Source organism: Rosa rugosa, chromosome 1 (assembly GCF_958449725.1).
Source record: "Rosa rugosa chromosome 1, drRosRugo1.1, whole genome shotgun sequence".
NCBI lineage: Eukaryota > Viridiplantae > Streptophyta > Magnoliopsida > Rosales > Rosaceae > Rosa > Rosa rugosa.
In genome coordinates, this window is record NC_084820.1 from 15022965 (window position 1) to 15165713 (window position 142749).

Consider the following 142749-nt stretch of genomic DNA (forward strand, 5'->3'; position numbering starts at 1 on the left):
TTTACATCAATTTCTACACCTTATAATCTGAATTGACAAAGGCATGGCCAACTCATTAAACATACTATACAACAAAGAAGGTGTAGTCTCACCGAGTGAATACAATTACGGTATGGCGCGGAGCAACACCACCAAACAACACAGTTCCTGTTTCACGGCATTTTGATTTTACTTCTTTGATTCCAAATTAATAGGTCCTAGCCTTCAAACTCCCCACTAACAACAAAAACAAAGGACGAAAACAAAGTTAATCAAACCTTATAAACCATTTACATATCAAGTTAGCTAGCAGAATATATAACACAGATAAGGACAGTAGCTTGGATAATGAAACAAATACAAAGAAACCGCAAAACTTGAACAATCAAAGACATTTCATGATGTCGATCTGGCAAAAGCAAAGCCCTTTATTAAACTGATTAACTAAGATTAATCTAAGCACCATAGTTCCAACATAACCCAAATTCATGAGACCAAATTAACGAATCTAAGCACCATAGTTTCAACAGAAAACCCAAATTCATGAGACCAAACTAAGAACTAAAAGTTTCAAAAATAAAATAGAATCGACATGAACAGCTCAAAAGATCAGAGCTTTAAGCCATTCAAAAACAAACCCAACTCAAATACACAAGAATTAAACAAAAAATACCCAAACTTTAGATCAAAACCGGCTAGAAAACCAACATTGGTGGTGAAGAGAAGAGAGAGAGAGCGGACCTACGCTGGTGGCGGTCGGAGAACTTCCTCGATCCGGCTCAGGTCGGACAATGACGAGATCAAGTGGGAGAATGAGTTCATGGTCAGGTCATTGAAGGAGCTCGAGGCGGTTCTGGGTCAGTGAAGGAGCTCAAGGTGGCTCGGGTCGTTGAAGGACGAGGTCGGGTCGGAGAACGAGCTCAGGTCGTAGAACGATCGAGGTCGGGGAGAACGAGGTCAAGGAGAATGAGGTCGACCAAGGTGAAGGAGCTGCGTAGTCAAAGTGGGAGTCGTTATTAGGTAGGGTTCGAGAGTTTTTTGTCTGAAAAATACCAAGTGTTGGGGGGAATGAAAATTTGGTCCCCACGCCTCTCAAACTTTTTAAGTTAGTCCCTCCGCGTTTTTTGAACGAGACTTTACACATCGGTTAATTTAACGACCGATGTTTATAATCACAATAGAAATCGATATTTCATAAACCGATGTTAGGATGTATTTGTTACATCGCGTGAAATTCCGACCGATTTAATAGTGGTGATGTCTGATGGCATAATTCTAATAGTGAATGCACAGTTTTAAATTGTTATAATTTCTGCTTTTATATTTAATACATGTGGTTGAGATGCATTTGTCCCTCACAATCCCTTAAAACTGTCCCTTAGGTGAGCAAGCCTGGGTTTATATGTGATTTAAGTCATTCAACTCATGTTTTAATCTTGTAGGAAAGAAGTTAATATTTCGAGCGGAAGTAGCTAGACAAAAAATTTGTTAAACCACCTAAATTTTAAGTAAATTAAAAAGAAATGATTCCACAATCTCCACTTTTTTCTCCCACTATTTTCTCTCTGCAATAACTACTTAATCTATTTTTTCTGCAATAACTACCCACTTTTCTGAATTGACCATTTGTGAAATGTTTTTTAATATTTGAGAGATATATTGGTAAAAATTTTCTGTTTTGGCTGACAAACTCCATTCTCTTAATAATAGTATAGATATATTCTTAAATATAGGGTTTGGACTGGAGAAAATGGAAATTGCATATGCTGGAATGTTTCCAATTAATACAATTCAATATGTTCGATCATTTACAATGTTTTATTACTTGTCGGTCTCTTCTTCTTTTTTTTCTTTTGAGGACAAATTAATTCCCTAATTTTTTGGGGGGGGAATGAATCTAACCCCTCAAGTAAGAAAGTCGAAAGACATCTGACCAAACAACCAAGCAAAAAAACTACCAAAAAACAATTCAAATGTTTTATTAATTGTTTCTTATCTTTGTAGAAATCATAGTTTCTTAGGTACAATGAGGGCGAAAGGATAAACATAGATCGTGCAGCCCTTGGTACGGAGCTGCTAGGTCAAGATCGTGCGGCTCCAAGATTGGCTAGGCCTTTTGGGCTTGCTTACTCCTTTTGGGACTGGGATGAGGTCTTCGGGCCTTATCTTGGGCCTCATGATCGAGGAGTGGGCCGGCCTTCTAAGGCTGGGTCTTATTTAAGTTTTATTTCCTTTGCCTATTTACTTGTCTTTGGTAACATAGTTTATAGGCTTTCTTAAATAAGTGAGCATGGGTACCGTCAAATGATTGGACCTAATCTATGTATCGCTGTGGTTTGCCACAAACTCTTTATCTACCCATAGATGGTAGAGGGATGATATGTAATGGTCCTTTCTGGCCTGAGTATTATTAATATATCGACATGATATTCTTCAAAAAAAAAAAAAAGGATAAACATAGATCCATCTTCAATTCATCGTTAATTGGACTAAGCCTAATTAATCCTCATGCATGCAATTTCTCGTTTTTGATCATCTCATTAAGCAGCTACGAATAAAAGTTTGAATATTAGTTTGCTAGATTCAATTAGGTAATTAAATACTAGGAGCAACTCCAACAATATATTCATTAAAACTCTTCAATATTGGTGCTTTGTTATATATATATATATGTGTGTGCATGTGTATCTTTCAATTGTTATGGACAATTTGGAGAAAAATGATGAAACAAAAGAAATCAACGAACAGATGTTTATCCTTAATTAAATAATTCTTCCAATGTAGCAAATTAATTAAAATCAAATAATAGAATCCATTGAGTTTTTTTAGACACATATAATTGAATACACGCAATAGCATTCTGGTTTTTTTCTTTTCTTTTCAATAAACAGATGAATAGCCTGGAGCATCCGGCTCATCTCCTATTAAATTTTATTCTGAAGAAAAAAAATAGAAAACATACAAGAATAAAGGGGACATAAAACCAAATCGTTGAGAAAAAGCAACCAAAAAGAAAACAAATGACAAATACAAGAAAAAAGTGAACCTAACGAAACTGAAAATTGGGAAGCCTCATATGAAACAACAACATTGTGGTTCACTAGCTAGAACATCATCTTTATGCATGGGACTATCTCTCAATTCTTTTGCCTGAGCTTCCTTCCCTCCGCGAGCCGTTTGGCAAAATCGACCAGTGCTTCTTCGTAGGTACCTTCTCCCTCAGTTTCCTCGTACCTCCCAGTATCGAGATTTACCCTTGACAATGGCTTCTTCAACAGCGCATTTCCGATCTCCACAAGCCTCTTCAGATTCTTCTCTGTTGCAATGTCCACTGATGCCTCCTCACCGATCAAATTATCATCCTATAATTTTCACAACATCATGAAACTATATATTAGCCTGATATATGCAAGCAGCCATAAAATTAAAAGTAATTAATCATAGTAAGTGCTTCTGGAACTAAAAGCACTTCGTACGTAGTTCGTACAGAAGCATTGCAAACATGCATGCACTATGTTGACAAACTCTGTTCACCTGAATACGTATGTAGTTATCGTTGCAATTGAGGGACTGGAAGAGAATGGAGACATGAATGTCAACCATATCAGCACTCGAATCGCCAAACATGTCAACCAAAGGTGTACTCCCATTGTTAAACAACCAATTGATCAAACCCCATTTTGAGGCCTCGGCTGCGGTGTACTTCCCTTCAGACTTGGCGGACCCGGTGCCCAATGAGAGCACTAGCAACCGAGTGGCATCCAAAGGCTCTGACTCGTGCTTCAACATCTCTCTGTTTATGTGGCTAATGGCCATCATTGTCTGCAGATATTATATAGTTAAGATAGATCGATTAGATACGTAGGGCACTTGGTATATGTTCTTTTGGTAGATAAATGCGTGATACGTACGTAGTTAGCATATATACTATTAGTCTGTCACAACATAAAACAAAGTTCACGTAAAGTGATGAAATTTAAGATTCAAATTGACAATTTAACAATTAACATAACACCTCATATTATCGGACAAAAGTAGTGAATCACAAGCATAGATTACTTACAGGATTGTTTGCAGCGACCCCACCATCAATGAGATCAAAAGAACGAGTTGTTCCCTGTTTGTCCGTAACCTCAAAGTAGTGTGCGGGGAGAAAAGTTGGAGCTGCAGAGGTACTGACGCAGATATCTGAAAGCTTTGCATTTTTCAAAGAACTTTCTTTTGCCTGTCCTTGGAGAAATTAGTCCAAATTAGTCCCAAATATGTATATGAAGATTGAAGAGTGAATTCGTGCCTTAATGGTTTGTCCTTACATCAATGGTTGAGAAAATCACAGGCTGAAGGTGTTTGATATCGAACGTTGGAATGATGACATTGGTTAGAGTTTCTTTTATAGTGAGGTCGCCAAGCAGCCCAGTCGTCAATGTTCGCAGGTACTTCCCGTCGTATTTTGGTCCGGTCACCGCACCAACCAAACTTTGAATTGATGTCAAGAAGTTATTTCGACTGCATATCAATGTAGATAAAAAAGAAAATAAGAATAACGCTACATTCACCAAATCATGTTCATTTGTGAAATATTGCTTCATTGCATGTGTACATACTATGCTTGTTTGTATGAGATATTTAAGTCAACTGACCTCTTCTGAGGGAAAATCTTAGGTGTTTGTTCCAAGTAGAAGTTATTGATGTCCTTTGCTTCATACATGGGTCGATTGTCCTTGTTGGGAGCTGTAAGCATGGTGGTGACCAACCCACCTGTGCTAGTTCCGGCGATTATATCAAAATAATCTGCAAGTCTTGCACTGGGGCCATCCAAATCCTACATAATTAATACACAGATGACAGACTAAGTAAAAGATGGAAGTAGTGAATGGTTATTTTTATGAGTATGTAAGATAATGCAAGTACCTGAAGCTTGGATTCGAGAAAACCGAGGATAGTGCCGGGGATGATGCCTCTAATACCACCTCCATCAATGCTTAACACTGTCACCATCTTTCTCTTTGCCAAACCAGTCGACATTTTCAAAAAAAAAAAACCTAGTTTTCTAGCTTGATATTCAAAAGCACTAATTCCAGAAAAACGATATCAATAGTAGTGACTTGGATAAATGATTTACATGAATGTGAAAGCAGTACGTTTGTGAATGAATTATGAAGCATACTCCAAAACCATTATGATATTTATAGCTAGCAAGAACCCAACCAACTTATCAGAAAAAAAGAAGAACAGACAAAGACTATGATATCTTATTGACTTGGCTGCTGCTTATGGTGACCATAATATTAGGTCCGAGGCGGCTAACCCTAGTCACCCCTTTCAATTTAATGATTGGGTCAAGTCTTCTACGCTATCTAGGTCTTAGTTTTAATCAAACTAGTTGCCTGGGTATGTAGATCAGTAAGGTTATTATTCAATACCGCTTCATGGACTTCGTCGTCAACCTCATGATCGATGGAATGTTAGGTGGTGTTCAAGAATGTGCCATTTGGTTTATACTGTGTAGTGTAGCTACTCATATCAAATGCAGAGAAAGCATATTTCATTATTAGCTTCCAAGAAACACCGAAAAGCTAGCCGGAGTAGGTCTCTTTTCCAGGAAAGCTAGCTAGTTGGCTGCCTTATCCACCCACAGCCACTAATTAATGTTAATGAATTCTTAACATACATGTACAATAAATTAGTTAAGCCCTTAATTAACTATCCACTCGAAGACCAAACTTTAGACGTACTGTTAGGGATCGAGCAACCAATATATTCTTAATTTAACGCGATGCATGTTAATTAATCTCTTCGGCTCGATCTTCCTAAACGTTACTTGATTGCCAGCATTAGATCGGTAAAAATATAATCATGTTCTAGTTTCTACGTACCAAACATGCTTATACCAGATTAGTTAAGTAGTGTAAACTTATCATGATGACGTTCTTTGATATATAGTTGAGCACAACACCAAGAATGTAAACTTATCATGATGACGTTCTTTGATATATAGTTGAGCACAACACCAAGAAAATTCTACGTACATATCACCATGAATTGTATAATGTATTGGTTCTTGGCAGACGAGAAGGTTCTGCGTATATATATCATAAGGTTCAAGTTTATTTTAACGTACTTGGAGAGGAGTCAGGAAGCCTATAATTTGACCACTTTTTAATTTTAAAAAAAATATGGGTTTGGACCAGAAAAAATAGAAAATGCATGCATGAATGTTTTCACACTTCAATATGCTCATTTAAAATGGTACGTTGATTTTATCTTTTTAATTTTTTATTGAAAACATAGTTTCATAGGTACAAATTAAACGTTCCACGTTTTAAAGGTCAAAAAGATAAACATCGATCGATTATTCCCTGTTGGATTAAGACCCGATCCTCGATCATACATGCAATCTCTCGTTTTTCTTGTTTGGTAATAAGCTAGTTGCGTACTGTTTGTAATTCTATGAGTTTTTATCATAGATAAGGTCTGAACTTTCTCAGTCCGGACATAATGGTACCTAGACTTTCACAGTGATCAAATAGGTACCTGGACTTCCAAAACCACATCATGATTAAGGTGCTTCCGTCTATATTTCGTTATTCATCCGTTAAGTGCATGGGCAAATCAGACATTTTACTCAAATTGATCACTAAAATCAGAATTGCAATTAATTTTTATCGTTATGCTTCGTTTTTCCTTAATACTTTGTTGTATAATCACTTTTATTTGGTTTCTTAATTTTACTTTGTAAAAATTAATTGCAATTCTGGGCTAATTTTTGAAGAACAATAAAAATTATTCAAGAAAACATAATGTTGGAATGTTGGATATTGTTATTATTTATTGGGAGACAATAATTGGAGGTAAAATTTGATGGAAAGTTTCACATGAATAGTGTTGGGGGTAGACCTGTAAATGGACCGGATTTGGATTTAGGTCGGAGCGGATAGACCTAAATCCAAATCCGTTTACTAATAAAAAAATTCAACTCGAACCCGCTCCGTCAACCCCGCCAATCGTTGATAGCTCGATCCAAATCCGTATCCGCCGGATTAATGGATACCCGATCCGCTAATCCGATCCATTTATAGTTTTAAATATTTTTAAATTTTAAATAGTAATATTAAATTTATATCATGATACCTTATAAAATAGTAATAAAATATTAAAGGGTTTTTGTCCATTTTTAGAGATTTTTTTCTCACTTACCCCATTAAGTTTTTTTAATTCCCTCTTATCCAAAACACTCTAAGGAGGTCTTCCCTAATACCCCATTAAGATTTTTTTTTTGTTTTTTAATTTTTTTTAATACCATTTTACCCTCACCCCTTTGTTACTTAGAGAGTGAGAGAAAGAGAAAGAGAGAGAGAGAGAGTGGAAGAGAGAGAAACCATAAAGACTTCGCCGGAGTCCCGTCACCGGCTGCCAGATTCCGATCACCTGCCGCCGGAATCCGGTCACCGGCTGCCGCCCACCTAAATTTGCTGAAAATCTCACGGAAATGTTTTTTTGCCCCCAATAGACATCTATTGCCCCCTAATAGAGAGGCAATAGAGGTATATTGCCCCCCAATAGACGACTATCAGCCATGTATCGCTCTCCAATAGACGTCTATTGCCCCCCAATAGGACTTTCAGTCTCCAAAATGAGAACTAATCTCCCTAAATTTAGACAAATACAACTTTGATAACGGAAAAAAAAACAAGGAGATTACATTAATTCAAAACGTCTATTGCGCCCCAATAGCCGTCTATTAATTGTCCTCCAATAGAGGAGCAATAAACCTCTATTGCCCCCAATAGACATTCAAAACTTTTTTTTTTCCTTTCCTTCTGTCCCGTTACTTAAAAAAAAAAAAAAAAATCTGATCTGATCTGATTTAGGCACCCAGAAAATGATATGGGCACCCAATCTTCTTCTTCCCCGATTGACCGGAACCCTCTCTTCTTGCTGCACCAAATCCCCCAGTCTATCGAAAACCATACTCTTCGTTTCGGCCTCACCTTCTAAAGCACCGGACGTTCGTCCACGAGTCCTCCTCTGACGCTGAAAGGATCGAATTGGAGACGAGGCCTAAATCGAATTCGATTTGGCCGGTCACTGAAACAAATCTGAACTCGCCGGAGCCCGAGGCTGAAATGACGGCGGCTGGTGAATCTTCAAAACGGAGCTGAGGCCTTCGCCGGATCGGGTCTTCCAGGTCGAGCGGTGGAGATCGATCTCATCGAAGTCGGTGATGACCTCCTCAACGATGTCGCGAGTTCGGACAGATCCCTGTCGCCGTTCTGCAAATCGTCCGGTCCAAATCAGACGGCGTCGAACAATGTAGAGCCATGGGTCTTCTGCGTCGCCTCCGCGGTTGAATTAGTCGCCGTCCGGGAAGAATAGATCTCCATGTCACCATGAAACCTTCTCCGGTGAATGTGGTCGGTGATCTGTACGTGATTATGGGAGAGAGAGAGAGAGAGAGAGAGAGAGAGAGAGAGAGAGAGAGAGAGAGAGAGAGAGAGAGAGAGAGAGAGAGAGAGAGAGAGAGAGAGAGAGATGTGCTGGAGAGAGAGAGAGACGAGAGAATGGCATAAAATGAAGTTGTTTAATTAGACTGAGGGTATATTTGTCATTGTACTCTGAATTGGGTTAGTGAGAATAAAAATCTGTTGCTGGGGTAAGTGGGAAAAATTTTGCTCATTTTGGTGCTTTTGGGCAAGGACCCTATTAAAACAACATGAAGAGTATCACTTAAAGTAGAATTACATTATCAAAATATTTCCTACACCCGATAAATTAAGAGAGACGTCAAGAGATGTGTATAAAATTAATTGTGCTTCTACAACCTTCTTAGCTTTTTGGTAAACTAAACAAAGCCTTTATCAATAATGTCTCTTGGGTGATGGACTGGTGGACTCTATTATAAAGACCGCCCCTTAGGTTTTTACAAAAAAATTGTATTAAGAAATTCTCAATATTTTATATTATATTTTTCAAAAAATAATAACATATTAATAAAAAATAATATTGTATTATTATGAAAACGGATCGTATCATTAACGGATCGGATCGACCTAAATCCGTATTTGATCAGTTAAATAAACGGGTTAACGGATTCGGATCATTAACAGATCAACGGATCAAAATTTTCAATCCAAACCCGTCCAATAGCCACGGATCTGGATCGGGTCCGGATCAAAATCCGGTCCATTTACAAGTCTAGTTGGGGGGAAGAGTTTGGAGGGAAAGTAAGATAGAAAGGAAGGAGTGTTTGTCCATGTCAGATAAAGTTATGACAGTCATTTTAGTGGCCAATTTGAGTAAAATGTTTAATTTACCCCTACACTTAATGATGGAATAACATAATATAGAATATAGACGGAAGTACCTTAATGATGTGGTTTTGAAAGTCCAGATACATAATTTATCACTTTGAAAGTCTAATTATCATTATGTCCGGTCCAAGAAAGTTCAGACCCCACCTATGATAACAACCCTAATTCTATTCACATTTAAAAGCTTCTTTCAATTTTTGACTTTAAAGAAGAAATAGCTAAAGCCATATTCATAGAAGTGAAATGTTATAAACTTATATAGAACTTGTGAAATCAATATTTCATTAACAAAGAGCACTAGATCTTTCAATTCTCAATCATCATACAAGTATGTTAGAACACACTAATATTCTTTAATGACACTAAAAATGATCATACGTACAGTTAAGTAAAGACTCCATCAAAATACACATAATTAAGTCGAGACATCATGGCATGATGATATCTAGAAATTAATGGCGTGGAGGTTGTACCACCAGCTGCTCCACCGAGAGCGGCTGCTGGGGTGTGATTTTAGCTTCTTCCTTTTCCAAATAACGGTAACACCCTAAGCTATGTACACTCTTTCATTACCAATGGTAATGGCATCTACATGTTGCTTCATAACAAATGACGCCCTAATTGGACCAAACTTTCATTATATTCTCGTAAACACCATTTTCAGAAACAGAAAATGCTACACTTGTTGGACTTTACAAAACCCTACAAAACAATAGTATTGGATCTCCTGACCATTCTAGCTAGACTGCCGTGCAGATCATAGAAACTTCATGACGTGGTCGTTTGTATTTGGGCCAGCCCAATTGTACATTCCTCCTGATCGGAGTGTAAGAAACAACAACAACGACTCCCTTCAATTCTTTAGCAGAAGATTCAATTCAACTGGATTCGGATACTCCAAGCTCACCACAAATCCTCTGCTTCGCTCGGAACAGCAACGGCAAAGTCACCATGGGCGATTCCGACTCCAATTCCAGGTCCGATCTCTTCACTACTCTAAAGTTTTTGTATCAAATTTTGAAGATTGCTGTAAGTTAAATGGATTGGAATTCAAATTTTGTGGTGAATGCAATGCAGCGGTGGTGCAGATTATGCAGAAATCATGGTAGTGCGTCACGGCGAAACGGCCTGGAACTCTGATGGTAGAATCCAGGTCCTTTTTCTCACTTGAAGTTCAGTTAGTTTTCTATAAATTATGCATTTGATCAATTCTGCGTTGTGTAAGTTGATTGATGAGTATAGAGTTGCTTATATTGTTGAACTTAGCTGCTATGACAAACTAAAAATGTTTTGAAATTTATAGAAGGAAAGTTTGAGGTGCTTAGGTTGGTATTACCGTATTGGAGTGGCAAATTCCGCTTAATTGGTAGTCAGGTGCATGAATTCAAAGGGTCAGTTTAGAAAATTAAAAGAAGTTAAAGCGCAAGGCCGGTTGAAATTTGAGAACCGGAGTGAGAAATGAGTAGAAGTTCACGGTTCATATGTGCATTTTTCATCGTTCTTTTCATTAGAAGAAAACTGAAAGTTAGTGTCTTTGAGCAGGGACATCTGGATGTTGAATTGAATGATGCTGGGAGGCAGCAAGCAGCTGCAGTAAGTTGCTAGTTCTAGCTCAAGTGAAGGATTTTGAGTCTACACTTTGCCTGTTGATGTCTGACTATTTTGTCTTTGACTTTCTGAAGGTGGGCAGTAGATTAGCCAAGGATCCTAAAATCTCTCTTGTATACTCCTCTGACTTGAAACGAGCTTATGAGACTGCTCAAATAATTGCAGCCAGGTGCGGTGGGCTAAATGTAGGTAACTTGTTTTGAAGTTTCTCCCTGTTGCATCTATTAAAGCAGATTTTTTTACTGTGTTTTGGTAATCAACTCATTTAAATTCTGCCAAAACACTGGGGTTGGATTCAAGCAAATTCCTTTCTTTTGCTGCCAAATCCGTAATTTATGTAAGAGCGTTTTTTCTATTAAATAATGTAAGAGAAATGTTGAATTAAATTTCAGGTTGTAACAGATCCTGATTTACGAGAAAGACACTTGGGCGATCTTCAAGGCCTTGTATTTAGAGAAGCGGCCAAACTTAGTTCTAAGGCCTACCAGGCCTTTATATCTCACCGTACATGTCAAGATATTCCAGTAAGCAATCTGTTTGTTCTTTGGGCCGCAAGCTCATAATCAGAATTTCAACTCTGTTGGTAAAAGTCACATAACACAAGTACTCCATTGTGAAATTTTATGAACTGTGTTTTTGCGTATCAGCTCTGCTGTTTTTGCGGTAAGGGACTAGTGTTACATAGCATGTGATATATGTTAAAAGGGTGAATAATCTAACAAATAACAGACACCCTATAGACATCACAGGCATGATTTTTAGCAGTAGAGATTACAATAAAAGTGTTGGAATTCACTTATATTCTGCTATATTACACACAGGGTGGCGGAGAAAGTCTTGATCAACTTTATGACCGCTGCACATCTGCATTGGAGAGAATTGGTGGTAAGCACAAAGGTATGGGGTCTCCTGGTTTATATTCTTTACCATAATGGAAGTTTGCAGAGTCCTTGTTTAATCAAGTGTTGGTTATTTGTTGAGACTTAATGGCCCCATATTATTTTCAATTGTTGAGATTCAGATGAGCACTTAAGAAAACTGCAGTTCAACTACGTTGTCAAATGTAGCATTATTTTCAGTTGCAATTATGATGCAATCTCTGTATAAACTATTCTTTCGAATATGTTTGCCTCTCAAAGTCTAACTTAGCCACAATAACAATTTTACGTTTAGATCAAAAGTCACATGACTTGCAATCTGAATGCTTATATTCTGGCTTGTTTTAATGCAGGAGAGCGAGTAGTTGTGGTCACTCATGGGGGTGTCATCAGATCACTGTACCAGCGGGCTTGCCCAAATGGCAGTTCCATAGGGAAAGTGGCCAATACATCGATCAACACATTTCACTTGTATGATGAGGACAAATGGACCATAAAATCCTGGGGTGATATTAGTCATCTGAAGGAAACAGATTATCTGGAATCAGGTTTTGGAGGGGACGGAACTTCAGGTTAGTTCATGCTTAGGTGCTCTTGCAATTTGTAGGAATCAATAAAATAATGGAATTTATACGATTGAGTAACAGATTCGTGAAAGCCATACGATGAATCGACTTATATGTTTATGGGTGTGCCCTATGGAGTTGAACATTTCCTCAGAATACAAATTGCTTGGTTGAGGAGTCTGAATTTGTGAATGATCTATGTCTCTTAATGATGTATCTTCATTTATAACTTCAGCCTTCACAACTACTTCCTATTTATTTGTAAACTGCTTGACCTACCTGGATCCGCAAATCAAGTTGCTCAAATGCTGACTTACCACCTACCATCTGGACCACCTTGCTTCGACTGGTAGAAGTTCAAGCATCAGATATGACTATAAGGTTGTATATCACGAAACTGGTGCAGTCTAACGATCCCCGTATCGGTTAGGAAACTTCATGGCAGCTGGAACTATTTCCCAAACTGGACTGCAGTTGTGGTCTGAGATGAAAATTCTTTTGGATGCTTGTGCTTTTTTAAAGCAGTTGTAGCTCTCCGTTGGTTTTTGTCATTATTTGCTTGCTTGGTTTACGAAACTGTGAAGTCGCTACTAGGTGATTGTCAAGTAGATCGTCCTAATTGTTTTCTGGGTCTTCTGACTGATTGCTGAGATCAGATCAGTGACAAATCTCTATCAGAGCTAAACTTGTTGAAATTATTCATGACACAGGTGAGAGTGCCGGACTTGGCTTAAAATCCAGGTCGTAGTGACCACAAACAGATGTGCATTGTCAAATTTGTTTCTCCATATATGACATCTTTGTGCTTATTAGGTATCCGGAAACTCCTCACGGCCTAACTCCTCATTGGGTACAAGTAAAACCTAGATTCATGCAATCAGATCATACTTTTGCCTTTCAAGGCTTAATCCTAGAATTAGAGCTCCTCGTCATCATTTAAAATTTAAAATGAAGCGTTTCGAAATTTGAGTTTCTTTTGAAAAATACAAGTAGATAGAAGTTTGAAACAACGTAACGTAGTTAGACCACAACTATACGTACGTAGTCTAGTTTTGACCATAACCATACAAAAATCTGAGCAGAGAATTCGAAATTCGACAGCATCATAAACACATTGACCTTACACAAAAAGAAATTGGATGAAGAATGATTCAATGGCAATGATAAATATCCTCACTTTTCTTATTGTTTCCTATAATCTCATGATAAGGTAAGCATGCGCGTCACAGAATTATGAAATGAGTTCTGGAGCTATCCGAACGTGGAGAAAACTATAATTTGCAGTTGGGATCTTCAGGTTTCCTTGTGTTTTCCTCTTTTCACTTTCCAATTGAGAGGTCCTTTTGACTTGTGCTCAAGGATGATCCATCCCCCTTTTGACTTGGAAAACAAACATGGAACTATTCCATTCCTAATTTATACCTATAATGATACCTCATTTCCTTTTTGATAGTCAACTATAAAATAGTTTAACTTGAACGTTTGAGAATGAGCTCGATCATTTTATTTAGTTTTATGGTGTATTCAACCAAGTCCATCATCATATCTTGAGAGTTGAGGCAAATCCCATTTTTTTCTGAGGGCTCAACATGGACATGTGGTACAATGTATATGCCAATTTTGATACATGAGTCACAAATCACAATGTCACCCTCAATTTGGCGCCAATCCCATAAGAAGGTGGATTGAGACTAGACTAGTTCATCATCACCATCACGATCTTCATTATTATAGTTACGGTTCAATGTTTAGTATGTGTTAGCAGTTTTTGTGGCCGAATACGGAGTAAAGAATGTAAAAAGAAAGAGTCTTGTATGGAGAAACGTATATATATATATATATAATTGTATAAAAAAAAAACTATAATCTATAAAATTCGGAATATAAATAAATTGTTTCTAGTCAATAGTATGAATTTCTAATTACCATGCATGTTGGAAAAGTCGCGTGACTTGCAACGATTGGTCTTCATCTTTGATATTGTGCTCCCCTTAATCATCTAGGTTCACTAACCTATGTAATAATGTAAAGTCCCGTAAATCTTTCGTGTATGATTTTATCTCATAAGGAATTGATTCTATTAGTACTGAATCACCCACTTGTATATACCGTAAACTATTATTATCTCCTTTGTACCGTTAGAATTTTTTTTTTTTAGACGAATTATCTTTTTGTATCAAATCATAAAACTCATACAGTTTCTCAAATTGTCAAGAAATGCTTAATTACCAATATATTTTGTTTTTTTACGTTCTTGACTTGCATCAAGCTGTACAACTCCAACAAATTCGATCATCATCATTAACGAACCTCCATTGCGGGGAAAAAAAAATCTCAAATCATATTAGGAACATAATCTAAGGACCAGTAAGGTACATCACTTTGGATGATAGGATATGAAAATGTTTAATATATGGATCAGTGGGGGGCTGAATCATGACCTTAATGTTAGGTGCGTAGCAAGATTTATAATCAATTCATGTTTTTTCTGCTTGGATGAAGTTTAGGGTTTTCAGTGGGGAACCAAGTGGCCTCTGGGGGGTTCTTGAAAAACCCTTGCTTCATGAATTTTTAGTGCTTTGTATGCACGACAATTGCATTTTATTTGAAATTGATGGTATTAAAAATGGTTAGTTGAAATTTGAAGGAGTACCGAAGGAAATTAATAATCCATTCGTATCAAATGAGTCAAATGACCCCATTGCAAATTTGCAAGGTTGGGTTTACACATTAGAATGAGAAAAGGCATTTTTATCTGCTGAAGCAATGGAGTGGATATTCCTTAACCAAAGTTGGGAAAATACATTTTATTCCCACAATCTACTCTAACCTAACGACCAAGTCAGAAACGTACCCTGAGTTTATGTTCAACTTGCATTGGACCTTAAGGCACCTGGTACCTAAGACGCGGAATACAATAACTTTCATCAATCAACGCAAAAGCATGCATGGTTCATTTTGCCCCCTATAATGGCGATATTGCTCCGAACATCACCACACTAGCTAGCCACTATCCAAAGCTAGCTAGCTCAACATAAAAACGTACACCTTTATCCTCACATTAAGATTTGAGATTTGAATTTTGGATCCCATGCTCTAGCTCAACGATCCTAACGCGCGACATGGGATACAAGACGTGCAATTTCACTCGCGAACCAAACAATACAATGGATCTTTTTGTACTACTCCTTCCTATTTCTTTTGTTCAGTCCTCTTCATTCTAGACAATAATTAATCTTCACTCACTCGATTTACATATATTCATCTGGTTTATGATGGTATTAAGCATTTCGTTAACACGAACGTGCTATACCCTCCAAAACATAAGACGACAACTCGACATTACCTCCAAGTTTAACCAAAATGATGAACCCTAAAGGACCAGCAAGTTCATTACACCCTTCCTTGTCCTAATCATGTTTAGTTTTTCTTTTTTCACCTTTTGCTAAATTAATTAGTATGAGAATAGTTGACTAAATCTCAGTTAGTTATTAAAAGATAAAAAAGTAATAAGATTTGTCAAATTGTTTGGAGACAAAGCAAAAATGAAGCTTCCATCTCATTCATCAATTTCATGTGAACTATATAGGACGGTTCCAAATTCCAATCTTAGCCTCAACTCGCAGCTTCCATTTTCACACAATTGTATGCTTTTCTTGGCAAGTAAGTTTGTAATGACAGGGGATCAAGTGGTACGTACGTATTGCGTAATATTGTTTTTTTTATATGACATAAAATGTTACTAGTATCGATTTGAAAATCCACTAAATTCTTGACAAGAAGCCCTGCCTCAAGCATGTAATGGAAAGTTTTTAGATGAAAACCATGCACAACACATGGACTACTGTGTACGTATTTTAGCATCACTTGGTTCTTAAGTAATAGACAAAGTACCTACATTTTCATCCTCCACTTTATACGTCTATGTTGGTAGACAAATCACAAATGCCCCTTTCTTTTTTATTACAAGACAAAACCTCAACTCTTTTTATCTCTAAAGACAAACCTGACTTTATCTTATTCGAACATTTTTGCTATTATTGAAAAACAACACGAATATTTTGGCGAAAGGTATCTTGTCCAAGAAGAAACCCCTACAAACGGCGTTCTACTTTTGTTTTTTTACAAGCCGAAACAAAAAAAAATTAAGAATTACCCATCCCAATCTCGTCGCTGATTGGTCCGATCATGTGATTTTTTTTTTCATTAATTAATACAACCGACCCTGGTGCGTGCCACGTGGCTTAATCAATGTACAGCCTGGACCCCCGGGACCACTCCCACCACAAGCCAACAATAATTTTCACTTAAATACCATGCTTAATCCGGAATCAAACTTATTTAAATTTATTTCCACTCTCACCACTTTCAGGCCAGTAAGTTTGAAGGGTCTTCCGATTCGTGCGTCTGAGGCAGGAATTAATCTGACATTGCTGAAATATCATTGTGAATATCAGTTCGAATACTAATACTAATTAGGTGAATATGTTACTCACTCGCTAACTAATCTATTGCGAACCTTATTTGAGATTGAGTGAATGTGTTACTCACTGCTAACCTAATTGAGATTCTCCCCGATTTAAAAAAAAAAAAAATTAAAAAATTAAATAATTTTATATTTTAGCTGGGGGAAGAATATAATAAAGCAAACGCATCGTCGTTTCTCCCTTTTTTATCGCTTTCTTCGGATCCCTCCCTTCTTCTCTCTATCCAGCCCTGTCTTCATTTTTGAGAAAACCCAAAACCTCAAATTGGCTTCGGAAAATTTGAAATTCGAATTCACAAGGTTCGGACAAGTTTCCGGAGTCGGAGTCTGGTCTTGGTTTTTGATCTAATGCTCTGACGCTGGTGTTTTGGAGCTGAAATCCCCAGACTTGGTCTGTTTGGGGATATAGGAGAGTTGTGAATTTACCAAAATGGGTCTCTGCACCTCCAAACCCTCGTTCCCCAACTCCATCACTTCGTCTCCGCAGTCCGATTCTCAGGTCGGGAAAGATCCGGTGAAGGTCAATTCGAGCACCGGCGATGTCGAAAACCCTAGAAATGAGCAGAACGGAGAGAAGGTCGAGGAGGAGACTGTGATCGCCGTCAAGAAGTCGCCGTTTTTTCCGTTCTACAGTCCGAGTCCGGCGCACTACTTCTTCTCCTCGAAGAAGTCTCCGGCGAATGCCAGCGCGAAGTCGACGCCGAGCCGGTTCTTCAAGCGGCCGTTCCCGCCGCCGTCGCCGGCGAAGCACATAAGGGCGCTGCTGGCGCGGCGGCACGGGACGGTGAAGCCGAACGAGGCGATTCCGGAGGGGAGTGAGGTTGAGGGAGGTGTGACTGGGCTTGACAAGAGCTTTGGGTTCTCTAAGCATTTGAGTAACAAGTATGAGCTCGGTGAAGAGGTTGGCCGAGGGCATTTTGGGTATACTTGCAAAGCTACCTTCAAGAAGGGAGAGCTCAAGGGCCAGCAGGTTGCTGTCAAAGTCATCCCCAAAGTCAAGGTTTGCGAAAATTTTCCTAGTTTTAACTGAATTGCTGCCTAGTTTTCGGGTTTGTTTCGAGTCAGTTGTTGATACTGCATTGTTTGAATTGGATCTGTAGGCAGATACATGATCTCTGATGTGTAATCATTACAAAAATATAGAAATGTTTTCTATCGTGTTTGTGTACTATTGGCTGATTGTGATGGATGATTTTATTGTCAGATGACTACTGCAATTGCCATTGAGGATGTGAGAAGGGAAGTCAAGATATTGAAAGCTTTGACCGGGCATAGCAATCTAGTACAGTTTTATGATGCATATGAAGACCATGATAATGTCTACATAGTTATGGAGTAAGCACTGATTGCTTTGTTTTGTTTGATTTATGTGATTCAGTGATTTCGGGTAACCATTTTTTATGGAGTTTAGTGTTAACTGACTTGGTTTGATTTTCATATTTCAGACTGTGCGAAGGAGGGGAGCTCTTAGATAGGATACTTGCAAGGTATATTTTGTGCCTTCTAGATTTGAATTGAACCTGTTATGTTTTGGTTGCTCTTGATGAACTACGAAGTAGTGAAGTCATGGGAAACAATGGTTGCAAGTCATTAAGTATTTCTTTTCTGCAGGGGTGGGAAATATACAGAGGAAGATGCAAGGACTGTGATGACACAAATATTAAATGTTGTCGCGTTTTGCCACCTCCAGGGCGTGGTCCATCGAGATCTTAAGCCAGAGGTATGCTGTCCTCTAGATGATTACAAAACTTGCTGCAATGCATCACTATCTAAAATTCCCTTGAGATTCTTTGTCCAATGTTATTACTTTCCCAGTCGTAGCTTTTGTAAGAGTGCCCTTTGTCTCTTCAAGTAATATGGCATCTATGCTCACCTCCATTTCAAAAGATGTCATTTCTTTCATGCTATCGATTCCTTTGTTCTCTTTGCCATTTGGAAGAATACTATGTGATGAGAAAATGTAACAAGGGGCAGTTGTGCAAGATTCCATATTGGTAATATAATTAGTTAATGAATGCATTATTGGATCAAAAAGTTCTAAGCTTAGCAGAAAAATCTGACCAACTTTATATTTTAGCTGTTCATTTATGTAACATAGTTGCAATTTCTCTCCCAGCATTTGGTTGTTGCCACTTTCCATTTCTCTTCCTTTATGTACTCATCAAGTGTTCTTAATATCTGGACCAGAATTTTCTGTTTACATCGAAGGATGAAGATTCACAGTTGAAGGCTATAGACTTTGGCCTTTCAGATTTTGTGAAACCAGGTTGGTCAATACTTCTATTTATAAGCCTCACAATTACTTGATCTTTTAGTAAAGCTATTTGGTCAGTGTTTTCTTATGAGTGAATAATCTTTGCAGATGAAAGGCTTAACGACATTGTTGGTAGTGCATACTATGTAGCCCCCGAAGTGTTACATAGGGCTTATGGTACAGAGGCTGATGTCTGGAGCGTAGGTGTGATTGCATACATTCTATTGTGTGGCAGCCGTCCATTTTGGGCTCGAACTGAGTCTGGCATTTTTCGGGCAGTTCTAAAAGCTGATCCAAGTTTTGATGAAACACCTTGGCCAACTCTCTCTACAGAGGCAAAAGATTTTGTCAAGCGCCTATTGAATAAAGACCCACGGAAAAGAATGACAGCTGCACAAGCGTTAAGTGAGTGCCTTATCCACTCTCAAAATGCTTGGTCATGAACTCATGATTAACTTCAGAAACTGTCACTCACTGCCTTCTCTTGCAGGTCATCCCTGGCTTAAAAATTATAGCACTGTTAAAATTCCTCTGGACCTATTAATATTCAAGCTCATGAAGGTTTATATGCGCTCATCACCTCTCCGCAAAACTGCCTTAAGGGTGGGTATATGTTGCCATTTTCAGTTGAAAGTATATATTAGTATTGCTGCTATAACTATTGATGGTTATTATCCCTTAAAGTTTCTTATTGCGAACCCTTTTTTTTTTTTTTTTTTTTTGTATTTCAATTACCAGTTTATTTTTATTTCCTCAAATTTTTCGTAGCCTCTAGTAGCCTATCTTGTTCTCACAACATTTGACATTTTGCAGGCTCTTTCCAAGACATTGACTGTTGATGAGCTTTGCTATTTGAAGGAGCAGTTTGCGCTTTTAGAACCAAACAAAAATGGCACAATAAGCTTAGAAAACATCAAAACGGTCAGTTTCCTTCAGAATATCTTGACTTAGAGATTTGTGGTTAGTAATGCTAATGCTCTTGAACATCCTAATATTCTCAGGCCTTGATGAAAAATGCAACTGATGCAATGAAGGAGGCACGAATTGCTGATTTTCTAGCATCGGTAGGTGCTTTGACTATGGTAGTGGCAGTTTTTCACATTGACATGTTCTTGATTCTTATTACAACATTATACTTCTTTTTGGCAGCTTAATGCATTGCAATACAGAAGGATGGATTTTGAGGAATTTTGTACAGCTGCACTAAGTGTCCACCAACTTGAGGCTCTGGACCGTTGGGAGCAACATGCTCGTTGTGCATATGAACTTTTTGACAAGGAAGGCAACAGGGCTATTGTCATTGAGGAACTGGCTTCGGTACGTGGTTGCATCTTTCTTCTACCTTTTCTTGAATCCTTCTACTATCAGATTGCCTCTGCTTCTACTAGATTCCCATGGCCACTGCCTCATGCAGTATCATAAATAATAGTTCTGAGCTGAGTCAAAATTTCTATATGCATGAATTTACCCTGATCTATGGTATTGTGTGTTTCAGGAACTTGGTCTTGGCCCTTCTGTCCCTGTTCATGCGGTTCTTCATGATTGGATTAGGCACACCGACGGGAAGCTGAGTTTCCTTGGATTTGTGAAATTGTTGCATGGCGTATCTAGCCGGGTTGTTGCAAAAGCTCAATGACAGTGTCGATGAGGTTCAAGAAGTATAGATTGGCCATGCTGTCTTGACCAATAAAACAATGGTTAGAGTGAGGTGGTTAAATAAGAAATTTCCTGGACCTGATAGTCTTGATTTTCACGGCTGTAAGCCAACACGATCATTTGATGAAAAGCTTCGGCTTTGTGTACACTGGGAGCAGAGTTGAAGCGTAGTCGTGGTTTTTTTTCCACTGTAAATCTTGTAGTTTTAGTTAGTGTGTTTAGTTGCAGATAGAATAGTGCTCCAACTGTTTTACTAGACGATCACAGACCATGTTTCTGACATAATAGACTTGGCAGGACATGCGATTACCTGTATCATTTCTCTCTATCTCTGTATCTCTCTTTCTATGATTCCAGCTAAGTTTGACAGGCTTATATCAACATAATTGTGATTCCAACTCACTCACTAGTCTTCATTCTCGGTTTTTTATATCATACATGTGATTATATATTTCCCTAGTAAGTTGCATTTGAATTCCTTTGCTTGACATTTGATAAGGTCTCGTTTGGTTTGTCAAAAGAAAATCATTTCATTTTGTAGAAAATCATTTTATTTGTATTTCCCGTGTAATGCGAAGAATAGAAGAGTTTTTGGTCGGTTTGATTCAGTCCGATTAGGCACGCATTGAGGCATTGAGCTGAGTTGTGAAATTGTGCCTGAGATTTAAAGTGGACTATTGCAACACGAGCAATTTCATCGGAGTGCAATGCAATTCAACTTCGATCCTTCTCTGTGTAATTGATTTGGTTACCTATCGACATGAGCCTTTAAATTGGAAACCATGATTTGAAATGGGCCGTTACTTGGTAGTTGACGAGTCGAGCTTTTTAAATTGGGCCTGATATATGAAATGAATTTGTTGCCTCGTATATAATTAGGATAAAGTGTGTGTGCGTGTGTGTGTATATATATATATATATATTGGCATCAAACACCTATAGCCTGTGATGTCAGACATTTTACTCTTCATATATAATTTGGGATTCCTTGTTAATATATGTTAGTGGTTAAATTTTATGGTATTACAGACAAAAGAAAGTTGATTGAACTATTAAGAATGCCAAGCTTCGAGGTCAGGGATAAGTATCACTTGAAAGTATGCAGGTTTGATTTTGTTGATGGTGGGTGGTTGCTGCAAATAAGTAGTTATTTGCAAACCGTTTGAGAAGTTGTGTAGTCACATTATCAGTACGCCCTCAAACGAGAACTTGTTTTAATCCTTGCTGACAAAATACCAAAATATAATTCCCAATTTCTGTTTGTTGCAAGTTGCATGCGATTGCAAAGCCTGTGGATGCATTTTCATTGAATGCAACAATAGTACAATTTGTGGTGCATAATTGTGTGATTTTATTGCTTGATAACAAAAGTCAATGTTAATATGTCATGGCTGTTTTTGAATTTTGAACATAAATCATGAACTATGCGTTTAACTTCACTACAAAACCATTTACTTTCATCATAATTTTATTAGCAAACTGCATATACCCTCTTGACAAGATTCCAAAACACAAAAAACTTCACAACATTTAGTTTTAAACACTTAAGGACAAAAGTTTACAGCTAAGGACAATTTACTACTATGTAGTAATTTTGCTTCCCTTTTTATCTTTTTATCCCATTTTTTTTCTTTCGGTAAAATTAAAAAAAAAAATTTAACGGAGCGTAGTGGGCCCATGCTTTTGAATTTGTTTGTTTGACATATTGCAGGTATAAACCTATCCTTCATACTCGAAGGTAAACAATTAAATTTTACTATTCATAATTTCGATCATTTCCAAACTAGATTTAATTGTTATTTGCAAAAGAACTAGCGAAGAATTAGCAGAAGAAAGAGAAAAGTTGAGAAAATTAAAAGATTTTAGATCCAGACTTAAAAGAGAAACTCCCGACTACTGGGATATTATCTTTATAGTCCAGAAAAGAATTTATAAAGTTGAGAAAAATATTCGAGATATCAAATATACTCTTACAGAGAAAATAATACTCTCTCTCTCAAAAAACCCTAGGCGGCAGTTGTCTTTCCGTCAAAGTTTATGCCCGGTCCGACGGCACGCCCTCGTGGCATCGTCGTCGGACGGGCTAGAGGGGGCCTTGTGCCCATTGGTAGTTTGCTATGGAGTAAGCCCGATCGAAGTAATGGAGGTGTGGGGGTGCTTTCGCTGGCCAGAACGGTTGGAAGCTCTGTCGGGGAGAGGCGGGCGGTGGTTCGGTTGCAGGCGGGAGGGACTGGTGGCGTCGCTGCGAGATGGGTGGCCGCCTGGTGGTGACGTACGTTTGGCGGCGAGATTGGGATCGGTGGTGCTCAGATCTGATCGAAAGTCTCCGATCGGGTTTGGGTTACTGAGATCCGATCTGAGGATGGGGATGGGATTGGTGAGCCGGCATGTAGAGATTCAGGGCAGATTTGTGGGATGCACTGCAATCAGCCGGCGCAGAGACGACGGTGATGCTGCAGGTGGGACGGGTAGGGAGTTGCAGGCGGGCTGGAGGCGTGGTGGACTCGGCCATCTTCCACTTCGAATTGGGCTGGGTGACTTTTGGGTCAGGGCTTTGGCTCTAGGCCCATATTGTCGGATGAATGCAGGTCAGGAGCAATGGTGGGGCGAGACTAGCGGCGGCGTTAGGGGTCAACGAAGCACCGGAATTCTGGGCGGTGGATTGGGCGTGGGTCGGGGTTGTGTTTTTGGGCCCTTGTTGGTGGGCCGCGGTTATTAGTGTTTTAGGGCTTAGCTTTATTTTTGTTTTGTTTTGTGGGTAATAAGGCACTGCAAGATGTGGCAGAACCAATCATCACTTTGGCCTTCCTGAGGGTCGTTCCTGCCTAGTTTAGAGTCAGCACAAAGTCTGCCTGTGGCATAGACGAGCATTATTGGCTTTCTAGGAGGTTTCTCCTGTCAGGAGTTGGGTTGGAAGTGATGGCGCTTTGGAGTAGTGGTGGGATGACGGTGTTGGATTTTCTTTAGTCCTAGGTCTGACTGTCCAAAACTCCCTTTGATCGGGTTCGAAGCAACGACGAGTGTTGGCTTGGTCGATCAATTGCTGGCCAGGTGGATTCTGGGTGGGAGTTGGTGTTCTTGGCTGAGTCTGCTCCAACACGTTTTGTTGTTTCTGCCACTAAGTCTGGTGCCAGTTTAGTATTTTTTTAGTTAAGTTTTTTAGTATGTTTGGAGTCGGGGCTTAGTTTGGCTTCAACAGTGCGTCAGTATAGACGTCCATTTTGACGTCTAAAGTGGGAAAAGTTTCGGTTGAAGCTTTTATCTCTCATTCTCATTGTAATCTTCGTTTTATTAATGAAGTTCTTATTTGATAAAAAAAAAAAAAATATATATATATATATATATATATATATATATATATATATATATATATATATATATATATATACTCTTAAAGAGGAACAAAAACCTCTTGATTATTTGAGCATCGATTAGATCCGCACATCACTGGTATCAGAGCTTGCTGAAAAAGCTCAAAAGGGGAATCCTCAATGGGGACAATGTCCAAATTGATACTAGAGAAGTTGAATTCTCTACTAAAATCTTCTAATGAGAAACATCAGAACCTGATACAAGAAGTATCTAGATGTCAAGATCATCTAGAAAAAGTACCAAATATAATATCTCAATTAGAAAAATTGGAGTACAAAATCGATTATATCAAAGAACTTCCTAAAAGGGAAGAACAACAGCTAACAAGTGTTAGTAGAAAAATCAATGAACAACAAGAAATGCTGGATTCTATGAAAAATATACTGAAGGATAAGAAAAAGGCTCCAGTAAAATCAAAGAAAGCTAATGGATTCAAACCATTAGAAAAACCTGAGAAGAATCATGTTCCAAATTAAACATGATTTTTCTAGAACATTCTACTAGTTTGACTAGTATCAAATATGAAAAGCCAAAACACTTGGTAGCAAGAGATGTCAAAATGATGAGCATATTTGAAAAAAAGAAAGGAGTACAACTCCTAAATGCAGAAGAATTCGAATACAATGAAATAGAACAGGAGGTAAAAAACTCCGCAATTCTAAAATTAGATTTCAACAAATCTATAAAAGATGAAAGTTTGAATTGATGGACAGTCATCATTTCAAATTATTAGAATTTACAACTCCTTCCACAACTGGAGAAACAGATCTCTTGATGATCACTCCTCAAGAAGTTGCCAGAGCAAAGGCAAAAAATTATCAATTTATGCATAATGGAGCAGTCCAAGTTGGCATAAAGCTCCTTGCCCGAGAAGGCATAAAATGTTCAGTTCTATGTGTCTTACAAGACAATTGATTAACAGATTTTCAAGCTAGTCTGTTGGGAACACTTGAAGCATCTTTATGCAATCAAGCGGCATATTTCAACTGTTTCCCAAATTTCTCAACCAGCTTGAAAAATGCAGCCCACTATCTAAGACTGAGAGTCAAGACAGATGGGTATATCAATGAAAGAAAATATGCAAGAACTAGCAATAGTATACAGAATATACTATAAACTGATGAGTACCACAGTAGAACCAAAGACAAGGATATCAAATATCCTAGGTCTTACTACTGGATTTCTCACCAGTCAGAATAACCATTCACAACAAATTCACAAGGTTACTTGGAATGAAGTAACTTTTCCTATAGAATGGAAATTATCTGGTCCAAAGAAACCACCAGAAAGTGCTAAAGCTGCAATATATGAAAGCAGAAAGACTGGAGATATCAGTCTAAAATTTGATGATCACAGAAAAAGTGATGTATGTCCTGAAAATGTCAGGATAAACAAAAATCATCTCAGAAGATGCTACAACACTAGAGAAACAAGTACTAGTGGCACCAACTTCATTGTTCAAGAACCAACATATCCTATTACTGAAGAAGAATTAGAAGCTGATCCAAATAGACCAATAAATATGCTTAGAGCAAAAAAGCTCTATGATGAAGCAGAATCTTGCAAAAATACTGAACGATTAGAACAACTAATCGAAGAAATGAAAGATTTCAAAATGGGAAAGGTAAGAAAAGTCCTTCCTTATCAAGATAAAGAAATGGAAGAAGGAGAAAGCTCCAATTTCAAAACTTTCATCATCAAAGAAAAGGGAAAACTGAAACTCCCTGTACAGAAAGCCCCTACAGACAAAAAAGAAGAAAGAAATTCACAAAGATTTGTCCCAGAAGACAATATGCCTAGGGTGCCAATCACAAATTATGGTATATGGCTAAATCTAGACAAAGCTCTAGATAAAAGAAAAGCTATTGACCAATGGGTAGATAGCCTCATGATGACTTCTGCTCTTACTCTTGGAAAGTTTGAAGCACCAGATCTTCAGGTGTACTATGAAACTATTCTCACTGGAGTAGCCAAAAAATACTATTTGTCTTTCAAAGAGACTGGCTGGAAGAAATAAAAAATTCAAAATCTCCGTATGATTTTGCAGTACCCCTGTACGATCAATTCTGTAGAGATCTCTCAAATTTGAGTGAAAAGGCCAAAGAAGCGGCCAAATCAAATATCTATGCTCTCAAAATTTGTGACATGAAATATTTTGAAGAATATCTAAATGAATTCCAAGAATACTACTGTACAATAAGTGAACTAGAAAACACTGATCTAGTAAACCTGTTACACAGGAAACTTCCTGAACCATGGAAAACACCTATGAGAGAAAGCATAGCTGAAAAGCCAATTGAAAGATTTTCTCTGCCTGGTCAGTTTACTCATCCTATTCTTCAAAATTACAGCTCTATGCATAGACTACACAAGAGTCCAGAATCCTGTTATCACAACAGTAACTGCATCCTTTCACCAAAATGCAACCCCAGCATAACAAGAATTGCAAAATGAAACCTTCATTTCAACTCAAATCAACAACACAACATTCTTTCATAGTCATCATTTCTCAAAATTACAACACAAGGAATGCATCAAGCAACCTACCACTCACAACAACACACTGAAACAAGAAATCACACACAAGAGTTTAACCACAGACATTAGGCAAAACTCAACACCAAACAAACATAACAGAAAGAGGTACACCAAAATCTGACATTACACTAACATGAAACTAAGGTTGATAAGGCACCTTCCACACCTGAACTTCACTAACAAGTAGCAACCACTCTAGCCTGGTCCAGGAGGCAACTATCTCTGCTGATTCCCTAGTCCTCTACCCTGTGCCTGGGTACAATCCCTGGAGTAATGCCCTGCTTGGCCACATCTAAAGCATATGAAGTTCCTTGGCCTCGTGCAATCCCTGGAAGTATGGCCAATCTCATTGCAGTTAAAACATCTCAAGGGTGCTACCTGTCTGATAGGCATAACCCTAATAGGTTCTGCCGCTGGAGCCTGCTGATGGGTCCGCTGTCTCTTCCAGGACCCATCTCGATGACCCATCGAACAACTGCTCTCCGCCACTGCCTTCCCCCTTCCCTGGGAATCTCTCGAAGCCGCCAACTCAATTTGGTGAAGCTGGGTATCCTGCTCAAGTTCCATGGCCTTAGCCAAGATGAGTGCCATAGTAGGCAACTCCAGAGGTACCACATCATGCCTGAGAGAAGCATTCAGCCCCCGCTGAAACTTCTTAGCCAAACTCAGAGCATCCCATGGTCTCACAAAACGATACAACCACGAGAACTTCGCCTTATAATCCCTAATACTCATAGTTCCCTGAACTATAGTGAGGAACTCTACCTCCAACTGCTCCAACACTGAAGCCAGGAAGTATTTCTCCTTGAAGAGTCTCCCAAAATCCACCCAAGTCATGGTGGTCACATCCCTAGCCCTCTCTATGCCCTCCCACCATACTCGTGCCTCATCCTGGAACAGATAGATAACTATCTCCCTCTTCTCAAGGTCGGTGCAGACGACCATCCGGAAGTAGTTCTCCATGTTCCTGATCCACTGATCAGCCAACATGAACATTTGGTCTGTACCCCCCTGAAAATGGATTGCTCCAAGCCTAGTAATCTCCTTCGCCAATCTCGCTAGCCGAATGGCATCTATCACATCCACAACAGGTGGAACAGACACAACATAAGGCATCTCCACCTCCTCCTTATAGAACTCCTCCACAGGAGGAACCCTGCCTCTACCCCTAGCTCTTCCCCCTCCTCAAGGCCTACCTCCATCTAGGAGGATCCATCACATATGGAGCATAGCACGCTTGGTTAATACATGTATAAAACTTAAACACAAGTATAAGTCGAATACAAATACCATATATATTAACCAAGACACTAATATAAGGAGGATACACATCCGCAATCAAAATCTTCCAAGTCTAGCAAGAGTTTCAATTTAGAGGTTCCCATTCCTCAAAAGATTAAAGCTCAAAAGAAGCTACACAGAGCTCCCACCCTTCACTTACGGAGCCGACCTATGCTCTGACGACTTAACGTTCTAGACGACACCTAACACTCCCACATACCCAATGATAATATCAATACCGAATAGTATATGATGGGGATCCGCTGCAGACGGGCCATCACTCGAGTAGTACTGACTATCACCAAACATATACCTTACGATCTGATATCAAACTGTCACGCCCAGAATTTCGAATAAAAAAATTCGAATCCGAAACGCGAAACTTAACAAGCACAAGAAAAAAAAAATCATTTTAAACTAACCCATAAAGCGATCGAGCTCACCAACAATAATACAGACTCGTTCTTTAGAGTCACATATTACATTACAAAAAGTTTACAAATTAAACTGAATAACAATTCAATAAGTAAACACGCTCACCAACTCTCTACACAGCGGAAGACTAAAACCAATACACTTCTACTTCTAAGCTACAACAGCTATAAAACTTCAACTTCGACAACTGTAACTCCGACCTGCACAATAATCACTACACCATCGAATAGTGCACCGGGTTGAAATAACAAACCCGGTAAACTTTTTCAAGCCGGTATGAGTAAACCTAAATAACCATGTAACACATGCTTAAAACATCTCAGTCTAACAAAATCAATATGCAATTATCACAACAAAAACATTAAGTTCATATCCTATAATATCATGCTCACATAAATTAACTCAAACTAAACCCACATGCTCTGTCTCTCAATTCATGTATCTAATTTCGCACGACTTCAATTAAACAATTAAACATTTTAAATTACCACAATCTACCAGATCATCCTTCATTTGTCTCAACGACACAACTATGAAATCCCACTCATTTCCTCTCAACATAAGCATTTGCCAAAAATATGACATCGCAACCCATTTCATACTCACTACAGATCTCAACCACAACTATACTCACAATATGAATTAAGTAAAATCAGCAATCCCTGCATAGAAACTTAGTTCAGGAGATCACCCAAAAACCACACAATTAAAAAGCAATCCCTGCATAAAGTTCAAGAGACTACATTAAAATCAATAAATAGAAATTATAGTAATCCCTGCATATAGCTTAGTGCAGGAGATTACTTAAAAATCAACAATAGAAGTGAAAAAGAAAAAGAAATAAAGAAATCAAACAATAGAAATGAAATAGGAAATTAATTAAAGGATTAAATACTGTTTAGTCCTTGAGATTTTGACTATAAAACACTTCAGTCCCTGACCTTCTAATTTCACACGTTTAGTCCCTGTACTTCAAAATTTCAAACCAATAGGTCTTTGCCGTCTAAAAGTTGCGGCGAAATGTCTATTATGCCCTCAGTTCTTTTAAAAAAAATTATTCCTTTCTCTGAGGGCATAATAGACATTTCGCCGCAACTTTTAGACGGCAAGGACCTATTGGTCTGAAATTTTGAAGTACAGGGACTAAACGTGTGAAATTAGAAGGCCAAGGACTGAAGTGTTTTACGGTCAAAAACTCAAGGACTAAACAGTATTTAGTCCTAAAGAAATCACCAACTCACGCTAATGAACCCTTCCAAAACTCAACACCTTTTTACCAAAAGGACAATTACAAGTCACCCCATGACAAAATCATAGGAAATGTTAACCTAACAAATCAATATGAAAAATCCGGTCCAACCTGGACACGTTAGCAGAAGACTAGAGCTCTAACTGATCGTAACCACTCACCCGGCCAAAGGCGTGATTCTCGATATATTGCCTGAGGTCACAACTTCAACCCCGGATCCTTAGGTCAACCTGACCCTTAGATCAAAACATTTAAACGAGTCGCACTGGACCCAAAACGTTACTCAAATCACCAAAAGGAGAAATCACAACCTGTGACTCCCACATCTTCAAACAATTTTCAAAACAATAGAAATACCATTTCCCACGACATATTGCTTCCCGAAAAGTCATACCCCAAAACAATATATGAACTCACTCACAAATATTGTTTGCATCACAACAATTCCAACAATACATATATGTTTCCGACATAAGTAAATGTTCAATTCAATAATCTGAATAAAATCACCAAAAATCTATATATCACAATGCCACACCATCCAGATATATATTTCACGTAAATATATATATGTAGTCATCATCTCAGGAATGCCTACTAATACCAACTATAGTTCACACATCACAAAAATCGAGAAATTCATTTTTATGGGAAACACTATAGTTCACACATCACTAAAAGAATCCCACAAATCTCATACTTAAAATAACAAGGCTGAGAAAGTGCAATGACAGCAATGACCACTAGTGCTCAACCATTTTACATGAGTGAATGCAAAGCCATTAAACTAAACATATACAGCAAAAGTGAAAATTTCTAAGATGAATGAATCCGATGACCATTAGCTCTCACCCTTTTGCATGAATGAATGCAAAGCCATTAAACAAAACACATACAGCAAAGCTGAAAATTTCTAAGATGTTTCATTTACTCTTTCTCAAGCTTAAGAATTCATGTCGGTTGTAACCTGATCGGACTAATATTTCCTTTGTTTTTAGTGCATTTCTCTCTACATTTTACTTAGTTATTCTCTTAACATTATCATTTCTAACTTAGTTTTTGTTTTTAGGTACTTTTGAGCCGAAAATGAAGGCAATGAAGAAATGAGGCGCAGAAATGATCAGAAATGGAGAAATGAAGTTTTCCCAGTTCTACTAGGAGAAGGAATCCTAGTTGAAGTAGGAATCCTGAGTCAACCAGGAGTCAAGCTAAGAAAAATGATGAGAAATGGCGAAAATGCAAGAGTCCTAATTGGACTAGGAAACCTGTTGGCATGAGGAGTCCTGATGATACTAGGATACCTGAGTGGACTAGGAGAGCCCAAGAACATTCAAGAAGCATCTAGAAGAAGTCCAAAACGTCATATACAAAGGTGATATGGATTGGGAGTCATTTTTGGCAAGAAAAGATGGATAAAAATCAAATTTGGAGTCTGTATTGGATACAGATTGATTTTGGACGAATTTGGAGAGTTTTGAGGAGAATCTAATTGGTATGCAATCAAGAAAAAAAATAAAAGAGAATATTTATCAAATAAAATGTCCTGATTACATAAATATTGCAAGATACCCATCAAAGACAAATCCGATTCAAATCAGAAAATCTGCCTGTGCAGATCAGTCAACGTCGACAGAGTCCTGTGAGCATCTCAGAACGAATAAAATTATGGTCTTTATATAGTTGGAAAGCTACGGATGTCTAGTTTCCAGAGCAATATCAATTTTCTAGAAGAAGTTATGGCCGATTTAGTACAGAGAGGTGAAGCTGCGGGCAAATCGGACTTTTGACGGGAATTTCTGCTTTAAGGCCCAAATCACATTGGGAAGCCCATGGTCGAATTTGTGTTTCATATTTCAGATAATATTACATGTGGGACGTCCTAGATTGGCATCATCCTTGGATAGTTTTAAGAGATTACAACATACAGAAAGGATGGAAACAAGTCCAGATACGTTGCTTGTTGCTCACACTCCTATTTGGCCGAATTTAAGGAGTTTAAATCAGAAAAATCTTTATAAATTCAGCAATATTATCTCCTTTAAAGACTCATGGTATAAATCCACTTAATTTTGGAGGCTTCTCATTGGTTGGACGACGCAGAAAAGCTGACATGGATTTATTTGATTGGTTGGAGTTGTGTGGACCAATAAGATAATTCCTAGAAATTAAAAGAAGGATCCAGAAGGCTTGGAGACTATGTTTGCCATCCCCTATATATAGATGCATCCTTGGGACGTTTTAATCATCATCAAACCCAGAATCAAAACGCAAATCCTCACCCTTTACTCTCTAAATTTCGATCCCTCTCAATTGTTCAAGCATTGAAGCCATGAAGCATCTCCATCTCCTTGCCGTAGTCATCATCAACCTCCTCCATCCTTTTGAAGTCTTTCTTGCGTCCTTGAATCTCTTCAAAAGTGTAACCATATCATTCTATCTTTTGTTTTTGGTTTCTTTGTTTTGTAACGTTAAAAACAATTATACTAGCATTCTAGGTTTTTGTTTTAAATGGATGTTTCGATTATTTGTGAGAATAAAGAGTATGTATTGATGTTTAGTTTCCAATAATCATGAAGCATGAAAGAATTCATAAATTGTGATTTCAATATGTGATGATGTAAGTTCATTGATTTTGTGCTTCAATCCCACCTTTTATGTGTTTTGTGTTCTTTGGTTGCAAACTTAGAATATTGAGCATGTAATTGAATCCAAATTAAGATTGCTAGCGTTCTAGGTCTTAATTGCTAAGTGGAAAACCTATAATTCCTTAGGTAAATCAATGAAGAGTCTTGCATGCTTGTATGGCGTTCCAACTTGTGTTCTTGGCTTAAATCAATCAAACTTTATAAGTGTTTAATGCGTTAAATATGTTTTGTTAGTGAGTAGCGATCTATGACTAGCATTTCATGTTTAATAGGGTTAACTATGGTGCGTTCATCTAGTTAATTTAACTGAGGAAAGTAAAAAGAACTTTGTATGCGTTCATCTCTGTTCTTGATTGATTTCTTCATTCACATATTTTGATCCATGGTTTCTGGTTAGATTGCCTGTTTTCGTGTTAATGATTGTTAATTACATCTCTACATCTTATCCGTCCATCTTTTCCTTGATTCATGGTTGATCGATCACTTGTATTATGTAGTTAGATTAGAATATAAACACTTTCGAAATCCCCTATCTTGTAATTTTGTAGATATACACTTTGTTTTATTTTTGTTTCATATTTTGTGAATAATACTAATTTGTTTAACGTTTTTGACAGGAAGTATACCTCAATCCCTGGCTTAGAACGATACCCTACTTATTCTATACTACTATTCGATGCAAGGTTTAAATTGGCTCACTTTGAGTGTATCATAACCATAAGAGAAGAAGAGCCATACCATAATTGTCTCACAGCTGTACAGCCAGCTAACAGGTAGCTCTGTTGATTATTTCTGTCGAGTTGTAGTGATATGGGTGGTAAGTGATACATAGTGTTTCCCATATCATAGAAGTGTTTCTTGGAGCTAGCATCACCCTAATTTTTTCAGGCTCATCTTTAATTACTACAATCTTCCTCTTAAACTGCAGATTTAAACATAATCAGCCCATTATTTCTGAAAGGATTAATGTACAAAATGGTATTTAAATCTTACCGCATCAGCCGCGGCTTGGAGCGTCAGGAAATCCCCCCACACTCTATCCATGGAGGTGTGTTGCACAAATTGCCAATAATCTCCTCCAATGTAATCCAGGTACAACATTGGATGATTAGTAAGCTGGAATACTACAATCTCTCTCACAAAGTTGTAGAACTGTTCTTCGCCATACAGCTGATCAGACAAGGCCCTATACTGAAATATGACACGAGAACGCCATTAACATCTTCAAAAAGACTATTATTTTTTTGGGCTAATTACTGTTTAGTACCCTATGCTTTTGGCCCAACATCAATTCAGTCCCCCGACTTCCAATTTCATCAAAAACACCCCCACACTATTATTTCTCCATCCAATAGGTCCATCCGTGATAAATCAGTCAATTTCAGCCGTTTAGGTGCTGACGTGGCGATCTAACTCAGCCCAGGTGGGGCCCACACGGAAGTAAAATTCCCAAACTGACCCTGGCCAACCAAATATGAAAAAATCCAAAATAAATTTCAATCTTTGAGGTTGGGGAGACTCGAACCCACACCAACACCTTTCATTTGCAAAGGCCCAACCACCAGACCACTTGCATGGTATTGTAATATTACAAACGAAAATAATATATGTATAATAGTTTAAAAAACTCTCCTTCTCCACCCACCTCTCTCCTCCTCTCCTCTTCTTCTTCCTCTGTGTCTTCCCAGTTTGCCGGACTACAGCCCAGACCGGCCTCACTGCCTAAGGAAGCAATCCCAGCGCGCTGCTGCTCACCTCCGCCTCCGCCTACAGCCCAGACCGGCCTCGCTACCCAGACCGCCTGCAGACTCGACCCGCCTGCAGCACTAGACCCGATCTGCTCCAAATCGAATTCCGGCAACCTCCAGCCTCTGCCCAGCGCTGCACACCAGACGCAGAAGCAACGACGACATGAAAGAAGGAACCAAAGCAAGCCCGACAAACTGGGAATGCACAGAGGAAGAAGAAGAGGAGAAGAGAAGAGAGGTGGGTGGAGAAGGAGAGTTTTTTTAAACTATTATACATATATTATTTTTGTTTGTAATATTGCAATACCATGCAAGTGGTCTGGTGGTTGGGCCTTTGCAAATGAAAGGTGTTGGTGTGGGTTCGATTCTCCCCAACCTCAAAGATTGGAATTTATTTTGGATTTTTTCATATTTGGTTGGCCAGGGTCAGTTTGGGAATTTCACTTCCGTGTGGGCCCCACCTGGGCTGAGTTGGATCGCCACGTCAGCACCTAAACGGCTGAAATTGACTGATTTATCACGGATGGACGTATTGGATGGAGAAATAATAGTGTGGGGGTGTTTTTAATGAAATTGGAAGTCGGGGGATTGAATTGATGTTGGACCAAAAGCACAGGGTACTAAACAGTAATTCAAATAATAGTATAAAGAGGTGTAGAGAGCAAACTTTATACTAGTATTCAAATAATACCTTGCTTGGAGGCTCTGAAACATTGAATTGTGTATCCATTAATAACGTTATTTCAAATAGTTGCAATAGCTCTTATGCACGTTGCTGGCTTTGACGTTGTGATCAGAACGGGAACGTTATCATGGATGAGAGTGAGATCACAGGTCTAGGGTTTAAACCACTGTATCGTGAAAACTAGCCAGGTAGAGAGGTTTGTAAAGAAAATATTAGTTAATTAAATTCATTGTCTATAATTGTCATTTTATAAGAGGATATATATGTAATTCAATAATTCAAAAGGGGTAGAGGTCAAATGAGCAAATTGGGAGGTCCCAATAGAAAATCTCAAGTTATAAATAGATCAAAATTGCCATATTGTCTATAAATTGGAACTGCATCTTGATAATTGTTGATCACGTATCTAGGGCTTCCAATGTGAGAGGCCAAATAGCTCTACTAAAAGATCAAGTAGTTGTGGGGATTATAATTAAAAAAGAAATATTAACGTTATCTAGGGCTTCCAATATTGACGAACCTCAAGGTATTATGAGGTGTAGAGAGTAGAGAGGTCAGATGAGCAAATTTGAAGGTTCCAATAGAAACTCTCTTATAACTTTCACTTGCAATGTTAAATGACCAGAAATATTGAGATATTTTGAAAACAAATATGGATAGAAACTAGAAGATAAGGCTGACATAATTTTAAGGATTTTTAAATTGAAATTCGATGATATGATATGTAAAAGCTGGGGAACCTTTTAGAGAAGTTGAAGCAAGTAATTATAAAAAAACATCCGTGTACATATTTTTCTTTTTGTTTTTTCAAATTCAATTTATTTCCGTGGAATTTAATTTATGTTTAATTCTATAAATGTGCCAAAAGTAATTTTATCTAAATTTTCATCATTTCTTTTTCAATACATATGTTTGTACTGTAAAATTTCAAAAGAGATGACTCCCTCATGCCCATATGTTATTTTGGTTGAAAAGAACTTACAAATGTTATATAGCAACTGATATAGATTCTATTATCTCAACTGAATTACCAAACAAAAATACCAATTCCAGAACTTTTTGAAATTGTTAGCCAATTCACGATTGCCTTGGTGGACAAATAAATTTTAATTCTCCTCGCATGCGAGACGAAAAATGTTCTAAATTTTTTTCCAAAACCATACAACTCAAACATTACATTTGAAACAAATGTGCCACTAATATATAGACGGCATGACGATGACACAACCTTTGTAGTAAAAAAAATGGTGTGCATATTGATAAACATCTTTAGTTAGAATGTCAAATTGTTTGAAAATGCGTATGTATAGCACAAGTTTATTTATTTTTATTTTTTTGGTGAGAATATGCACAAGCTTGGTTTTTTTTTTTTTGTTTTTTTTTTTTCTTTTAGAATACGCTTGGTTAAGATACCAGCTTCTGCTAAAAGCTTAAACTTTTTGAAATATGTATAATCTGATTAAAACACAAATTTTAATAGTATCTAACATAATAACATCTTTAGTGAACTTGGATTGTTTAAGCCTAGTCGAGGGATTCGTCAGGGCGACCCTCTTTCACCCTACTCATTTATTCTTGCTATGGAGCCATTTATTCGGAGTCTAAATGCGCTTGCTACTAAATCTAAATCACATGTTGGCCTTTTGACTTCTACTCATGGTTTTAAGGTTTCCAATCTTATGTTTGCAAATGATTGTCTGATATTTGCTAAAGCTTCTCATTCAGCGGCAACAAATCTTTTACGTACATTAACTCTACTTTAGCCAATAAATAAATTATCATAAGTCTACCATTTATTTTTCCAATAATATTTTAGCCTGTGTTAAAAGAGATATTGCATGTTGTTTAGTATTCAGCATAAATCCTCTATTGGTAGATATCTAGGAATTCAGAATATTGTTTGCTGGAATATCCTCTAAATTTTAATGATCTTACTGTTAAGATTTAGAAGAAGTTAGCTGGTTGGAAAGCCAATACATTATTCCGTGCGTGTAAGTTGACCTTACTTAAATCTAATTTGTCAGGGATGCCAAATCATATTTTATCTTGCTTCAAGTGTCCGCGTAGTTTATCTGATCATAGTACGTAATAGGAAATTTTGACAGTTCTTTTGGGGCAGTTCCCGTGGCAATTTTGATTGGCATCAAGTCTGCCTCCCATAATTCAAAGGTGGTTTAGGTGTCAGATTACCTAGCCAGTTCAATAAAGCCGCTTTAGCTAAATTGGGGTGGAAAATCCTAACTCAGCCTCATAATTGGTGGGTTCAGTTAGCTACTAGAAAATACTTGAAACACCATCATCTATTTACTGTGCAGAAAAAAGCATCCAATTCCCTGGCTTGGAAAGGTATTCTTGATGCTCGAGATTTACTTTTACAAGGTGTTAGGCGGATTGTTTGGGATGACATTCTATATTATTTTGGTCTTTTAACTGGGTTTTTCCTATTCCGCTTTTCCTTATGTTGTCTGAAGATCAACGATCCCATTTAGATTGGAATCTTACCGTGGCACATTTATCACTAATCATACTTGGGATATCCATGCTCTTCAAAATGTTTTGCCTCCCGATATTGTCCAACATATTATAGCAATCCTCGTTCCAATACATTCTACTTCGTATACGTTTGTTTGGGGCCATTCTTCTTCAGGGGATTTTTCTATTAAATCTGCTTCTTGACTTCAGACCCAGAATGCTCCTAACCATTCACAATCTTCCTTATTATCAAAAATGTGGTAGCTCAATATTGCTCCTAAAGTTAAAATATTTGCCTGAAATTTAATTCGCAATGCGCTTAAAACTCGAGATAAACTTTCTATCTATAACTATAACATTTCTCCATTGTGTCCTTTCTGTGCTAGTTCTTTGGAGTCCATTGACCACTTATTTATGCGCTATTCTTTTGCGGTTCAGGTTTGGTCTTCGGTTCCTACTTTAAATCCTTTGTCTTGGAATCAATCTTTTTTAGATTGGTTGACCATATTGGGAATCATTCTTCTTCTTCTTTAGACCATTTTGCTTCAAGTCTCTACACTGCTTGGGCCATTTGGTATAGCAGAAATAAATTAATTTTTAAGAATATCTATATCTCCTGCTTCGTGTGTGTTTCAAGCTTATGTTTTGAGCTCCGGTTATCTAAAGGCCAATCCCAAACTCTCTCACCCAAAGATTTTGAAATACTTTCATATTAAGTTCCTTGGAGTCTGCGGACTCATTGGAGGAATGGTATGTATCTTGCTAATCAATTGAACGTCAAAGTGTCTCATATCTATCGTGAGCGGAATGCTGTGGCAGATGCTCTTGCTAATTATGGGGCAGATAATGTATCATATCTATCAGACCAAAAAAAAAACCTCAAGTCCTCAGCTACATTATTTGATTTTGTCCAATACTTTAGCATATGACTATTGAAACGTCTTAAAGGCTTCTCCTCAAAAAAATTAATAAAAAAAGTCTTTAAAGGTTTTCGAATCCGAAGATTGAAAACTTTCGGGACTAAATTAGTGTGTCCACTAAAAAGTTTTCTTTTTTTGGTCTGAGTGTGCACTAAAAGGTTGAGAAATTTGAAAGGGGCTACCTATTTGCTGTTGGAATTTTAGTTGATATTTCAAAATACACAACTATATGGTGGAAAGTATTTACCTTATTTTCTAAATGCGTCAATTTAAATTTTAGAGTTGTGAATTTCCGTTTTGTTTTTTGAGCACTTACTGGGATTATAAATTACAAATTGACTCATATTAATATATATTTATCATGATCATAACCTATCTTATAATTGTTTCATACATGGGGGTTATATTGTTTACCAATTTTGTAACCCCTCTATTATCATTCAATCTCTTTATGATTTGTATAATTATACTAGCTAGCAACTCCTTTATAAGCCAAAACTCCACTTGCTCCATAGTGACACATATTCTTTATCTTTCATCATCTCTTTTAAAATCAGTCTTTCTCTCTCTCTATTGAATTATTTTTTGTCGTAAACTTTTGAGAAAGAATCAAGCAGTTCTAGGATCCAAGTTTGCGAGTGTACGCTTACAAGGATTAACGGTTGTTGTACCCTGGAGGGTAGGGTGCCACAAACCTGCTACACCGAGACATTGTCTCCAAGGGGCAAAATCTACTTTTAAGGGCAGTGTTTACACGCCTCAACCTTAAACTCTTTTCGAGTAATGTGTCCTTTTCGGAAGCCTATAAATCCAAGAGATAAGTTCTATAATCCTTGTTATTTAATCTATTATGAAAATAATATTATGATTATTATTTGTTATTAATATATTGTATTTTTTAGATCTTATAGGAGGTGAAATCTGGTGACGGAAGTAGCGTCTATCGACCAAATTTTCCAACATTTGCAGAATTGCACTGAGTTCATTGGGTTTCTTCATTCCGAAAGCCCTATATCACAGATAATGTTTTCCAAAGAACATAGTTGCCCGCATTAGACCCTAATCAATGTGGTCTTGTTCGTCCCTTGTCCTCATATTGGGCCTCAGGCTTGGTGAATGCCTCTTGTTGAAAAGGAAAGTGAAAATATGGATTCAGCTTTAGAAATATAACAAGTATATGGACAAATGAAGAAGGCATAGTTCTCTCTCTCTCTCTCTCTCTCTCTCTCTCTCTCTCTCTCTCTCTCTCTCTCTCTCTCTCTCTCTCTCTCTCTCTCTCTCTCTCTCTCTCTCTCTTCCCTCACATTTTAGCCAGTTAATGTAATTTAAATGGTCGCAAAACCTAAATTTTCTAGTCTCAAGTATCTCTTCAAAATTTCGCCCTTAGTTCTCGTTTTACATCGGATCGGAATTGCCCTGGATTTCACATCCACACCATGCTTTAATACGAGCACTGTTCTTTAAGATAACTGGATCGACCAACCTTAGATATTATTACTGATGCTAACGTACAGCTAATAATCTGAAATAGAAAATTGATTCACAGAAACCTTTGGGAAGTAAAGGAAATTTTTTTTTTTTTGAATCGGCCCGAGGAGCAATAATATCATTCATCACAAGCTAGAATAGGCCGTTACATACCATTCCGCTGCCATTTAAAGACATAGGCAGACAAGAAGATAGTGGTAGTACGTACCCACAATGGTACATAGAAATAGACCTACTCATTAGACATCAAATACGTAGAGGTAGCAATAATACAAGAAACATTATTGTAATTAGACTAAAGATAAAAACATAGGGTTGGGCCAAGGGCCTAAACCCTAGCCCAAATAGCAATGGACTAGGGCAAAACCCTAGCCCAACAGTTCGTGGCCCAATAGGGGCAGTCCACCAAGGAAGCTCTTGCTCCAGGCCCATCATTCTGGTTCGGGCCAGTCCGCCTTGTCCTCCCACCATCCCGTTGTACCTCACCCTTCCGGCCGAGCTCCGTCCTTGACCCACGTCGCCTGACCCGTCACCACGCTCCGCCTTGCCTCCAAGCCGTCTCGTGCCAACGCCGCCGCACCTCCATTTTTAGGGATAATGCTACTTGTTTTGAACAAATGAAGCAAGACTACATCAAAAGCGATAACACCAAGCATAATCAGCAACAACAAACTCTCCTCAAGATCAAAGTGAACTAGGTTCGATCTGAGGACAGTATGGCAGACTTGCTCACTAAGTCATTTCCTAAATTCCACTTTCGAGAAACATGTTGGTAGCATCGTTTGCGGAAGTTATCCAAACTCCTATGACCGTAGTCATCAGGGGGAGATGTAGACATCAGGGGAGATGTTTAAATGTATGATCTCGAAATATGAAGGGTGTGTTGTGCTCTTTTTCCCCTTCGACCGAGGTTATTTTTGTCCCATAGGGTTTTTGTTACTCGGCAAGGTTTTTAATGAGGCAACGAGAGGAACACCACGTTTGGGCGACACAAGGGGAAGTGTTCAAGTAAATCCAGAATATGTGTCTGGCCCAAACTCTAGGTTACTTGCTCTAGTTGCAATATGGTTTATGTTAGAGATATTCTCGGAGATATTCCTTAAACACTATTTTAGTTGACAACTCTATTCTCTTAATAATAGTATAGATACGAGAATCTATGTAAAATTAGGTGAATAGGCCTTCAAACCGTGTTTTGTCAATGATTAATAAAACGTCCTAAAATAAAAGTCTGTTTTTGTTTTTATTCTTGGTCAAAATCTGGGTGGTATTTTCACTTGACAAACCAAATTTTACTTTTGTCCTGCGATCATTATAATACCTAAAAAATAATAAAGTATTGACGTGCACTTGCACCATCAGAAATAGATGGCCGGATAAAATCAAGTTTATTTTTTTGTTATTGATAACAAATGTTGCCTATAAATATATCAACGACTCAGATCTACTAAAATTGCTAGTTCACTTGCATAGCCGGTGCATTGAATCATTTTCCCTAAAAAATAAAACAAACCATGTGCGGTGTGGTTGAAGCCTCAAAGCGATTGAGTGAATATACATCTTGGTTTCAAAGTACATCTTGAAAATGGATAAAGTTATTTGTAGTTTAACAGTTCTAATGAGAAAATGACTCATTTGAAGGTTTAAAATTTTGGCATATTTAAGTTAGAAGGACGAAATATTCAATTTAGTATTTAGTTTAGTTATAGTTGCGTCAAAATTAATTGGTTGCATATTACCCTTGACATAATCAAACCACATATGGTACCAAGTGTTGAACTTGTTAATCAAATATTGGACACATAGTTCTGTCCATTCGATCAGGCATACATTTAGCCGAGTTATGAAATTTGACATTTGAAGTGGATTGTTGCAGCATCAGTTTTTTTATCAGATTTAGGGTTTAGGGTATGGGCAACGAGCTCACCCAAGACTTTAAGCACCATGAATGTCGACTGCAAACTCGTAGCCTACGAGTCCACCGGCAAGAAGAAGCTCAAGATCGAGGTCTGGTCTCAGTCCGGTAAGAGCAGCATTGTCGTTGGTGCCTGATCGAGGCAAGAGGATGGACCTCCACTTTTGCTACACTGCGAACATCCTCTTCTGATCCTCCACACACACACACACAAACACACACTCTCTCTCTCAAATAAAAACTCTAAACCTTAACTAAAACAAAGCTTGACCAGATTTCTATCCTCCAGTGGCGCTCCGGCGTCAACCCAGGCTTACCTTGCAGAAGTTCATGATGCTGTCGGACGAGCATTGACCTATGCTCCTTTGGCTTCTGGGTTGTTTTGCTTGGGTTTAACAGTGGTGATTAGGTTTCAATGCGTCTCTGTGGCTTGGGTGGTAGGTGGTCGTCGACATTGTTTTTTTCAAGGACAACGAGGGCGACATGGCTTTTGGGCTGTCTGGGCGTCATCTATGGAGTTTCAGTTGGCGTACTAGGATGTCTGATTTTGGATTCAAATTAGTTGCTTCGGGTTTCGTCGCTTGTTCTCTAGGTGGTAGCAACGCAGTGGTCGTGGTGTTCCTTGAAGTAGGGCAGCGGTGGCACACTCGTGGCAAGTGGCGACAGTGGGACTATTTGTATAGGATGTGATGATATGACCCACCTCATATTTCACCCTGAAACCTGAATTGGCCCCGCGGGACCTATTTTAAGGGAAATTCTACCAAAAATTTGGCAGAAACTACCTTAAAAGTGGACTACCCAAATCTATGATAAACCATTCAACAATAACTCAATCATATAAACTCTCCTCTACAATTCAATTTATGCAAGAACTCTTAAACATGAACCACAAGTATCATTTAAATACAACTGAAGTGTCAGTAACCAGAGCAATCTAGATGAAATATTGAAATAAGATACAAGTTAAGGGATAGTTATTCTTTTTTCATCCTCATCTATAGCTTTTGTTCTCTTGAGAAGTTAGTGGGGAGTTCCCATATTCTTTTTCAGTTATTACCAAAATAAAACTCATTATCAACTCTTTAATTGCATATTCTTTGATTTAGTAATTTACCCTTGTAAGATATAGAGATGATGCGTTTGTTTCAAGGGTTATTTTAGATAGGGTTAAATTCTGTTTAGTCTCTATACTTTGCCTCCAACATTGTTTCAGTCCCTGACATTTTAATTTAATCTAAAAACTCTCTGCCGCACAATTTCCCTCCAATATGTCCATTATGTTAACTTTCCGTCCAAATACTCGGTTAAGTCACTGACGTGGCAATCTCTTTCACGCCAACTCAGCTCAATAATTGTGAAATGTCCAATATAACCCTGTTCTTTCTCCTTTTTTCTTTTCAATTTCTTTTATTCTCTTTTTTTTATTCCTTCACAGCCAACATCCACCGCCATTACCACCATAACCACCACCACCAAGCTCACCAATAAAAAAATTCAAACCTCCCTGAACCCAGAACTAACGCCAACGACCCACAACTCACCACCATAAGCAACAAAGAGCAAATGAGGAGTCCGACCCATAAACCATTAATTACAAAACACCTGCCCAAAATCAAAGCTTTAATCTATAGTCAAACAATTCTCTAATGCAATTTCTCAATCAATCACCCACTCTTAGTCTTTGATTTGAATTCAGCGATTCAAATACTAAAAAGAAGGCACCTAAATTCGACACGTTTTCCCTGAAACCTATCTTATAGTGGTAAAGAGAGTTATAGAGACACCCAGAAGTCAATGGCCCTTTTTCATAATACCACCATTGTAGTCATTGTCAGCGACGATCAACCTCGATCTGGAACTCGACGGACTCGCTGTTGCTGAGAGTCTACAATCCTTCAATTCAGATTGAGGACTGGTGTACGAAGAGATCCTCGCCGCCGTTCTCTAGGGTGATGAAGCTGAACCCCTTATGGTTATTGAATCACTTCACCATTCCCGTCAACCTCTCACTCATCCTTACATAGAAGAAAAACAAAAACCTATCTCCTGTTGTTCTTGAGCTGCTTGGTCCAAATCTCTTCATAAACTCCAAAATGTCAGCTTCTAGGGCAAAATCTTCATCCAAATCTGAATCCCTACACCACTCACAAACCCAAAACACCCTACTTTTTCTTTACCCCCTAAAACCCCAGAATAGAACCCCTGCTTTCTCCAAATACAACGAATCTCCCAGGCTCAAAACGTCGTCTTCTCAATCCAACCATTGAATTGACGATGTGGAGGATCAGAGGAAATGCGTCGGGGACTAGATGAAAATGGGTCGAGGCATTTGGGAAGGAAGAGGAAGGTATAATTTTTTTTTTTATTATTTGAAACGAGATGGGTAGAGGAACAAGAAGGTGGGCAAAAAGAAAAGAAAAAAGAAATAAAAAATAAAAAAGGAAAGAAAACAAGGCTGGAATGGTAATTTTACCCTTCAAATGGCCCCCATCGAGCTGAGTTGGCATGGGAGTGCCACGTCAGCAACTTAACATAGCATTTAAACGATGTGGACCTATTGGAGGAAAATTGTGAGGTTATGGAGTTTTTTTTATTAAATTGGAATATCAGGGACTAAAACGATGTTGGAGGCAAAATATAGGACTAAACAGAATTTAACCCTTTTAGATAAGTCAAAATTTGGTGAAGCTTTGAACGCCTTGTTTTTTAATAGGGAAAATTTTGCAAACAGTACACTAAATAAAGGCCACTAATAATTTTCATACATAAAGTTTCAAACCGAAGATTTTAGTACACGGACTCTCGAACCCGACCCACTATGTAGACACGACGTCAATAACGCCGTTAATTTGAGGGGTAATTTGGTCTCTTCTGACTCTTACTCTGGGCACCAACATCTTTCTCTCCTCTCTCTCTCTCTCTCACATCAAAACCAAAAGCTGCGAACTCTCTCTCTCTGCTCTCTCTCATGTATTTGTGGTCTGCAGCAAATCAAGCTTGTGGGTTTGATTAAAGAAATATGCCCATAAACTGATAGACCCCATCATATTTTGGCAAGTGTCATTACAATTATGCAAACATCAAATGGTTATGAACAAAAGTAAGTGGAAGCAGCCCAGAAGCTGCGAAATCTCTCTCTCTCTCTCTCACATCAAAACCCAGAAGTTGCTATCCAAATAGAGGTTTCTTCTTCTTGTTTTTTTTTTTCTTTTCTTTTCTTCCACAGCATTTAATCCCGCTGTTCATCAAATTTCTCCAACGTTTTGTTGCATTAAACCAGAGCCACCAAAATCCCCAAATCTTTCAAAACCCAGATGCTCTTGGGAGCTCCAAGCCAGTGATCAAAAACCCCAAAACAGCTTCACACAAAGGAGGAGTCTTGGCTCCAGAAGCTTCTCTCACTCCAGCTCATGTCTTCCGAACCACTCCGACGACCCCAGCCTATGCCACTTCGTCGCCCAGACCGCCGCTGTCACTGCTTCATTAAGCAATTCATAGCGATCACTTTTGATTATACTTGATAACAAATTGGATCACAACCAAGTTACCGAAACAAATCCAACACTTACAGATTGAAAGCAAAAGAACTAGACCCAAGAAAATCAGGTTTGTTGTTACCTGAATCAGCAGTAGAAGAAGATGATCAAGAGGACGACGAGCATGTACGCGACGGAGAATTTTCTGGACATTTCATCGAAGGTGGTGATCGACGTAGGGGTTGTTAGGAGTGGGCATAACACACAGGAAATCCGGTTACCGAACCGTCCGAACCGGATTTTCCGGTTTGGTAACCGGACCGAACATAAACGGCGCCGTTTTGGAGTCAAACCGAACCGAACCGGTTGTTAACGGTTCGGAACCGGTTCCAGGTGTTGAACCGACCGAATAAAACCGCCCGAACCGAATTTTTTATTTTATTTATTTTTGAATTAATTTTAATACTTATCTAATTATGATTGGTCACAAACCAAGCCTATGTGAGCTTGCATGCACCCGATCTCTGCAGAAACCCTAATAGGGTAATACTCTCAGCCTCTGGCCGCACGACTTCATTTGCCATTTTGCCAAACTCTCTCGACCTCTCCGCCTCTCCCAACTCTCTCAATCTCTCAATCTCTCATTTGCCATTTTAATACTTGAAAGATCTGCTTCTCTCTCGGCCGAGAGCCTGCGAGGGTAAGCTCTCTAAATCTCTCTTGACCTCTGAAAGATCTGCTTCTCTAAAGCTCGGGTTTCGATATTCTTACTTAGGTTTTGGGGTTTCGATATTCTTACAGAGATGTGCAACTGAGCTTGAATTTGTAAAGCAGGAGAAAACCAAATCATCCGTTTGAGATTACAGAGTGCTAGCTGGAGGTTGAAGAGGAGTGAAAGTTAAGTGGGTAAGCTCCTGATACAATTTAATTTGGTTTGAAGTTTTTTTTCAATGAAAATTTCCAAGTGAGCATCAAGTTTGATTTTTGATTATTGCAAATGCTAACAAGACGACTCGTGTGGTTTGCCAGGTTTGGTGTGAGATGCAGAAACTGAATGCAGAGAGAAAGAGTCGTTTCGGTCTCAGATAACCTGGTAGGCAGTCTCTTGGCTTTTGATTCTTTGGAATTTACTCAATTTAGAGTCTTTTGCTGTGATTGTTTGGGTGTCTTGACTTTTGAATTTTCATGCTTTGTGGCTTTGAACTCTGAACATCTCTGTTGGGTGGATTAGCCAGAGCTTTGAACTTTGAATTTTCATTTCTTGTTACATTGTTATACATGGTGGTGTTAATTTTAATTGCCTTCAAAGTGATATAATTTAAGTTTTTAATTTGGGGCTTCTGCTTTGTATATGCAGAGTATGGAAGGGATTAGCGCAACTCCGACTCCTACAGGGACAACAACTCCAAATGCAGATTCCAGTATCGGAACCAGTCGAACTACTCCCACACCAACTCCTCAGCCTACAGTTGATCAAGCTGCAATACCACCAGTTCCGGGAGTTCCACCACTTCCACCAATACCACCAGTTCCTGCAGACCCTGATGACAGTTCAAGCAAAGTGAAGAGGAAGAACACTTCAGTCGTGTGGGTGCATTTCGACAAGTGCAAGAACCCAGATGGGAGTATCATGAAGCCAGCTCGTTCAAAGTGCAAGTACTGCCCCCAGACATACGCCAGCGACACCAGAAGCAATGGCACATCAGCAATGAGGAACCATTTGCTCTACCAGTGCAGAAAGTGTCCCATTTATGTCGCCAACAAGAAGCAGAAGTTGCTGACCTTTGACAGCCCAGAAAGTGGAGGTAATTTAATTGCTATGAGTTATGAAAAGCGTGTTTCTAGGCTAGCTTGTGCGAAAATGGTGGTTCGTGATGAACTGCCATTTTCTTTTGTTGAGAATGAAGGTTTTAAAGAATTCATGAAGGTGACTCAGCCTCTATTTAAGTCACCTTCTAGGAGAACAATAGCTAGGGATGTTTTGAAGTTATATGAGGCAGAGAGGGAGAGGATTAGGGGATTTCTTGTTGCTAATGAGCAGAGAGTGTCGCTGACTACGGATACTTGGACAAGTATTCAAAACATCAACTACATGGTGTTGACAGCGCACTTTATTGATTCAAAATGGAGGCTGCATAAGAGGATTTTGAATTTCTGTGTGATTCCAAATCACAAAGGGAAAACCATAGGAAAGCTAGTTGAATCGTGTTTGATAAAGTGGGGGATTGAGAGGGTTTTTACTATAGTTGTGGATAATGCAAGTCCCAATCAGGTTGCTTTAGATTACATGAAGGAGAAGATAGGAAATTGGGACAAGTTGGTGTTGGGAGGTTCTTTTTTGCATTTGAGATGTTGCTGCCATATTCTAAACCTCATTGTGAGGGATGGAATGGAGGAGCTAGACTCATCCATTGATGGCATTAGAAATTCAGTGAAGTACATTAGATCTTCACCGGCAAGGCTAGATAAGTTTAGGAAGTGTGCAGCTCAAGAAAAGGTTGAGCATCAGGGAGGAATTGTTCCTTTAGATGTCTGCACCCGATGGAATTCAACATACTTTATGTTGGATATCGCTGTGAAGTATAAGAAGGCCTTTGCGAGGCTTGAGGATGAAGACCAGCAGTTTGAGAACTATTTCCAAGAGAGAGTGGGTGGAAATAAGAGAGAAGGGCCCCCTAGAGATGCTGATTGGGATAAGGCATCAAGGCTCGTCAAGTTCCTAAAGATTTTCTATGAAGCCACCCTAAAATTTAGTACCACAAAGTTTGTAACTGCAAATGAGCCTTTGCTTTGGATGTGCACAATCGTGGGTGAGATGGAGAAGTGCTTGAGCAGTGATGATCCTTTATTAGTTACCATTGCAAGCTCGATGAAAAAGAAGTTTAACAAGTATTGGCTGCATCTTACGGATTTAAACAAGATTCTGATCATTGCCGTGATTTTAGATCCAAGATACAAACTGTTGTATCTTGAGTTCTTCTTCCCGAAGCTGCAAGCAGATCAGACCTTACAAAGTCTCATGATTGATGAAGTGAGGGATGTATTGCATAACCTGTATACAGAATATGAAGGTAAATGAGTTTTTTACTTTTTTTCGCTTTATAACCTTGCAGTTTTAATAATGATACACTAATCTCAACTATTTTTTTATTTGTAGAATCTGATCCAGTGGCAGCAGCAGCTTCAAGGGATGTCACAATGCCAAAAATCGAGTCTACATCTGTGCAAGAGCAAGAGGATAGTCATGCAGCAAACCTGCACCAGTTCAAGCTTCTGAGGCAGAAGAAAGATGTCGTGGTGATCAAGAATGAGTTGGACAAGTATTTGTTGGAGGCTGCAGAAGACCCTTCCAATTCAAAATTCCATATTTTAGACTGGTGGAAGGAGAATGCTCCTAGATATCCTATTCTATCCAAAATAGCCAAGGATGTCTTTGCTGTACCGGCGTCAACTGTGGCTTCGGAGTCTGCCTTCAGCCTTGGAAAAAGAGTTGTGGATCCTTTCCGAGCATCACTCACACCTAAGATGGTTCAGGCTTTGGTCTGCTTGAGTGATTGGCTAAAGGGAGGAGGCTTTAGTGCATACAAGGAGCCCACCAAAGATGAGATGGACCTGTACGCTGTGTTGGAAAAACTTGAAATTGGTAAGTTGAAAAACTGGAACAACTTTCAGATTTCTTGCATTTTGTTAAACATTGTTTCGAATTCTAACTTTCGATTTGATTTTCTGTTTTGTTGCTTTATGTTGGGATTGTTGAATACTTGAATACTTGGATAGATCCAGCTGAAGGGAATTCTGATGATGAAGATTGAAGAATGAAGGCCGAACCAATTTTCCGGCATGTTTTAGACTTATAGCTTGTAATTTCTTGTTGGTTTTATGTATGAAGTATGAACTCTGAAGTTGGTTGAACTGTGTATTGTGTTGAACTGCACTTTGCCTTGTTGGTTTTAATTTGATCAGTTTGAACTTTGAACTTTGCAGTTTGATACTTTCATGAAGTGTTGAACTGTTGATTGTTCACTTGCAGCTTGGATTTTATGATGAATGTTTTGAACTGCAGTTTCACTTGCAGTTTCAATTGCAGTGTTGAACTGAAGAATTGATGAATGTTTTTCATGAATGTATTGGGCCTGGTCTTTAGGGCCTCAAATGGTGATTAAAGGTCTGTTAATGGCCTAAAGAAATCGGTTACTGGACCGCACCGAACCGCATTTCGGTGTAAACCGAAAATGCGGCCCAGCCCTCTGAAAAACCGGTTGCGGTTCTGAAAATAGCCAAACCGAAAATACAGTGCGGATGCGGTTTGGGCCTCAAACCGGGCCGACCCGCACCGAGCCCAGGCCTAGGGGTTGTGGTGGTGATCGGTGGTGGGGATGGGGCTGGAATTAGAAATTAGAATTAGGGTGTTGGTGGGATTAGAAGTAGGGTTGAGTTTGGTGGGTGTGGATTTAGAAGGTGGAGGAGATGCGGTGGTCACCGGGGTCGAGCTTTCTGGGTTTGGGTATGTGGGTGGAGGGAGGGAGGGAGAGAGAAGAGATATGTTTTTTTTTTTTTTTACCAAAAAAATGAACCAGTGTGTGAGAGTACTAATTTACCCTTTGACAAATTAATAATTACATAAGAGTTAACGGCGTCATTGACGTCGTGTCTACATAGTGGGTCGGGTTCGAGAGTCCGTGTACTAAAATGCTCGGTTTGGAACTTTATGTATGAAAATTATTAGTGGCCTTTACTTGGTGTACTGTTTGCAAAATTTTCCCTTTCTAGTAATAATATCGATAGATACGTGTGTGTGTGTGTGTGTGTGCACACACACATATATATACATTGTGTTCATGTTTTGCAATACAACTCCAGATTTATGTTTTTCATCCATGAATTGACATAAATTTGTTGATACGGAAAGAAACTCAATGCAAACCTTATTTTACCTAGCGGCGATTGCCACACTCACCTTATCGCTGTCTCCTCATGGCAGCAACACCTATGGCAGCTCCGGCCAGCCTCCAAGCCCAAAACTTTTGGGTCCGATCCTCTTTCTCCTATCGACTTTCTTCGATTTGTCAAGGTGTGAACTGTCCTCTTGGGACAGCAACATGTAGTCGTGGTGGTGGCCGGATCGGTGGAGGCTCCAATTTCAGATCCCTATTATTGATAATGACGATGGTGGTCTGTACTAGGGAGGTGAGGTTTTTACAGTCAGGTGGGCTTTGTCTAGAAGCATAGCTACATTTAGGTGCAGTCTAGAGGTTGCAGATCATCAGCATGCTTCATCGATGTCAGACTCGCCTTGGCCAGAACCGCGAGTGCTGCCAGAGTTCATGGCGCAACATAGCTGGATCTGGATGTCCAGATCAATGAGGATGGGCCAATTTTGGCCTCCAATCCAAACCCAGCTTGTAATGACTTCAACGAAGGATGTGGCATCGGAGATGACCCTCGACAGTGGTCACTTGGCTGGCTTCAAATTTTGGCACGGAGATGATGGCTTGAGTTATGACGACGGTGGTTCAGAGCTGTTGGGTTCGGGCCAATCTCGGATTCGGCCTACTTGCTGCTATGGGCTAGAGAATAAAGATGAAAGAGGAGATGGGCTTGAGCCCTTCATTATTGAGGCATCCAAGGTAATGTGGGTCGTCAGGAGTTTGGGTAGCTATGGGGCCCACTTCATTCTGCTATTGAGTCAATTCTCTATATGGACCGGGCAACACTTGTGCTCGGAAAAACATCCAAGCCCTAGCTTGCAGGGCAAATGAAAAATATAGATAGGTGTGGTAGGGGCCTATTTACTATGTCTTGCCATTCTCCATAGCTTATAGACTCGCTTTTAAATAAGTGAGTGGTTAGTTCGAATATTGGTGGCTGTTTCTATGTATCACCGTAGTTCTCTTACTACAACTTCTTGATATGTCTAGTCGAAGGCAGCAGAATGATATGTAATGGTCATCTTGGCATGCGTTAATGAAATCCACATTTCTTTCAAAAAAAAATTGAGCGTGGGTTGATTGGTCTTTTTATTTATTTCATCTTTTTGTTCTAATTTTGTGTGGAAAATTATTGTTAGAGTTTTTTTTTTTTTTTTTTTGATATTTTCTTGTTCTTATCTTTCAATACCTCAAGTTGTAATTCAAAAAAATAAAAGAAAAAAAGCCCACGTTTGGAGAAGAACAACTTTCATGTTCAATAGCATTTCCTTAATTTTTTATTTATCCTTTATATATATAATTAATAATTGTTAGAGACCTAATATTTATCGGGGCAATTGCAGGGTTTTTGAAAAGGGTCCTTAACCCAAAGCACCAAAATTAGCCAAAACTATCCCACTTACCCCAACAACAGATTTTTATTCCCGCTAACCCAATTTGAATTGAAATAACAATTTTACCCTTAATATAATTAATGAATTACAACCACTGCCATGCCTCTCTCTCTCTCTCAACCAGTGCACGACCTTCAGCTCCGTTCTCTGGTCTAGATGGTCGGCGATGAGACGAGGACGACGATGACGTCAACGGAGGTGATACTCGGTGAAGGAGCAGATCCGGCGCCATCGATCGTCGCCGATGTTGGTGGATCAGAGGTCGCAATTCAGAGCAAGTTTTGTGACGACGACGCGTCACCAATGGCCTCCACCGTCTCCTTGGCCTCACCGAGGAGATTGGGTTGTGTATCCTCCTATGCTTTCTTTTGTGATGAAAATGAAGATATTTGTTCAATGTCAATCAAATGCTTTCTTCTCCTCCTCAATTGCCAATTTCAACTTCTGTTCGATACTCTTCTAAATCCGATTCAATTTCTCCTCTTTCATTTCTTTCAAATCAAATTCTACACCCTGCTTCTTAATCGCCCTCTGAGTCTGATTCAGTTCCTCATGAGATTTCTTCAACTTCTCTTCTATATTCCTCTCAACCCCATTCAATTCATGTGGCAGACGAGAAAGATGATTGGGTGCCCAGAGCTTTTCTCTGGGTGCCCAAATCAATTTCTCTCTTTCGTTCAGTTTTTATTTTTGGTAAAATGGGGATAGAAGGCCCAGAATGAAAGAAAAAATGAAAAAAAAAAGTTATATTGGGGCAATAGAACTCTATTAAAGATTTATTGGGGGCAATAGAAGTTTTGAATTGATGTAATCTTCTTGTTTTTTTTTCTTTAATCAAAGTTTTATTTGTCTAAATTTAGGGAGATTAGTTTCCATTCCGGCGACTGAAAGTTTTATTGGGGGCAATAGATGTCTATTGGGGACAATAGAGGTTTATTGCCCCTCTATTGGGGAGTAATAAATCTTTCCAACGACTTCGTTGGGAATATCCGGCAAGGTTTTTAGAGAAGTCCCGTGGTGGCGACCGGTGATCGAAATCCGGCCGGTCGCCGGATTCCCCCTATCGTTGGTCGGAATCCCGCGGCCAGTGACCGAACTCTGGCGAAGTCTCCTATGGTTTCTCTCTCTTCCATTCTCTCTCTCTCTCTCTCACTCTCTATGTAACAAATGGGTAAGGGTAAAAAAGTTTTTTTTTTTTTAAAAAAAAAAAAACATAATTGGGTATTAGGAAAGACCTCCTTAGAGTGTTTTGAGTAAGGGGGAATTAAAAAAACTTATTGGGTTAAGTGGGAAAAAAATCTCTGGAATTGGGGTAAATAGACAAAAACTCAAAAAAAAAAACTTAACTATAAGTATTATTTTTTCTCCAAAAAAAAGAAAAAAAAAACTAAAGTATTATTTCTGATAAAAAAAAAAAGGATTAATTTCAGTTTAGTACCCTGTGGTTTGGGGGTAACATCATGTCAGTCCCTGCTCTTTCAATTTGATCAGCAACACCCCTGTGCTTTCAATTTCAATCAGCCGTGCCCAAATTTTACTGTTCCGTCCAAATTTTACTTTTGTCAATCCAAGAGTCATGATTGGCATTTCCTAAGCACAACAACCAAGAGTCATGATTTCATGTAATAGCTTTCTACTCTTAGATCCTTAGAAGAATGGAATGCTTCAAGCTTCATGCACAACTCTCATCAATCAGGTATGTCTTGCATACATGTGCATGCTTGTAAAGTGGTTAGGACTGAACTTGTCCTTGAATCCTATTATAGGATGCGATCCTCTTTTCAATCCTATTGTACTGATCTGCGTTTTTTCAGATGGTTTTATCAAAAGCATTCAAACTTTCTTAAATTGGTTTATGGGCTTTCTAAATGATGATTCTATTTTAATCCATGCTCTTTAAAATACGTCATGAAGCCCATGTACATCAGAAACCCTAGCTCGTCCTCTCCTATATATATATGTTTCTCTTAGGGTTGTTCAAGGTGTGGAATATATCAGAATATTTGGTCGTTGCATTCTTGAGAGTTTTCTGTCTTTATCTTCAGAAAGCATTGAGCTAAAGTTTCATGTGAGAATCCTTCATAAGCTGTTCCTTGTTTAGCTTTTGAAGGATTATCAAATCCCAAGTTTTTTCTGTCAAAAAAGTTTTCTGGTTTTATGCTTCATGTGTGTTGGTAGTTCATGCATGATTTGTGCCTTGAGGTGATTGACAACCGAGGTGAGAGTTGTGCCATCTCAAGATTGACGAAGGAGAACAAGGTTGCTGATTTGGAAGTAGCAAAGACGAGGAGACACCGCTGCCCACTAGATTGGTTCTAGTAGATGAGTTGTGTAAGATCTTTATGTACTTTCATATTCATGTAGTGGATTGTTCACCGGCATAGTGCCCGCAGTTGTTTACCTCTTTGGAGGGTTTTACTGCGTCAACAGATCTTGTGTTATGTGTGATGAGTTTACTTTGAATGGTTTGGTTAATTGAGTAAAGCATAACATCGTCAGACTTGTTGAGATTGATCTGCAGTTTCGATTAGGATTCAAGTTATACTGCACTCCTATATTAGGATGCGAACAGGCCTGCACTCCTAAGACTAATTCCTAAAGTTGTTGACATATTGATCAGTTGCATTAGTTGGGAAACACATATCCATTCTGTAATTTCAATTGGTACCAGAAAAGGTCACTAGACGGACTTAGTGAGATCCTTGAAGGAAACAGAATGGAAGATATAAGTGATCGTGCAGCTAGGTCAACAAGTCACCCTCCGTTTCTTGATGACAAAACAAACTATGCAGCATGGAAGGTTAAGATGAAAGCTTTTTTGTGGGCAAAGGATGTAGCTGTATGGGCTGTTATTGAAAGTGGTTGGGAGTATCCAACTAAGACTGAAAAGGTAGATACAAAAGAGATTGGAGAGGGTAGTTCTACTGTTGAAGCCAAAGTTAAGAAGCCTATGAGTGAATGGACTGCAGATGAGAACACCAAGAGTACAAATAATCAGAAAGCATTAAACTCTATCTTCACAGCGGTATCCTATGATAAGTTTAGCTTATTTCTCATTGTTGCTCTGCAAAGCAAGCATGGGATATTCTCCAAGTTACTCATGAAGGCACTACAGCTGTCAGAGAATCTAAGCTTCAGCAACTTATCCAGCAATTTGAAAATATGAAGATGGGTGATGATGACAAGTTTGCTGATTTCTATGCTAGGCTCAGTGTTGTTGTGAATGGTTGTTTCAACTTAGGAGATCCCATACCTCAACACAGGATAGTCAAGAAAGTACTTAGGTCTCTTCCTATGAAATATCATTCCAAGAAGATAGCCATTCAGGAGTCGAAGAACCTCAATACCTACAGTCTGCAAGAACTGATTGGAAACTTAACTACATATGAGATGGAACTCCCTGATGAAATGAAGAGCAAAAGCATAGCTCTTAAAGTGAAGAAAGACATTGAAGATGAGTCAACATATGAAGAGGATGCTGATGAAGATGAAATTGATCTTGTCACAAGAAAATTCAGAAAATTTCTCAAGGATAGGAAATCCAAAAGAAGTGAATCAAGGTCTGACTCAAGCTCCAAGAATACAAGAATAAAAGAAAAGCCGGGTAATAAGGTTTTAAGGTTTGAAAGAGCTCATGCTCCAAAGTGTTTTGCATGTGAAGGGTTTGGTCACATTGCATCTGAGTGTGCAAATACCTTGAAGAAGTCCAAGAATAAACGGAATAAAGCAATGAATGTTACTTGGAGTGATAGTGAAGATGACTCTATGCTTGATAGTGATTCTGAAGTGGTGGCCTTGGTAGGATTAACGACTATTGGTCATGAGTCTGAAGTTGAAGAATTTGATCTTGAGGAAGTAATGCAACAATATATCATGTTGTCTGAGGCTTCAAAAGAATTGAAGAAAAGAAATTTAGAGTTGAGTAATCAAGTTGAGAACTTGAAGACTGATGTCAGTAGGACTGAAGCTGGATTTCAATCCCAATTAGAGGCAGGTGATGCAGTAAGAAAGTCTCTTGCGGAGGACTTTCAGTCCCTTCAACAAAAGTATCAAGAGAGATGTGATAAAGTTGAGGAGCTTAAAACTTAAAAGGCTTGTCTGTTATATGAGCTTGAACAAATGAAAACCAAGGCTGTATGTGATTCTTCAAGTGGTGAAAAGTTGGAAAATATTCTAATGATTGATAAAAAATTTGGAGATAAACATGGCCTGGGATATGATGTTAAAAGTTCATCCAAAGGAGAGCATGTCACCAAGTTTGTAAAAGGCTCTGATCATTCCTCATCACAATCTACTTTCCCTGTGCGTGAAGAACCTAAACCATTGTTGAAGAATTTTGTGCTTGTGTGTCATCATTGTGGAAAGCGAGGACATATAAGACCGAGGTGCAATCAACTAAGAAAGAATTCTTCGAATGACAAGAAGCCACTCATGAACAAAAAGAAAGAATATCTTCAAGAAAAGCTGGAATTTCTTTTGAAAGAAATAAATAAAATAGCAAGACTCGTTTCGGTTCCATTCTCACCTGTGCCCAAGATGAAGCCAGTCTGGATACGAAAAGAACCTCATCTCTCTAAGCTTTCACGTACAGGTAAGTGAACTTTTCCAATATGTACTTGTGAAAAAATATATTCTTGGATGCCAATTGCTTGGTTTTTCATCATAAGTACATATATAGGGGGAGTAGTGTTGTTCTGTTTACATTAGTTTTTCTTATCACTAGTGTGTTCTAGTTTGTTAGGACTGAATGTTCTTTTCAATCCTAAGGTCTTAATAGCCGTGTGTTTATTTTTGCATTTTTCTATAAGATGTTCTTTTCTCTTTTTAGGTTTGTTTTTGTTTGGTCTTTATTCAAAAAAAAAAAAAAAGGAAAAACTGAAGTGTATGTTTTGATTTTATATCATACCATACCATGCCTCACGGGTATTTCTGTTTGAGAGTGTTGAGTTGCAGGATTAATGGATGATTGTTTGGATGCTCAATTTCCAAAGAAAGCTAGGTTGCCGAAGTTGAGAACAAAAAAAAATTGGTCTGGAACTTTGGCATCAACAACTCAATGCCTTGAAAAATTTCACAATGGTGTTATTGAATATGTGAATCAGGTTAATCCGATATGTCCCGTGGTAAGTTGACAGGTAAGGTTAATAATATGAACATATCATGTGGTGTTTTAAATGATGTTGAAAGAAGTTCTCTTGCACTTGAGTTCATGTTAAATGAATGCCAACTTTCAATGCCCTTGGATTAAGTATGTATTGACAATCTCAAGCGATTCATTTGAATTTGTGATCTAAGTTGGTTTCCAGTTTTTAACTTCAAATTGGACGGAACAGTGAAATTTAGGCACGGCTGATTGAAATTGAAAGCACAGGGGTGTTGCTGATCAAATTGAAAGAGCAGGGACTGACATGATGTTACCCCCAAACTACAGGGTACTAAACTGAAATTTATCCAAAAAAAAAAAAACTATAAGTATTATTTATAAATTAAAATAAATAAATAAATAACTCAAAAGTATTTTGAATGCAAGGCCATATCTAGTTTGGAAACCGATGCCAGAAATGCTTAAGCATGGCCGCGAGGGAAGGTAAGCCGGCCTTTATTTGTATCTCTTCGTCAGAAGAAGAAGAAGACGACGACGGACCAGAGAGCGACGACTATGATTACGATGAGAATCACGAGGACGACGACGATGATCAAATGGAGGAAGAGGTCGATGACGAGTCTCTCTCCAACAAAGTCATACGTTTCCTCGAAGGTTTCTCTTTTTGATTTTCTGAAATTTTCCATTTCTACTTTCAACAATTCGAATTTACACAAATTGATCATCGGAATTTTGTTGGATTAAGGATCTTAAACCCTAAATTGTTCATTGTGTTTAGCAGAAGGGAGTGATTTAGATTCTTTGAATCTCAAAGAATGCAAAGCCTATTTGCGAAAGCACGGTCTTAGAATTTCAGGAACCAAATTGATTTGTATACAAAGAATTCAAGAGCACCAGAGGTATTAACTATTAAGCCTTCTAAGTCTTCATTTCTGTCATTCTTGATTGTACTCATTGTTACTTGATTAATTTGCTTCTTCTAATTTTAGATTAAAAGATGGAAATGGTGAAGCATTGTATCCCAGATCATCTTTTGTAATTAACTGTACAGGTTAGTTTTTTGTTTTGCTCTAAATTCATGTGCAATTGTTCACCAACTTTCGACCGGTTTTTCCTTCAAGTTTTTACATCTTATTAATGCAGGTGACGTCTGTAAGGAAGATGTCGTCCTCTTCACTCAGAAAGTTCATCAGAAGTATCACATTTCTTTTTCTTGCGTATTCTTCTTATGTGATGTTCTGTACCGCCTTCTCAACTATTCCGATGCTGTGAATTGAACATTTGGTTTTGTACAGGTTTGATAAGATGACAAGGCATGGAAGGGTTCTTGGGAAGAGAGTTGTTGCCGGTAGGGTTGTCAAAGAAAGCTATGGTGCGGCTAAACAACAGCATACTTTTACGGTAAGACTGAGGCAAATCCTAGGTTTATATAGGAAAGTTACATGACTGACAGTCAATGATAAATGATAGTTTGCTTTTTATAAAACTTGTTTCTGCAGACGTCAGTGTATAAGAAGAGAATCTAGTGTTTCATTTAACTCGTGTATTTTCTCATTCAAGGTTGAAGTGTTATGGAGTAGGGGAATAAAGGAGCTGTGTCCACTATTTCCTCTGCTTGTGAAGGGTCGCAATCTCTACAAAATGAAAACTTTTAGACAGGTAGTGGTTAATGAGATGCCTTCCTTTTTGTCTTTTTACTGGTATGTACTGTTAAGATTATTGATTTTCTTGCATGTGTTCTCATCCACCTTGCAGCGTTGGAGTAATGAAGCTGAAAGATCCACAGTGCTAGCTGAGAAGCACAGACGAGGTGGAGCAGCAAGACTTGTGAGAGCGATGAAAAAATCAAAGAAATCGACTGCCAATGGAGGTATTGGGAGGGAAGGAAGCAGTTTTACTGCATGTTACTTCTTTTACAGCATCTATCTTACTCTTGTTTCAGATGCAAGAGATATTATTTTGTGTATTTTGTTCTCCTAGATGGAGTTTTCTATATGCTGATTATCTGTTACATGATCAGGTACGAAGTGTCACAACCAATCCCAATTTTCTAAACCAAACAACAAGCGAAAGACTACAGAATCAGAAAGGGGGAAGCACGCGAGATCTGCAAGAGCAGCACCTTCAGAACAGATGAGTTTCCAACAAAATGCAAGGAGTAAAACCTCTCAACGTTCTAGTAAGCGCCATAAAGCAGTTCACCCTAATATAGATAGAGTTCCAACTCTCCAGTCACAGTCTAATCCTCGAATTTGTCATCCATCTCAAATAGAATCTCAACACAGGAATGCTCCTTTCCCATATGCTAGTCATCCCATAGGCTCCACTTCAACTGTGTTGAGATATCCTACAGCAACTGATGCTACTACCAGCTTCACTGACAGAAATTATAGCCACTATGGCTACATAGATCCTGTCTATAATCGGGAGTTGAACAACCGGAATCAATTATCAAGATCGGATGCTGGCAGGCCATTTCATCTCTATATGTCAGCAGCTGGGAACTATGGACATAGGGGGTATAGAGATCTTTCTTTTCTAATTTAGGATTGCACAACTAGAGCTTTGCATTCTGACTTATTTTCAATAATTGATATTATTCAGGAGAGGGCAAAGATGACTTATGCACCCGTTGCATTTCCAATTTGATGTATTAAGTTTCGATTCCATTTTCCTTTGACACGGAAAGCCTCTCCTTCACTAAAATTTTTCAGGTAAAAAAAAAGATCACTCTGGTGTTTCCCCTTTCTTCCATTCTTTGAAAATCATGTCTTGTTGGCAATGACATCTGCTGTTTAATACGCTTAAGTCATTCATCCCTGTGTTTTCTGCTTCATTTCATGTTGTGGGTTCTTGAACTCCAACATTCTGAAGGTTGACTTATAAATGAAGAACTAAAGTTTGTTGTTTGAAAACCATCAAAAGATGAGACAGTTGATCTATGTTATGCTTCTTGTATATGACATGATAATATGTTGGGATTGATGTGTGGGTAAGGAGACAATGGTAAGGATGAAATCAACACCTTTGACTTTTGGGTCATACTCACATTGGACATATAAGTTGATTTTTTTTTTTTTCTTCTGTTTTTCTTGTTTTCCTAGTGGGTTAACTAAACTGGTACAGTTGTGAGGATTAGCTAATATTGCGGTTGCTTTAGTTATTTGGCATTTCTCTGGAGATAGATGCATGAATATTAATACACTGCAATCATGATTTGCTGAGTATGAAGAAACAGGTGACAACAGTGAGAGGGTTCTTTGACTATGGAGAGAAACATGTTAATATTGCTGGTGTGCTGGTCCCATGGGTCATGAAGGGTGATCATTGAAACTAAACACCAGCTAGAGTTTGATGTGCCGCAGACTGCTTAATGGTTTAGGTATTAGTTGGGTTTGAGAATTGTAGCATTCTTATGTTTTAGCCTCAGATTGCAGGTAGCTAACTCCAACATAAATGCTTTTCAAGCTTTTCGACTAGTTAGGTTTCTTTTGCCCCGTTTCCAAAGCGATTGTATGTGAATGTAACATTCTCCTTGGTTTCAGCTGTTTTCTTAATTTTTTTCAATACCTACCCACCATAATCGATGGAGAAAGTTTCCGGTGGGAAATTTAGTACGTGTATGGTGCAATCCCCACTAATACATTATCGCATGTCATTTATATTTGAAGACCGTATATGTGGGCGGTTGCGTTAGATGACAGTGACTTTTTCTTATCCAAGACACAGTAACAGATTTGAGTCACATATAAAACAAAAGAAACACAAATTATTGGTTTCACTTTTGAAATGCTCTTTTCTCATGCTTAGAGGAACGCTGTTCAACTTGTAGAATTGACAGAAGATGATAGGCTTAAATAGATGTTATGCATAGTATGCGGTCACTGGAACTATAGAAAAGCACATTGAAGAAGGAGAGGGGATTTTTCTTTCCTTGTGATGATGAAATCAAGATCCTCAGAATGAATGGCCGGTTGGAGCTGGAATCTACAGTGTCAGAAATGTCCACATAGGGGGGTTGCTGTATTGAACTTTTGAGATGGGACATTTGTACAGTTGTATAGGTGCCCTACTAATAATAATCCATCATTTTAGAGGTCCGTGGTGACCTAGTCCCTACAGGCTACAGGTAACTTGTTTGCCTGTGGAATCCCAGCCGGTCAGGGATGGCTTTTCTCTTAGAATTATCGCCACCGTACTCCGATTATATATAATTATATATTGTTGACTCGATGAGTGAGTCAGCAACGACTGCACCTCATGGAAAATTCGTAAAAATTCGTCCACCCAAATATGGCCATTACAATTTTAGATTGAGTTGTTGTTTTGTGCACTCGATCAGCTCGAAGTTGAGGCGGATTTACTATGTTATTTGGATGTGCACTATGCTCAGAGTTGAGGCAGACAAATATGTTAGGCTAGATTTATAAACATTTAATGAAGTGATTTAGGGTTTTGACATTAGAAGGTAAAATAAAATTTATTCTAAAAAAATTAAAGAAAATTTTACAAATAATACTTCAAATAAAGTCCATTCATCATTTTGGTACATCACATTTAAAAATTATTACATTAGTATCTCAACATTTAAATCCAACAAAATTTTCATACACTCCGTTTATAACGGAGTCAATTCCCAACTCCACTTTTGCATTCAAGAGGAAGAAGATGATACAAATACAACTCTGCAACTTAGATTTTGGCATGGGCTACAAAGAAGTGAGGAAGGGTGGGAGGGAGAAGGAGAGAGAGCAGCTGCCTGCTCCAAAAGACCGCCAGTCCAAAATGCTATCTCTCTGTCTTTTTTTTCCTCTCTCTACGTGTGGGATTTGATTTCTCCTAGAATTTACCCATCAACGGAGTGAATGATCGATTTTAGTTATAGGGTTGCATGGGATGGGGAATTGGAAATTGGGTGGGAGAGGATTTGGGTTTTGGGGTTAGATTGAGAATTTAGGTTTTGGATTGAATTGATGAAGATAGATAATTTGGGCGTTTTGGGATTAAATTTGATGGAATTGTGGAGAAGAGAATTGGGGTACTGGGTGGTGGTGGCGGCGGCGGCGGCGGCGTTGATGAGGGGGCTAGTGGTGGACGGTTGAGAAAAATGATAGTTGTTTAGTGGAAAAAAAATTGAGTTAAGACATGGAGAGACGAAAATATCAAAAAAAAAAAAATAGAGCTTTGATGTCATCATAGTCGGCATGTAATAAAAAGTTGTTCGAATTTTAATATTGGAGTACCAACAAGTTAGTATTTGAAATTGATATACCAAAGTGATAAATATTTTTAATTAAGAGAATGTTTCATTTAGGGTTTGATTTTTTTTTCTTTCTTTCCCCCCGGCATTCCCTCAGGCAAAAGCTTTGCTGTGTGTCCTAAATTGGAACACGATGTCCTAATATCATCCATGAGACCCTGTCCCTTGCCTACTCCCCCTACCTGGGCCACTTCCTAGCTTTCGTGTCTTTTCAACTAGATCTTTCCCACAAAACGGAAAATGTTGCATCAATTAATCTATACACACATTAATCACAATGTATACTATGAAGTATTTTGAATCATACTGTCTTAAACATAACCATTACAACAAATATATTAATCACACTTTTGTACATGGTGCAACCACCACCACCTCCATAAGAGTCAGTAAAATAAACAAGATGCGTGAAATTCTAGCCCCACGCCTTGACCACTTGAGGAGTTTGATTGTGACCGGAGCCAGCAAACTTCATACTGTACTGAACTACTGATTACTTGGAGGGTCCTCTCTGGATAAAGTCGTGGTAGTCTTAAACTCTTGACAGGTGATGTGTAAAACCAAATGCATTTTTCTTTATTGCTCCTCTTCCCTGACTCGTCGATGACGTGATCAGTGATGAGGAATGTTGTATACACTATTTGTATGTATGCAAGAAATTTCATACATTTATGAGCTAATTGGGGACAAGATGGGTGGCATTGATGAGGATTGGAGGCGAGCAGTGGAATGACGCTAGTAGGCCAAAGTTGTCTTTAACAATGATACAATGAGAGCACTTGGGGAAGGGATAATAATGAACCAATGATTATGTGAAATTACGCAAACTTACGCATTCGGGGACCTTTTATGGATTCAAGGAGACTTTGAATGATTGAAGGACTAGCAAAATCTGGGAGGGATTGAAGGACGGAGGTCGATTTCTTGGGTCCAAGCACTCCGGTCTTGAATGTGCAAGTGCCAATAGGTTTGAGCCACCGCGTCGGGGTCCATTGATCCATCGCTGACTCCTACTCCGGCAATTCTCTGTGAACTCGATGATGAGCCACCCCTAGGCGGTCCCATGACCCCGTCAACAATAACATGCGCAATGTGTACACCGTAAGGTTGGAACTCCATGGACAAACATTGTGATAGAGCTCTCAGTGCAAATTTCCCACAGCCTGCCTCATTTTTGATTAATTAACAAACATACTTGATCAAGTGAAATTAGAACTCAAGGTCAAAAAGATATAGTACTTACATAGTTCAGAGTAGCCAGCAATGCCTTTAAGTGAAGCTGAGCATCCGGTGAACAAAATCGTACCCCTTCCCCTTTCAACCATACCAGGAAGAACCTTCAATTCCCATATAAATATACATATTAATTTCAATAATAAAATAGAAATGTTATATTGACAAACTATTAATCTAAACTATGATTTTTACTATAAATCGTCTTTACCAGTTGAGCACAGTGCGCAATGTCTTCTATATTATATTGTCAGATCGTTAATTGAAAACTAATACTGTATTTACCTGTTGAGCACAGTGAAAGGCTCCGACAGAAGAGACGGCTAGGGACTTCTCCAAGGAGTCGATCCGAATGTCGGTGAACTTTGTGGGTTTCCAAGAAACCGGCTGGTAAGCATTGTAGACCAGCACCTCCACAAAACCAAGGGAAAGAACACCCTCAAAGGCCTCCCTCACGCTCCGAGACTCGGAGCAGTCGATTCTTATGGCAAACACTTGAGATTTCTCCTCCCTTGCAATCTCATCGGCAAATTTCGACAGTCTGTCAAGATCACGGGCAAGGATGGCCACCGTGTAGCCTTCATGGGCGAACTTCCGAGCGATGGACCGGCCTAGATTCGGTCCAACGCCCACAATGGCCGCGATGCCCCGACTGGAACCAGAGCTTGCCATGCTGCGCATCAGAGCTCGATCAGCTTAGCTACTCGCTCGGTAGGTAGCTCCAAAGTGCTTCAAGTATGAACTGGACTACAGGCTACAATAGAAATAGTACTGGTTAAGGGCTTAGGTTAGGTTATTAGGTTAGGCAAGTGTGTGAACGCCATGAGTTTGAGTGTTGACGTACTCAAAGAGATGAGAGAGCATGTGAGTTGAGGAAGCAGGAAGAGATGGTGGATATGAGTTGTTGCCTCCTTTCTGTGTGTGTGTGTGTGTATATATATTCTTGCTCTCAAGGGCTTCTCTGCCTCTCGGGGTTTTCCTTGCCTCCTCTCTTATATATCCTCTTGTTTCCCTCTAATTATGGCAATGAAAGGTGTTCGTGATAATCTTTACTATGAAGGACTTTCCTTTTTCTTTTCTTTTTTATGAAAGAAAACTTGTTACATTTATCTGCTCAAGACGTTTGTACCGCATCTCTGCATTTCAGTTTGGCACAAGCAGTTGAATGTACTTATTGATGAAGCACTTCATCAAAATGCTTCTAAAAAATTACTAAAATTACCTTTGCTCTTTAGGTAGCAAAACCATTGTATATTTTCATCCCGTACCTTTGCATTTCATGTTTGGCGCAAGCACTTGAAAGAACTTACTGATGCGACCCTTATAGTTCATGTAGCTTTTGAAAAAATAAAAACGTCACGGGTTTACATATAAATTTAAACTAAATTTCTACTATATATGCGTGTATGACATACACACATGATCCGATGGTGTGTGAGCTGCTGCAATGAACAGTAGAAATGATACTTATGACATGCACACATCATTTGTGTGTGTCATAGACATGTATTTAAAATGTACAACAATTGTACCATAATTAAGTATTGTAACTTGTCTCACTTTGTACAACAATTTAAAATGAGTCATTCGTGGAAAGTAAATAATTCTTATTTGAATTTGAGAGATTAAAATTCTCGTAAGTTTTCCATTCTAGTGCTCGTAGGAAGAAATTATGAATCTATTGAGATACAAAATTAGACCTATAAATGGAGCAGATTTTTATCTGGACCCGCTCCAGATCCGTGATTATTGGACGGGTTTGAATTAAAAATTTGATCTGTTAATCTGTTAATTCGTTTATTTAACAGATCAAACACGGATTTAAGTTGATCCAATCTGTTAATGATTCAGTCCGTTTTCATAATAATAAAATATTTTATTTTATTAATATATTATTATTTTTCAAAAATGTAAAATATAAAATATTAAGAATATTTTGGAAATTTAGTATTTTAGTTATCTTAGTTTATCATTCAAGGGAATATTTTGATAATGTAATTTAAATTTTGACGATACTATTCGTTTTAATATTTTAATGATGTTTTATGATGTATTATGATAAAAATTTCATATTACTATTTAAAATTAAAAATATTCGTAATTATAAACGGATCGGACGAGTATCCGTTAATCCAGCGGATACGGATTTGGATTGAGCTATCAAAGATCCGCCAGGCTAACGGAGTGGGTCAGATTGAAATTTTTTATTACTAAACAAGTTTGGATTTAGGTCGATCGACTCAAAATCCGGTCAATTTCACATGTCTATACACAATAACTCATTTTCCTCATTATTTCCCTCCTGCACATGGTTTTGTATCTGTTCTATTGTCCTTCTCCAAGGTTGTTTAATGGCTAGCAGGCTAAGTTTGTTTGAACCATTTACTCGGGTTTGCTAAGTCACCTGTCAGCAGCAATCTTCATCGTGGTTCCATCTGTTGCTTCTTGTTTTTCAATTCAAAGTTTTTTAAATGGTTCCAAACCAACCATTTGTTTCTGGGTATGGTTGCAGGCCTGATGCGCGCATTCAAACACAGTATATAGAAATCCTTTCCTTTGTGATCATTTTATCCACAGGAAAACAAAAAATATCAAATCTGGAAGACCAGATAAGGACTCCAGCAACTCTCATTTTTATAATAAATACCTTTTGCTATGAAGGAATGAAGAAGGAAATCCACGCGGTGAAGAAGATATTCTATAGTTCAATCATTAACCGGGGGGGGGGGGGGGGGTACAGTAAGGCGAAACCCTACAAGAAAACTTTTAGAATCTTGTTAAGTAGCTTCAGTGCTTTTGAATGACTAAAGGCCCGCATTCCCCAAATTCTAGCCACAACGTGTAATATATCCATATGGATTCTGGGTGTTTCTCTCTTATTTGATCGAGTTTGTTCTGCCTTTTGATTAGCTGAACTTAGTTAGGGGCCAGTCTTACGGTCTTACCTGGGTAATGCTAATGTAGTCAAATAGTATTATAGTATTGAAGCTTCGGTTGTCGCACCAATCTATGCTTTGAGCCTTTGAATCAAAAGCGGTCGGCCACTATCAAAAGCATTCTACCTCAAATACCCCATGTTTGAACTCAAAATTCTGATCGAGAATATATATTCTTAATGAGGATACATGTCATGTTTTTATTGGCAGATCGAACTAATCTAATTGTTTGACCACCTTATAGGATTTATTTGTGAAGCTTTCTATTGAAACAAATGATTAAGATTGTGTCATTTTCATACTAGAGAAGTAATTATACACAAAATACCATTGTATTGTCATTTTCCTCATATTCTATCAATAATATTAATATTCTCCTCTCCTTATGTCACATTCCATAGCTAGCATCGTGTATATAACTATATGTTTTTTTTTTTTTTGAATAAAGGGCTGGTGCGGCTGCCCTCAAGCCTTGATTAATGAAACTGTCGAATACAAGGGGGGACATTGAGCCTAAACCCCTGATTACAATAAGCATCTAGAATATTTTCCGAAATAATATCAGAAATCTCTACAGAAGATTTGTATTCTAACAAGCACCAACTAGCAAATAGCGCACAAATAGCGACTCCATTTGCTTTAACATAGCGGAAAGATAACTCGATATGTACCCCGAGTACAACATAGCATAATTACCAGCTTTAACACAGCTTTCCTCTTATGTTGCCGCCGAAAAGTAAATCCGACGACACTTAGTCTCACCCTGCCACTAGGCGGTAGCACCCATTTGATGAAGCAAAAAGGTCGCCGCCGACTTAGAGCAGACAAGGCACGTAGAGTGCATACCCAGGCACGTAGCCCGACTAGGGCTACACAATATATGTAGGATTTTATTGGTCGCATAAAGCGTATCCAACCTAGACAACTTAACAAAATAAGAATTATTAAAAATAAAACAGCTTGGACTGGACCCAAACAGCAATAAAATATAAATATAACAGTAAATAAAATTAAATCCAGAGCCCAAGCCCAGGCCCAACAAGGAATATGCAGGGTTCCAGCCCAAACCAGCTACACCACAGCCATACCAACACCGCCGCCACCACAACGCCACCATCACCGCGCCTCTGCCGTGACCCGATCTCCGTCCATAGCCCAGCCACCATAACGGTCAGATCGTCGCCCAATCTGACCCCCAGAAATCGAAGCACCGGTGAAGACAACGAACCACTAGAGCCACAGAACGACGTCATGGCCACAACGACGCAAATCCTCCACCTCATCCCTCCAATCCGCTTGTCCCCTGCCATCCCCTGCCAAGCCATGTGTCCTATTCCATCATCCAACACACTCAACCCCAGATCAGAACGGATCCGATTGGGATCGAGTGGATCCATCACCTCGACAACGGCCAACACTCGGTCAGCCCCATCCTCACCATCTGAGAGAATCATTGCTCCGAAGGCTAGAGCCCGTCCGGCTGCATGCTCCACACACCGACGAGGCCAGAGGCCCGCGCTGACGAGGGTGCGCCGCCGAACGAGAGAACGTGGTAGCTAGGAGAAACCTAGCGTTTAGAAAGAGAATTGCTTCGTGTGATAAAAAAAACAACTATATGTCTATATATGCAGGAAATTCTGTAAGTAATGGAGGCATGCATAGATTAAGACAATATACATAGCTCCAATTCCACCATACTTGCTGTGCGAGTAATTTGGATCTGGACTTTGGATGCAAGAAGGGGGCTAGATGCGTACTACTATTAGATAAGTTCACATGTGTGGAACTAGAAAGCAACCAAAGAAGAAACCCATGTATTGGCGGCAATGATGGTGGAGATGATGATAGAAAACAACCAAAGAAAAAACCAAAACTAGCCGGTATATATGTATTGCCTTGATTATCTATCATTAATGCATCGTTTGTTTGCAGAATGGAAATGTTGGGAATGGAAATTTTATCATTTTCTGTATTTGGCACACCCAAGGAAATGAATAATTTTCCTACATGAAGGGAAAATAGGGGGAAAAATAGATCCTCCCACACCTTATGGAATTCATTTTTCCTCATACTTTCCCCGCATTAATTGTCTATTCTAAATATTATTTTAATGGTTGTTATTACTAAATTATCCAATAAATTTTTGAATCTTGAATTGTTTATGTCTTGATAAGAAGGATATTATTGAAAATTGATGTTACCTACTTTCCTATTCCTGTACAAACCAAACATCAGAAAGAAAAGTAAAATGCATTTTCCGATTACTTTCCTAGCGTTTCCAAACATTGGTAGGGAAATTAGTGGGAAATTTACTTTCCCATGCTCTTAGGAAAGACCAAGGAACCAATTACATTTTCGGCAACCAAACGAGGCCTACGTTTCATGTTTGTGGTGACTTAATTTAGTCCAACCATGACATTAAGCTGAAGAAGAGTAACATAGAACCATACTCTGAACAGAAACAACGGTTGCAAATAAATTGATCATCATGTAGGTTAGTAACGAGCCATAGATGCTTGACTTATTACTAGATTATCATCCACTCTCTCAGATCACGAGAAATTGTGCAATTTAAACTGTTCGGTCATAATATACGGCCTTGTGATATTTTTGTTTTTGGTGCAATACTGCCTTGTGATATACAAATGGTTGGAGGATGACTATCAATGCATATCCTATTGTTCTTTATGCTGGAATATATGCTAATCTTTAGTTTGTTGGGTGGATGAGCAACCCAATTTTTGGAGGCACTTTTTCACTAGTGACTAGTACCGAGTGAGTTGCCTCTTGCAATTTGCACCAATTATCAAATTTCTAATAGGTTTTTGTTTTATTTTCCTAAAAGTCTCAAACTTATCCTTTCAAAAGGATCACACTGCTTGAAACATGCAGTGACGGACTAAGAAATTACTAAATAGAGTATAACGCACAATTTTCTACTTTAACAATGAAAGAAACTTAGTTTGCTGAAAACTAGAGATCTAATTAAATATATATGTATTTTGTTGTTTGGATAACAAGGGATCATTCCAATGGACCAAAAAGATGAAGCTTTTCATTTCATTTGGGGAGGGGGGAAGAAGAAGAGGGCATTTGTGTGATTGTGTCATATTCCTATTCGGATTATGCAATTCATGCCATTCGTTTAAGATCCCTGGAAGTCCATCAAATCCTTTGTCATTAATAATTAATTCATTGGATGCAGCTTTAAAACTTTTACAGAGCTTCACTGTTATGCTTTCTGCGTCAACTCTATTTGGGGCATCGACCAATAGGACCACTTTTAAAAGTTTCTAGACATATGGTGACAAAACCATTAATTGGATTCGAAGTTGGAAGATTAAAATTGAGACATGGGTAACCCAACAATGGGTATGAATAAAATGGCGAAAATTCTTCAATACACGGCAGTGAATGTGCACATACAAGTCTGACTTACACGTGGCAATATCTGAACAATCAAATATGTGGGGCCAGAAATCATGTCATCTGAGCCATCACTAAAGCTTACTCTGTTTTGACAGTCAACGTCCACTGTCAAGGAAAATTTATAGTGGTATTTTTGTTGTTGGTCAACTAACAAATAGTAGTTCAGGAGATAAAAACTTTTAGATGGTAAATATCCCCTTGAAATTTAATCTAAGCCCTTCGCCGACTCTGCTACCTCCTCCGCCACCGATGAAGCCAGAGAAAAATGAAGCCCCATCTACTTCAGAGCAGCCGGAGCTCGAAGTCGCGCCGCGCTGACGATCACGGAGAACAAGCTCCTCGACGATTCGGAAGCTTAGTTAATCTTGGGACTGGATTTCGGTTACGACCGGCGACACGCCGTTCGCGTCGGCAAGTGCTTTCCATGATCTAAATCTATCGGCGGCGGTGCTTAATGGTTTGTATGTAGAGATGAGGTTTAATAATGCTGGGTCAGCAAGAATTTTCGGTGGAAGCAAATGCTGGGTCGGTGCTCATTCATAATGATGTATATACACGCTTTAGTATATGAAAGGAGGAAGCAAATGAACGATAGCCGTTGTTGGCACAATGGCTAATTGGCCAAAGAATCAAGGGTGGGTAGGCTATGCGAGCTCGAAAGTTCGAGCCGTGTCAAGCTCATTTGTTTTTTATATTTGTTTTTTATAGTTGTCTCTTTTGCTTTTTATTATTTTTTTGTTATTATTTCTTTTAATAGTTGTCCCTTTTGCTGTTTATTATGATTTTTTTTTAGTATTATTTCTTTCCAATTTATGCATGTTGTAAAAAATTCAGTCAATTTCGTCATAGTTTTGATTTCGATTCACTTCAGTGACATAACATCTTGGTTGACCAAAGTATATATTTAACATCTTTGTTGTAAAAAATTTATGCATCTTGCTCATTTGTTTATTACTTAGTCAACCAAAGTAATATATATAACATCTTGGTTGACTGATGACATAACGACCACGAACATGTAAACACGAAAAATCCTGCAACGAATAAAATGCAGACACGTGTGCAAAATAATAATTTTATTGATTTAAATGCGGGTTACAATCTCTGTAGATGCTCTTTCACAAAATTCTCCTCTGATTCGATCTCTGACGTTGATTTGATCCAAGGGTGGCGAGCACTTGATCTTGAATCAAACGGTTGCAATGTGGACTTCCTGCTATGTTGACGATTTGAGGAAGATGATTGACCAAGGGCTGTAGAAGCTTGATCTTGATCGGATTTAGGCCACGAGTGGTGTCACGTGGTGAGTGTTCTTCGGCTTTGGTAGGGGATGAACCAGCACGTGTGTTTGGTGCTTTGTTGATTCTCCACGAGCTTGATGAAGAACTCGGCAGAAGTTTTGCTTTGTTGACGACTTGAAGACGACGGATGATCAAGGGCTGTAGAGGCTTGAACTTGATCAGATTTGAACCACGAGCGGTGTCACGTGGCGAGTATGGCTTTTGATGGTGGATGAATCAGCACGTGTGTTTGGTGCTTGTTGATCCTCCGCGTGTTTGACAACTTCCGAGCTTGTAGGTGATTTCCCCTGCTTGTCTGAAGTCAGCGAGGTGAAGAGACCGGCTATTTGGCAGCTTGATGGTTCTTCACGAACTTGGGAGACTTCTGAGCTTTGGAGAGGTTTCTTCCGTCTGCTTGCGTCCCTCTATCTGTCGTCGTCTTCGATGGTGTACTTGACTCAAGGGCGATTGACGCTTGATCTTGAGTCGTATGATGGCCACGAGGGTTGACACGTGACGAGTGCTTTGGCTTAAGGTTGGTGATGAACCGGCTATTTGGCAGCTTGAAGGCTCTTCACGTGCTTGAGGACTTATGAACTTTGGGAGTGATTTTTCTCTCCTTCCGCTGAAGTCCTTCTCTTGATTTCAGAGGGGCTATTTATAGTGTCAGCGCCTCTCTCAATTTGGAATGCCTTAATGACACGTAATTAATTGTATTTTCCTTAATTACGTAATCAAATCAATCAGCCCTAATTAACTGATTTAATCACGATTATTAAAGAATTATCCAATCAATTTGATGGCTGATTTTAATTGTATTTCATTAATAGCATAATCAAATCAATCAGCTTTAATTAACTGATTTAATCATGACTATTAAGGAATTAGCCAATTAATTTGATGGCTGATTTTAATTGTATTTCATTAATAGCATAATCAAATCAATCAGCTTTAATTAACTGATTTAATCATGACTATTAAGGAATTAGCCAATTAGTTTGATGGCTGATTTTAATCTTGATTATCAATTTAAATAAATTGATATCTAATCAGCAGACGAGATTTAATGCTTGATTTTATTCGGAATCAATTAATTTGATTGATCCGCTTTAATATCAATTGAATTAGCCGGAGCAAATTCATTTATTGCCGTCGAGCCTTTCATGTATCGCCAACTGTCATTCTCTGAGTCTGCGTGATTTTGCTGACTCACAAGCCATGTGGACAATTTGCGGGACCCACATGCTGACTAAATTTGTTCGGTCATAATTTCAAGTGGTGACCGAATTATTTAATGAATTTTATTTTCATTAAATTTTTGGTGTCTACAGAACAGTGCCAAATTTTTCACACGACGTATATAATTACGTTCATGATACATGTGAATGGTTGAAGGATCGAGAAAAGAAGTTACCAATGACTAGTTACGAGAATTTTAGTTTGATGGGTATTTAAGGTTTAGAGTTGACCGCATGGATCGAGGCCTAAACGATGATGAAAATAGGTAAATTTTTTACCATAGCTTTTTCTTCTCATCATGAGAATATCCAACGGTGGATTTGTCAAAAATATATTTTCTCCATATTGTTGGTTTTAGAATATATACTTTTCGATATAACTAAGGGCTAAATACTAGTTAGTACCCTGTGGTTTAGGTCCAAAATCATTTCAGTCCCTGGACTTCTAATTTCATCAAAAACACCCCTGCACTTTCAATTTTGATCTAATAGGTCCAATTCGTTAATATTCTTTCAAATAGTTGGATTATTTGTTGAAAAACTATTTATTTTTAATAGTAGGACTCACTCCTAAATTGACAATGCAGACCACCTCGACACCACATCATAAAACATAGACCATATATGATCCACATTAACAAGTTAAATAACTCAATTGTCGGAAAACTAACAAATTGGACCTATTAGATCAAAATTGAAAGTGCAGGGGTGTTTTTGATGAAATTAGAAGTTCAGGGACTGAATTGATTTTAGACCTAAACCACAGGGTAGTAATTTGTATTTAGCTCTATAACTAATAAGCAAGTTAAGCAGCATTAGTAGGCATATAAGGATTTTGTAGAATTCAAGAAAATGAAATTGAAAATCAATAAATTTGACATTATCCATGTATCTATCGCGCATTAATAGATACTGTGTTAAAAGGTTGACCTGGTCCATCGTCATTTCGATATTGGTCAAAGCGTTTAACCTTATATACTCTTATGATTCCCTACGGGCAGCCGAACTACGTGAAGATAAATGTTTCGTATTGTTTATATGGCCTGACAAAGCTTTTCCACGCGAGAGTGTGAGAACTGACGGATCGAGAATTTTTTTTTACTAATAAGTGGTTACGAGCATTTTAGTTTGATGGGTATGTAGGGTTTGGGATTGACCACATGGATCGAGACTCAAACAATGACGAAAATAGGTAATTTTCTAACGGTAGAATTGGCCAAATTATATTTTCTCCACGTTGTTGGTTTTAGAATGTAAACCTTTTCATATAATCAATGAACAAGGTAAACCACATTAGCAGGCATATAAGGATTTTGTGGATTCCAAAAAAGCGAAATTGAAAATCGATAAATTTGATATTATCCATGTATTTATTGCGCAAGAATAGGTACTGTGTAAAAAAATTTACGAAGTCCGTCGTCGTTTTGATATTGGTCAAAGCAGTCAATCTTGTATACGCTCATATTTCCCTAAGGGGAGTTGAAGTACGAGGAGATAAATGTCATGAATTGTTTACATGGGTTGACATAGCTCGTCCCCTTAAGAGTGTGAGCGTTGATGGATCGAGAAAAGAAATTACGAATGAGTGGTTACGAGCATTTTAGTTTGATAGGTATTTAGAGTTTAGGGTTCACCACGTAGATCGAGGGCCAATCGATGACCAAATTTTTTTTTAACCGTAGCCTTTTCTTCTCTTCATGAGAACATCCAATGGTCGAATTGCCAAATTGTATTTTCCCCACTTTATAGGTTTTGGAGGTATACTTTTCCTAACTAATAAACAAATTGAAACCAAATCAGTAGACATATAAGAAATTCGTGCAATAAAAAAAAAATTGAAATTGGAAATTGATATATTTGATATTACCCATGTATTTATAACGTATTAGTATGTACTATGTAAAAAATTTAACTCGTTTCATTGTCATTTTGACATCGGTCAAAGCGGTCAACACTATATACGTTTATATTTTCCTAAGAGGAGTCGAATCACGAGGATATAAATGTCCCGATTTTTTTACATGCATTGACATAGCCATCCTCACGAGAGTGCGAGCGCTGACGGATTAAGAAAAGAAGTTGTGAAGAAGAGCATTTTAGTTTGATGGATATTTAGGACTCAGGCAAAATTTAGGGTTTAGGATTTACCATGTCAATTTAGGCATGTATGATGACGAATATAGGTAAATTTTTTACCATACCTTATCTTCTTGTCATGAGAACATCTAACGGTCAAATTGGCCAAATTCTATTTCATCCACCTTATTGGCTTGATAATGTATACCTTTTCATATAACCAATAAACAAGTTAGACCACGTTAGCAAGCATATAAGGATTTTGTGTGATCCAAAAAATCAAAATTCAAAATTGATAAATTTGACATTACACATGTACTTACCACATATTAATAGGTACAATGTAAAAAAGTTAACTTGGTATGCCATCGAGTCGAATCGGTCAAAGCGGTCATATTTATTACCGGGTTTAGGGTTGATCTCGTGGATCGAGATTGAGATGATGAGGGAAACAAGTAAATTATTTACCATAGCCATATTTATCTGTCATGATCACATCCAAGTATCCAACGCTTGAATTGGCTAAATCATATTTCCTCCACCTTGTTGATTTTGAAAGGTATAATTTTTCCATATATTGAATAAACAAGTTAACCCACTTTAGTAAATATATAAAGATTCCGTGCAGTCAAAAAATCGGAATTAAAAATTGATATATTTGACATTACCCATATATTTATCAAGTAGTAATAGGTAATGTGTAAAAAAGTTAGCCTAATCTATTGTCGTTTTCTATAGGAGTCAAAATTGTCAACCATATACACGCTTATACTTCCATAAGGGGAGCATAATCACGAGAAGATAAATCTCCTAAACCTTTCACATGGCTTGACATAGCTTATGCCCTTGAGAGTGTAAAGCGCTAATGGCTCAAACAAAAAGTTGCAAATGAGTGATTATGAGCGTCTTAGTTTGATGTATATTTAAATTTTAGGTTAAACCGAATATGTAATAAAGAGGTTATAGGCGTTTTAATTAAAAAAGGTATTTTTGTAAATGACCATTAAATGAGGTTGACTCAGGATCGGCTGATTTGCTCAAATATGGTCAGGGATGCTAACAAACAATTATTGTTTTGTAAAGGTATTTGAAGTTGTTACCAACAAATGAACATGTTAGATATTACTAGTAGGTGTATATGAGTAATGAGTTTTATATGATCCAAAAATGGTCAATTTAACAGCTTCGATCTATGTAGCTGTTGTATAGAAAGAGGTCTATTTTTTACCATGTTTATACTAATTTTTGAAAATAGTATAGACATTATAAAATTAGAATCTTAATAAAAATTGTTGCACACTATTAATTTTCAACCAGAGAGAAGCCCCGCCTTCATCAAAAGATAAAATGCCGCCAAAATTAGAGAATCCCGCCGAAACTTTCAACCAAACTTAAATTTCCCACCAGTATATATTATTTCATTACTGAACTGAGAAGAAAAAATCAAAAGTTCCCTCATCAGTCATAACCCAGTTAGTTCCACTTCCTTCGTCCCTGTCACCTCTTCGATTGCACAAAAAGCTCATACGTCATCGGTTTTGGTGGTATTTCTCATCCTCCCATTCATTTCTCTGTATGCTTATTCTGTGTGGTTAAGGTTTGTGAGAAATCTGGATTTGGAAAACAGAGAGTAGTCGTACATTGGGGTTTTCTTTCTGTCAAATTTGCTGTTACACACTTGGGGGTTTAATTTGGGAGATTTCATTCTATTGGGTTTGCTCAAATTTGGTTTTGATTTCAATTACTCCAGCAAACCAAGGCGTCTCTGCCTCCCAAGTCTCTCTTCTTCCCCTAGCTGTGAAAATCTCTACAATCTGAAAATCCTTATTGGCTGAAATTGCAGGGATTTCAAATGTCATGGGATGTTGTCACGGTGCGCTCAGTCAGTTTCGGAGAGAGAAGGCACTTCAAGTTTTTGTCACTGCGTGGAATATTGTCTCAGATCTCTTGCCCCTCCAAGGTACATTCCCAATATGCTCTTGTAATATACAGTTGGACATGTTGTGATTTTGTTGTCAATTTGAGTAATGCTCTGTTATGAATACGAACGATATCATGTTATCAGATTATTGATTGTGAAATTTGAACTATGGATCAAGTGGAAAGCTGTTTGTAAAATTCTAGGTGTGAGTAAAACAAATGATATCTTTCTTGTATGTTGTATCTTTGCTCTTCTAAAAGAAACTAGATTCCAGGTGCCCACTCGTGTGTACATACTTGCCAAGCTATGAAATGACGGGTTCTTCAGCCTTTTTGTGTTCCTCTTGGTCCCCTGCAAGGCTCAAGGATTCTCCGAGGCATACAAGATCCATTTTCATAAGATTCACTTTTGTAATAATTTATTATCATCTCAAAACTGGAACCACTAGCTTCCCTTGTTCATTAGTTCTGCTTTTCACTTGGACTAACAAGCTTGTCCTGGTTGAAGTTTTCTTTTGTCTCTGACCTCCTATGAGGTATTTCAGAGCTTTCTTGTATGTTGGTTTTTTGTCCTCTTAGTGAAAGTTTACTTGCCAAAATAAAAAGGAGGTGGTTGTTTGAGAGGTTTCTTTTCCATGCATGTTGTACGTTTTGCGCCATGCAAATTTCTATTTTTCAAGGTTGAAAACCAACCTCATAGATGCTGGGGTTGAATCAAGTAACTCTAATTGCAGTAATCAAATACAAGCTAACTAGTGCAAATGTACTTGGGAAGGCAATCTTGGTTCCAATTGCACAAAGCTCAATCTTCAAGAAGCTTGGATAATACTGAGATCATATAGAGATACTTCAGTGAGAACTCTTGCTCATTGGTAACATTATAATGCACTGATAAACAAAAGCAATGAACCAAGCTGCTGCTACAATTCAAAGAGGGAAAACTAATCTACAATTTTACATTCAACGATTACAATTAGTAAAACAACATTAATGAAGAGAAGCCTGATCTTGATTCCAAATATATTACAATTGTGAACAAATTTTCGATTTTCCAGAAGCCAAGAAACCCAGACGTTTTTTAAGTAGAAAATGCCATTAATAAGAAAAGAAGAGTGTGAACGGAGAGGACTAAAAGTAGTCGTCTGGATCGTTGTTGGCTTTCAAGACAAAGCACCTGGGGCTGCCTGATCTTTGATGCTGTCATTTGTAGATTTAATATACACTGGTCTGTAACTAAATTCCAAAATGATAATGCATTGGGAAACATGCTACATCCGCATAAAGAATTGATAAGTAATGAACTAAAACTTGCCTATGAAAACACATTTCCAAGTTAATTATCTCGTTAAACTTTTTTTTTTTTTTTTTTCTTTTCAAATCATTATTTTCTTTCAACTACAGCTTAGCTAATGTATATGCTAAGAATTATGTACAGATTAGCTTCTTCTCCCTACAATTTGAAGTATGTGAACTATAAGCAAGAAATCTTGTTCTTCATTTCAAGTTTTGTAAGATCTCTCTTGAAAGACTTCCAATTCAAAGTAGTAAAAATATGAGTATAATAATCCAAGTTCACAAATCGAGTAAAACATTGAAAGTTTCTCAACATGAAATGCTTTGGGTTTCTAAGTATACAAATCAAGTTATTGCTACCAGAAAAACTCTAAAGCAGTACAATGTTGATAGATACTTGGGATTCTCAGTTTCTCACTCTAAAATCTAATTCTAATCCTAGAGTGTGGTACCAACTCAAACTAATTTCTCAAAAACATATTCAATTCCCAGCCTACACAAACCAACCCAGAGTTTGGATTGCCGGCAATATAGCAAAATAGAAAAACATCCTCTAATTCATAATATTTGGGGTTCAAACAGCTACAACTAACAACTAGCATAACACTCTCCCACCAAAAACTAAAGAGCTATTTTAGAGTGAGAATCCCAATTATCTATCAACATTGTACTAATTGTTCAATTGCAATTGAAAAAAGTCAAAAGCCTTTCACATATATATATATATATATATATATATATATAAGATTATGAGGGAATCGAAATGAAGATGAAAAATTTGAAGATGGCTTTCATTCAACCGATATATAAACACACTTTTGCATCATTGATGGTTGCCTTCACCAACACAACCAATCCTTCAATCGGCTTCACCACTATGTCGTTGTCGTCCGGAGTCAACTGCAAATTCGAAACCCCCAATTTCGAATTAAATAGTAAAATTGAATTGTACGGTACTTTCAATACAAAACTAACGCCGAGGACTGGTTGTTGGTGAGAGGGAGAGGAGGACCGAGCTGCCACGAACCCGAGTCGGGAACTCCGCCGACGACGATGAAGTTGGGGAGGAGAGAGCCGAGAAGAAGGTTGATGCGCGAGAAGTGGAGAGCGCTTGAGGAAGCAGGAGTGGGTCGAAGGCGAATGACTGGTGTTCTTGGAGAGAGAGGGTCCAGATCGAATTCGAAGGATGTGTACATTTGGTTATGTTTGATTTACTGCCTTCTCGATCAGTTTTTGGTCTTCCGCGCACTAACCCCTATTCACTAACGCCGTCCATCAATTTTGGTATCACGTGCCCAGCACATGTGCCGTGTACATCAACGGCCGGTGTACTGAAGACTCTCCGATAAAATGGCGGTATTAGTTGGGACAACAATGTACTATGGTCTACCATACTGTACTATTTATATGCGTAACAATCGGTACAATGTGTGGTTGGGATTTAGTAGTGTCACTAAAAGCTATAGTAACAATAACCTTTTTTGAGTTATCATCATCCAAACCAAAGTAAGCCACTTAAAACACAATCATCATCCAATTTCAACACCCAAGAGAGAGAGAGAGAAAAAAATAGGGTCCTTGACCCAAAGCACCAAAATAGACTAAAACTATCCCACTTACCCCAACAACAAAATTATATTCCCACTATCACAATTTAAGATAAAATGACAATTTTACCCTCGATGTAATTAATGAATTACAAATACCCCTCCTTCCTATCTCTTTCTCTCTCTCTCGCTCTCTCTCTCTCTCCTCCCTCACCAGCGATTTCTTCTGCCTCCTCTCTCTCTCTCTCTCTCTCTCTCTCTCACACGCCAGCGCACGGCCTTCAGCTCCGGTCTCTGGTCTAGATGGCCGGCGGCGAGACGAGGCCGACGATGACGTCGACAGAGGTGATACATCGGCGATGGTGCAGATCCAATCGACGACCTCAAACGCCGCTTTGTCGTTTCACTGCAAAACGACGCCGAACAAAGCGGTGACGATGGCCTGCCGTTTATGGTCGACGAGCTTCACAGGCTCCGAGTCGAGGAGCTCCGGCTCGAGGTCCGCCGTCACGACGTTTCGATGGTGTAAAAACTCGACGTCCCTCTTTGGATTGAGATATGACTGTGAGACTTCTTCGTTTCAATGGTCTTGGAGATCTGAGTGTGTGTGTTGTATGTGTCTCTTGTGTGTTACAAGTCGTTGGAGCTGAAGGTGAAGAGGATGGAGGAGGAGGACAGAGACTGGAGCTTGAAGGCGGTGGAGGCGGAGCAGTACAATTAGCAAGGAACACTTGTCCTGGAACCGGCCAATTTTGTCCTTCAGGCCTTTGGTTTTTTTTTTTTTTTTTGGTCCGAGTCCCTGGAGGCTTAGAATGTCCTTCTAGTCATGGTACCAATGAACGATAAAAGTCAATACAAGTCACCTAGGAGGTGAATCTCCATATCCAACAAAACTAGGTCACCTACTGCATTTTTATTAAGGGGCAACAGATGTCTATAGACGTCCAATAAAAGTCTATTGGGGGGCAATAGACGTCTACTGGGGGGCAATAGACGTTTTGAATTGATGTAATCTCCTCGTTTTTTTTCTGTAATCAAAGTTTTATTTGTCTAAATTTAGGGAGATTAGTTTCCATTTTGGTAATCTAAACGTCTATTGGGGGGCAATAGACGTCTACTGGGGGCAATACATAGCTGATAGTCGTCTATTGGGGGGCAATACATGGCTGATAGTCGTCTATTGGAGGGCAATAGACGTCTATTGGGGGCAAAAAAACTTTCCGATGAGATTTTCAACAAATTCCGGTGGGCGGCAGCCGGTGACCGGATTCCGGCGAAAGTTGGCCGGAATCCGGCGACCGGAATCCGGGGAAAGTTGGCCGGATTCCGGCGGCCGGTGAAGGGCTCCGGCGTCCTATAGTTTCTCTCTCTCTCTCTCTCTCTCTCTCTCTCTCTCTCTCTCTCTCTCTCTCTCTCTCTCTCTCTCTCTCTCTCTCTCTCTCTCTCTCTCTAAGTAAATAAGGGGTGAAGGGTAAAATGGTATTAAAAAAAAATTAAAAACAAAAAAAAAATCTTAATGGGGTATTAGGGAAGACTCCCTTAGAGTGTATTGGGTAAGAGAGAATTAAAAAAACTCAATGGGGTTAGTGGGAAAAAAATCCCTAGAAATGGGGTAAATGGACAAAAACCCAAAAAAATAAAAACAAACAAACAAACAAAATTGGGCTCAAATCGATCGGGTCCGGTCCAATCTTGGGCCCAAAACCCACCTCTCCCTACTTCTCCCTCCTTTTTGTCTGTAATTTTCTTCATTTACTACAGTCGTCGATCTTCTTCTTCCCCTTGTTTTTCAAATGAGCTTCTCTTTCACTTTCACTTAATAATCCCAACGCTCCATTTCCAGGTAACTCCAATTCTCTTCTCTTCAAAATTCAATCAAGATCTAATTCATTTCTCCGATCCAATTCGATTCGATTCTCCAGGAGAGTCAACAATTCACGATTAAGATCTCGGCTGCTGGATTTGCAGGTCTCCGATGGAGTGGACGACGGTGCAGCATCTCGATCTACGACACGTCGCGCGGAGCACCAAACCCCTCCAGCCTCATGCCGCCGCCTTTCATCCGCATCAGGCCCTCGTCGCCGTCGCTATCGGCAACTACATCGTCGGTGAGAGCACCCTCGCTTTCCGTTTTTGATTAGTTAGTTACACGCTGTGAAATTTTAGTAATTTTCTGCTTCGAATTTGAAGCATGGATGATGTATGTATGTATGTATCATTCTAGCTAAGTCGCATTGTGTTTGAATTTGAGTTTAGAGTTTACTCCTGAGCAGCTAGGTTTAATGGAATATTGAAGTGCTTTGTGTGATTAGCTAGTATAAAGATGTGAGATTTTCAGGTGGTGTGGTGAGTGAAAGAAGAAAGCCTCCAGGTTCCTGTGGTTGTTACTATTCAGTCACATGAATGTACTTGGTGTTTCTATGAAATTTGAATGAGGCATGAATGTTTAATCGGTTGATAGTTGTGGAATCGTCTATCCTTATGTATTACTGTATATGTAGATTTTTCTTCAGGTTCACTTTGTTTGTTTTTAATTGATATATATATATATATATATATATATTTTTTGTGCACACAGAAATGGATGCGTTGACGGGAAGCAAGATTGCATCTATTGATATCGGTATACCTGTTATCCGCATGGCATATAGTCCCACGAGTGGCCATTCTGTCATAGCGATCCATGAGGTTGGTGCTCTGGATGCCTGTTTGTTTAGCTTTTTTTAGATTTGGCATGTTGCTTGTTGCATCTTTAATGTTAATATGCACTAACTAGAAGCATGATTTCATCTATTGATATTGGTATACCTGTCATCCTCGTGTCATAGAGTTCCACAAGTGGGCATTCTCTGATAGTGATCCATGTGGTGGGTGCCCTATATGCCCTTCTCTGGTTAGCATGTTTTAGAGATAGAGTATTGTTTTTTTCATATCTTTTTGAACGATTGCATCTTGCACATCTTTTAAATGTTAATATACGATCTTCACTCTTAGGACATTCTAGTTTATCACATGTTTGTTGCCCCATGCCCTACCAGCTTAAGTTATTGGGAACTTCGGGAAATTAATAAATTTAATAACTGCAGATGTTTAGTTCAAATCTCTGTAGCAACAACATTCTAATTTATGTTATATTGGTTCATATCCAAGGTTTTACTAACATTGTAACTGCAAATAGAGGCTTTTATTATTTACACCAATGTTTCTGTTAAGTGTTCTAGTGGAGTACGGTGGAATTTAACTTTCAAATGCAACATTGGGTTTATGCAAGTTATACACTAGCGATTCCGTGACTTTTTGTATTTTTTTTACTTTTAATTGTATTATACTTGTTGTCCACAATACTAGATATTGCTAATTGATTGGGAGGTCAATGAAAGATAGGTGACCCACAATTGAGGTCATGCACGAGGGTGGAATACCCACTTAGTTACTTTTTACAAACATCTTTTAGTTCCAAGATGCAAGCTTTATTAGAAACTATTATATTATTTATTTAATTTTCATGGTTGGTTCTTGAAGAAATTGGGCAATTCTCAGTGTATATATAATGGAATACATTTTGTAGTTTCTTTATTAGGTTAATGTTCATTTGTGGAGCTTTTTGGTGCTTCATCTTCATATTCTTTTGTTGCTTTCTTTGGTGTTAAGAGTCGATATATGGATTCTCAAGCTGCATACTTTATTTGTTCAGCATTCTTCCAGAGCAGCCTGTTTCATATGTAAATGAACGTTTCTTGTTTTGTTTGCTTAAACGTGGGTTTGTTTATACCCCATTCTGTAGGATGGTACTATTCGCTCCTGTGATTTTGATGCTGAACAAACTTGCGTGTTGCATTCACCTGAGAAGAAGTTGGATCAAATTACTCCTGATACAGAAGTCCATCTTGCTTTGACACCTCTCCAACCTGTAGTGTTTTTCGGGTTCCATAAAAGGATGAGTGTTACAGGTATTCTTATATTTTGTTTTCCACTTTCATCTCGAAAATACACACATGAAGTCACATGACAGCTCTATCTAATTTTTCCTACTGCTTCAATATGCATGAAGTTGTTGGGACTGTTGAAGGAGGAAGGGCACCAACAAAAATAAAGACAGATTTGAAAAAACCTATTGTGAATCTTGCATGCCACCCTCGCCATCCCGTCCTGGTAATATAGTTGATTGGTTGAATTTCTTCCTATTGTGCTTGTAATGTGTTGCATTGTGTGGCGGTTGGATAATACATCTATTATACTGGATACTATGGTTAAGGGATATTTAAAAAATACTTCTCTTTTTTTCCTTTTCAGTATGTTGCTTATGCAGATGGTTTGATTCGAGCATACAACATTCACACCTATGCAGTTCATTACACCTTACAGAGTAAACTGAGTGATTATTTCTTGTTAATAATGTTACAAATTAGCATCAAGTGGTTTATCTGCTTCAACTTTTTGTTCTTTTTCTGCAGTCGACAACACCATAAAGCTTATCGGTGCTGGAGCGTTTGGTTTTCACCCAACATTGGAGTGGATTTTTGTTGGTGATAGACGGGGTACACTTCTTGCATGGGATGTTTCTACTGAGAGACCTAGTATGATTGGAATGTAAGTCATATATAATAGTAGGAGTAGAATGATTCATTTGCGGTTCAAATCAAGTTCCATAAAGGCCCAAAAAGGGGAAAAGAAAACACAAAAACCGAAAATTAGGGGAACAAATGGCTAATTCACATCAACTGACTGGGATTAGACTGCCTTGTGGAACCTAGCGAAGTACTGCCTTAATTCCTTGTTTTGGAATCCATTGATTAACATAATCTGTTGTTAAGTTTTAGGTTTCACTAATTTAGCAAATTCTTTTTCTTTAAGAATTGGGGTGAAGTTTTAGCAAATTTTATAAAGACTGCCTACCTGACAATCATGTGAGAGCCAATTTGCAGTTAAAAGAATTGCATAATATACCTGTAAGCTTTTGAATGCCATTTAACATTAATTGGCCACACACATCTGCAAGCTCCTCTATTAAGCTAAGAGGATGCAATGTCAGTTGTCACGGACTTAGTGTGTTAGACAAATGATGAGGGATTAAGATTTTTTTTTTTTTTTTAGGTTTCCCCGCTGTCCAAGTAGCCTCTTATGGTCAAGAGTGTGATTTATGATTTACTAGCATTCTTATTGAGTTAATAAATTGTTAATACTTTCAGTAATCTTTTTCGTTACTATCTGATAAGATGGGACCTGTGACTCTGTGAGTGCCTTAAATGGTCAAAATTTCTTTAAGTGGATGGTTTTTCCTATCCATATATGAATACAGTATGTAATACTGTATATAATCCTGTTTGAAATTTTGCTTCTGTCAATCTCTTTCCGGTGTTAATTGATATTTAACGCTTGACCTTTTGTTGGAATGCAGTACACAAGTGGGTTCCCAACCAATTTCTTCAGTTTCTTGGCTACCAATGTTGCGGTTACTTGTAACTGTAACCAGGGATGGAACTCTTCAAGTGTGGAAGACACGTGTTATAATTAATCCAAATAGACCTCCAATGCAAGCAAATTTCTTTGAACCTGCTGGTTAGTGGCTATTATTCTTGCCCTATATCATGAAAACGATATGATTATACTCATTCTTTTGATAGTGAATTTGTAATTATATTTTATCTTTAATGTATCTCTCCTCTAAACCCCCCAAATTCATCTTTGCCAATGCTTCTGCTGTTGCTGTTGACTGTTTCTGTGAACCACCTCAACATAACTAGTACCATTTATATGCATTGAAATTTGAATATGACATGCCATGCTTAGGCACCAATAGGGCCATCTTAGTTAAACATTCGGACTTTTGCATGTCTACAGATATGTTCATCTTACGGGCTACACTGACTTCTATCTTCTTCATCTTATTCTGCAGCAATTGAATCACTTGACATCCCTCGCATACTTTCTCAACAGGGCGGAGAAGCAGCTTACCCTTTACCGCGTATCAAAACATTAGAAGTTCACTCCAAACTGAATTTGGCAGCGCTTCTGTTCATAGTTAAGTGCGCCCACTTACATAACACTCTCATTTGCTGCAAATGTCAAAAAGTGCATATTTTGACTATTATTTCTCTCGTATAGAATATGACAGGTGGAGACAATGTGAAAAATAGGGCCGCATACACTAGGGAAGGAAGGAAACAATTGTTTGCAGTTTTGCAAGGGGCAAGAGGATCCTCAGGTGAATTAAAGTGTTAACATTATTTGTGTGTTTATTTTGACCTGTTTTTTTAGACTTGTAATTTTAATTGTCAACAAATGCAAAGAGTTCATTATGTTCCTCAAGTGGACATTTGTTCTTCGTGTCATTTATGTCATATCTTCCTGGTTTAGGTCCACAGAATTGAAGAAAATGCTACTTTTTAATGGCTATGGTTTTATGAATCATCTAGTAAATTGGTGTGGTGACAACTTATATCAAGAGGTTTATATGCGAGCTTTTTCAAAATTTATTAGAATGTCTTCAGTACTTACCAAGAACAAAGAGATTTGTCAAGGTTTCAGGTAGTAGATAGATAATGCATGTTATGTTTTGAGGCTCATAATATTTTGATCATATGTATATTAGATGGTCTTCCATTACCATGGATTGTTATGATGATCCGACTGTTTCACGGTTTCTTGTATTGTTCTACTACTAACTTTAGTTATGAAAATCTAAATTGCTCGACTTTTATTCCTTACAGTATTCCACCATATTGGAAGGTTCTTTTTAGGGTCTAGGGTTTAAGGACAAAACTCAAAGTAAAAACTCCAAGACTTGTCATAAAAAAAGGAGTCAAGTAAAAATGAGAGGAGCAGAGGATCTGGGTCCATCTAAATTATGACAATGGAAGGTCTGCTGGTTAGTGGTTGGTCAGAAGCAGATATGCACATCAATGACCAATGTTCTCATTATTCATTAGTAGTTGCACATTACTTTTCTTGGTGCAGTCCTTCTTTCTTGTCTCTCTTCTCTAGTGGTATTGACTATTCTAGCTAGGAGTGAAGGGAAGAAGGAAGAAGCCTTAGGTTGTCATATTTGTTTATATACTTCTTGGAGTTCTTTGGCAACATTTGTTTCCTATAACTGTTGAGGGCAGAATATATCTGTGGTCACTCTGTAGACCTCTTAGGGTGCAAGATTTATTCTCCATTGAATAAGCATAATACATGTCCTATTACAGTATATGTAACCCAACTGTTGCAGTTCACCGTAGACCCAACAATTTTTGAAAGATAGGTTTTTTTTAGAAACTTTTAATATTTGAATAGACTTCATATATGTTCTTTCTACTGCTGCCTGCTATTGGCAGAGATGCTAATGACAGAGTTATTGTGCAGCGTCTGTTTTGAAAGAAAAGCTTTCATCTTTGGGGTCGTCTGGAATATTAGCTGAACATCAACTTCAAGCTCAACTACAAGAACATCATATGAAAGGGTGAGATTAACATTTTTGTGAAGCAGATTTGTTATCACGACCATTTCTTGTGATTAGTTAATTTGGTTGTATTCAGGGGCCTTTGTCAATTATGGATGCATAGAGACTTCTAGTCAGATATCAGGTTATTTAGTCATTAAAAAACATAGCAAATGTTAAGGTTGAGATACAGAGTAGGTTTTGTTGTTGTACTGTTAGACATTATTGATGGAAATAGTTTTTCTTTAACCTTTTTCTTCTTTGAGTTTTGATAATGGCACAGGCTGGATTTCTGACCTCTAGGATTTTAGATTTTTACTTGTTGGTCATGATTTTACTGCTTTGCTTGGTTCCCTTCTCAGACTTGACACCTTGAATTATCCATTAGGATTAGAGGCTTTTTCAAGTTGAATTCTTAGATTTTTTTTCCTGCTTTACACTATTTTGATTTTTTTTTTTTCCAGATTATATTAACTTTCATATCTGGCAGGCGCAGTCATCTTACAATATCAGACATTGCTCGGAAGGCTTTTCTTCACAGTGTATGTCACTTTCTTATTATAAATATGTATAGCAGAAATTTTTATATCGGATATACCTTTATGTTTTGAGGAGGGATCATGGATAAATTTTAAATTGACCAGGCTGTAATGTGCTGACTTGCAACTTATTAGAAACCAAAATGTAGCTTATTTTGTCTCATCTCTTCTTTCATGTTAAATGCTTTATGAGAACTTCATGTTTGATCTGATTAAGCAAGTTATCTGTTAGATAAAATTCCTTGTTGACTCATCAATTTGCATTGTCGTTGTAGCATTTCATGGAAGGTCATGCCAAAAGTGCCCCAATATCTCGGCTGCCTCTAATTACTATTGTAGATTCTAAGCATCATCTAAAGGATGCTCCTGTATGTCAGGTAATATGTTTCTGATATAGATTGATTGCATCCTCTGTTACTTTTGCTTAAAATGGGTATGACAAGTTTAGTTCACTTGCAGCCATTTCACCTGGAGCTAAATTTCTTCAGTAAAGAGAATCGGGTTCTTCATTATCCTGTCAGAGCCTTTTGTATAGACGGGTCAAACCTTATGGCGTATAATCTGTCTTCTGGAGCAGATAGTATCTACAAGAGACTTCATACATCGGTAATGTAGAGCAGGATATATTATTATGGGAAGTACTTTGATGTCTTCTTTACCCTTCATCTTTTAGGAGGGATTCCCCTTTGATGATATTAAACTATTCTTTTTCCCTCTCTTTTATAGGTTCCTGCAAATGTGGAATACCATCCAAAGTACCTGTTCTACAGTAAAAGACAGCGCATATTTCTTGTTGTCTATGAATTTAGTGGTGCTACAAATGAAGTTGTGCTTTATTTTGAAAATACTGATTCTCAGGCAGCAAACAGTAAATGCAGCACAGTAAAAGGTTTGTTACTGAATTGCATCCTTATTTCCCTAAAATATCTGTACATGCATGTAGGAGATCTGGTAATCATTCAGAAATTGCATCTTTGAGTTTGTAGGTCGAGATGCAGCATTTATTGGTCCCAATGAGAATCAGTTTGCAATTCTTGATGATGATAAGACTGGACTGGCTTTACATATACTGCCTGGAAAGGCTACTCCAGAAGCTAATGAAAAAAATCTACTTGCTGACGAAAACCAATCTATGAATACTGATACTGCTGCCCCCCGAGGTCCAATGCAATTTATGTTTGAAAGTGAAGTGGATCGAATATTTTCCACTCCAATAGGTACTTAAGGATATTATGTAAAATTTGAAAAAAGGACGGAAAAAAATATCTTATCTAACAGTTATATGCTAACTCATACTATTTATGATTGCAGAGTCAACTCTGATGTTTGCTTCTCATGGGGATCAGATTGGCTTGGCAAAGCTGGTTCAAGGATACCGCCTTTCTAATGCTGGTGGTCATTATATAGCAACAACAAATGAAGGGAGAAAGTCAATCAAATTGAAACTTGATGAAATTGTACTTCAGGTTCTTATATAACTCTTCAATCTTATTACTATTGTTGAATAATGGAAAGTAATCAGGACATCTGGTACGAAAAACTTTCTAGCCTGCTACAATTCAGAAGTCTACTTTGGTTCTCTATTAACAAATACTGCTGTTAAAATGTGACAGGTTCACTGGCAAGAAACTCTTAGGGGCTATGTTGCAGGAATATTAACTACACAAAGAGTTCTTATAGTTTCAGCAGATCTAGATATACTGGCAGGAAGTTCTGCAAAATTTGATAAAGGACTTCCTTCAATATCCTTATTCAACATCTTGGTGTTAAGTTTATACTTTCCATATGTAATATTTGATTTGGTGAATTTTTTGGGATTACATTTTCTGTTTGAGTTCCCTTGACTTCTAATCACTTTAGATCACTTTTATGGGTTGGGCCTGCACTTCTCTTTTCTACTACCACTGCAGTTAGTGTGCTTGGTTGGGATGGGAAAGTGAGGACTATACTCTCTCTCAGTATGCCTTATGCAGGTATGCATTTTTTTTGCTGCTGGTCATGTGGGTGCATTGTTATCCTCTGAGTTCTGACTCATTATGATGTGTTTCTGTGCAGTTTTGGTTGGTGCGCTGAATGACCGGTTGTTGCTTGCTACCCCAACAGAAATAAATCCCAGACAAAAGAAGGGAGTTGAGATTAAGAGTTGTCTTGTTGGGCTCCTTGAACCTCTTCTTATTGGCTTTGCCACAATGCAAGAAAGATTTGAGCAGAAGCTTGACCTGCCAGAGATATTGTATCAAATAACATCAAGGTTTTTCTCATCTTCATAATCTATACACATGCTGCCATCTTTTGGAAATTGCTTTAAAAACTTCAACATCCTAATATCCTGTAGCTATGTAACATAATGTGTTGTCACGTCATGTTTCTTCTCTTGCACCTTAATGAATATGGGCACTTGAATGTGGTGTTACTTTCTGAATGAAGGTTTGACAGCCTGCGTATCACTCCAAGGTCTCTTGATATTCTGGCCAGAGGCTCTCCTGTTTGTGGAGATCTTTCTGTCTCATTATCTCAAGCAGGACCACAGTTCACACAGGTGAGTAGAAAACAATGTTTTGCTTATCAAATTTTGTTATCAGTGTGTTTTCTTTACTAAGCTTGTGGAATAACATAGGTATTGCGTGGTGTCTATGCTATCAAAGCTCTCCGCTTTTCTACTGCTTTATCTGTTTTAAAAGATGAATTTCTGCGCTCTAGAGATTATCCAAGGTGTCCTCCAACCTCTCATCTGTTCCACCGGTTCCGGCAGTTGGGCTATGCATGTATCAAGTATGCAACTATGACAATGTCCATTTTAAATTTTGTATTGTGCAAATGTTTTTTATGCTTAAAAAATTTGGTGTATTTTTTCTTTTATGATTTTCTCTGCCTTTTAAATTTTGTGTATTGTACTCTGACCTAACAAATGGTTGGTGACACATGCTTTTGGATTATCAGATATTTGCATATGTGCTGTAAGGATTCTACTGGTTTCTTGCATATATATATTGGCTTTTCTTGATGGTTCTACAAAACGTTTAACAAGGTCTCACTGAGAAAAAAAAAACAAAAAAAAGAAATACACACACACACACACACACAGGTAGCAAAATAAAATAACACAATTTTACGTCTGTTAGTTGACTGGCATCTCATCAGAACATCAAGTAGAATATGTTGGATGGAATAATTGTAAAGTATTTGGAAGTTGGCATGCCTTTTCATCAATTATGCAATTATAAGATGGATGAAATTGTTGGAAACAATGGTCTGCATACTCTTAAAGAATTTTGTAACAGTAATATAAAAGACTCTTTAATATCCAGGGTTCCAACTCATGGCTGAAGAACTACTGCATATCATGTTACTAGATTTTATTAAAGCTACTCTTTTTTTTTTTTTTTTTTTTTTCCAACTTTAACTTCAGATAAAATTGCAGGTTTGGTCAGTTTGATAGTGCAAAAGAGACCTTTGAAGTCATAGCAGATTATGAAAGTATGCTCGATCTGTTTATATGCCACCTTAACCCCAGTGCCATGCGGCGTCTTGCTCAAAAATTGGAAGAAGATGGCACTGATTCAGAACTGAGGAGATACTGTGAGAGGATCTTAAGAGTGCGCTCTACTGGATGGACTCAAGGCATTTTTGCTAACTTTGCTGCTGAGAGTATGGTTCCGAAGGGTCCTGAATGGGGTGGTGGGAACTGGGAAATCAAAACCCCAACTAATATGAAGGCAATACCTCAATGGGAACTGGCTGCCGAGGTGATGCCATACATGAGGACTGATGACGGTGCCATTCCATCCATTATTGCTGATCATATTGGTGTTTACTTGGGTTCCATCAGAGGACGAGGCAACATTGTAGAAGTAAGGGAAGATAGCTTGGTCAAAGCTTTCAAACCCGCAGGTGGTGATAATAAGCCAAATGGTCTTCAAGACTCTTCAGTGACATCTACATCTAATATGTCCAAGGGAGTGCCTAGTGGTGGTTCATTGATGGGTCTTGAAACACTTACCAAACAAGTAGCCAGTTCCACTGCGGCAGATGAACAGGCTAAAGCTGAAGAAGAATTTAAGAAATCTATGTATGGTGCAGCTGATGGTAGCAGCAGTGATGAGGAGGGAACTTCAAAAACTAAAAGGTTACAGATTCGGATAAGAGACAAGCCAATTGCTTCTACCACAGTGGATGTTGATAAGATCAAAGAAGCCACGAAGCAATTCAAACTTGGTGAGGGGTTGGCTCGCCCCAGCAGAACCAAGTCATTGACTGGATCCCAGGACCTAAGCCAGATGTTATCCCAACCGCCTCCAGCCAGTAGTGGTTTTCCAAATGCTCGTGTAGGTTCCGCCCCTGGTGATCTGTTTGGTATGGATGCACCAACACAACCTGCAACTGTATCACAGCAAGCTCCTGTACCAGGTGTGGGAATGACAGCTGGACCAATTCCAGAGGACTTTTTCCAAAATACCATACCGTCCTTCCAGGTTGCAGCCTCACTGCCCCCTCCTGGAACCTATCTTTCAAAGATGGATCAAGCCTCTCAGGGGGCTGAAAGAAATACGGAAACACTTAACCAGGTCAATGCACCCAAAGCCACTATAGATCTTCCTGATGGTGGTGTTCCCCCTCAAGCTACTCAACAGGGTGTTCCACTGGGGTCCTTTGGACTTCCTGATGGTGGGGTTCCACCACAAGCCCCAAGCCAGGCTGCTGTTCAACAGACTCAGATTCAGTCAGCTCAACCTCCAATATCCACTCAGCCTCTTGATCTAAGTGCCCTTGGCATTCCGAATTCTGCCGATAATGGAAAACCTACAGGGCAGCCTCCTTCACCACCTTCTGCTGTGCGTCCTGGACAGGTAAATAAACAAATGTGCATTTACACATGGATGCATAACCCTTCAATTCCCCACCATGCTAATTCTCTTTTATTTCATGGCTTTCCTCGCAACAGGTTCCCCGTGGAGCAGCCGCTCCTATATGCTTTAAGACTGGAGTATCCCACCTTGAGCAGAATCAACTTTCGGACGCATTATCCTGCTTCGATGAAGCTTTTCTTGCACTAGCGAAGGACAACTCTCGTGGAGCTGATATCAAAGCACAAGCGACCATCTGTGCTCAATATAAGATAGCAGTCACTCTTCTTCAGGTATAATAATTATCTTCAAGCTCTCAATAAAACAGATGGAATGAGTTCTTTGAGGCTGAACTCTGGGGATCACTTTACAGACCTTTTCTTGTACAAAGACACCATATGTGGGTTTGGATTAGGTTAAGTGCTACTGGTTGGCAAAGGCACTAAGAACTTTCTTTTGAATCAGCGCTAGATAACTCATCTCTTAATTTTGGATTTCATTGCAGGAAATTGGCCGGCTTCAGAGAGTCCATGGCCCTAGTGCAATTAGTGCAAAAGATGAGATGGCAAGACTAGCACGCCACCTGGGTTCTTTGCCTCTTCTGGCAAAGCACAGGATAAATTGTATTCGAACTGCCATTAAGAGGAATATGGAAGTGCAAAATTATGCTTATTCAAAACAGATGCTTGAGCTCCTACTGTCCAAAGCACCTCCAAGTAAGCAGGATGAGCTAAGGAGCTTGGTTGACATGTGTGTTCAAAGGGGTCTGTCCAACAAGTCCATTGATCCTCTTGAAGACCCTTCCCAGTTCTGTGCGGCCACACTTAGCCGTCTGTCAACCATTGGATACGATGTTTGTGACCTTTGTGGGGCTAAATTTTCGGCTCTCGCAACGCCTGGTTGCATTATATGCGGTATGGGAAGCATCAAAAGATCAGATGCACTTACAGGGCCGGGGCCTGTTCCTTCGCCGTTCGGTTGAGGTTTAAATCTCATCAATAGGGTTCTTTACCGTTTGGCTTGGGTTCCAAACATTGTAGAGGACCTGTGGACGTTTCGACCTTCCAAGTAGTTGGTGTTATATCAGAGGATGCTTTGCCGACAGACTGAGATGATACCACTGCCCATTAGGAGGTATATAATGTATCATATACCTGTGTATTTGAGGTTTTTTTTTTTTTTTGGTCTGATGTGTATTTGAGTTTGATGTCATGCCTTTGTGATTATTTTATATTCCATGTAGTTATTCCCATTTTATTGTCAATTTCTCATAATCCACCCTTATATTGTCATAGCAAAATCATTGATATTCCCAGTTTTGTAATACTAATTTGTACCGACCTGGATATGAGGAAATGACAAATTTATTCTTTGTTCTTTTTGGTGCAACTGGTTTGCAGTCTCATGTAAAGCTCATTGTTAAATATTTTACATCACCGAACATGATTAAAATGACTAAAATACCCATATCGGGTGCAGGCTCTTTCATGTTCATTACACGAAGGGGTAAGATAAAAAAGGAGAGCCGTCTCGCGCAGTCAAATATCACACTCTTCCCAGGACATGTGAGAATTCGGGGGCTCAAGGTGATGTGAATTCAGGATGTTTGAGATCAAATATACATTTAATAATTAGGGGGTTTAAGTTTGAATTATTTTTTCTAACATACCAATATAAAAGATTATTAAATGAACTTAAAAAAAAATAAAAATTGCATAGCATATAGATAAATGTGTTCCAATTAAAAAGCTTTTATGTACAATTGAGAATCCAGATTGAATTAGGGTTATGATGGCCCTCGACATTGTCTTCTTTGCAATTACCACATTGAGGATGCAAGTCACCTCTTCTGTAAGTGTCCCATAGCATCTACAATTCTACATGATGCACCATTCAACTTGCAGAATACTATACTTCCCTCTTTGAATTTCTAGGAATGGATGTTGGAAAGGGCTCTTGGTTTAACACCTGACATTTTTGCGAAGTTGTTAATGATCATCTGGGCCATACGGAAAAATCATAACAATTCTCTATGGAATGGCACTCAACAATCTGCTCAAGATATTCTGTTAAGCAGCTTTACATGGTTGGATGAATTCCAAAAAGCCAGAACCACCAGTCAGCTATCTCTTGTTAAGCAACAACGACAGCGATGGAAACCTGCTGAAAATGGAGCCTTCAAGCTAAATGTAGATGTTGCATTCCTATCCGACCAAACCAAGGGTGGCATTGGAGGAGTTTTACGTAATGCTTCTGGACCAATTTGTTGCGGCCTTTGCCACTCCTATTGCTCACACAGCATCCCCAAAACAATGTGAGTTATACGCTATCCGTGCTGGCCTTGATTTACTTGCCTCACTTCATATTCAGAATGCTGTTGTTGAATCCAATTGCACTGAGGCAATAGCGGAAGCCTTGTGCCCTGATCATTCCTTGCTAGCAAACGGTGGTCTTGTGGATGACATTAAGAGAGCTGCAAGAACTATTTCTTCGGTCCAAATCCGGTATGCACCACGTTCTTGTAATATGGTTGCCCATAGGCTTGCAGGTATAGGCTTTGAGGCACAAAATAGCACAGTTTGGCTTGATCAGATGCCTAGCTGCATCATAGATGTACTAAATGAAGATTGTAAACACCTCAATTGAGGACCTTCTTAATGAAAGATCACTTATTCAAAAAAAAAAAAAAGAATCAAGATTGAATTATGTCCAAAATATAATATTAGAATTACCTATGACTTTTGAGTATTGCTAACACCGTTTCGTCTGCATCAGTAGTTCACTTTTTTTTTTCCTTTTAAATTTACAAATGACTTTTTGTTTGTTGATACATTTTTCTAATCAAATAAAAATTGGTGACCACAAAGAATGGCACCCACATTCTTGAACCACTCAACAATTATGGTTCACTGAGCTTGAAAAAATTAACAAAAAGAAAGACAGATTTAGTGACTAAGATCTGCCATCTTCAAATTCTTCCCCCCAGTTTTAGTGAACAAAGAGTCAAAACCAATGTGGGAGAAAACCAATCTTCCCACAAGTTCTTGCATATATGTACCTGCACATTGTTTACTATATCGATATACAAACCCACCATATCCAATGTTTACTATGCAAACTAAAGAATCAAAGGAAAAAAAAAAGAGATAAAATGTCTCATCGCTGTAAGAGCAGCCTGAAGCTGAAATTGTATGGCATTATTTGCACCAACTGTGAAAAAGGCTCTCTTCCCCTTCTTTCAAGGCTTTTAACTGCCTCATTTCTCAATTCATTTGGTAGCTGCATGCAAATCCAATCAACCAATGATTCCAAATCCTTTGCAAAGTCAAGTAGATACCAATCCAATAGCTTGGGGATTATCAACTTGTTTGCACTTGAAATTCCAACTGCTGCCTGTAAATAGTCCCTTTTCGCTGCTTCTAACTCATCTTCGACATGAGTTGCAGAGTACACCCTCACCTTTGTTTCACAAGATTTTGAACATATCAGTACCAGCATGTTTATAAAACAAAGTAAACTTATAGTCTTATAGATCAAATCTCAAGGAAGTTAATTAGCAAATTTATCAGATGCATCATGATTAAGTATGACTTTCAAGTCTAGCAGCATTTTTATGATTTCTCAAATGTTCTTCAGTTAGTGATGTGCATGTCATATATACAAATCTTATCCAGAGCGGAGCTCCGCTTTGAAATTAAAGTGCGGATTTAGAGTTTAGGGTCACTTTTTGGTCGCATGTCCACATCTCGACCGTTCAGTTTTTAGGTACTAGTGTATAGATCATCTTTGCAAATTTTCAGCCAAAATGATGATCGTTAAGGTATTGATAACTCCCTTAAAGCTAGTACGGTTATGGTTGATAGATTCAGTTCGTCCATTGGTTTAAGCGAGTTAGATACCTTAACCATCATCAATTTGGCTGAAAATTTGAGGATATGAGACCGAAAAGTGACCAAAAACTCGAACTTCACATGTTAAATTCAAAGCGGAGCTCTGCTCTGGATAGGATCTGTATATATATCTATACTATTATTAAGAGAAGAGAGCTTGCTCTCCATAACTGATTTTTTTTACCAATTTGCCCCTTATATATTAAGATACTTTAAATTAGAAATAAGCAATACTGCAATAGGGATAGTAAAGTCAATTAACAAAATAAAAAATAAAAACAGAAATTCAATTATATGTAGTGGAGACGTGGTGAGAGTTTCCACAATTTTTAACTACCTACAGCACACACACTGAAAAACAAAAAAAATATCCCTGCACACGCTGTGTGTAGGCCACTGCTAGTATACTATTATTAATAGAAGAGGCTTTGTTAGCCAAAACTGAAAATTTTGACAGATTTAACCCTGAAAGATTAAAAAACTTTGAGAATAAATTAAATCACAAGGATGAATAGGACAATTATAAAATAATTTTTTATTAAGAAAATTAAAAAGAAATGATTCCACAATCCCCACTTTTCTCTCTCTGCAATAATTATCCACTCTTTTTTTTTTTAACAACGATAATTTTTCGTACACATGCAGAGCATGTGATTGCAGACTAGTATATATATGAATGATGACACAGATAGACAATAATTTCGATAGCCAACTTTTTTCAATTTTGAAACAAACTTACAGCAGGAGAGGACCAGCTTCCACAAGAAAGTGCAAATGTAACCAAGGGTTCAGACCACTCTAATCCAAATATGCTGCGAGCTTTCATCTCATCATTTTTCGCAGCTTTTGGGCATGTCTGTTTTAACAGGAGAAACAATGTGAAACTTAATTGGCATGTAAGCATCAGAAAACACTAAAGACTCAAGAAAAGTCGCTCAAAGAATAAAATAATGGAGTTTAGTGTTAATATACTTACAAATTTTAAGTGATAAGGCAATCTCAAAATGAAATGCTCAATTGTAATTGGATTCAGAGAATGTCCCCCAACAGCTATTGTTGCCTTAATACAAAGATAGCCAAAGTCAATTTACAAAAAATAACTGACAGTTTATAGTACTGAGTACAAAAGGAAGCAAAATACTGAAGAATGGAATTTGATATATGGCTAATATAAAGTAAAAGTTCAATGACTATATATCACTACACATCAAATGTGAATTAACCTTACCTTTTGCATTAGTGCTACAACCATTTCAGGAGTCTCAGGTATCCCATGCTCTAGAAAAGCCTACAGCATTTTCAGGAACTGTTTTCAGTATATTAATAGTTGTTTAGCTACACCAGGTAAAGGAACAGCAGAGTTTAAAAAGAATGTCCCAAAGTCTTGGACAATAAGTGTTTAAAATTGTAGTTGGGACAGTTTCTTGATATGTGTGTGTGTAGGGAGAGAGAGAGAGAGATCTTACCTTCATCATGCAGGAATTGTAAGTGTTGATCCAAAATGCAAGCTTCTCTTGATGGGTTAGACCCTCTAGGTTCACAGAAGCAAGCTTTCCAAGTAGAAACCTGGATATTGTTGAAAGAAAAGTTAAAAGACAATCTCAAGCAGTGGTAATACATGAATAAATTAAACAGGCTAATAATAACTCACTTTAGTCTGTGTATCAGCATCAATGCACTTGCTGTTCTGTTGAGATCAATTGAACCAATACCAATTGAACTCAGATGTTGATAGGGACTAACATCTATTTTTCTCGATTCTAAACCAATCTCATAAGGATCTCGAAACCCCGTCTCTCCATTCTCCAATTCCTCTACTTTATCCTTTAAAGTGCTCATCCTCACAAAAATGCTAGACAAGCACTTCACAATCTCCTCAGATACTTTATTCGGAGTGTTATCTGTCTCCATTGTCCTATCATCTGAAGAACGGGACGGACTCTCATGTGCCTTTTCCTGGTCTACTAATCTGCACTCTAGCTGTACAATCAAAGACACAACACAAATGAATAACCACAATATGTTACAATTTGACTCTAATAAGAAACAATTAGTATAATGTACCTCTAACTTCAAAGGATCCAAACACTTCGGCATGGATTCATGTTTAGTGGGAGTTTTCTTCACTGGTGTGGATACAGTTTTGGCAATTTTCTTGTCAGGTGATTGCTTATCCCTCACCACATTAGTACACAACTGATTCTCTTTCCCTCTCACATCTTCTAAAATAGGTGTGCAGGATGAAATGGGCTTCCTGGTGATTTGTTTTCCATTAATGACTTGCCTACTTGAGCAATTCCCGGAGACGATATCAGTGGACAGTAGCTTTCGACTAGAAGCACTTCTACCAAGAGAAGGTTGACTAAGCCTGGTGGCTGATATTGCTGATGTGAACTCATTATGTGACATAGATTTTGATCTCTGATGCTTAGAACTTCTAATTGGGGTGGTCTGCTCAATTGGAGACTCACTCAAATTTTCCACATTCCTCTTTGAAGATAGATACACAGCTTGCTGGTATAGACCTTGTCTAAAATTCACAACTTGTTCTTCAAGCCTAACAACCTCCTCTTCTAAAACAGCTACTTCAGCCAGAAGTTCTAATGTCTGAAACAAAACAATCAAACACTTCACATCACTACATAACAGAACCAAAATAAACTGAATTCATCAACAATTATCAATTTTGGCCTAGTTTTCATCTGAGTTTTTCTCAGATTGAACAGAAAGTGCAAAAATTGTACTTACATATGGAGGAAGATAAGGAGGAAGACGAGGCAAAGCTCCTAATGGTCTTGTGAAAGCTCTCTCCAAAGCTCTATGAACATTTTCTTCATGCCTGAGCTTCTTCTTCAGCTTATCAACCTGTAAATTTCAAAGTACACCAATAAGTCAAACCAATAGATTGCAAAGTACCCAAAAACAGCATCTATCACAGAAAAAACCAAACTAATTGAAATGTGTACATCTTGCAGTAAGGCCACTTTTCTTTCTCTATTTGATTTACGTCGATTGATTCCAGTTCTCTCAGAACCCATCACTCTGTTCTTCCTCTGAGTCTCCATCTTCTCCTTCTTTGTAAATTCAACATAAAATCCAAACAATGTTAAATAAAGACACAAAAGAAAGAAAAGAAAGAAACAATTCGTTTCTTGAGGGAAGCAAAAGAACCCAATTTGGATTTGGATCAAAAGTGCTCCACTTTTTGCAGCTCAAAGATTAAGCAGAGTTGGAAAGGAATAATGACTCATTACTTTTGGAATTAAATTGACACGCAACTGTTATGGGATTAAACCTTTCCTTTTTCAAGTAAACTTGAAAACCCATTTCGGATTCAGAAAGCTTTAGAAGACTCATCTCGAAATGTGTTGCATGAATTGGACCAGTCATCGGCTTTAGCAAAAACAAGAACTAAGAAGAAAAAGAAAAAGGAAAGAAGCTTACTTTATCATTATTTGAAGCAGCTTTCATGGTCTGAAGATTGGCGCGGACTCTGGTATTCATCTTTCTTCAAGAAAATGAGAGAAATTCAATACACCCTGAAAAAAGATGAACAGGGTCACTAGCTAAATTCCATGGTTCTATAAAGAAAGCAAAATATGAAAGCCAAATAGTAAAAGGGCATACATTTTGATATTCATAATGTTGAATGAGCGGGAAAAGTTGAAATGAGGAAGAGAGAGACCCAGAGAAACAGAAATGGCTGAAGTGAGTGTTTTGTTTTGTTTTGTTTATATGTGAAACAGAGTGAGAGAAAAGAAAGAGCAGGAAACAGTGACAGAAGTTGAGAAGAAGCAGAAAACGACGAGATTTCGAGGCTGGAGAGAGTCATCCAAGAAAAGCGTAACAGATGGACAAAAAACAACTCACAATCTGTACTGGCATTATTATATTGCAGTCAGGGCCAACCCAAGATTTTTAATCAATTTTCAGAACTATTATAATCTGAGTGTAGTGTTTGTTTCTGTAAATGAAGATGAAAGTTGAAGAGAGAGATATTGGAGACAAGCAGAAACACCCAAACACTCTCTCACTCTCTCTCTCTAACACTCACCTGCTTCAAAATTTTAGTGCTTCTTCTGCTTCATCTTCTTCTTCATTGAGGAGAGTGAAAGAGGAGAGTGACCTGTCACTGGTGGTGGAGCAAGTTGTGACTTTAGGCCTTTGTGCTTGTGTGACAACCTGCTCTCATAATCATGAATCAACATGCACTCACTCACTTGCACACTCCTCTTTTGATTCCTACTACTACTTATCATAATTCATGACCAACCAGTCTTCTTTATGCTTTTTTATTTTATCTTCTTTTTTGGGAATTCACTTTGGATTCCCTTGTGTTCTCAACTCTTAAACCAGCTGCACAGTTTTATTAGATTAATTGATTAGAAATAATTGAATGAGTTTCCCATGGTATACTTGTTGTCTTTTAATGCCTCAGGGATATTGTCTCCTACTAGGATCTTTAAGAATGGTATTTCCTTTGAGAATATCATTAATAATTATTGACACTTGGAGCTAAATATTAGTTGTAAAACCATAATTAAGTTTATCATAATATTAGAGTCAATATAACATTGATTTAAACATATTTTATTTCAATATGTCTTCAGCATTATATTAACTTATGAATGCGTTTTAAAATGAATACATTTCATTAAAAAGTTATCTTTGTTGAAGGATATTGACACTTAGTGTGCCTAGTCAAACTAGGATAAGTTCTATAGTTGTAATACGAGAGGTTTCCTACTCCAAGTTAGAATAGGAATCCTTGCACTCTTAGATTATGCACTTTGTAATCCCTATATATAGGGCTCCTATTCTCTATAATGAAATACACTTCTCTCATCAATCTCTCTCAATACCAATATACTTAAACACGTTATCAACACGACTCTAGCCACAAAAACCGAAACCAACTATTCTGCCTACCTGCGCGCCCAGCGCTACGCGCCCCTGCGCTCCGTGCTGCCCGCCTACGCGCCCGTGCGTCTGCAGCCCCGCGTCGCTGCACTGCTGCTCCTGCAGCTTTGCCGCACATCTGCTGTCCCTGCAGCACCTACGCGCCCCTGCGCACGCATCCCTACTGCCCCTGCAGCACCAACGCACACCGACTGCACCTTTCCCCTTTCCTGTGCACGTCCGTCTGTTTGCAGGCTCCGAAACATCTAGTTCGTAACCTCGGATCAAAATCTTTTCTTCATCAAAGTTGTTCATCTCTGTCTCTTCCATCTGACCTCCGAATTTCAGCCTTATCGGAGTTATTTTGAGACCAGTACAACAATCAAAGTGAAAACTGTTCAGAAGAGAATTTGCTCCGAATTTCAACAAGCTTGACCTTATAAACATTCGCTGCACGCCTCTACTCGGATTGCTTCGCTCCATCACGCCTGCATCGACACGCGCGTGATCCAAATACATGTAAGTATTCAAAAGAGTAAGTTTTGAAGTTCCTATAATTCGGAATTTACATTTCTTCTTCTTTTCTCAGGGACTTGGAAACCTCCCTTCTTCTACATCCCACCTTTCTTATAACGTGGGTTCGATCATTGAAAAGCGGAATCGTGGGGATTCACGCAATTAACGAACTAAGAGCGTTCGTAAGACTTCGGACTAAGAGCGTCCGTAAGCATCGATTTACGACCATACAAACATCATTGTTTCGGTCTAATCCAATCATTCTTGGAAATCGATTTCTTGGTAGCATAGCTCGGAAATCTTTTTAGTTTTCGTGGAAGCATTGACTCCGAAACTAACTTGTCCTTGTTTCATCTTTCAGGATGTCAAACATGAACAAACTCGATTTTGTTCCATTGGATTATGCAGGCAAAAGGTACTTAATTTGGGTCACTGATGTCGAGATTCACCTTATTGCCCGTGATTTATTGCATACAATCCAAGAGCTTTGTCCTATAGAAACAGCTCCAGACCCTCAAACTGAGAAAGATAATTCCAAGGCACTTGCCTTCATGAAACGTCACATGGATAGTGACCTACAGTTTGAGTTCATAAATGAGGATAGCGCCATAAAGCTTTGGCATGCGCTTCGCGAACGATATGGCAATGTTCATGACTCCATACTTCCGAATACAGAAGCAGAATGGAAAGATCTTCGCTTCTCTGAATTTGACACTGTCATGCAATTTTATTCGGAAGCTCTCAGCATCAGAGCAATGATGCGTCTTTGTGGAAAAACAATCACGGAAGACCAGTTGATTGAGAAAACCCTCAATACCTTCCCCGTCTGTGCTATGAGGTCCTCTGACTTATTCCGGACTCATGTAAATGCAAGACGGATCACAAGTTTTCAACAGCTTATTGAAGCTATGGCCACTACTGAAAGACATGGCAATGAACTTGTGAAAAGAAGATTTGATAGGCTTCAAGATAGCTATCAAGAGCATCGTCCTATGGCTAGAGAAAGTCGCCATCGACGTCATGATCCATACGATCGAAATGCTCAAGAAGGTAATCGCTCAAGGCGACAATCCCACGACCGTAGGAGGCGTGATTTTGAGGGACATAGGGTTGGAAACCATGGAGCCAACGTTGGCCATGGGCACCACTTTCCAACGCCACCAGTCCTAGGGACTATGCATATTGCGCCAATGCGCCTCAATCAAGGGAGAATCCTCTTTATGGTGTCTATTTCTGATATGGAACGTCTGATCAATGGACCTGAATTTGCAATGTACCTAAGAAGGTAGTCGCATCAGGGTGATCAAGACATCGAGTTCACAAAGATTTTAAATCTGGCGATGAAGACAAAATACCGCAGATTTTTATAGTCTTTATTATTTCCAAGAATCATGTAATGGCAATTATGCCTTAAATCAATAAAATGACTTATTGTATTAACTCTTTCCCTCTAGGCGTACTCAAGAGTAATTGTGATGTCTAGGCAAGGTTTGATCTGAGAGAACGGTTTTAAAAGTGAGCAACGCTCCACCAAAATCTCGCCTTACCTTACCTGGTCACAACCAAATTGAAATTACCGAACGGATTGAGTGACTACGATTTGTCTACGATTTGATTTTTATGCTGGATTAGATTTTGGTCAAGAAACTTTGATGTAATCATTGGCTATTATTAATAAAGTATCGATTTATTTTTCATGTCATGGACATATTTTTCGAACTTTGTTACTTAAAAGATATAAGAGCCAGTGGTTTTCATGTGGACACACATTGTGAGAATGGACAAGAGTTCCTTTGCATCACCTCTAATGACTACGGAAATAACCGCGTATTAGAGAAACTTATGTGTCGATCTAGTGAGTTGTATGCAACCACTATTCGAATAATTGAATCCAACCATGTCATGAGAGATGATTTATGGGATTCTGACACATATAGGCTTTGGCATGACCGTTTGGGACACCCAGGTCGTGACATGATGATCCGTATATTAAAGACTTCACACGGACATCCATTTTTCAGAACGAAAAGAAGTAAAAATCGGATTTTTGGACACCGAAAGAGCACCTGCGCCTCACGGCGCTTTTCACCCCCAATACCGGCCATCCTTGGCCGGCGCCGCCATCCCCCTGCGGCCTCAGTGTGGCATTGACGCCACCTATGCTCTTTCCCATCCAAATTTTACTTCTCAAGTCTTTTGTGACTTCGTGGCTCAACCAAAATCCTCATTGGTTGTTTCTAAAGCCCATATTTCGTTCTGCAAAGCCTACTCTTTAGCAAAATTAGGATCGAGACCATCCTATGCAAAGGACACTAAAAGAAAATATACCATTCTTACAAAGAATTCAAGGTGATATTTGTGGACCTATTCAACCACCATGCGGACCATTTCGATATTTTATGGTGTTGGTTGATGCATCGACACGCTGGTCACATGTCATGCTATTGTCCACTAGGAACGCTGCATTTGCTAAACTCCTAGCACAAATTATTAAGTTAAGGGCTCACCACCCTGATCATCCTATTAAGTCTATAAGGTTAGACAATGCTGGGGAGTTTACATCAAAGACTTTTGATGATTATTGCATGTCCATTGGGATTGAAGTTGAACATCCAGTTCCTCATGTTCACACCCAAAATGGTCTCACAGAAGCCGCCATTAAACGACTATAAATGGTCGCTAGGGCATTGGTAATGCGCACCAATCTCCCTATTTCTGCTTGGGGCTATGCAATATTGCATGCAGCTGTGCTTATTCGTCTGAGGCCTACTGCCACTCAACCCTTTTCTGCGTCCCAGATGGTGACTGGGTATGAGCCTAATGTCTCACACTTACGCATATTTGGGTGTGCAGTTTATGTGCCAATTGCGCCGCCACAGCGCACCAAAATGGGTCCTCAAAGACGATTAGGCGTTTATGTTGGATATGACTCTCCAACTATTGTCCGCTACATAGAACCCTTGACAAGCGATCTCTTTACCGCTATATTTGCGGATTGTCACTTCGATGAGACAGTCTTCCCGTCGTTAGGGGGAGATAAGAACATCAATGTTCAACAGGAACGACAGGAATTGTCGTGGTCTGTCCCCACTCTGTCTCATCTTGATCCCCGAACCGCACAGTCCGAAATTGAAGTGAGGAGAATTCTCGATCTTCAGAACGTAGCAGAATCGATGCCAGATGCGTTTTCTGATATCGCTAAAGTGACGAGATCACACATACCTGCTGCAAACGTGCCTGCAAGAATTGATGTCCCTAAAAATAGAGGACATGACGCCATCTCAAGGGCATTTGAGCATGACGCCAACGTCCCCACTCACAATGATGGTGACGGTGTGGCTAGGCCCATGGCTCCTGCCAGGAAGCGTGGGAGGCCTATAGGTTCGATGGATTCTCGCCCAAGAAAGAAAGCGAGTTTAGCACAGAATAATCCATTAATCATCGATAAGAATAATCCATCTCATGAGAATATTCCGGATTATGGTTATGTCCAAGAGACATCATTGGGGGACGCTCCAATGTCAGAACCAACTCCAGAGAATAGAGAGATCTCCATAAATTACACTAGTGTACATGAGATGATGGATAGAAATTCTATGGCGATTGATGATGCATTTGCATATCATATTGCAAAAGGAATTATAGAATATGATGATATCGAACCTCGCTCTGTTGAAGAATGTCAACGAAGAGCAGATTGGCCTAAATGGAAAGATGCGATCCAGGTTGAATTGGATTCACTAACAAAGAGACAGGTATTTGGGCCTGTAACGCAGACACCCCCAAGTGTAAAGCCTGTTGGCCATAAATGGGTCTTTGTTAGAAAGCGTAATGAGAGAAATGAGGTGGTAAGATATAAAGCCCGCCTTGTGGCGCAATGTTTCTCACAACGCCCTGGAATTGACTACGAGGAGACATATTCTCCCGTAATGGACGTTATAACGTTCCGGTACCTTGTCAGTTTGGTAGTTTCCGAAAAACTTGACATGCAGCTTATGGATGTGGTTACAGCATATCTCTATGGGGATCTAGATTCAGAGATATATATGAAGGTTCCAGATGGACTTCAATTACCCAAATCAAGTGGCTCTAAACCACGGAGCGCGTTTTCAATAAGATTAAAACGCTCACTATATGGATTAAAACAATCCGGACGGATGTGGTATAACCGTCTAAGTGACTACTTGATTGGGAAGGGATATATTAACAATGAAATATGCCCATGCGTGTTCATTAAAAGAACAAGTTCCGGATTTGCAATCGTAGCAGTTTATGTCGATGACATGAACCTAATTGGAACTCTAGATGAGTTGAAGGAAACTGCTAAATACTTGAAATCCGAATTTGAGATGAAAGATCTTGGGAAAACACGGTGTTGTCTCGGTTTAGAACTCGAGCACCGTAGTGATGGGATTTTGATCCATCAGTCTGCATATACTCAGAAGGTCCTAAGGCGCTTTAATGAAGATAAAGCGAAGCCTGCGAGTACTCCCATGATCGGCCGTAGTCTTGAGCCCGGAAAAGATCCATTTCGTCCAAGGGATGAGGACGAAGAACCATTAGAGGCCGAAGTGCCCTATTTGAGTGCAATAGGCGCATTATTGTACTTAGCTCAATGCACAAGACCGGATATCTCATTCGCAGTGAACTTGTTAGCTCGACATAGCTCTGCGCCAACACGCCGCCATTGGATTGGTGTAAAGACCATCTTTCGATACCTAAGAGGTACGATTGATATGGGCCTATTCTATCCCTACAGAGAGAAAAGGAATGACGGAAAGTTGGGATCGGACCCCAAAAGGCAAAACGCCCCCGTCCATGGAATGGCCGTCGACCATGTTGCCGCCGCCGCTCATGGTGGCCGGCGTCCTCCTATCTCCCTCCATCAAAACGACAATGATGTCTTGATGGGTTTTGCTGATGCAGGGTACCTCTCTGACCCTTACAAAGGTCGCTCCCAAACAGGTTATGTCTTTACCATGGGAAGCACTGCGATATCTTGGAGGTCTACAAAACAGACTCTTGTTGCTACTTCCTCAAATCATGCAGAGATTATTGCTCTACATGAAGCTGTACGTGAATGTGTAAGGTCTGTAATTCGACACATTCAAGGAAGTTGTGGTTTGAAATCTACCACGGATGAACCTACATGCATTTATGAGGATAATGCAGCTTGTATTGAACAAATGAAGTTAGGTTTCATCAAAGGCGACAACACCAAGCATATATCGCCTAAGTTCTTTTATAATCAGCAACAACAATCACTTCTAAAGATTGAAGTAAACCAAATCCGATCAGAGGATAATGTAGCGGACTTATTCACTAAGTCGTTACCTAAATCCACCTTCGAGAAACATGTGAAGAGTATCAGATTAAGAATGTTATCCGAACTCCCATGATTGTAGCAATCAGGGGGAGATATCGACATCAGGGGGAGTTACTCAGTCTCGAAGGATCAAGGACGTGTTGCACTCTTTTCTCCTCCTCGAGTTCATTTTTATCCCACAGGGTTTTTCACTCGAGCAAGGTTTTTCACGAGGTAACGGATGAAGCGTCGCCACCAAGTTTGAGCGGCACAAGGGGGAGTGTTGAAGGATATTGACACTTAGTGTGCCTAGTCAAACTAGGATAAGTTCTATAGTTGTAATACGAGAGGTTTCCTACTCCAAGTTAGAATAGGAATCATTGCACTCTTAGATTATGCACTTTGTAATCCCTATATATAGGGCTCCTATTCTCTATAATGAAATACACTTCTCTCATCAATCTCTCTCAATACCAATATACTTAAACAATCTTTTCATTTTAAGAATACACTCGAAAAACATGGATTGAAATGCCGGCAGCCCTCAATCATTGAATAATTTTGATTTTTAAGAGACACTGGAAATTTCCAATTTTGAAGGTAGAATTACTATAATATGGTAGCAAATATCTGTGTAACAAAAGATGCTAGCCAGCAAAAACAGAAAGACATGAAAGATGCTTCCTTACTATTGGGTAGGGTTCAACAGAGAATTGATTCCAATAATGCTGAGGTTAGAATAACACTTCAGCAATGGTAGGAAAGAATCAGCTTCTTCACCAAATACAGTCGAGAAAAATTTTATTTTCATGAAATTGTTCATGCATGTGATTCTAATGAAAGCAAGTTTAGTGAAAGGCATACTCTTGTTTCACTATTTCCATATCAAGTTAACAACTGGCTTTTCTCCATCATTAAAGTTATATGTTGGGCTAGCTATTGCTTGCTTACAAAGGCATATAGTTAAAGCTCATTTAAATGAGAGCAGTGTATCTTTCTGTACCTGGGAGCAGTGTATCTTTCTGTACCTGGGAGCAGTGTATCTTACAGCAAGCAATTAACATGGACATGCATCAATCTATAACTGTATTAATGATCTGCAGCTTCTAATCATAAATACTTTATAGAGTAAGAAATTGATATATGGTCCCCAATTGTTGGTGGCTTGGTATTTACACTTGCAGAAGGCAGACGTTAAGTACTTTATTCGTCATCACTAATTAACTAATTAATTAGTACACATATGTTGACAACTTTCTCTTTGTTAGCCTCCAGCCATGAATGTCTTTGCGGAGGTTTGATAAAGAATTCTCTTTCAAGTTTTTCGTCTAAACAATTATTGTCATTAGATCATTCTCTATAAAAAGAAAAGAAAAAAGATCAAGTTGAGCCGTTGAGGTAGCTCGGGGAAAATTTAGTGGCCGGGGAGATATTTTTGAGAGTCTAATTAAACTATTTGAATCATGAATCATGAATCCAAAATCTTGTAGAATCGCTGTAAATCTGTATGTAATTAGGATTTTATTTAATTAGGATATCCTGTAATTATGGAAAGATTGTTTCCTATTAGAGTTAGACTACTCCTTTGTACTTATATATATACCCTCATTGTGGGATGAATAGAATTATCGAATTAACCTTGAATTGAAGTATTCTTTTCTACTTGGTATCAGAACAGGTTCAATCCTTTGAACTTGCGCTGCATCCTTTGAATCCTGAATCCTGAAGAACACCACAAACCGCTGCGTACCACCACCATTGAAATCAAACCATCCTGAATTTCAAACCACCATCACCCTACCTTTTTTCGAAAAAAAGAAAAGAAAAGAAAATTTCTTTTCCAAAACATTCATATCCATCTTGAAACCCTTGAAACTCCAAACCTGCAAAAATCATGAATTCCTCAATGATGCAATCAGAGAAACAGGCTATTGGGCATTCGGTGACTACCGAATTTTCTGTTATGGCTCAACGCAAACAGGGTCCTCCTCCAGGCTTCTCAGGACCTTCTCAACGCCGTCTTCTGGGTAAACCAAATCCATATGCAAACAAAAGGTGCATTATCTGTGGGGAATTAGGTCATAGCAAGGAGCGGTGCTATGAAGTGATTGGTTACCCTGATTGGTGGGACTTCACCAAGAAACCGCGAAAGAATCTGGGCAAGGCCGCTGTTGCTACTACAGAGGAAGTTTACCTAGACAATGCCTCCGCTAATGTAGCGCAGTCAGGTATGAAGGGTAATGTTACATTTAATAGTACATGGATAATTGATACAGGTGCATCTGACCATATGACCAATGACCCAAGTCTTGTGCAAAACCTTAGACGTTCCCCTCAAGACTTTGTCTCTACTGCTGATGGTACTCCAACTCCGGTCACCGGAGAAGGATCTATTGCTTTATCTGATACCTTAACCCTTGAATCTGTCTTAGTTGTTCCATCACTAGCTTATAATCTCCTGTCTGTTGGTCAAGTTATTTTAGCTCTTGCATGTATTGTGACCTTCTATCCGTCTTTCTGTGTGTTTCAGGATATTCTGACTCGACGGATTCTTGGTTATGGTGTTAGAAGGGGGAAATTATACTATCTGGATCTGACAGAGACTGGAAAGAAACAGAAGCATCTTTTGGGACAAGCTAATCAGATCAACGGGGTAGAGAATGCGAAGGAAGCTGTATGGTTATGGCATCGCCGTTTAGGTCATCTATCCTTTCGTTATCTTAAGAAGCTGCAACCTCAATTGTTTTCAGTTGTTAGTGAATTGGATTTCCACTGTGACATCTGTGAACTGGCCAAGAGTCACCGTATTTCATATTCACCAAGTCTTAATAAAAGTCCTGTTCCTTTTATGAAGATTCACTCCGATGTCTGGGGTCCTGCGAAAATTCCTTCTCTTTCTGGAGCTCGGTATTTTGTAACGTTTATTGATGATTGCACTCGCATGACATGGGTGTCATTACTGAAGCATAAGAGTGATGTATTTGGAATGTTTACCGAATTTCACAAAATGGTGGCAACTCAGTATCAACAATCCATCAGAGTGTTTCAGTCTGACAATGGTGGAGAGTTTGTGAATGGCCCTATGATTGAGTTTTGTCGGTCACATGGAATTCGTCATCAAACCTCCAATTCTTATACTCCTCAACAGAATGGTTTAGCAGAACGGAAGAACAGGCAATTGATGGAAGTTGTTCGTGCTTCCTTGTTTGGCATGAATGTACCTCGGTCCTATTGGGGCGAAGCAGTGAAATCAGCAGCATATCTTATCAACCGTACTCCTTCACGGGTGATTGAGTTTCAGAATCCTCATCAGAAGCTTCATACACTTTTGACCATCCCTTCTATGCCTAATTTGGAGCCCCGGGTGTTTGGGTGCACAACTTATGTTCATATTCCCAAGCCTCAACGTAGCAAGCTTGATCCCCGTGCCCGTAAGTGTATATTTGTTGGTTATGCTGACTTCCAGAAGGGTTATCGATGTTATGATCCTCTTACTGGCACTATACATATATCTCTTGATGTCTCATTCCGTGAATCTGAGCCATATTACTCAGGGGGAGCTTCTCAGTCTTCCCTTCAGGGGGAGAGAGGTTATGAAGGGAATCCTTGTTCTATTATTGATTTTGATGTCTTTGAAGACTTGGAAGATTTGGAGGAACGATTTGAAGGTAGGAATTCCGAAACAGAAAATGCAACTGCCAAACAGAGTGTTGTAAATTCCGAAACAGAAAATTCGACTGCTGAACAGAGTGTTGTAAATTCCGAAACAGAAAATGCGACTGCCGAACGGAGTGTTGTGAATTCCGAAACAAAGAATGCGACTGCCGAACAGAGTGTTGTGAATTCCGAAACAGAGAATGCAACTGCTGAAACTGCCGAACAGAGCGTTGTGAATTCCGAGACAGAAGAGACGACTTTTCTGGATAGTTTGAAACAAAATCAAGACGTATCCGAAGCTCACACACAAGATATTCCCCCTTCTGCCCCACCAACTGAAGATCCCAGTCAGAATGATCCACCTCAGGTACCCCTAAACTTTAATGAGTCTTCTGGGTTAGAAAGTGTCGAACCTAGGAAATCACAAAGGGTTACCAAGGGAATTCCTAAGAAACAATATGAACCAGATATCAAAGCCAAAGCTAAATACCCTATAGCTAATTTTATGTCTAACCATAGGATTTCTGGGTCACATGCACTTGTTGTTGATCAATTATCTACTGTATCTATTCCTAGTAACGTGCAAGATGCATTGATGAATCCAAAATGGACAAAGGCGATGAATGAAGAATTGGAAGCTCTTCAGAAAAATGCAACATGGGAGCTAGTACCTATGCCGGTTGGAAAGAAGACTGTAGGATGTCGTTGGGTATTTACTGTGAAGCTTAATGCAGATGGAACTATTAATAGATACAAAGCGAGGTTGGTTGCCAAAGGATATACACAACGCTATGGGATTGATTATGAGGAGACTTTTGCACCTGTGGCAAAGATTAATACTGTCCGGATTCTAATCTCACTTGCAGCAAACAAAGATTGGCCCTTGCACCAGTTTGATGTGAAGAATGCGTTTCTTAATGGGAATTTGGAGGAAGAAGTGTACATGGATATGCCCCCAGGTGTTAAGAATTACCCAAGTGATGTTGGCAAGGTGTGTAAATTGAAGAAGTCTTTGTATGGCCTGAAGCAGTCTCCAAGAGCTTGGTTTGGAAGATTTTCAAAGTCCATGAAAGCCTTTGGGTACAGACAGAGCAATTCTGACCATACCTTGTTTATCAAACGCAAGAATGGTAAGATTATAGCTCTTATTGTGTATGTTGATGACATGATTGTTACAGGGGATGATCCGAAAGAGATGAATGAATTGCAAAAGTATCTGTCAAAGGAGTTTGAAATGAAGGATCTGGGACAACTGAAGTATTTTCTGGGTATTGAAGTTGCAAGGTCTAAGAAGGGGATTTTGCTTTCACAAAGGAAGTATGTCCTTGATTTACTTGCTGAAACAGGGATGCTGGACTGCAGACCAATGGAGACACCCATTGAGATGAATCACAGACTTGCTATTTATCCTGATCAAGTTCCAACTGACAAAGGGAGGTATCAACGTCTTGTAGGAAGGTTGATTTATCTTTCACATACTAGACCTGATATTGCTTATGCTGTGAGTGTTGTTAGTCAATTTATGCATTGTCCTAGTGAAGAGCATATGGATGCAGTCTTTCGTATTTTGAAGTACTTGAAGATGGCGCCAGGTAAAGGGTTACTGTTTCAGAAAAAAGATGAATTGGAAGTTATTGGGTACACAGATGCAGATTGGGCTGGTGATAAAACTGACAGACGTTCTACATCTGGGTACTTCACTTTTGTTGGAGGGAACCTTGTCACCTGGCGTAGCAAAAAGCAGAAAGTTGTTGCCAGATCAAGTGCAGAAGCTGAGTTCCGAGGTATGGCACACGGAGTCTGTGAAATGTTGTGGATTCGTAATGTCTTGAAAGACCTGGGTTACAAGCTTAAAAAGCCTATGGATTTGCATTGTGATAATACAGCTGCCATTGAGATTGCACATAATCCAGTTCAGCATGATAGAACAAAGCATGTGGAGGTTGACCGTCATTTTATTAAAGAAAATCTTGACAGAAAGGTTATTCGCTTTCCATTTGTAAACTCAGAGGAGCAATTAGCTGATGTTCTTACTAAAGGAGTGTCCAGGAAGGTATTTGACAGCTCAGTTGACAAGTTGGGCATGATAGACATCTATGCACCAACTTGAGGGGGAGTGTAGAATCGCTGTAAATCTGTATGTAATTAGGATTTTATTTAATTAGGATATCCTGTAATTATGGAAAGATTGTTTCCTATTAGAGTTAGACTACTCCTTTGTACTTATATATATACCCTCATTGTGGGATGAATAGAATTATCGAATTAACCTTGAATTGAAGTATTCTTTTCTACTAATCTTAAACCTTAAACTTTTGTCATCGTATTTCATTTTTTTTTTTCACTTTTTAAAAAAATATAGTGACATTTGAGTGGAATAATATGTTTCTACCCTAGTGTATTGGCTATCATATTGATTTGTCCTAAAAACCTTAATTTTCTTGCTGTAACTTAATGGAATGTATAATGCAATTAGTGGCATCGAATTATATATGTGGTTGAATAACTGAAGTCCAAGTACTGCTTGTTAGAGGCATCAGGAACATGAAGAAAGATAACCGTTAACGTACTCCACAAACTACTCAAATTATATGAATTTATTAATTGATAACATCAAACAGAAATGCGTGATTTACCCGGCAAAGACTAATTGCAGAAAACTTCGGACGATTTACATTATCTTAAAAAATATTTTCTCTGAAATTTAAGTTCCGCTTGCTTAAAATTGAAGTAATAAACTATTCAATGCACGCACAAGAACACAGACTATAATAAGTAGTCGATATTTTCTTCAATAATTTATTGTGAGGATGCAAATTGGATACACCTTAGCTAGCTAACCAGCAAAATGTATGGTTGCGGTTTTGATCATAGAAGAAAATGACGTACCAATCACAATGTGGGGCTAGTATAGAGATGCATCAAGAAGAACAAAAAATACCATTCATCTACACATGCATGTCCAATCACATAACCCATTTTTCTTCTTAGGGTTTTTGTCCAAGATAGCTCGATCAATAGACTTGCAAGGGTAATTCCAATAGAATTGAGCCATTACAATGACAAACAAGACTTGAATTGAACCCGATAAAGCCAACAATGGCGACAAATAACTAACACTTGAGCATACTCAAAATCAAAATAAATGTGATTGAAGACAAGAAAATAGAAATACGTACCATCAATAAATTATTAGATAACTGTAAAAAATGACACTATTATTTTCTTTCCGTAACAAAACGAAAATTATAAAGAGAAGTTTTAAATACACACCCCTAATTACTTAATACACACTCCATATTTAATACACTACCCATTTAATTTCTTATTCTAATATTTTACTAAATACACAACCCAAAGTACCTAAAATACCATTAATCTCAAAAATCATGAAATATCCTACTTTTTGACTATATTAAGGTTACTATTTAATATGATTAGTATATTCTGGTATATTGACATTTTGTAAATGACCATATTGATTACTTGTGTTAGTTATTGAGAAATCCATAAAAATTTATTATTGTTCCCTTTAAATAGATGCATATAAATAGGTTTTGTGTTATTTGAACTCTCATCCACCAAACACCATGTTAATCAAGTATAAAATTATGAGTTTAACATTCAACCAAAACTATACCAGTAGTTTCTCTATAGTGGCGGAACTAAATAGTTGTCATTAGAGGGACCAAACAAATTAACAATTACAAAGTTTTTTCACCTGTGATGTTTTATATTAGAAAATAAATTGATTAATCATAACTCTTAGATCAAAAAAGGAAATTAACTAAAAAATGGGAGTAAAGCGATATGTTTTAAAAATATTTAATGTCATTGATTTTGAAATTCTAAATATTGTGGTCTCTAACCTCATTTAATTACAATTTATTTAAGGAAAAGTTAAATTAGATAGTTCCTAACTTTATTCTTGTATTAAATTGGGAGGCCATGTATAGAAATTTGTTGTGTTTATCTAACTATTTATACATAAATAGAATAATATAAGAAAATATGACTATTTTTTTCTTCTTCTAATGCATAGATGTCTGTTTTGGTCATTTAACCTACCTACAAAATCTAATTTGAAATATAAAATAATAGGGATGTGTATTAAGTGATTAGGGGTGTGTATTTAAAATTTCTCAATTATAAAAAGTAGAAAATGAAAACGTACCCAACAAAATAGCCATAAAAAAGAAAGTACTATCGGGGTGACAAACGTACCAAACCGATAAATATTAATTGAAACTGAACCGAATCAATACTTGTGCGATTTTTGTTTTGTGCTTATAAAAAACCGAAAAATAACCGAACCGAACCTATAAAATTATTAGGTAAAATGTATATTATAGGAAATTATATTTTTTATTTTAACTATACTTTAATTCCTATATGTGATTAATTTTCTATTGCTATTTTTAATTTTTTTGAGTTCTAACATAAATTTAATTGAAGTTAATTTTATTTGCTTATTTATTTTTATATTTCTTCTAGCTTCAAATTATAGAATAACTTATAGTATATTCATATCTATTGTCTTGTTGGTTTTTTGATGTATATTTTTGATTTACATTAAATTTTTGGATGATGTTGTTTGGATAATTACTATATGTATGATTACAATTTAAAAAATACAAACTTTTATTATAAATAAGGATTAAATCAACAATGTTAACAGAGTTAAAAATACCATTTTAGGAATGTCTAGGTTACTCTCTCTGAGAGGTGGGTGGAGGTCGTGTCCTCCTGGCGGCGGTTCTGCAACTTGGGTTAGAGGAGATGGGGTTTCCTTCTCGTCTAGTCGCTGGGGGATTGAGGATGGTGGGGTTCCCCGTCGTCGGATTCTCAAAATTGGGGGCAATGAAGGTTTGGTTCGTCGAGTCGCGGAGTGGAGCACCGGGGGGAGGTCTGCCTCCTCGGGCTTTCATTTTGTGCCAGGCGGCTGGGCGGTGACGGTGGATGGTGACTGGTCGCCGTACAAGGAGGCTTGCGCGTCCGGGCTAACAGATGCAGCGCTGATCCGTGCTGGAGCGGGGTTGGCTGCTGCTGGGAGAGGCGACGACCTGCGGTGGATGACCTCCCCGTCCGGCGTTGTCGACTGGAGGCGGTCTGGTGTGTTGCCGTACTTGATTTGGGTGCAGACTGGTTTGCAGATCCGGATTTGGGATCCGGGTCGGATCCAGCTTTGGATCTGGTGCTGGGTCTGGATCTGGGTTTGGGCTTGGTACTGGGCCTGGATGTGGGCTTTGAAGTTGATTTTTATTTGGTTTTCAGCTTTTTTTATAGGTCACTTTGGTGGAAGATTGATCTCTGTTTGGCGTACTTTTTACATGGAAGATGTTTGGATGGTCACATCACCAGTTATATTGTTAGAAGATTGCCCTTTAGTGGTCGGTCACACTATCGATAACTTAGGTGGAAGATTGTTCTTTTTTCGACATAAGATGTACGAGGAATCTGCTTAGTCGGTCATACCACCGGTTGCTTTGATAGAAGATTGCCCTTTTATGGTCGGCCATACTATTAGTAACTTTTCACATAGCACGGTTTACACCCGCTGCATCCTCAGATGCATTTTTGTATCCTATCATATCTTTGCTAGGTTTTATGTTCATTGTTTTATTTTCGTACTTTTCATTTATGTTGTAGTTTCTACATTTATTTTTTGTAATCTTTCTTATTATTAATGGAGCTGACATTTATTCTAAAAAAAAAAAAAACGGAGTTAAAATTAATCAAAACTGAACCAAACCGAACTGATATATAGGTTAATCTCATAATTAAATTTGTGGTGTGGTTTCAATTAGTAACGAAAAACCGAACCGATAGAACGGAGTCCACTCTTAGAAAGTAGAAAGTAAGACCTTGAGAACTAGACATTCCCGATGCACTGTTACACTCGATTATTATAAGAACATGGGATATAATAATCTAAGGCCTTAATAGGACATGATCAAAAGTTCAAAACAACAATATTAGGTACATGCACGGTCTGAGCTCAATGATGCACAGCATTTTGTATTAGTAGAAGCACGTGAGCGTGCAACTTCATTTGCATTTTATATATTTGCTTGTATGGTTGAAGCAAAGCATGCCTATCTCTCACTCTCATGAGCTAGCAATTTGCTACATACTTCTTCTACCAACTCATCCAACATCATTCTACATACCTTTTATGTCGGGCGAAAATAAAGTTCTCTCTTGAGTAATGTCTCATATTCTCATATGTAGCTATAGCTATAGCTTAACAAATCATTTTCTTAATCAAAGCATCGATCTCAACATTAAATATGTTTTACTTTTCATGTTAACACATTTTCTAACTTTTGAACATGGATCAAGCATATGAGCTAAGGTGTGCGACAAAAAGACTAGAAATAAACGATGTTTGTATTCTTAAGGCACCCTCTTATTGTGGCGAAGCCAAACAAAATATATGGAGATCGAGATCAATTGTTTATGCAATTTGCAATGTTGTTATACGGTTAAACATTGTTGTGGCCCTTTGTTCAACTCGGGATAATTTTCTATTTTCTTTGATTTGTTATATATTGTTTATTTTGAGATGTACGATAAAATCAGAATGATATAGAAATATTGTAAAGATAAATGTGATACTCACGATATTCACATGAAGTACTATAGGTGATGGAAGCTTCGGTGTTGAAAGTTAAAGTTTTTAGAATCATAACCTGAAGTGATACTTTGTGAAATTGTGTGGTGGCAAGGGGACATGGTGAATGCTAAGTTATGCATCATGCCACTACTAATAATTGTACCTTCCTCAATCCTTTGTCCTTACCAACCTTCTCTCCAAGATATGTAAAATTGTAAACCATGAACAACCTAGATTAATTTGATTGCTATTTGTATTGATCTGATTTTGTTGTGGACCAATGACTACCTTGTCACATAATTAAGCCATTATATGCAAAGAGGATAGATTGTAGGTATTTGCTTTTAGTTGATCCAACCTCTTAAACAACTATTATTGCTAAATTAAACACCTAACTAAGAGCCAATGGCATTGTTATTCACTATTCAGGGTGGTACAACATGTGAAGCACAGTAGAAAGAAATGATAATAGAATGTTACCCAACCTTTAAACATCTATCTATTATTGCTAAATTAAACATCTAGCTAAGAGCCAATGGCATTGTCATTCAGGGTGGCACAACATGTGAAGCACAGTAGAAATGATAATCAACATTCTATTGTCATGGTGCGATCGATGCTTTAATTTCTATCATATTAAGCTTGAAAATGAGTCGCCATAAAAAGGACCTAAGAACTGGGGCATCTATAAAGCTAAAGGAGTAAAGAGTATAGTTGCAGAATTGCTTAGAACCGTAAAACCACATTGAGAAAATTCACGAGATGGTCATGGTCCCCAGAGGTGGCCCTTTGGTCCCCAAATTAGGGCATAGGTTGTTGGCACTTGGCACACCATAAAAGTTAGGGCTCAGTTTGTAGCGACTGAAACTGTGAAAGAGTGGGGTGAGGGTGACAGCGAAAAGGAAAGTGGAACAATATTGCTGGTACGGGTGAAGATTTGATAGATGCTGGCCGTCGGAAAAGGGCAAAAGCAGCAGCACATGCATAGAGAAAGAAAGTGAGCGACTTTCTCTAATCCATTGTCCTCCACTCGATGGTGAGAAATGAGAATCACAACTAGATTAGATTACTTGACCGTAGATAGAGTTTGGAAAAGAGAGTTGGATATATAGCAATTTCGTCGAAAAGGCTTAAACGTAGTGATATAGAGAATAGGCTAATAATTGTGTTAGGAGCTAACACTTTTCTTCGTCTGACGCCTCGACCAATATGCATGTGGTTGAAGTAGACTGATATAGACACAAAATTAGGGAATAGAAAGTTTAAGCAATTCAAGTGAAGAGTTAATTAGATGACAATTGTGCGTAAAAAGTTTAAACTGTTATAAATGAGGTTAATACATGTTTCTCAAGTTAAAACGTGAATGTATGAAAGTAGACTGATACAAACGTAGAATTCATTGTTTTATGAGTTTTTAGATTGAAAACATAATTGAAGGTATAAATCAACAAGGTTCATATTAATCAAGCTAATCGCTGTTTAAGATCATATAAGAAAGATCAAACAAAGATCCAGAGAAATCTAGAGACTAAGAAAGCTATTGAATAATCTTGTGAAACCAAAAAGAAGTAAAAGAAATGACATCAAGCTTTTCCTAAAATAGTAGCGGTCCTCTTTTATCAATGGCTGGGTCAGATCATATGGCATGTGCATCTGAGAAATTTAATGTGATATATCTGCATGTCACTGTTGGCTGAAGTCCTTAACGACATATATTGATACATTTATAATGAGCTAAACTATGATATGATGGGTGCATGGAACATAGTGTGAAATAAACATAAAAACTTAATATAGTAATTTTTTTTTTTTTTTGAGGAGAAACGTGAACACTTTCATTACTTCGGTCAACAAAGTTACAAATGAACCCGCCACATGTGTGGCCCTGTTAAAATGAGAACCTAAACGTAACCTTGTACTGACAAACACAGCACGCTCTAACGGTAGAGAGAGAGAGAGAAGGGCAGTACTCAAAAGAATGCCTCATATGGACCCTAAACCTCCCCTACCGAGCTCCGTTTCATTATTAACAATACAACGAAAAGAAAATAAAAAGAAAACTAAAAAAGAAATTAAAGAACTAACTATCGAGCTCCCTAGCCCAATAGCCAACCAAAAGCCCATGGCCCATGGAAAACCCTAGCCACCATGGACCCGATCCGCCAGAAGCCATAGATTCGAACTTCGAAGCCAACGATACCTCCACCGCCAACAACCCTGCCGTCTGCAGCGTCGGTCTTGCCATCTCTGCTGCCAACCACAACCTCACCACCCGGATCAATGAGCCAAACCGTAGAGCTTCCTCAAAAGAGAGGGTCTTGAAGCACCGAGACCACCGCCGCTGGATTAGACGCCGGGAGGAGCCCCGCCATCGACACACACTGGCCCGCAGCACCACCGCTAGCCATGGCCGCCGATAGCATCAAGAAAACCGGACTGAAACCTAACAAAAGGATTGGGGAAATCGAGGGAAACAAGGAAGGCAAAACAGAATGTGAAGAATGCGTATGATTCCAAACTGAGGAATCAGTCTAAATTCAGAGATCAGAGATTTGATAACAGGGAGGAATAGATCAAGATCGGCCTTGCGGCTACAAAGGGAGGACGAGGAGAAAGGGTTTCTCGCTCGGACAAAAAAATTTCAATTAAATTTAGTCGAATTTGTAAGATTGGTTTTTGAGCCATTCGTTCCATAATGTTTGATATCAATCATCAAGGATCCGCTCAATTTTACCTACAAGAACATTTTCAACCAGCTGAAACATCGACTTGGGATACTCATATTACAAGTATGTACGCACTTTGATATTGAAACTTTGAGACTAATAATTGTGTTATAAACTGCATGCGTATGATATTATACGTACAATTATTTAATGTAATTAGGTACAAAACGAAGCCATCTCAATCCCGTTTTCGTTAGGAGCTTTCAGAGGTGGAAACACGAAGGAGAGGCTGAGTCTTAGTCGTCCATGCTGGACATGTACGTGGTCCAGTAAACCCTAGCCAAGCAATGGACCACCTTCATACACTAGCTAGCCTTATTGATCCGGGCCAAAACCTACTAATAGACTGAAACTGAAGGTTAAGCTTTATGGTAAAGAATCTGTTCCCTTTCTTTTTATCGGTTAGCTTAAACGTAGATAAGTTTAACATCTAGAAGACAGTCAAGACACACGTATCAATCGAACGAGCGCAGTTGGTTTTGCCCTCATGAAAAGACGTTTTAGTTTACAGCTCTCGTCTACCGGTCGTCCCATGTGTTTTGACTACAAATCTTATGGTTGTGATGGCAACCGGGTAATGTCACTGTTCAGCTGCGTGTAATCTGTTGATATGCCAGCTCTTACCACTCCATATGGGTTGTGCCAGCTCTACGACCAGAAATGGTCCCGGAGACTCTCAGAGTCCTTCTTATCCATGACTCCATCACCTTAATGGCTTTTATCTTCCTCGATTGCTATCATTTTCTCATTGTCTCGCTGCGGTCCTCATGAAGCAGCCATTACTCTGAAAGTTACAGAAGTGATTGCATGCGGTGTTGTGCTACAGTGATTGTAAAGTTGCAATCACCGTAACAATCAATGGCGTTGCCAAAAATCTCTCTTAGGCGGATCAAACTTTATTAACTAACAAATTATATTCATTTCTAGTCGTCCTCTAAAAATAACACAATCTTTTGCCCAAAAAAATATATATATTAGTATAATTAAGAAAATTTAGGTGTAATATTTCTTGTACTAATGCTGAAATTGAAAGATCTTTAAATCATGTTGAATAAATTTTGGGATTTAATGAATGATAAATATAGAAAAACTTACGTGTTACTTCAATTTAGCATATTAATAAAGAATCGTAAATATGCGCATATGGGTATATATCGATCAATAGGGTAAGAAAACCTTGAAAAGATTCGTATTAATTAGATATATGTAGTGTATTAATAGTGTAAAATATTATTTCATTCCATTAAAGTTCAAGGATAATTAAAACTAATTAAGATAAATTTGTATTGAATTTTAAAAACTGAGACTAATTAAGGATTTTTCAAAAATTGAGAATGGTCAATTTTATTTCATTCCATTAAGATTCATAGATCATTAACACTAATTAAGGATTTTCTAAAAATTGCTCGCCCTAGGCTAGCTACGCCCTTGGTAACAATGGTGTCCCCGACATAGAACACATGAGAACTGGGGCAGGGGCATAAGCTGTTATGTCTATTTCACAAGACTGGTAAGAGGAGGACAGGACAACGAGGAATTGCTGGCCGAAGATGTACTGCTGTATATCTTGTTATTCAATGTGCAAAACTAATAGCATGGTCTATTTTCATTTCTACCATTCCTGTACAAATTCGCATGCAATTGGATGACAATAGGAAGAAAAATCTACTCTGGGCTAGGCTTTTAATTTGCAAACGGCTCCAAGGCCTGACACATGACAGCAATTTCTGTACAGTGTCATATCGGCTATACTGTTCGTACCGAAAGAGAGTGATGAGTGGGAAATTTAAGCCACATCCACTTCAATTGCTAGGCTTGTGTAATATGAAGTACACGATTACAATGAAATGAAGCATATGAAAGTACATGTCAGAATAATGCAAGCATAAAAATGGTGAAATTCCAGAACAGGACTGAAAGAAAGCCTATGACTGAGATCATACTACATGCTGACAACCATTTCGAAGAATCAGAAGAATGTAATTTTGATAGCATAGTTTTCCGAAAAGTTGAATGTGCCCATATTCCAAAATTCAAGCCCCCCACCGACCCACCCTCCCTAAACCTCTCCCACTCTCTTCCCTTCCAGCTCAAACAAGCACCTTAAAATGCTGCTCTGCCAAAGTGCCCATACAATTTATTTGCAAAGTTTCACAGGCCACCTTTGAAGTATTCAGCACTAGGTTCAGGTCCATTTCTTTTATATTTTTGTTCGAATATTCATTAAGGATGAACCATGCAATAAAAGAGAAACATGATAAAGTCTGATGGCAAATACCAACTGATTCCAGAAAGTCACATCTTCACATTTCCTCAATCCATTACCTTTTCAAATACCACAACCAAGTTCAGATAAAATCCAGACTGATAGAGTAGTCATTTGACGAACTTTTAACAAATACTCAGTTCATAAGCATCACATACCTACTAGGACTCCTTAGGGACCTTATAGCTGTCATTTACTAGTTACATGGAATTTCTACATTTGCATAGGCTTAAGAAAGTTTAAAGAACAGATAAATTCAACCTCGGCTCTTAAAATAGGAGTGCCACAAACAGAAGTTTGGCCAGGTCAAAAATTCTGAATTTGTTTTTCCTTTCTCTATGCATGCATGCATTAAGGCTTAAATTGGTTAACTAAATAATTTTCAAGTTCCAAATCTATACTTTGCACTGCCTCCATTTACAGAAAAACAAGAGCCTTTACTGTGCACCACCCAAATCACTAGAACAATATGTAGTCAAACTAAACTTTGTTGGAGAACAGACAACCAGATTCAAATTTTCTTTCCAGAAATTAAGAATTTTGCAAGTACTCTATCCACACTGGACAAATCTTATAATTGTTAGTTACCTTTTAATATCTATATAGTGTATAACATCTATTTCCCTTTTACTCCTCTCCCCACCCCCATATTTGTAAGGATAAAGGTAACTTTGCGTTATTATTTAAGGCCATGTAAGCTATTCAAGGTTTAAAGCCTACGTCACTTTATTTAGTTTGCTATCATCAGATGATAATGAGGCTAAGCCTTCATGGAATTGCACCGAGAAAACTGTAGACATGCTACCTAAATAGATATCTGGCAGCAGAGAAAGAAGATAGATTATTTAAAACTTTTTATCATTAACCCTCTTGATGGAAATAACTTACAGATCTTGGTGGAGAGTTTGTCATGAGGGTTTGTGGGCCCTTTACAAAGAAGCTATCAGGGTCACTCTCTGTATTGCTGGAGCTCAGAGAATTGGTATCCTTTGACCTACCCAACAAATTAAGCCTAGGAAAGTGATCACCCCAGATATCATATGTATATTCATCCCCACGCCGAGTTTTTTCTTCTGCTCTGACATTTTTCCGGTCATTGAGTTTGGACCCAGGGGCTCTAGCATGTGGAGAAATAGCTGAGCTTCCCATAATAGGTGTAGGCCTGCCGGCACAAGGAAAGGTGGCAGAAGGCAACAAAACAGGTCTTGCCAGAGTTTCTCTTGGGGCTGAAGGCTGCTCTTGAGAAGGAAAAGTTGGGTGGCTATTGCAATACTTCAAAGAAACCCCAGGCTCTGATAAGTTTGCCTTCGAAGCAGATTTAAAAACATGACTCTTCTGACAGCGTTGGTGAGCTGCATGAGTAAAAGGATTCCTAGCCTCAACCACTTGGCCCGCATCAGGAGATAGCTGCCACGTCTGCTTTGGTATTACAGATGTGACTGGAGACAATGGTGATGAAGGAGTAGAATTTCCACTCTGACTACTTGAAAGTTCAAGAAGTCCTGCTAATTTGGAACCAGTGCTCTTTCTCTTCCTACGCCTTCTTCCCTTTTCCTTTCCAGTTTTAACAGTAAGGTTACCCAATTCGGAAGCTTCTAGTTCATCAGAATTCTCAAGTAATGCAGATTCAGATGTCAGTGAGAAGGCCGTCCCTTTATTCTTTGGTGTATCTGACAAATCATGTGTTTGTTTAGGAACTTGTAGTCTTTGTTTAGCATGATGATCAGACTTTTCCTGGTCTAAGGTCTCTGCCTGCTTATGAGGATATCCACCTACAGATGCCTGCATCAAGGTTCTATCTTCCCGAAATGATCTTAACAAGCTATTTGTTTCACTGGACACAGAAAATTTACTGTTTCTATAGCTATGCACATCACATGATTTTCCTGCCGCACTTGTAGAAGTATCCAAGGAACTTTTTCTGCTCGCGCACAAACAATCATGGGAGGAAAGGACGAACACCTGGGAGAATATATACCACAGTACAAGAAACATCAAGGAGCCGACAAAAAAAACCGCCGCAGAGTATTTTTTAATGAGCGTCCAGAACACTGATTTCCTGCATGTATTGAGCATATACAACGGCAGGTTTGCCTTCATGGGTATCACAAGAATACCAGTTGCCAAGGCCAGCTCAAGATCTCTTTGTACCAATGGTGCAGAAAAATCAGTCTGGTATGATATTAGAAGCTTTGCTGATTCTCCAGGTTGGAGAGAAAAACCTTTGCAAGGCTGTACCATAAACCCATCCATCCTGCACTCTTTTCCGGACACTTTGATTCTTGTAACTTCCAGTGGCAAGTCCCCAGTATTCTTCGCATAGAGTTCTTTTGACAATGGCTGTAAACAAGAACGAGTGGTATCTTCCACATGAAGTAACATGTCTGGGGAAGAAATGTTGAGAGGAATTGGCAAGCTGAGGTTGAACTCTACACTCTGAATAGGCTGAGATTCTTCAAGCAGCAGCAAAGAAAGTGACCCTCCAATGCCCCTCAGAGGTAACCACTCCACACCAGATAGATTGTTTCTTATCAAGGCTGAACTCCTCCACTCACATCGATTTGAAGGTTGAAACAATAATGGTCCAAGAGATGCTCTACCATTAGGAAGGACAAAAGCTTCCGTCAATGCACTTTCTGCTATTGAGAACCCATACCTACTCGGAAAAGGAGATTTTTCACAAACCAAACTACCAGATGAAGGAGGCTGTATAAGACCATCTGGGCTCTTGCATTGATCAATAATCTCTCCTGAGTTTAGTACAAGCTGCATTACAACCGGCTCTTGGCTAGGATTCTTTACATTGATCCACTTAGAATAATGACTTCCCACCTGAAGCATTGGGAACAATACCTCATGATCATCAAGCACAGACATGCCACTTCTGGTATCTTGAGATTTCCAGTTTCGTAGCACCAATTCATCTGCTTCCCCTGCTGTATCCATTGCCTGCATATAGAAGTTCACAATTTTTTTTTTTTTTATTATTCTGGATGTAGATGATAATGCATAAGAACAAATTGTGGAAAATTATTAGTCATACTAGAAATCTGAAACCATATAGAGATCAAATGCAAAAATGTGCAGCTACTAAATAGATGATTCACCTTTGCCAAAGTAATCAATAATATTGTTAGACAGACACATACTCTTCTTCTTCTTCTTCTTTATTATTATTATTATTATTATTTCTTTTGTTAAGGTTTTTTTTTTTTTTTTTTTTGAGGGATTTCAACAATTTACACAACCTGTCAGGAGGAACCTCGAACTGTTACTTCTTTCAACTAAGAGCATGTTCGGCACATATATATATATATATATGAAAGATAACTTGCTTGATCGCTTCTTCAACAAAATGGAAATATAAATTAAAAAAAAAAACCACAAGTAAGTGGCACGTAAAATCAAGGCTAACCCAGTTCAAACAAAACTCAGGATAAATATAGGACTGGAATCTGCATACCATGGTTTGTGATGGAAGCTGCATGCTACTGTCAGAAAACACCGTCTTCAAATCACCAGATTCGCTCCTTTCAGACTGATGTTCATATTCAACAGTGGAATCTTTCCAGTGTCTAGAACAAATTTGGACAACATCCTCGCAAGGAACTTCAATCTGTGAGCTGCTCGAGTCATTTGTCAGTATAAGTAATTTACACTGTCCATCTTCAACATGCAGGTGAGTACAAGTAACTATGGCTACATATGTGTCAGTGCCAGGGAAAAGCAGTAGGCCCTCATTGTACTTGATCTGGAAGATTTTGCTATCTGCAATCTCAGTTATTTCAAGAACTCTCAGAATATAAGGCGCACAGTTTTTCAGAGATATAGCAACAACAGCTTCATTGCCAGCCCATGGGTGTAAGACCTCAAGAGATGCTATGATAGGTCCTGCAAGATCATCATTCATTGCCGTTCCGTCTAATTCAGCTTCAAAAGGAAGCATAATAGTATCAGCCTTGTCCTGTGAAGATCTTAGCAACTGCATACAAATTGCACCAAAAATCTTTCCTTTAGATTCAATTGAGAAGTCTATTTCTATGATGGTTTCACTGCTGTGGGGACCAATCTCCCAGTTCCTAAGGGGCCTCATTGCCAGCAGAGGCAAACCAACCTGACCAGTACGCACAACAAGACGATCTTTAACATTCGGTACACCAGGCTCATTCAAACCTTGATCTCTTCTGGTGCTACATGCTGCCTCTGCAATATGGGAAGTATGCTCTAGAGACACTGATATCCATGCAGTTACTTCCTCCACATGGAAATGTTGATCAAAGGAATTAAACAAGGACAGATTCTTACTCCACCTTCCCCTAGAAGAAACATCCGGGCCTGATAAAGGGTGAATTCCATAAGGGGACTCAATGGAAAATCCTTTAGCCTGAATCAAGAAACCACCAAAACTTGTCTGCAAAATGATTTGAGCAAAGGATGGGCCCAACCATCTAGGTAAGAACACAAAACAAATTGAAGCTATTTCACCAGGTCCTAACACAGCCTCACTAAAATTGCAAGGATAGAACTGTATGTCGGAACTGAATGGCTCATAAACATGTAAAATGCTGTCATTGCATGTATTTGCCACAGTTAAGAAAGCTAAGGAAGGAAAATACATATACTTTTGCCCCCAATCTAACACAGCAGGGGTAATTTCTACATGGGGTGAGGAAGAACCACCAAAAGAATTAGATTTGGTCATCTCAGTGGTCTTGTCTGACCTATAACTTGTGCTTTTCTGATAGAGCAAAGGCCCTCTACAGGAAGAAAGATCATTTTGATTAGCACTACCGGTTTGAATGGATGAAAACTCATTAGCAGCCTCTTTGGAGATCAAAGAACAAGAAACTATCCCCCCATTAAATAACTTAAACATACCGTTATCTGATGACCAGCTTTTGTTACTTGCCAAATTGCTGTTCTCAGATGATAGATGATCAGACTGACTCCCAGAAACTTCTAAATCAGCAAGTTTGAGCTTATGCTCCCAAAAACCGGGTAATGTTGACGGAAAGCAGAATGAAAGAGAACTCGAACAAACACTCTCAGTGTTGAAGTGGCCTTTTTGCATTCCACAGCCCGAGGGGGTATCACTAAGAAAACTATCTGCACGAGCTACATCAAAGTTATCTCCATATGAGCCACAGTCATCATTTTCTAGTAATTTGTGCAACCCATCACCAGAGCTTTCACATGTCGCCAAGCAGAAAAGGGTACATGCTAAAACCACAAGAACCAGGACTGCTTTGGTTGAAACTGGCAATCCCCTGTACAAATGAGCAATTCAAATCACATCACAACATTGCAATTTACAAATGTCACAAAAAAAAACATAAAGAGAACTTGGTCCGCAAAAGACAACTAGCTACTTAAATTTTCCTACACAGTAAAAAAAACACAGTAACAATTAAAAACAATGAGAAATATCCAGAAACACATTTGAGCCAAGTAATCTTGATTGCTTTTTTATTCTATTTTATACCCAACATTTATCAACAGCCAAACAGAGTCATAGACATATATTTGTCCCAATTCTAAAAGTAAAAAAAAAAAAAAAAAAAAAACAATAGAAACACTCCCAGAAAATTACAAAAGAAAATAGAAAGTACGTTAATAAAACCAAATTTCCATTCTCTCAAACTTCCAAACAATAATTACCCAAACCCAGCACTACATATATTAGTATATTACCCTAAATAAGAACAGCCACAGGCGCAGTAAAAATTTGGCAGGAAACGCATAATTCCAACAAGTTTGGAAATGATTTAAACACGCCATTAATAGCATAACCTTCCTAAAACAAAACTCGAAACTCGAAAAACGAAAACTCTTCCTTTATGTTGTTTCATACACATACTTCTGAAATTACCATAACTCAAACCACTAATTCTTTCCACAGTAATAAAAAAATCAACAAATTTCAAAAAAAAAAAAAAAAATCATAATCATAATCGCAGCCAAACATGAGCTAAGAAGAAAAACAATCCGAACAAAACATCGCCTTCCATATATGCAAAAAAAATTAATGAACAATCAAGTAAAGCAAAGCAAAAACGGAGCCGATGATCATGAACCGAACCGAGAAATGAAACCAAACAAGTAATTTCCGTAATTTTTTTCTTTTCTTTTTCAGAAGGTAATATTGGAAACATCGAAAGCAAATATAAATGGCGGAAGAGAGAAGAGAATGAACGCGGTGGAGAGCGGACCTGTGGCGGAAGAGAGAGAGGTGCTGGTGGTGCTTCGGAGATGGTGTGATTGTTAGGGTTTTGAGCTCCATGGCTGAACCATGCGAGGTTCCGATGGACCTTAAACGCTGCGTTTCGGGCTCGATTTCGAGAGGCTTTTGCTTAGAGCTGAAGCACAGCGACACCAGAAGACCACCACCTGATGATATTAGCAGCGAATGAATGGCCTTCTCACAGAGCCAACATAACCACACACACGGAGCTTTTACAAAAGAAATGCCACTGAACCGGCTTGAAATGACGAGACTGCCCTCGCTCGCACGGTGAAAACTCGAGGGCGGAAGCATTTCGGGGGGGAGGGTAGGGATGGAAATCGGGGGGGGGGGAGGGGGGGAGGTTGAATGGAAGTTGAAAAAAGCCCCCTGGGTGGGGGGCGAGAGGGTGATATAATTTAAAATGAGGGGGTTTTGGATTTTTGCTTTGTTTAAAATAATGGGGCATTTGCGAGTTGAAAATACTTTTCTGCCCCCGGGCACTGTTTCCTTGGTTCCACGGACCATCGGCCAGCGGAAAATCTGAGAAGCGCGAAAAGGAGACACCTTGGCGCGTTGTGGTTCGAGCCTTTGCCGCACCGCAGGGGCTCGGCTTTCTAGGGTCCTCGTGTGCCGCCCCATTTGTGGCTCGTTGCAATTTGATATTTAAACAGCGGACAAAAAGGTAAATGCACGGCTGCACGAGGGACTTTGGCCCCTCATAGGTATTATACCCGTAAAGCACAAACAAAAGTAATTAAATTTTGCATCTTTTTAATAAATGAGTCTTATCTTACAGTCTGACATATTATGTCATTCGAAGTTTCTCGTGGTAACGTTTATGGAGTCGTGGGACGGTTAGTTTGAATAGTTGACTACATATTTTGAATATGTAAATTTGAAATTGCCAGTACCAGCATTCAATCCTCAAGGTTGAACATAGGCTGAATGCAAAATTGAGTTCATACCGACTACTGCGTGCGACTCGTTTTTCTTTCCTTCATAATCGATTTATACAACGAAGAAACTTAGTCTAGATCAATATGAATTTTATTTAGAAACCACAAAATTTGAACTTGTATATCCACAATTGGTAAAACTCACGATATTAGAATTCAGTATGAGTTAACGTATCTCATTTCTCTTCTTTATTCATACTCAATTCATACAACAAATAAACTTAATCCAAATAAATATGAATCTTATTTAGAACCATCAAAATTTAAATTTTTGTATATTCAACTTATAAAACTCATAATTTTAAATTTCAGTATGAGTTCACGCATCTCATTTCTCTCTTCAGTCTCTTGTTTGTGTGACATCCCTCTACCTCTATTGTTAAGGCAGCAATACCCATTTCAGTCCTTTCACAGTTGCTTTATAGTAACTTCTAGTAATGTGATCAATTATTGTTTTTGAACTAAAGCGTCTCAAGGACTTTGCATTAATAGTAGAGATAAAGCCAGAATGACCATTACATAACACTCCGCTACCATCTACAGATAGACAAGAAGTTGTGATGAACACACCACGGTGACACATATGATAGGACCATTCATTCGACAATTCATGCTCACTTATTCAAAGCAAGCCTATTCAACTATGACCAAGCAAAGCATAGTAATAGGCTAGTCTAAACAGAAAAACTAACGAAAAAATGAGTACAAAGACCCAATAGTTATTTTGGACCCAAGCGGAATCGACCCGTAATCAATTTTCCATGCACCAGGCCCAACTAGTGGCCCAAGGAGCTCATTCTGATCACTGGCGCCGCCGCTCCGCGACACCACCCATACGTTATGTCGTCCAGCGCTGCCGCAACCATCATGCCACAGGGAGTCAATGACGTGAGGAGTTGCTCGGACAGAGCGATCGTTGAAGCTGCACCGAGGACCATCACCCAGAACCTTGTTCGATCTTCTTCAGCTTGCACAACCCGATCAAATCTGGTCGGAACCAAATCACCTCCGACAACCAAAAGAGATCGGTCATCTTGACTTGCTATATTTGGTCAACGAAAGCTTTCATCATGGTTCCCATTGCACAACACTCGCCCCAGAGAGGTGATGTCGAAGCCTAGGCTTGAATTTGTCGACAGTCGTCGACCCTTAGAGGGAGCCGACGCAGAAAACCTAGCCCAAGACGGCTAGGGTTGAGAGAGAGCGCAGCGCTCATCTTTTTTGTTATTCAATGGCCCATGTTACAAAAGGAGAGTTATTGATTAATCTTTGGGTGTAGCTATTTCTACCATACTAACAACTTTCTTCACTCTACTAGTTTCTGATTCATTCAAAAGGAGAGTTATGATTTCTTAGCATTAATCATCTTCATTCGTTCTCATGTTATGGTAATATGTGATCAATTATTGTTAGATCCATTACATGCACTACTTTGTTTTGTGTAATAAGATATTGCAAAGAATGATTTGAGGTTTTTTTTTTTTTTTTTTTTTGAAAGGGGGCTGGTGCGGCTGCCCTCAAACCTTGATTAATGAAATTGCAGAATACATGGGGGGGACGTAAAGCCTGAACCCCAGATTACAATAAGTGTCAAGAGAACAACCTGAAATAATACCAGGAGTCTCCACTAAATCTATGTATTCTAACAAGCACCAACTAGCAAAGAGTGCACAATTGGCTACTCTATTTGCTTTGACAAAGCAGTGACATAACGGAAAGATTACTCTATCACAAAGAAGCATCATTACAAATAGCACAGCTTTCCTACTATGTTGCCGCACGGAAACAAATCCGACGACACTCCATTTCATTCTGCCACTAGGAGGTTGCGTCCATTTGATCAAATAAACGACTCGCCGCCTCTCTAGGCCAGACAAGGCACACTGAGCGTGCATACCGGGACCAAGCCCATTTCGCCCTACCAAAAACTGACAGGGATTTATTGCTGGCATAAAGCCACATCTCACTAAAAATAAAAAGCAATAAAACTTCAAATAAATAAAATAAAGACAGTTTTGGACCAGAGCCCAAGCCCAGGACCAGGCCCCGGCCCAAAAACTCTCAGGCCCAAGCCTAAGATGCAGACTGTGCGTATCAGCCCGCCACCATCTCGCATGAACCACCTCCACCGACCGATCATCGGCGGCATAATCGTCGCACGCAGGCTGGGCCTCCATCCCTCCATCCTCCCCATCACGCCAACAAGCATCGCTGCTCCTCCAAACCACCCCACTCGACGGGACTGCTCCAAACAAACCAAACCATATCGAAGCAAACCGATCCGATCCGAGTCCATCTGCACCATATCTCGCCGCCACCCACTCGTTCCTACCAAGCGACCACCGTCCACGCTCCGATCGAGGGTGGAGCAACATCAGAGCCACCTGCTTTCCACCTAACCGCCGCCGCCGATCCTCGACAAGGACTCCCTGCAAGCTAGACAGCGAAGCCACCACCACTCCTGCACTTCGACTGGGCATACTCCAGAACCAACTATCACTAGACACTAGGTCTCATCTGGCGCGTCCGACGACGCCGCCGCAAGGGCATATACTCTTGCCGGAAGCCTACTCGCGCCTCCTAGGGTTTTGAGAGAAAAAAGTCTTTGCTAACCAACCTCGGTATTTGCTTTGAGCTTATTATACTAAACGCCATTTTCTTGGCCAACAATATATACCATTATTTATATAGTTTTAATATACCATTATTGAATATACTCGAATATTAGACTTTTCGGGAATCTGTTATTTTATTATCACCTTATACTATTTCCTAAACAAAGTTGTTAATTAATTAATTACGTATAAATATCTAGGTCTGTGAGTGGACCACATAGGGCACATTGTTTTCTACGCAGTCCGCCTCACGGCGCGTGTGCGACTGACAAGCTTCCATATCGGTAAAGCAAAGCGCGAGTGGTGCACACGCTCGGGATCCCCTCACGCTCTGCCACCGGCGGCCGTTCAGGGGAAAATGACAAGTCAGATGCGACAGCTTGGCGGCGGTGTCGCAGTCGCAGCAGATTCCCTTCACTGTTGTCAAATCTGTACCGTCGTTAGGAAACATGGCCTTCGGTTGGCCGTTGGATCCCACGTAGGGTTCTGGAGAGATCGTGGGCCAGGTGGGCCTCGTCATGGTACGTGTATGGTGGTGGGCTGGTTAACGTCCATAATGCAAATACAGTGGGGCCCGTAGGCCGTAGCCTTTCCCAATTGGATGTAATTTTGTTTATATTTTTGCTGACGACAGCATATCCTGGTTGGATTCTTGTCTCGCACATTGTACGCATTGCAATTTACAGCCATCATTTGGCAAAAAGTGAAGAAAACGCCCAACTCTAAGTACATTACTCTTTTTTTTTTGGAACAATATGTGCATTACTTTCTTAGCAACTACATAAAAAGTTGCTGGCCTTCCATCTCTAAAAAGTTTATCTCACCCCTCAAACTGTTTTATTACTCATGCTGCTGTAGGCTCTAGCTAATAAAAGAAGTATATCTTTTATATTAAAAAAGATTAAGATAAATCAAACTCTGTCAAATGATATTTAACAATTACAAAAATTGTAAAAAAAAAAATTTCTCTCTAACCTAGCTATGTTAGGGTTTACTCGATGGTGACGACTTTCGACAACGGTGAATCTCTGACTAGGAGAGCGATGATATTTTTCCTACCCTTCTCTATGATAGATCTAGCTGTTGGACAGCAAAGCATTACGGCGTTGATTAAGCTGGGTTATGGCTTGATGGAGGACAATTTTGATTTTGGAATCGACGGTGACTATTGGTTCTGGGTTGTTGATTGGGTTTGATATCTGTTGGGGTTGGGCTCAGGTCAAGGATCTACAGTGGTTTTGTCGATGATTCGCGCTTCTGGGAATTTGCTGGACGCGTTCAGCTTTTGTTGGTTGGTGGAAAAAGACGCCAATGGTCTGGTTCAGCCTGCGATCAATGGTGATATTGGCGGCTATGTTGGTCATGGTGGCCTAAAATGGAAGCGATTCTAGAAGTTGTTTGGCTCTGGTGATGGTGCAGCCTCTTGCACAATGGTGGTGCCTAACGTGCGCAAGGCCGGTGCGTCTCGGCGGCAATCCGAGCGACGGTGGTGGCCTGATATGCTGGGGTGGAGATCTTGTGGTGTCCTTGGAAACTATCATTAGCTGGACCATTTAGGCCTGTTTCTGGGTGGGCTGGGTCCTAATTGTTAGGGCCTAGCCTCCCTTAGATATGGAAGTTGAGGGTAATTTTTCACTATGCTCCCATTATTGCTTAAACCTTTCAGGTCGCAAAAAGACTAGTTGCTTTGTTGATTAAATTTCTTCTCCATAGGATGGCTAGATTTTTTTTTATTAATAAAAGTGCTTATTTCTTAAAAGGTGGGTGTACTAGGAGTATTAGGAGCTTGTTCTTGTTTCTAGAATAGGTTCTTGTACTTTGTAAAATGACTCTTTTTGATGACCCCAGAGGAATAGATTATTTGTGTACTGCTTGCTAAATTTCATTACAACTTTAACCTCTTTCCTTAAAAAAAAAATTTAAAAAAAAAAACTCTATCAAATGACAATTTGGAATCTCATAATGTGAGTGTGAAGGTAAATTTTGTTGTTCGCTGATCATTGATCAATAACAGTAATATTGTTAGCATTTTACTCACTTGTAATTAGAGATATTCAGGGTACTGTTCTTTTAACTGACCTTGAGAATGGTGGTGCCAACAACATCCTTACACCATAAGGTTTAGCACTTCAAAAATGTCTTCAAACAGTGTTGGAAAATGACTTCAAAGTTCTAATTGATTGTAATGGCAAGACACTCATCAGTTCTTTCACTAGCGCTTGGAAATTATAGCTAGCCTATCTAGAACCAGAATGTAGTTACCAAAGCGTCACATTTTTCATCCACCACAGTTGTGCTATTGAAAATTATGCAGGGGCCTCAACTCTTCCTACACCGTGTATCATTCGAGTATTTTGATGATAAACATATGAGTTGTTGGGCCTTCTCCAGCTGAGGGTTGCAAAAATGTGTTTTATCCACGAAAATGCTACCTTATTTGGCACTATTCATCTAAATAGTAGGTTCTATAACCAAACCAACTTCAACCAACAAGTTCTGTAATTCAAATCAGTTATGGTTTGTTAATACACATGGGGGACCCACTTTGCCTTTAGCTTGAGCAACCAACTCTTCTATTCCATGTTCCAAATTTAAAACTTTATTAGTATTTTAGAACTCTAAAATAAATAAAAATAATAAATAAAATAAAAATAAAAAACTCCAAAATAGAACTGCTATGTTCTATTTCATCAATTGGATATGGGTTTTGACCAAAAGTTTATATAATTTAGTTTAGAACCATCCATTGGAGATGGCCTCAGGCAATGAAATCAGCATGGCTCGATATTAGTTGAATCGCATAGCACTAATATTTGTCACCATACCACTTAACTATCTTAAAATTAGAAGAAGCCAAGTATAAATTTTACCTAAAAATGCCTCAGTATTAGTTGGAAATAGTCACCTGACTCACCTCTTATATCTTCTATGTTGTTGTGTATTTTTTTTATTTTTTATTATTACGTGAGACTTTCTATTTTCATCTTAGTTAGTTTGCATCAAGCCATATAGTCCAACACAATAGATTTTGTACGAATTTTGTACACGTGAATTGGAATAAGGAACCTCAGCAATAAATCTAGTCTATATGTTTATTTGATTTATATAAGCAGTCATTATTACCACAAGTCTTATAGGATACAAAATTTTTACTTGTATCTCTTGCTTTATAGGATACCGGCTTCATACTCATGCAATGCATGTGTGAGTAGTGAAACCCTTCAATTGTTACCACGTCTTTAAATATTATTTTTTTATTATTTGATTTATGTCTTTTTTTTTAATCAAGAGATTAATTTTATAGATAGAAACTCAAATAGAGATTACAACTATATAATAACACTTCCAGATAACATTTGTGGAGTGTTATCAAATTGCTAGAAATTTGTGTTAGCCTAAGGCCAGAGTGGCCATTACATACCCTTCCGCTGCCATGTACAAACAGAATAAGAAGATGTGGTAGTACCCACGGTGGTACATAGAGATAGGTCCACTCATTAGACGTTTCATGCTCCGCCATTACAGAATAGCTTGAATCATCCTTCAGTAATACTCCAGAAGATTCACTAGTACCACCAAAGTCAAATATAGCTGTAGGTTGTAGAATCAAGCCACCCGGATCCCAAATACGAAACCCTAGAGAACTAGAGCCCATGAATTAGGTCCACAAATAAGCCCAAATCCAAACATGCTAAAAAACTGTGGACACCCAGTTGGGTTGCTGAATTTGTTTGGACCCCCACAACACCCCCACTGATTTGGGCCTCCTCCTTAGTCTGGGCCATCCAATTGATCTGGGCACCCAACCTGGGTTGACGACCGTCCCATCTGCCATGGTCACTGCCTCACAACTCAACCATTGCACAAGTACCGCCGCTGCAACCATAGACCGGGGACGGATATCAGAACACCCCTCCAGCAGCGACTTTCCAGAGTTTGACACCGCCGTACTATTCCCATGACACCACTCCGCCGAAATGGCCTCCGCACATTCTCCGCCGCCTACGCCAGTGAGCGCACAAAGCAGCGCGGTGCATTCGGAAACTCGCCACCACTCTAGAAAAATGGGGCGCTGCCTCCCTTGTCGCCTTGTTCTGGTCATAGGGCACAGACCGCAGCCAAGAACGCGCAGCCTCCTGCATCCAGCCCCCTTCCAATCCCACCTTCAAATTTTGGCCTACCTACCGATCGCAAAAAAATTTCAATCGGGCTCTGCGTGGTCGAATCCGACCTGCATCATCAGGGCCACGCCCTGGTAGCCTGCTCTTCATCAACCAACGCCGGACGCCGTCTTCTGCCCAAGGTTTCGACGCTTCCAGCTTGGAACGCAAAACCATTTGGGACTCATCCCATTGCACAAACTCTGCCTCGGAGATCAACGAAACAGAACCGGTTGGGTAGCGCACACTCTTCCCCATGCCGGGTAAAGAAATAGCACCAATTAGAGAACCTATGGGCGATAGAGATCGCCATTGGAGCCTTTGCCAGCGGCGTCCTTAAATTCTTTTATTTGATTTATGTCTTTCTACTTTTATATTTTACTAAAATAACTATTTAAATGATTTTATTATGAGTTTTTATTTTTTTTATAATAAAGGGTATTTTTGGTAGTCCATAATTTGGTGAAACCTGAGCGCTTGGCTTTATAAATAGACTAGCATTTTACCCGTGCATCTGCACAGAGTCACAAAGTCACATAAAAAAACAGCAGAATTGGTTAATTTTGGTCTATCAATTTATCTGCTTGATTTTAGAAGTGGAAATTTAGAATGAATGCAGTTATCTATTTTATATTTCCCACTACCCACGTCTCTCTTCCATAATTATATCTTTATTTATTTATTTTATTTTTGCTATAATAACCCTTGTAATTATATATTTCAATAAAGGCAATAAGGGGGACTTTTTGAGGAACTATCAATTTTTAAGTAAAATTTTAGATATGGGTTCTCTCTCTGGGAGGCTCTCCCTAGGGTTTCTAGGCGACGTCTCTGCACTTTGGTTTTGGATTGGCCTCCGGCCTTTCTCGAGAGGGTGGCGGCGGCTTCGTGCGGCATTCTCTAGTATGGGTAGGCTGTTGTCTACTCAGTCTTCTCTGCATCTCTCTCCATGGAGGAGCTGTGAACAAAATCCCAATACCAGATCGGGATTTGAACGGTCAGACTCTCCCGGTACGGGGACGACTAGGTGGAGGTGCGCCTCGTGGGTTGGATCGACCTTGGGCAAACCAGGATTTTGGTTGGCCGGCTGATAGGGGTGTCACGCCCCTGATTTTTACACAATTAAAAATCGATATATAACCCCATAATTATACATGCGTGAACGTTCAGCCATCAATACCAAATACCTGGAAAACTTTTTCCCTTTATACAATATACATGTTGATGCCCTGAACTCACTATGTCAATATTGACCCACCCACAGGGTCATATATTACATAAGCTTACGAATTAAATTGTCAACAACAAGATAAAACGTAAAAGCTCCTCAGAGTTTACTACAAAGCGGAAGTCATAACAATGGCAAAGCCAATCAAAATTGCTTCCTACCAGTTCTGCTGCCAACAAGATACCTCAGCTTCAGCCACGATTTCTCTGACCTGCAAGATTAACCCCTACACCTTTTGAAAAGTGCACCGGGTTGTCACACAACAAACCCGGTAAGCTTTTGCAAGCCCGTATGAGTAACTCAAAACAACTCACACCAAATCACGGGATAAAAGCCCGCACAACTCAAGCCAAACACGAGGAAAACCTTTCGACTCGTGAATGAGGAAAACATACCATGCTTCCCAAAACAATACTATTTTCCAAAACAGGAAATCACAAAAGTCACACCGTGACAAAATCATATAAATCGTTAACCTAACAATTCAAATATGATTAATCGATCCAACCTGGATAAAACACATAAGCACATCAATCATACCTATCGTTAACCTAACAATAGCATATGATCCGCAAGTCCTCCCAGGACATTTAAAAGAAAGAATCCCCGAAACTCTCTTTTAAAAATATGTACTCATGAGCATCAGATAGCTCCCCGCTACCCCCATGATGTACCAACAACAATTTAGTTTCAAGCTAGACACACAACACATCAACACAGATTCACCACGAAGCCACTAATACATCTATACATCTATATGGTAACTAGGCTCGTAACACAGATAAATCATTGGTCACCATCTGCAACCTATCACTATTTGTGACTCTTGGTTTTCAGACCTCGTCTGGTCTTAGAACCAACCGTTGGTCACCATCTGCGACCCATGCTTTTCAGACCCCATCTGGTCTCAAGTCAACGTTAAGTAAGTCACACCTGACCTAAAAAAGTTACGACCATCTAGTTCCGGCTTTTTCCATCCCTGCTCACCATCTGTGACCCTTGGTACAAGGACCAATACATTTAAAATGAGTCACACTTGACTCCAAAATGTAACATCTAACTCAATACTTCTCAAACAATAGAAAACATCTTTTTCCACAATATTGTTTCTATGAAAAGTCTCATTCAACAATAATATAAACCCATCATGCATATTATTCATCACACATCATCCACAAGAATATATATATTTCACGTAAATATATATATATATATATATATATATATATATATATATATATATATATATATGTAATCATTCGCTCAAGAATACCTACTAATACCAACTATAGTTTGCAGTTAAATAATTAACGCCAAAACAATAATGGTAATTCCGTTCATAATGAACCTTGTGAGATTACTCACCTCGAAACTCCTGCTGCGTCTTCAATACAGAATAAAGCAGCCAATCACAATAGCCGTCCAAAGAATACTTCGTCAAGTAACTAAGGAAACACAACTCTGATTTAGTTAACGAATCACAAGGAATAACGTTCGAAACCCTAAATCGAACCAAAATTCCCAAGGTGACGCCAATCAAGGCGAAACCACATCCGAGACCTCCCAAAGTCTCCGGAACACTTCCACGATCGATGTGTCCAAGCCACAAGTCGATCCGATGCTTAAATCCTCAAGGATTTGAATAAATTCACCGATATGAAACGGTGAAAATCATAACAAATCCATACGAACTCCAAAATCTGCATATTATATATCAAAACACTCGTATCAACGAGTAGAAGATATATAGTACCAGAAACAGTTCCTTACATGGCCGGAACACCACCGGAACGCCGCCACAGGCGGTGGCGCACCGCCGCCAGCTAAAAACTCATTATTTCACAAAACTCCCAACATCAAAAAGCTTCATCTAAGCATGCTTGTGAATTCTCATAACTAGCTCGAAGTCAGAAAACAAGCATAAAGGGTTGAAAACTACCTCACAACCCGTGGATTACTGTTCAAACCGAGTTGAACCAAGTTCCACGTAAATCGATCAAAACAACCACCACAGATCGATCAGGGAGCCTCCTCTGAACTCAACCAAGGAATCATGAAGCCACGAAGTCGCCGGAGCTGCATTTTCCGACCGGGTCCGAAAACATCAACTGCGCCGCCTTCTATCGCCATCACCGCCGCGAATCGCCGCAAGAGGACACCACAGGGAGGAGAGGACGGCAAATACGAACCGATCTGGAAAGTTTCGTCGCCGGAGACCGCCGGAAAAGCCGGGTCGGGTTTCCGGGTTCGGGTCGGGTCAGTCGAAATACTCAGACAGTGAAGGTGAGGTCGAGAGAGAAGAGAGAGAGAGAAAATGAAAGTTTCCGGAAGAGGAAACTAAATGAAAATGGTAAATTTCTCTTTCGGGAAACTTATATTTATACCAAAACGGAAACTTCTTCCGCTAGTCATAACTTTCGCATTCGAACTCCGATTTCCGCGTTCCGCATGTCCACGAACTCGTATCGACGCGCTCTACAACTTTCGTGAAGGAAGTTTTTCAAAGAATCTCAACGTATCAAAAGTAAACCTTTGCAACCCCCCTAAAGTCATCATTTTCAAATAAAAATTCGTCCGAAACACTTCCGCTCCGTCCACGAGCCACGAAACCTTCCAACAACCACTAATTAAATTCCGGAAAATCCTCAGAAAATAAATACGAATTTCCGGGGCATCACAAGGGGTGGTCGCAGGGGCTCTGCTTATGCTTGGGCAGGTTTCAACGCGGGTCTGATATCGGGTTCGTGGTGCGGTGGAGTAGCGGCTCCAGGAGAGTTTGGCCGTTTGTGAGAGATTACCGGTGGCGAAGGTCTGGTGGTTTGCTTCTGGTATGCCGACAGTGACTGCGACGGTTTGAGGAAGGTTGAAGACGTCGAATATGGCAAGGCAGGGTTAGGGTTTTTGGGCTCGGGTTTGGGGTTTTTTCCTTAAATTGTTGGGCCTCGTTTTTTGGGCTCTGCTGGCTATGATGGCTAGTTTAGGTCTTGGGTCTGTCCTTAAGGCTTGGGCCTCTTTTAGTAGTGTTGTCTATTTTTTACTTGAACTTGGGGAAGCCCCCTCTACGTAGGGAGGTCCTGGGTTCCGTCGAATAAGTTGGGGTTTTTTTCTTTTCTTTTCTTGCCCTAACATTGTCTAGGTTTGGTTCTTGGTCCTATTACCATAGTGATTTGATTTGGTTGCTTTAGGGTAGCCTGCATGGCTTGATATTGACGTGGCCCTTTCGGGGGTAGGTCATGTTGTGTAATCACTTATATTCGAATATATGAAAGGCTTGACGTCCTATTTCAAAAAAAAAAAAAAAAGGCAATAAGGGTAATTAGGGTAGTTTAAAATTTAGTGAAGCTTTTGAAGTCTTCGCTTTATAGTAGTAGCTAGAGATAGATAATAACAGTATCTAATGAGTATTATCTAAAACTCATTAGATACTATACAATCATAGAATAAAAAATGGTATTCTCTATTACAGGTTTCACCGATCAAAAGTCATGTTTATAAAAAAATTAAATGAGAATTTTTTTAACGTGTATATATATATATATATATAGACACACACGGGCATCCCTCCTGCTTTGGAAGAAAAATGTATTATTATGAATGTGGCATCATTAGCAGGAAAGTTCTTGGAGATTGATCAAAAGCTTTTTGACAACACGGGTAAAATTAGGGTTCATGTAGCCCATGATATCTCCCTGCCTTTTCATTTGAAGAAAACCCTAAAGATCATTTCTGGAGTGGTCAAAGAGATCACGTATGTTTTTGAGAACTTGATTGGTAAATGCAAAGACTGCAATCTAATTGTTCATGAGCAGGGATCCTGCCCTAATACTGCAGCACATGGACTGGTGGAACATGTCGCAGTAGAAGAGCCAACACGGCTCGCTCTTGCCTCTCAATTCCCAAGTTTTACTGACCTGTGTTTTCAAAATGAAGCATTTCGCTTTCAAGGTTTGCAAGCACCTATTCTGCCTCCCATTGCACGCAACCTATTTGGAACTCCTACTCCTCACAAGCCGCGTAAGCCTATTGTGATTCGAAATGAGGATATTAGGCCGCAGATAATGCTTTAGCTTTAGTCCCAATTACTGCTGAATAACAGACAAGCAAACGGAGTCGTCCTGCTACATCTCACACTTCTCCAAAGAAACTAAAATTATTTTTCAAGGAAGGGGAGACTGCTACTAGTCCATCCATGCTCCAAAAGAAGCTGAAAGTACCAGAATTCCACACAAAATTCTCTGCAAAATCTCTTGGTTTGATTGAGGCTCCAGAGGGAGTTCTGATTCCTAAGGAAAGCATAATCCTAAAAGAGGACTCGCTGCCGATCAAGAAGAAGAAAGGAAGGCCGTTGGGGTCGAAGAACAAGAATCTCTCCAAGAATAAAAAAGTTTCTACTGAAGAAGTGCTAAGTGTGATCCGCCCTAGCAAACCTCCAAGCCCTAGTGTTAAGGGCAAGGAGAAAATTTAGTTTATTTTCATTTGAATTTTGCCTATTTACTTGTCTTTAGTAACATAGTTTATAGGGTTTTTTTTGAATAAGTGAGCATGATTACCGTCAAATGATCGGACCTAATCTATGTATCGCTGTGGTTTTACCACAAACTCTTTATCTACCCATAAATGGTAGAGGGAGGATATGTAATGGTCATTTCTGGCTTGAGTATTAATATATCGACATGATATTATTCAAAAAAAAAAAAATATATATATATATATATATATATATATATATATAGACACACACACAAGCTATCAAGCTTATTTATGCTTTCCAACTAACACGTTGACAAATTGAGCTAGTTACCAAGTAAACCTGACTTAGAAATGTTATCAGGTGTAGTCACTGGTATCACATCATCATAAAGTGGAAAGTTTAGCCACGCGTAAAAATCGAATGCGAGATTAGCTTGTCTTTGTCCATGACTAGCTCTCTGTATATCCCTTATGAAGTGGTTTATTCATATATTATTTAATCTATCCCTTTATCTATTGACAAATCGACGCATAACAACTCAATGTGAGAATGATTGAATAGGTTTAGATGTAGTTGGTTAAGAATTAACTTTAGATTAATCCCGTTAACCTATCCCCTTTATTTCTTCTCTATTTAACAATCTAGCTACCCTTTCTGTTTGATCCGTAAACTTTTTAAATAAAATAAATAAGAGAGCACTGGTCTATTGGAAGAGCTAGAAGGAGCACAGTTTTAAGAAAAAATAATAAGATTTTTAATATTATTAGGGTGAAAAATAGTAAAATAAAACTATATTCTTCATGGAAAATTCTAAGGTGCTGGGCTGTTTGCTATACAACCATTTTTTTGAATATTTTAGACCGTTGGATTAATAATATATCCAATGGCCTTGAATATTTAAAAGGTTGGTAACCCGTTTACCCCTTAATCAAATCATTAGTAATTAATTATACAAAGATTGTATCTAAAAAATAAAAAAGTAATGAGTCTTTTATTACTAATTAAGTACATCATTGGTACTTTCCTTAATCAATTATAACTGAGGTCTACTTTGAGTAATTTATCATTAAATCAAATAATTACTTATATGATGACAATATATTACCTTATAGATGTGGAAATTTAATTCTATTATGATATTTATTCCACATACAATCATATTTATTAAAAAAATGGGAGAAATGACGAAAAATGTTGTAAAAAAATGTCCTCTTTTTGGTAATTACAAGATCTAGGACCACATTTACAAGTTTATGAATCATTTTATAAAATTAAAAACGAATGTGTTGTTTTGGGTGGTAAATCTTCATATTTTAGACTAAATAGAGCATGTGTTCTCATTCACGTAATAGAGCTCTCCACTGTGTAATTGGGTGGTACCTTGTGTAATGTTCCTCATTTAGAAAATAATTACATCATTGACAACGATTATTACGAATATAAGGAGAAATGATAAAAAATATTGTAATAAATATCCTGTTTGTGGTAATTACAAGGTCTAAGATAACATATACCAGTTTATGAATTATTTTACAAAATTGACAACAAATGTTGTACAAGTGATAAATCTTCATATTTCATACCAAATAGAGCATGTGTCATCATTCACGTAATAGAGGTCTCGAATGTGTAATTGGGTGGTACCTTGTGTAATCTTCCTCATTAAGAAAATAATTACGTCTTTGACAATGCTTATTACAAATATAAGGACAAATTATCAAAAGGGGCTGTGACCACTTACCCAATTTTAGCCCAAAAATTGCCCACTTGCTCCACGTTGAGTTTTTTTAACCCCATTTACCCAATCTAACA

At 38.7% G+C, this 142749-nt stretch overlaps 10 protein-coding genes and 2 long non-coding RNA genes across 30 annotated transcripts in view; 6 read left to right on the forward strand and 6 right to left on the reverse strand.

The window, feature by feature from the left end:
• LOC133720395 (uncharacterized) overlaps positions 1-1056 on the reverse strand; it is a 4170-nt gene extending 3114 nt beyond the window's left edge. For 3 of the 6 annotated variants that reach the window (XR_009851834.1, XR_009851835.1, XR_009851833.1), the window contains exons 1-2: positions 721-1054; positions 93-216 (exon numbers count right to left, since the gene is read on the reverse strand). This is a non-coding gene — a long non-coding RNA (uncharacterized LOC133720395). Of the gene's footprint in view, positions 1-92; positions 217-720 lie in introns of all 6 variants that reach the window. The other 3 variants (XR_009851837.1, XR_009851836.1, XR_009851838.1) reach the window with 2 other exon arrangements.
• A 1969-nt stretch (positions 1057-3025) lies between these two features.
• Positions 3026-5097, reverse strand: LOC133727350 (patatin-like protein 2). Its single transcript, XM_062154942.1, has 6 exons — positions 4891-5097; positions 4620-4801; positions 4293-4485; positions 4043-4204; positions 3514-3801; positions 3026-3341 (listed from the first exon to the last, which is right to left on the reverse strand). The coding sequence occupies exons 1-6, from the start codon at positions 5002-5004 to the stop codon at positions 3117-3119; spliced, it is 1164 nt and encodes a 387-aa protein (XP_062010926.1). The 5' UTR covers positions 5005-5097; the 3' UTR covers positions 3026-3116.
• A 5013-nt stretch (positions 5098-10110) lies between these two features.
• On the forward strand, positions 10111-12437 carry LOC133727351 (phosphoglycerate mutase-like protein 4). 3 transcript variants are annotated; one of them, XM_062154943.1, is made up of 7 exons: positions 10111-10267; positions 10368-10443; positions 10833-10883; positions 10973-11083; positions 11291-11422; positions 11720-11795; positions 12130-12437. In XM_062154943.1, exons 1-7 carry the CDS (start codon positions 10242-10244, stop codon positions 12351-12353), a joined length of 696 nt encoding a protein of 231 aa, XP_062010927.1. In that variant the 5' UTR covers positions 10111-10241; the 3' UTR covers positions 12354-12437. The 3 variants fall into 3 exon arrangements, with proteins under 3 accessions (XP_062010927.1, XP_062010928.1, XP_062010929.1); XM_062154944.1 differs by having other exon boundaries at positions 11720-11783; XM_062154945.1 differs by having other exon boundaries at positions 10203-10267; positions 10368-10432.
• Positions 12438-17007: 4570 nt separating this feature from the next.
• On the forward strand, positions 17008-21140 carry LOC133720400 (CDPK-related kinase 5). The gene is made up of 11 exons (XM_062146684.1): positions 17008-17828; positions 18033-18163; positions 18274-18315; positions 18440-18548; positions 19016-19094; positions 19191-19487; positions 19573-19685; positions 19896-20003; positions 20084-20146; positions 20232-20399; positions 20578-21140. Exons 1-11 carry the CDS (start codon positions 17259-17261, stop codon positions 20716-20718), a joined length of 1821 nt encoding a protein of 606 aa, XP_062002668.1. The 5' UTR covers positions 17008-17258; the 3' UTR covers positions 20719-21140.
• Positions 21141-26864: 5724 nt separating this feature from the next.
• Positions 26865-27764, reverse strand: LOC133710955 (uncharacterized). Its single transcript, XM_062137138.1, has one exon. The coding sequence runs from the start codon at positions 27762-27764 to the stop codon at positions 26865-26867; it is 900 nt and encodes a 299-aa protein (XP_061993122.1).
• A 22636-nt stretch (positions 27765-50400) lies between these two features.
• LOC133711109 (uncharacterized) lies at positions 50401-55376 on the forward strand. The gene is made up of 3 exons (XM_062137299.1): positions 50401-50592; positions 53959-54312; positions 54360-55376. Exons 1-3 carry the CDS (start codon positions 50401-50403, stop codon positions 55374-55376), a joined length of 1563 nt encoding a protein of 520 aa, XP_061993283.1.
• A 1435-nt stretch (positions 55377-56811) lies between these two features.
• Positions 56812-60010, forward strand: LOC133720410 (zinc finger CCCH domain-containing protein 62). 7 transcript variants are annotated; one of them, XR_009851854.1, is made up of 10 exons: positions 56812-57045; positions 57170-57290; positions 57381-57442; positions 57535-57586; positions 57687-57792; positions 57952-58050; positions 58147-58261; positions 58412-58910; positions 58996-59105; positions 59624-60010. XR_009851854.1 is itself a non-coding variant. In XM_062146715.1 (9 exons), exons 1-9 carry the CDS (start codon positions 56859-56861, stop codon positions 59009-59011), a joined length of 1257 nt encoding a protein of 418 aa, XP_062002699.1. In that variant the 5' UTR covers positions 56812-56858; the 3' UTR covers positions 59012-60010. The 7 variants fall into 7 exon arrangements, 4 of the variants coding, with proteins under 4 accessions (XP_062002699.1, XP_062002708.1, XP_062002679.1 ...); XR_009851848.1 differs by having other exon boundaries at positions 59630-60010; XR_009851844.1 differs by having other exon boundaries at positions 58412-59105; positions 59630-60010.
• A 1909-nt stretch (positions 60011-61919) lies between these two features.
• Positions 61920-63862, reverse strand: LOC133727352 (uncharacterized). The gene is made up of 3 exons (XM_062154946.1): positions 63170-63862; positions 62895-62988; positions 61920-62814 (listed from the first exon to the last, which is right to left on the reverse strand). The coding sequence occupies exons 1-3, from the start codon at positions 63563-63565 to the stop codon at positions 62534-62536; spliced, it is 771 nt and encodes a 256-aa protein (XP_062010930.1). The 5' UTR covers positions 63566-63862; the 3' UTR covers positions 61920-62533.
• An 11417-nt stretch (positions 63863-75279) lies between these two features.
• LOC133727353 (uncharacterized) lies at positions 75280-76368 on the forward strand. Of its 2 annotated transcripts, XR_009855127.1 has the most exons (3): positions 75280-75387; positions 75687-75803; positions 76039-76368. It is a non-coding gene; the product is annotated as an uncharacterized LOC133727353 (long non-coding RNA). The 2 variants fall into 2 exon arrangements; XR_009855126.1 differs by having other exon boundaries at positions 75687-76368.
• Positions 76369-80289: 3921 nt separating this feature from the next.
• LOC133720439 (uncharacterized) lies at positions 80290-92786 on the forward strand. Of its 2 annotated transcripts, none has more exons than XM_062146734.1 (25): positions 80290-80446; positions 80572-80711; positions 81182-81291; positions 82388-82553; positions 82655-82755; positions 82897-82969; positions 83058-83193; positions 84002-84162; positions 84500-84624; positions 84709-84808; positions 85951-86047; positions 86517-86568; positions 86841-86942; positions 87025-87171; positions 87292-87454; positions 87552-87782; positions 87877-88031; positions 88179-88307; positions 88421-88538; positions 88621-88816; positions 88993-89104; positions 89183-89337; positions 89987-91412; positions 91508-91702; positions 91915-92786. In XM_062146734.1, exons 2-25 carry the CDS (start codon positions 80579-80581, stop codon positions 92389-92391), a joined length of 4860 nt encoding a protein of 1619 aa, XP_062002718.1. In that variant the 5' UTR covers positions 80290-80446; positions 80572-80578; the 3' UTR covers positions 92392-92786. The 2 variants fall into 2 exon arrangements, with proteins under 2 accessions (XP_062002718.1, XP_062002727.1); XM_062146743.1 differs by having other exon boundaries at positions 80327-80446; positions 80526-80711.
• Positions 92787-94169: 1383 nt separating this feature from the next.
• LOC133720450 (uncharacterized) lies at positions 94170-99556 on the reverse strand. 4 transcript variants are annotated; one of them, XM_062146782.1, is made up of 11 exons: positions 99354-99556; positions 98744-98838; positions 98266-98370; positions 98048-98164; positions 97364-97906; positions 96951-97279; positions 96766-96865; positions 96528-96587; positions 96276-96359; positions 96039-96155; positions 94170-94868 (listed from the first exon to the last, which is right to left on the reverse strand). In XM_062146782.1, the coding sequence occupies exons 2-11, from the start codon at positions 98801-98803 to the stop codon at positions 94566-94568; spliced, it is 1818 nt and encodes a 605-aa protein (XP_062002766.1). In that variant the 5' UTR covers positions 98804-98838; positions 99354-99556; the 3' UTR covers positions 94170-94565. The 4 variants fall into 4 exon arrangements, with proteins under 4 accessions (XP_062002766.1, XP_062002744.1, XP_062002755.1 ...); XM_062146760.1 differs by having other exon boundaries at positions 98266-98373; positions 99354-99554; XM_062146771.1 differs by lacking the exon at positions 99354-99556 and adding an exon at positions 98927-99347.
• A 22567-nt stretch (positions 99557-122123) lies between these two features.
• LOC133720463 (uncharacterized) lies at positions 122124-127810 on the reverse strand. The gene is made up of 3 exons (XM_062146794.1): positions 127494-127810; positions 124748-126551; positions 122124-124233 (listed from the first exon to the last, which is right to left on the reverse strand). The coding sequence occupies exons 1-3, from the start codon at positions 127562-127564 to the stop codon at positions 122146-122148; spliced, it is 3963 nt and encodes a 1320-aa protein (XP_062002778.1). The 5' UTR covers positions 127565-127810; the 3' UTR covers positions 122124-122145.
• Positions 127811-142749: the final 14939 nt, after the last annotated feature.

Excerpts from the sequence above, each read along its gene's own strand:
- LOC133727350 (XM_062154942.1), bottom strand. The coding sequence starts at position 5,004 with ATGTCGACTGGTTTGGCAAAGAGAAAGATGGTGACAGTGTTAAGCATT. Across the intron at positions 4,802-4,890 it reads TTCTCGAATCCAAGCTTCAG|GATTTGGATGGCCCCAGTGC; the intron begins GTACTTGCATTA and ends TTAATTATGTAG. Across the intron at positions 3,342-3,513 it reads ATAACTACATACGTATTCAG|GATGATAATTTGATCGGTGA; the intron begins GTGAACAGAGTT and ends TGAAAATTATAG.
- LOC133727351 (XM_062154943.1), top strand. The coding sequence starts at position 10,242 with ATGGGCGATTCCGACTCCAATTCCAG. Across the intron at positions 11,084-11,290 it reads CCAGGTGCGGTGGGCTAAAT|GTTGTAACAGATCCTGATTT; the intron begins GTAGGTAACTTG and ends ATTAAATTTCAG. Across the intron at positions 11,423-11,719 it reads GTACATGTCAAGATATTCCA|GGTGGCGGAGAAAGTCTTGA; the intron begins GTAAGCAATCTG and ends TATTACACACAG.
- LOC133720400 (XM_062146684.1), top strand. The coding sequence starts at position 17,259 with ATGGGTCTCTGCACCTCCAAACCCTCGTTCCCCAACTCCATCACTTCG. Across the intron at positions 19,095-19,190 it reads TTCAGATTTTGTGAAACCAG|ATGAAAGGCTTAACGACATT; the intron begins GTTGGTCAATAC and ends TAATCTTTGCAG. Across the intron at positions 19,686-19,895 it reads TCCGCAAAACTGCCTTAAGG|GCTCTTTCCAAGACATTGAC; the intron begins GTGGGTATATGT and ends GACATTTTGCAG.
- LOC133710955 (XM_062137138.1), bottom strand. The coding sequence starts at position 27,764 with ATGCCTTATGTTGTGTCTGTTCCACCTGTTGTGGATGTGATAGATGCC.
- LOC133711109 (XM_062137299.1), top strand. The coding sequence starts at position 50,401 with ATGACCCTCGACAGTGGTCACTTGGCTGGCTTCAAATTTTGGCACGGA. Across the intron at positions 50,593-53,958 it reads TCATTATTGAGGCATCCAAG|AAAAGGTCACTAGACGGACT; the intron begins GTAATGTGGGTC and ends AATTGGTACCAG. Across the intron at positions 54,313-54,359 it reads TAAACTCTATCTTCACAGCG|CAAGCATGGGATATTCTCCA; the intron begins GTATCCTATGAT and ends TGCTCTGCAAAG.
- LOC133720410 (XM_062146695.1), top strand. The coding sequence starts at position 56,859 with ATGGCCGCGAGGGAAGGTAAGCCGGCCTTTATTTGTATCTCTTCGTCA. Across the intron at positions 57,443-57,534 it reads TTTTGTAATTAACTGTACAG|GTGACGTCTGTAAGGAAGAT; the intron begins GTTAGTTTTTTG and ends TTATTAATGCAG. Across the intron at positions 57,793-57,951 it reads AACAACAGCATACTTTTACG|GTTGAAGTGTTATGGAGTAG; the intron begins GTAAGACTGAGG and ends TTCTCATTCAAG.
- LOC133727352 (XM_062154946.1), bottom strand. The coding sequence starts at position 63,565 with ATGCGCAGCATGGCAAGCTCTGGTTCCAGTCGGGGCATCGCGGCCATT. Across the intron at positions 62,989-63,169 it reads CCTTTCACTGTGCTCAACAG|GTTCTTCCTGGTATGGTTGA; the intron begins GTAAATACAGTA and ends TGGGAATTGAAG. Across the intron at positions 62,815-62,894 it reads TGCTGGCTACTCTGAACTAT|GCTGTGGGAAATTTGCACTG; the intron begins GTAAGTACTATA and ends AAAATGAGGCAG.
- LOC133720439 (XM_062146734.1), top strand. The coding sequence starts at position 80,579 with ATGGAGTGGACGACGGTGCAGCATCTCGATCTACGACACGTCGCGCGG. Across the intron at positions 82,970-83,057 it reads AGTTCATTACACCTTACAGA|TCGACAACACCATAAAGCTT; the intron begins GTAAACTGAGTG and ends CTTTTTCTGCAG. Across the intron at positions 89,338-89,986 it reads TTGGGCTATGCATGTATCAA|GTTTGGTCAGTTTGATAGTG; the intron begins GTATGCAACTAT and ends ATAAAATTGCAG.
- LOC133720450 (XM_062146760.1), bottom strand. The coding sequence starts at position 98,803 with ATGAATACCAGAGTCCGCGCCAATCTTCAGACCATGAAAGCTGCTTCA. Across the intron at positions 97,907-98,047 it reads CTCCTTATCTTCCTCCATAT|ACATTAGAACTTCTGGCTGA; the intron begins GTAAGTACAATT and ends GTTTTGTTTCAG. Across the intron at positions 96,866-96,950 it reads ATGCTGATACACAGACTAAA|GTTTCTACTTGGAAAGCTTG; the intron begins GTGAGTTATTAT and ends AACAATATCCAG.
- LOC133720463 (XM_062146794.1), bottom strand. The coding sequence starts at position 127,564 with ATGGAGCTCAAAACCCTAACAATCACACCATCTCCGAAGCACCACCAG. Across the intron at positions 126,552-127,493 it reads CTCTCTCTCTTCCGCCACAG|GGGATTGCCAGTTTCAACCA; the intron begins GTCCGCTCTCCA and ends TCATTTGTACAG. Across the intron at positions 124,234-124,747 it reads AGCTTCCATCACAAACCATG|GCAATGGATACAGCAGGGGA; the intron begins GTATGCAGATTC and ends TTCTATATGCAG.